This window comes from Coturnix japonica, chromosome 15, assembly GCF_001577835.2.
Source record: "Coturnix japonica isolate 7356 chromosome 15, Coturnix japonica 2.1, whole genome shotgun sequence".
Lineage (NCBI taxonomy): Eukaryota > Metazoa > Chordata > Aves > Galliformes > Phasianidae > Coturnix > Coturnix japonica.
The window spans coordinates 6,103,454-6,211,492 of NC_029530.1; the positions used below are offsets into that span (position 1 = coordinate 6,103,454).

Genomic DNA, 108,039 nt, shown 5'->3' on the forward strand with positions numbered 1-108,039 from the left:
GGGACAGGAGGAGCTGCAGGTGGGGGTACAGACCCTGCAGAACACCCTGGAAGTGCTACTCTGCTCTGTGCTAATGCTGTGTGCCACAAGGGGTGACAAGGGAGGGGTCTGCTGCTGCTAGGGGAACTCAGAGCCATGAGCCCCCCAGGAAAAACAGCTTGGACACAAGTGGGATCCTGCAGGCACCGTGTAGGTGCAGAGCTTGCAGGATCCAACAGCGTCTTTGTCCCCATGTGCTGATGGGACCCACACTGAGTCACTGCTGGGGGCCCCAAAAAGGGGTTGGGGCTACAGGAGGACCCCCCAGAGCTCACCCAGCTCAACACAGTGCTGGGTAACTCAGGTGGTTTGCAGTCGGAGCCCTCGGGTTGGCATTGCAGGAGGGAAGTGCTGAGGGCAGCAGTTGGGGCGCTCGCGGCGGTTTGTCGGAGGGATCAATTCCCTGGCTCCAAAACTCCTGAAGCAGGGCTGGCGGGCCTTTGTTCACACAAGGGTCGCTCTGGGTCTTGGCATGCGTTCGGCTGATGCATGCAAACTCCAAATCTCCTTGCCAACAAACCCAACAAAGCGGGTGAGGCGAATGTGAAAGCTAATGAAATAACTCCGACTTGGGGGTTTCGGGAGACAATGGCCCGGCGGGGTCAGCTGACCGAGGTTTTCATTGGGGTTTAATCCAGCATTCTCGCTTTGAATCATGCTGTAGCTATTTGGTAAATAGTCTGGGCATGGTTCTGCTGTGAGGCGGTATAAATTCCACCTCTCGGCCCCAGCCCTCCACTGGCTCAGGCGGTACTGGTCTCACTGGTAAGGATTCTCTCTTTTTGTCCTATCCTTTCTGGGTTCGTTTCTACCCTGTCTTGTAGTTTTCACCTGGACAACTGGGCAACCCATGGGCAGTGCTGCCCAAAGCTGGGCACTAAGTCAGACATAAGACTTTTGACCAGAACCGCCCCATTTTGTGGCTGTTTGGTGCACAGAGCCCATCCCAGCTCTGCGCTGGGACCCTCACTCACCCCATGGGGAACAGGGCTTCAACCTACGAGCAGCACAGTGGGGGACGTGGTCAGGCTGGGGGTCAGCATGGTTCAGCGCTGGGTATGGGGTGCAGATGTGGGCACAGAGCTGGGGCCACAAGCACAGTCTGGTAGCCATTAATGCTGAGCTTCCCCCCAAAGAAGCAGCGTGCCCAGCTGAGCATGGCTTCCGAACACCAGATGCCGGCCTCCAAGCAGCAGCCCGCCAGCTCCAAGGTCAGTCTGTGGGACTGGGGTACCCCGAGCCCCTCTGGGCTCCCCAACTGCAGCTCCAATGCTGGGGTGGCCATGAGGCTGCTCTGCCCTTTGGGGTGTCATCTATGACCAAGGCATCCCAGGGACCTGGGATCTGATTCCAGTCCCCTGCCATCCCCACAGATGTGATCTGAGATGAGATCTCCTGCTGCCCCACTGAACCATGAAATCAGTGTTGAGCTGGCAGCTGGTTGTGCCATGAGGGTGGGGGGCCCTATGGTCAGTGCCTGTGTTTTGGGGTCAGTGTGGGCCATGCCCTGCTCTCATGGCCACGTTCTCCTGCAGATTGCCATCTTCGAGCAGGAGAACTTCCAGGGCCGCTGCCATGAGCTCAGTGGTGCCTGCCCCAACCTGAAGGATGCCGGTGTGGACAAAGTGGGCTCCATTCTGGTGCACTCTGGACCGTACGTTGGTGGAGGTTTGGGCTCCAGGGGGGAGGGATATACCTGGGTTTGCCTTAGATGGAGGCTGCTCCCCCTGCACTGCAGTGCTCATTGGGTTTTATAGGATGTTGAAGAGGGGGCATGGCTGGGGGGCTCATCCCAGCCCCCCCTTGAAGCCCACCCTCTGCTCCCTTCCAGCTGGGTGGGCTACGAGCAGGCAAGCTGCAAGGGTGAGCAGTTTGTGTTTGAGAAGGGGGAGTACCCCCGCTGGGACTCCTGGACCAACAGCCGGAGAAGTGACAGCATCACCTCCCTGAGACCCATCAAAGTGGTGAGAGCACCCCGACAGCCACTACCCACCCGCCAGACCAAGGTCTGCAGCCCGATGGCTTCCCCCGCCTTCCCCCGCCCTCCCCAGCCCCGCGGGCGGAGGGGCAGAACTCAGGGACCCCCAGGGGGTGGTTGGGATGGGGAGTGGTGCCCCGAGAGCTGAGGGTGGCTGCTGGGGGGCGCGGCGGGGGGACCCCTTGCCTCAGTTTCCCCACGGCCCCAAGCTTTGCCCCCTGCCCAGCCCTGGGGCTGGCAGTGCTGATCCCCACCTCCACTCTCCCCACTGCAGGACAGCCAGGAGCACAAGATTGTGCTGTATGAGAACCCCAGCTTCACCGGCAAGAAAATTGAGATCATCGATGACGATGTGCCCAGCTTCCATGCGCATGGCTACCAGGAGAAGGTCTCCTCTGTGAGGGTGCAGAGTGGCACGTGAGTATGGGGCGAGGGGAGCCAATGATGTGCCCACGTGGCACCACGCTATGACCATCCCGTGGCCATTGGGTTGTATTGTGGCCATTGGGTTGTGTTGTGGCCACTGGGCCGCGTCATGGCCATTGAGTCATGCCTTGTGCTTGCCCGCAGGTGGGTGGGCTATCAGTACCCTGGCTACCGAGGCTACCAGTACCTCTTTGAGAAGGGTGACTACAAAGACAGCTCCGAGTTCGGTGCCCAGCACCCTCAGATCCAGTCGGTGCGGCGCATTCGGGACATGCAGTGGCATCAGCGCGGCGCTTATCACCCCTCCAACTGAAGGCCCTGCACTGCCGGGCACAGGGGGCTGAGCGCTGCCCCCACCTGCCGCTGCCCCCACGGCCTCACTTCCCATCTCCCTCCGTGTGAGTCACACCGCAACCGAATAAAGCTTGGAGTTGCAAAGTTGCTGGTCCGGGTCCTTCCTTGGTGGGCACCCAGTGGTCACCTCCCTGTGTATGGGCTGTGGGGATGGAGATGCTCGCATCACCGTGGGGTCTGCAGGGTGGGTGGGTGTCCAGCCTGCACAGCTGTCCTCAGAGCACCCTGGTGGCTGGGTGGATACCTCAATGCTTAATAAAGCAGTTATTAAGCACTACTGATGCTTAATAGTGTTGCTTAATGACTTCTTTAACCCATAATAAGCCTGTAATTTAGCATTAAAAACACTAAATAGCACCTCAATCATTTGCACTCTGAGTTGAGCTGCTGAGCGCCAGCTCCAGTGCAGCACTGCATGCAGGGCTGTGGGGACTGCACAGCTGCAGCACTTCTTGGTTCCCCCCTGCAGCATCACCATGGCTGCGTGTTGCAGTGCATGCACGCAGAGCTGCACCTGGAGCAAGAGGTGCAGGATACAAGGGTGGGTGGCACAGCTGGGTTGAGTGCATTACTTGTACCCAAGCATGGGCTCCAATGGGGTCTGATGGAGACACAGGCACAGCAGCCATATCCCTGCACATGGGGATGCTCTGCTGTGGGTTTGGCACCGATGCAGCCAAATGGGGACACCAGGGGCTGTCAGCCCTACAAGTGGGGCTTTGCACCCCCATGCCCCGCATCACCATCGGCTCTGGCACAGCCCCACACTGTGCAGCATTAATCATCCACCAAATGCCGCTCGGAAATGTCAGCCCCGCTGTGCATCGTGCTTGGCAGCGCCTCGCTGCGTCGCCTCGGCGGAACCGGCTGCCTGCAGATATCTGTGCCAAGGGAAAAACATCAGAACCATCCCAGCACTGAGCATTTCTGCTGGGAGAAACGGGTTTGATGAGCGTGCTGACACTGCCCATGTGCTGCTGCCATTGCCGGGTCCCAGCAGAGGGGTTTGGGCTGTCAGGAGGAAACTGCAGCATCTGGGAGGGGGGAAACATCACTGTAAGAGTGGGGTAAGGAGACACAGGGGGTCTCAAGGGAAAGCAATGACAGCAGCAGGGGAAAATGTGAGTGTGTTGGAGGAGGCACCTCCCTGACCTGATCTGCTGGGGGATTTCCCTCTCACCACTCTCACATGGGGCCTGGGGTGAATCAGATGTGGCTGAGGTTGGGTTTTCCACTGCCCTCAGCCTTCATGACCCCAGGGTGTAAATAACACTGTTATACACATCCTAGTGCCGCGTGCTGGACCACAGCATGCTGTGAGTGCTGCCCTTCTCTGGCCCTGCCAAGATGGAGTAATGGAAGCCAATGGGTCCAGCAGCACGGAGTCCTGTCTCCCCCAATGGCTGTCCCCAGGGCTCTGTGACCTGAAGAGATACAGCACCATGACACGGGTAGGAGCAGGATTGGCCCTGGCTGGGCGCCTTCCTCCATGGGGGTGGGCTGCACCCTGCCTGCTGCAGGGCCCATGTGGGAGGAGATGTGATTTCCTGGCTGAGTGCAACGCGCTGAGCAAGTGCTTCTGTTATTTTGCACTTGCTCCTGTTCTGACTCACCATTGCTCATCGGTAACCCCGGCCCCATCACCTGCATCTGCCAAGGGAAGGCGCATCCCAGTGCATCTCACTACATCCCATCACATTCCATTGCACGCATCGCATTCCAGTGCATCACATCCTACCCCATCCCATCCCATCCCAATCCCATCCCATCCCATTCCCATCCCATCCCATATCCCATCCCATCCCACCCCATCCCATCCATCCCATCCCATCCCATCCCATACACCCCGCCATCAGCTGATGTGAGCAGCAATAAGTGCTGCCTTAGAAGGGTGATGGCAGTTCCTCATTGCAGCACCCACAATCACGTCTGCTGCAGGGTTTGCCACCATGGAAACCCCCCCATGGAGCCCAGCACTCCTCCAGAGCAGTGTTCAAGCATGTGGCTGTGCAGGATGTACCGGACAGGACTGTGCCATTGCTGATTGCTTTGATTTTTAATTGACTTGTATTGAGAAACATAAGGTGGCTGCCATCCCACACTGGCCCCCACTGGGGCTGTCCCTTACTGTGTCCCTAAGACCTGCTGCTCAAGTGGCACTGCTGCTGTGCTGGCGGCCGTGCAGCTCTCCCTGCCTGTGGGTGGTTCTGCTGCCGTGCCAATAGACTGCAGCTAAAGCTGTTCTCCAGGCTGTCAAACTCAGCTTGATTTTTCCTCACCAGGTGAACAGTGGGGTGATGGCAGAGCCTGCACCCACCATCCACATCTACATGGCCACATCTACATCCTGATGCTCTGTGCAGTGCCCAGCACGGTTTGCTTCCTTTGTGCCCTTTATTTCCCAACACCAGCACAAACAGGGAGGAGAAGGAAGACGGGGGAGCTTCATGGCTTCCTGGGCTTCCTCCAGCAAATGAACCTCCCTCCCATCCAGCTAAAATGCTAATTAAGAAACATCACATCTTCCAAAGCCAGAAATGGAAACAGCCACATGGAGACATAATGGGATTAACATGTATCAGGGGATTAGAGCAGCGGTGGGGATTTGGCGGCTCCTGCCCCGTGCCCTGCAGCAGTATTTTTCCCAAATCTCCCTTAGGAAACGTTCAGCTCAGAAACAAATGTTGAATAAGAAGAAGGGCTGAAGGCACGCAGAGGTGGGGATGCACAGCTGGGCATGGTTACATGGTGAGCACAGGTGCCTGGAATGGTCCCAGTTGGCACCAGGAGGTGGGAATGATGAGCTCAAGTTCAGAAGGCTGCAATGAGCTGGGGCTGTGCTGGGCTCCTCAATGGGAAAGCACTGCTTGCTTTCCAAACCCAGGAGCAGCCCTGCAGTTCCCTGAGCTGCATCCTGTCTTCACCTCCAAAGCTTCACCCAAAGGCATCTGTAAGCAGGCAGCAGCACCACGGCTGCTCCTGCAGTGGTCCAGTGCCAGCATCACTGCTCGAGTCCAACAGGCAGCAGCTGGAGGTGGGTAATTGCAGTGGGAGCCGCCACTGCCATTATGCAATTTGGGGGCTGTAAAAGCCGCTGCGGGGTCTCGCTTTCAATGTCAACATGAAAGGCAAAGAAACTATTTTCAGTGATGTCAACTCCTGGGCAGCGGAATTGCCAATTAGGGAACATCTGTTCCCCATAGGCCGAGCGGGTTGTGAGCCGCCGCATGGCAACGTAATGGGATTAAAATGTATCACCGGATTATGGCGGTGCTGCAGAGATCAGCTGCTGGGGGAGTTCTTAAGAAATCAGGGGGAAAACGAACAGCGTTTTTCTCTGGTTCTCTACATTCCTCCTCAGGTTTGTCCTTTCTTCAGTTGTCATTGAAGCAAGGAGCAAGAGCTGCTCCAAGAGCTTGCACACGTTGGTGCAAGGTTGGGTGATGGCAGTGGGGCCAAGTATGGGGTGCCTGGGTGCACTGGGTGCCATGGGCTCATTGGGTGCCATGGGTGCACTGTGTACACACTTGCAGCAGGACCACAGCAGGAAAGGACTGGACCTACTGCATCCCATGAGGGGGAACATCCACCTTGGCTCCCTCTGAGATTTCCGAATGACAAGCAATTAAGAGAGAAGATTAAGTCCAAAGGCAAAGATCATTATCTGCTGAGGCACGGGGCCATGCTGCGTGGCAAGCAGGGTGCTCTGTGTCCTGCTGCGTGTGGTTTACAGGCATGTAGCCCTTCCCTGCTCTACTCAAGCAGAAAGGAGCTCATTGCTTTTAGTGGTTAATTGCAATCACTTCCAGGTCTTGTTTGCTCTGAGCTCCGTGCGTGGCAATGCCAGCTCGTTTGGAGGGCAACCCAAAGCACCCTGCAGCAAAGATGCTCTCAGCATTACCAGAGCTTGGGAGCTGAGAGGTGCTACAGCTGTGCTCTCAGCACCTCTCCCAACCCCGTAGGGATGGTGGCTGCTCTGGAGCTGAGCTTCCTCAGCTGTGAAATGAAGATCACCTACTGGTGTGTTTTACAAGGGCGCCGAGAGGGCAGAGGAATCATTTGGCAGATGGTCCACGTTCCTGCAAAGCCTGTGCTGGGCTCAGTGCAGCTATCAGCACTGAGAGCTGGTGGGCTTTTGCTGTGGGGTGGGGAGTTGTTGGGGTTTGCAGCAGCCACACTGGGCTGCTCTCTGGGCATGAAGGCTCTGAGCTGTTCTGCTCTGGTGCTTCCATCTCCTCCCAGACCGGGGAAGGCAGGAATCAGGGCTTGCTGAGCACACGTTTCTGCCCAAATTACCTCATTTATTCAGAGCATCAGATGCCGCAGTCTTTCATGGCTCCTCGCAAGGCTGGGATCTGGTGGGATGCGGGGCTATTAATAGGAACCAATCTTTCCCCTTCTCCTCCAGGCTACAGACAGAAGGATTCAGACAAGGGCCCCTTTGATGTGGGGGAAGCACAAACAGTGCTGTTCAGGTCCCTCTGCTGTGCCAATGCTTCCCTGGGGATTGCCCATAGAGCTGCAGCACCTGGATGGGCACCTTGATGCACAGCTCCCAACTTTGGCTGCAATGAAGCAATGCAACCCAGTAGGGAAAGCAGCAGCACGACAGCAGCACGGTGTGCCTCTGTGAGCTCTGGGGATGGAGCAGGCCCTCCTTTGTCCCTCATCTTTGGGGTGTGATGGGGGGGCAGGGTGGGGGCATTCCCTCCCAGCTGGACAGGGGATGGGGACAGGGGGTGGTGGTGGTGGTGGCAGTGCCATGGACTTGGCTCCTGCTGCTGTTTGCCTTGCTGTTAATGTCAGTGTCGTGGCTGGTTCAGGAACCAGGTGTGGGATATTGGATTCGGGTGAATGATCAGCCAAGGCAGCCAGAGCCAACTTCAGTGCAAACAGACATTGAACACGAAGAGCCCAGAATGAGAGCTGAGAGGGGAGAGCTTTGCATGGCACTGCCTTTATTTCCAAGGGGCTTTCTGCAAGGGTTTTCCAGCGTGCCAACAGGGAGCAGGTGGACTCTTTGTGACCTCCAAGATGAACAAACCCAACCCATCCCCATCATCATGTTCACTGAGTGCATCCCTCAGTGCCACATCCCCACCTTCCTCAAAGCCTTCCAAGGATAGTGACCCCATCACCTCCCTGCACATCCCTGTCCCAGCACCTGGGAGAAGAAATACTGCCTGGAGGCCAAGCAGTCCAACACAGCAGGGCCCGTATCACAAGGCAGGTACCCAATGGGATCCTGTTTGTTCTGTGCTCATGGAGGGGCACAGCTCGGAGCTCAGCCCCATTGCCCACAGAGCACAGAGCTGCCCAGCATCGCGCTCCATTGCTCGCTGCTGTCACGGCGGCTCTGTGCCTTCCCCGGCTCTAATCAGATCATTAGCTTTCAGAAAGCCGTAGGAAGGAGGAGTGGCGGCACTTGAAAAGAGCTCACAACAAGCTGAGTTGGAACCCTTCAGACTTGTCATTGACTTCGCCTTTCATTCAGCCAATTATTTGTGACATATTTGAAGAAATTCAAAAGAGAGAGAGAAAGAGAGAGAGGAGAGAAAATCTGCATATGCGCCGGCTGCCACGCAGACAGCACCGGGCTGCACGTGGGGATGGGGACGGAGCCGTGGGGTTCATACAAGAGCGTGATCATAAATAAGGGTTGGAAGACAGCACTAAGAACACGAGCTCAGCGCAGCAGCGCGTCAGCTCACCACCCCCCCCACACACTTTATCTTGTTGGCCCCCCCCCCCCCCATCCCCTCCCGTTCCGCTCGATCCAGGTCCGCGTTTTCGCCGCAGCCCCTCGCACCGCAGCCCCATGGCCGCCACCGGCAGCCCGGGGCCGAGCGCCCGCGGGAGGCGGTGCGGGGCGGGGGGCGCTGCGGGGCGGCCCGGCTGAGGCTGCTGCGCCCGCTGGGGGTGGGGGGGGTATCCCACCCGCCCGGCTGGGCGGCAGCGGGCTGAGGGTCGGAGGAGAGCCCCGGGAGGGGAGATTGGGGTGGGGAGGGGGGGAGATAGAGATAGATAGAGATAGACTGAGACAGGGGGAGGGCGGGGAGCGGCCCCGCCGCGCTGCACGCACGCAGCAGCCGCTCGGCACCGAGGCACGCGGGAGGCGCTCGGCCGAACCCCGCAGCCCGTTCCGCCGTTCCCCGCTTCGGGGGCGGCTGTGCCCGGCCGAGCCTCCATCTGCAGCCCGGCGGCTGGAGCGGGAACATGGCGGACCTGGAGGCTGTGCTGGCCGACGTCAGCTACCTGATGGCGATGGAGAAGAGCAAAAGCACGCCGGCAGCACGGGCCAGCAAGAAGATCACGCTGCCCGAGCCCAGGTACCGCCGGGTTACGGTCCGTCGTGGAGGGGCCCGAACCGCGCCGGGCATCGGCACCTCCGGGTATGGGGGGGTGGGCAGCGACTGCTGACTGCTTTGGGGCAGCCGGGGTATTGGGGGGGGGTTGGTGGGAGCGGGGATGCGGGAGCACCGATCCGCTGTGACCCGGAGCTGCCGGGGGAGCGTCGGTCCCTGCGCTGTGCCCGGCTGTGCAGCTCGGGAAGCTGTGCCCGCTGTGCCCGCTATGCCCGGCTATGCCCGCTATGCCCGGCTATGCACGGTGCCAGCCAGCGGGACGAGCCGTCGGGCCGGCAGATACGTGCCGCAGGACGGGCACGAAGCCGTCAGCCCCACGCTGCCCCTATACAGCCCCTATGGGGCGAGTGCAGCCGGAGCTGGGACCGCTTTCCTGCTGCGCTGGAAGCTCTCGCTGTGCCCGCACTCAGCTCGCAGTACCGGGCAGCGTTTGTCTCGCTCTGAGCTCCGTGCTGTGCCCATAGGGCACGACCTGCCCGCAGGCTGCAGCCCCGGCAGGTGCACCCGCTCCGTGCCCATGGTTTGGCATCGTGCTGGGCTCCTCCGTGCAGGGATGCGATGCGGCCGAACCGCCGCACACCCGGGGTTGGATGTGAAAGGACCCGTCTGCAAACCGAGCTGATTATCGATGGAGATAAGAGCAGCGGCTCCGGTGCTCGGAGGAAGGTGGGAAGCGGTTTGCAGCCGTTGTTGGCACGGGAAGCAGCGGCTCGACTGGGGCCAGGGGGGGCTGGCAATGGGCGCTGCTTGGCCCAGAGCAGGGATTTCCTCACTCAGGAGGAAGCAGCGACTGTTGCTCTGGTGTCAGATGTCTTCATGTTGGTTTCTGGCCGTTTTTTTTGTTGGTGTATCTTATTTATCTCCCTCCCCCCAAACCCCCTCTGTTAGAATCAACACGATGCATTGGGCATACTTAAATACCGTGTGCTACTGGCAGAAGGATCCATGTACAATTATATAATACAAATCAACTGCTTGCATGCAGGTTGGTATAGTAACAGCACAAAACCCACCGCCATGCACAGAAAAGCCTCCGTTCCTCTCTGGGTCTGCACTTGAGCCCTTTCCCCAGGGAGATTTTGGCTTTCTCTATGTGCACAGCAGGGCCCTGCAGCACCACAGCCATGCTGCATAGCCAGGAGCAGGCAATAGCATGGATGTGCTGCAGCTCCTGCACCGTCTGCTCCAGCAATGCTGCAAAGATCTCCTTATTCCCTGCAGGTCGTGCTCTTGTTGGAGCCCTGTGCACCTGTTGGCACCATTTTGTGTCTGTGGGTTAAGTGATGCAAAGCAAAAGGGGATGGGTTTGCTGCAGTGCTTGTTTGCAAGGCGAGAGCTGTAGGGCAAGAGCAGATTCCAAGGCTGCGGGCCAAGGCTCAGCAGCAACCAAGCTGTGAGGGTGAAGTTTGTTGGCTGTGGGGCTGCTGGTTGCTGGGTTCATGTGGAGCATCCTCAGATTGTTTGTGTGCCTGAGCTGTTAAATGTCACAGCTTGGGAAGAACCAGGGCAGAACGTGCCAATGGGACACGTGTGCTTAAGAGAAGAGGCTGGGCTGGTGATTTTAAGCACGGTTGTTTGGGTTTGGTGCTTAAAATCACTAGCCCAGCCTCTCAGTGTTTCCTTCTTTCATTCCCAGGAGCTGGGAAAGCTGCAGCATCTCTTGTTTGCTTGGCCTGTTCTGCAGGTGGGTGGGCAGAAGGGCCTGCAGGGATGGGAGCTGGGGAGGAAAGAGGGGATGCTGCAATGTCAGCCACTATGAAGCCTCAGTGTTTAACTTCAGGTTTGGGAGTAAAGGAGCCAATGAACTGCATTACAACCTTTAGGGTTTTCATGGGGTTACTGAAGTCTTTTGCTTTTGGCTATAAATTGTAGGTTCCCCTTCTTGTGCTCAATGGGAAGAGAAGTAAACGGTAGCTCTTTCGATTCGTTGGCCCCTTCTGTTCTGTGAGCTGAAGATTTACATATTGGGAAGTGCAGATGAGTGGGGCAGGAAATAGGGGCAGGAAATAGCAGGTTGGAGCTGAGGTGGGTGCGGGGCTCACTCTGGGTGCATGGGAACAGAGCAGAGCAGGCGTCCATTGGGCTTCTCTAATACTGCTGTGGTTGTAGGAGTTGCTCATCTCTTCTAACCTGCTTGTTCACCAGTTAGCTCTGTGTCCTGTTGATTCTATGATTGATTCTCCCAGGTCTCTTTGGTCTCCCACTCCCCTGTTCTCACTGCATGCCCCCATCCCTGCAGACACCCACAGTCAGGGGATGGGGCTGTGAGCACTGATGGAGCTGTGGGTGTCCCTGAGCACTGCAGGCAGTGGGAACACATGGCCTTTGGGGGTCCCTTTCAGCTCAAACAGCATAAGGATACTTGAACTGCAGAGGTGCTGCTGGAGAGCTTTGGCTGAGCAGGGCAGCACTGCTATCTATAGCACACATATAGAGTTGGGGCTAAGCCTGTTAGGAAATCAGTAACATGTGGGAGGTGCAGTGGGTTTTAATCACGGGCCTTCCCTTGGGTGCTGATACTGTAATTAAGCAAAAGGTAAATGAGGGCAACTGGGGAACAGGTTCAGCTTTGTGTGCTCCATACCGAGGGATGCTCTGGGGGAAGCTACCATTGCTGACCATGCAATGTGGGTGCCTGGCACTGCAGGATAGCTATGGGGAGGTGGAGGACTGATGGACCTCCCTTGTGTTCTGGGTACCACTGCAGTGTGTTGGCACTGCAGTGCCAGAGAAGGGCTGAGCACAGTGCTGGGCAATGCGAGGTCATGCGGAAAGGTCTGTGTTAAGCTTCTTATCTATAGGAACGTTTGGGGGTAATTAATGCAATTAGAAGAAAGCCTATCAGAACCTGTCAGGTGCAGGTGTGTGCATAGTCTAATTGAATTAAATGGGCAGAACAGCAGCCTGGTGGGTCCCAGCAAGTAATGGGTTAGCAGGACACAGGCTGAGCCTTCTTTGGTTTGTTTTGCTTTTGGTAAACATTGTATTGCTGAACCCTTCACGTGCATTAGTATGGAAGAATACATTGTAATGACCATGTGCCATCCTGGTGTTGCATTGAGGTGTATTTGCTGACCATTGTGGGAGGCCTTTGGGTGGTGCAGGGAGGCACTGAGGGCTCTCAAATCACATCCTGTGGTTGTAAATGAGTCAATCACAGCCAGGTGTGGTGCATCCCAGTTGGTGTGGGCTGTGTGTCGTTCCTGGTTGCTCAGCCTTTTACTCTTGCACATTATTTTCCACTGTTCTGATGGGGGTCACCATTGACGTTACAGTTCAGTGTAATTATTCCTGCAAAATTCATGTGTTTAGGAGCTTTTGTGTTGGTTTCAGGTTTTAGCAATGGTAATGCAGGCTGTCTTCAAGGAGCACAGGGCTGGTGTCTGTGCTGAGCTCACAGCTCCATGCTTTAGGTTGCAGGCTTTCTCCATTAATGTTCATTGCGGATGTGGATCTGCTTGGGCATCGGTTCTCTGCAGCTGAATGGCTTGGAAGTGTGAACTTGGACTGGAACCCTCTTCCAATGGCTTGGAAAAGAGTGTGCTGAGATGGGAAATGGGGTAGAAATGGGTGTAATTGGGATGAAGGATGGCAGAGCCTGGTCCTGCTCTGGGGTTTGGTGTGTTGGTCCATAATACGGTGTGCAAATGGGTGTGGGATGTGTGGGGATGTGCTGTGCACAGAGAGGGATCAGAGTGTTCCCTTGCACTGATGGCTGCTCCATTCATCAGCTGATGGGGTGAGGAGCTGAATGAGCATGTGCGCTAATTAATTTAGTACCAATGATTGCTTTGATTTCTCTATTAAAATAATTAAGTCAATTGGATACGGCGTTGCTGCCAGGGTTATTCTAGCAGTATTATAGGGTGCTAGGAAGTAAAAAGAATCAAAGGAACATATGTTTTCTGTGTTATTTCATTGTTGCCCAAAAATGCCTTTTCAGTCTCCTAATGATTTGTTTCCTCTTCCAATCGGGCGCATCACAAATAGGAGATAAGCAGATTGGATTAGATGGGCCAATGGTCCTTTATGGGCTGGGAATTCGCTTTGCCGGCTGGATTGCTGGAATAGCAGTGGCAATGTGTCTAATGTGCTTGGTGATACCTGAGAACAGAATCACTTGGAGCCTGTAATGAACTCTGAAGTGGGTACAAGTCTGAGAGGAAGCAAAGTGAAGTGGCTGGAAGGAGTGCGATGTGTCCCTGTGTTCTGCCTGCTTGTCTTCCCTCTGTTTCACCTTATGGCTGAACTTATTAGTGCCTGCAGGTGTATTAAGGTGGCTGTGATCAGTATATTTCAAGCTCTGGTGGGCATCTCTATACCAGACAGCATCCCACCAACCAACTTGTATTGATTTACAAGACAAAAGAGAATCTGCTTTTAGGATAAATGCTAAAAAGCTCCTTTAAGACACCACGGCAAGAAGGTCAGCAGCAAATAGCTTCTTGATGTTGTTCCAATAGGGAATGTATGTGTGTGCACACATAGCATCGCATCACTCCTCAGCCTTCCATTTCCGAGGTGTGAGATGCTTTCAGAGCAACTCCTGCATTATTCAGTAGGATGAACCCGTAGGGACGGAATGGGTACATCACTGAAATTAATAGCAGAACTTTTAGGAAGTATTAACATGAATGCTGCTGGTTTCCCTCTGTTGCAGCTCCTTCTGCCCACACCTGCTGTGTCCGGCTACCTTCCTGCATGGTAGGGATGGGACAGTGGGGAACAGCTCTAAACTAAAAGAGGGGAGATTGAGGTTGGATGTGAGGAAGCAGTTCTTTGCTCAGAGGGCAGTGAGGCCCTGGCAGTGCTGCCCTGAGCTGTGGGTGCCCCATCCCTTGAGGTGCCCCAGGCCGTGGATGGACCCTGGGCAGCCTGAGCTGGGGGCAGCCAGCACACGGCAGGGGGATGGAGCAGAGGATCTTTAAGTTCCCTTCCAACCAAAGCTGCTTTATAGCTTAGGGTTTCTATAATTCTAAGTCTAATTCTATAGTTCTAAGTCTGCCCATTGATTTCTGCCCTGTGTACTCGCCCTGTCAGCTCAGCACACCCGTAGCGTGCGGACAGCAAGCTGAGCATCCCTGAGTTTTTTTGTTGCTTGCTATTTTCTTCCCCTGTGAAGTAAAAATAATATACAGACAAAAGGTTTTTCTCCAGTACGGTCGGATGTGCTTTTGTTTCTGGAGTCTCCCTGGATTTCGTTTTTCAGCCAGCTTTTGTTTTGCTTGTTTTCAGTATTGCCATCGAGGTGGGTCGCGCTGTGAACCGAGCTGACCCGCGGGAAGGCCACGGCTCCCATTAGTGCTGAGAGCACATTTGGACAGGGAGAGCCTTTGAGGAATGGCCACTTGTCTGCAAAGTGTGGCTTTTAGTGGCGGATTGCTCTCCTGCAGGGCAGCTAATGGGTTGGCGTTGGGAGCGGAGGAGCCTTCCTTCCTGCCTGTGGCATGGGCTGGGCTCTGCTGCGGATTGTTCCATCCAGCTGAAGGATGTGTGGACTCTGCTTTGCTTCTTCCCAGCCCTGTAAAATCTTCACCTCTGACATATGGGTGAGGGTCGGATGGTCAGGTACGGGAACAGGAGCAGCCCTGCTGAAGAGATGTGTCCATTACAGTGTGTTTCCCAAGGGCACTTCGCTCACACGTTACATTTCTCATTCTCTCCTCCTGTTGTCTAGACTCAGATTTAACGTGCTCTTTTGCTGCTCAATCCCTATGGCAGAACAGAGCCCTTCTCAGCACCCTTGTTGTGAGAAGGGCTCATTCTGTTAGTGCTGGTCTGCTGCTCGCATGGGAACTGGAGCTGGGACCAGAGCATCATCCTCATGGGGTGCCAAACACCCCAAGCCATCTGGTTTTCCTCCTCCATGAAGCATTAGGGTTTGGCTGTGAGAGCCAGCCTGCTCTGCTGTATTTCAGTGCTAGTTTGTTCCTTTCCTTTCCCTGGCATAGAGTAGTCTGGAGCATCTTGCAGGGATCAGGTGCTCAGCCATGTTTCTATAGAGGTGTGAGTGGTTCTGACAGCCTTATTTAGGGCAGGGATCTGTTCTGTGGGTTATCTGTGGCTATTCTGATTAAAAACTACCAAGTGTGCATGAAAATATCAGTTTTTAAATGGGAAACAAGAGAAAGGAAATAGGGAATATTGGCTGGATGCTGCTGTGACACGGTGGTATCATGGCACAGCACCACCGTGCCGCATTGATTTGATGATTATGGACTTGTGTTGCTGCCCATATGAATTTTTGATAGCATTGTATTAAAAAGGAATATTGACGTTGCTTGATAAATAAAGAGAATCTTTGTTAATGCGGTTTCAATGAGTGGTTGTGACATTATAAATTAGCCCAAAGGAGATGTTAAGTGCACCGCAGCCAAGCCGGGCTCCTGATGGAGCCAACTGGCTGATATTCCAAGTGATGTATGGCAATGGCCGTGTGAATGGCCTGATGTTGGCTCCATTGACTTGTGCTTTCATTTGCATGGTGCTGGCTAAGACTGGAAGGCCCAATACAGAGATATGGCTGAGCTGTGATGTCCACGTTGGCCTTTATGTGGGTGTTTCATTGCAATGACCCTTTTCTCCAAAGCATGTGAAGAGTCTTGTTAAAAGAAGCAGCTTCATTGCCTCTTTTGTTTTCTCCCTTTCAGCATCCGCAGCGTCATGCAGAAGTACCTCGAGGAAAGGGGTGAATTAACCTTCGACAAGATCTTCCATCAAAAAATAGGTGAGTCCTACTGCAATGAGCTGCTGTTCTCATGAGTCTCTTAAGGTTGGCTTGCGAGAAGCCACATAGTGAATGACCTGGATGGAGCGTGGACGGGACTTGGTGAAACAAAAGCCTTTGGTAGGATGAAATATGGAAGGGTAGAAGGTGAAGCAAGGCCATCTGTCAGCTTAACTTCATGTTCTGGAAAACTACTGGAAAAATAATCGAATTACTTGGAAACATGGAGGAGAAAATTGTATTAGTTGGTATGGGCTTGTCAACAATATAATGTGTCACATCAGTTTAAGTTGGGTGGTTTGTTGTTTGTTTTTTTTCTCCTGCAGGATAATAAGCCTTTGGTCAGGGAGCAGTTGTGCAAAAATACTGTGCTTGTCGTGCTGTCTGTGTGCTGGGTGTTCCCATAGCAGCACATGGAAAGGTGCCTGGGTGACACTGGCAGGTGCTGGGTTGAACTGCTGGGAGAAGTGACTTGAGAAGAGCTCATGCAGGGTGGGGATGGATGGATGCATCCAGCAAGCCGGCACAAATATCAGCGTTTAGTTATTGTAACCACACTAAGAGCTCTGTAAACAGGAGGTACGAGTGCCTGTGCAGGAGAATCACACAGATAGGGGTTGGAAAGCTGCAGATCAGGCAGCATTTTACCAAAGCCGGGTGTTACAGTGAGCCTCGAGCTGTGACGTCTCAGCTCGATCACACAACTAAATATAACTGCAGGATCACAGCCTGCGAGGCACAGCAAGTAATCCTGCTTTGGCAGAGTGCTGCGTCCCATCCTGGCACTGGGTTGCAGGACGTACGTGGACCTGTTGGGAGCAGGCCAGGAAGGAGCAGAGGCAGCAAACAGACCTTACTTAGCTTCTGCTTAGTGCAACCTACAAGGAAGTACTGCAGCAGGGCTCGGTGCAGGCTGTGAGAGAGAGAAGTGAGGGTGGGCAGACTTAAGAAAGAGAGAAAAGTTGGTTGCAGAGGTGGTGAGGTCAGTCTGCTTTCCGGAGGCTTAACATGGTTAAAATATACGTGTGTTGGTCTGGGATATTTAATAGGTATAAAGCAGTGCAGTGGATGTCATGGGCAGCTTGTGATGTCTTTGTCCAGTGGATTTTAGGAGCGGGTTGCTTGAAGTCTGCAGTGATGGTACAACAGCTTTTGCCTTGCAAAATGGGGACAAAACCAACAGATGGGCTGGGAAGGAGAGGAAGTCAGTGCATCTCTTCCTGCCTGATGGGAAGGAGAGAGAATGTGATGAGCAAGGTGCTGCTGTGCCTTGTTTCCTATTGATTCTGGTGTCCCACAGCACTGCATCTATGTTGGTACATGCAGGGATATCTCATTTGCTTGTGCTGACATCCTTCAGCATCCACAGTCTCTGCTGAAGCACCGATGTCTTGCTATATAGCCTGGCAGTTGCAAAAGAAGTGGGGTTTTAAGCAACCTCGTAAGGGTTGGCTCATACAGTTTGTTTCTCGTTGTTGGCAACGAAATGAAGAAGTCTTTTTAAAAACTAAAATAACAAATGAATTCGAATGGAACAGCTTGTATGTAATGGATATTTGTATTGATGTAATTGAATACTTTTCATTAACAGTTGATTCCAGAGAACAGAGAAGACCGTTGCAGTTATACTGATAAGTCACAGCAATTACAGTTAGGTAACTGACCCTGGAAGAAATGAAAGATTTTTATCTCCTTATTTTCCCCACTCTGGTAACTGCCAGAAGTGGAACTGTAGAGCCTGGGCTGTCATTAGGGGATTAGCTTTTCCCATTACTGGAGATGCACAGCTCACAGATGTGCGGAGCTCTCCTCCTCTCTGTGGTGCAGTCCCAGATGTAAAGCCCAGCTGTGCCCACGGGGCTGGAGCTTGGAGGTGGCTCCCATTGGAGGAAGGGTCTAGAGGGGAAGGAGCAAAGATGGAATAGGACTGTTTTTAACAGAATACTTTGCATTGCACTTGAAAACGTTGTATTCTTGTACCGTGGTGGCTCATTTAAATTTTATTGCGTTTTCTAGCTTGTTCTTTGCCATTAAATCTGTACTGTTTCCATGCATTAGCATAATAACTTGTGGTAAAGCACCTTCAGTTGCAGGCAGGCGCTATGCTATGCTGTAAGATCAGTAAGTTGTGGTAATGGGAAGCCTGCTCACCTTGCCCTGGCACTGCTGCACTGTGAGGTGTGTGGGTCAGACCCAGCTTGAAGGGAGCATTGCTGCTGGACCTGCTGCTTTCCTTCATGCACTCATTATAAAGCTTCATCCAGCCAGTGACCTCCCTTTGCTTTGGCAGGTGATGTAAGTGAGGACCATTCCAAGACCACAATTCTTACTTACAGCTCCAGTTCCCAGTTTGTTCAGTTTCTCAGTATCCTCCTTTCCAATGGAAAAGGAGCAGAGCTTTGCTCACTTATCTGCTGCCACTCTGCACATGGAGTTGCACCAGGTGATGCCTTCCTGCCTCCAAGCCTTGCAGCGGCACTGGCTTTACCAGCTGCATTGCTGATGATCCCTGCTGGCCGTTGGCAGGAGGGCTCCTCCAGAACGGTCATGAACTCTCTAAGAATTACAGAATGAGTCAGAGGCAAAGCACTGCCCTGCAGCCCCACAGCCTCCTGCTCCTGCAGAAGCTGCTTCCTCCACAGCAGAAGCTTCTTGGGGAAGTACAGCATGTCTCGGAGCACAGTACGTAACCACCTTAGCTAATTTTCTTCTTACCACATCCTGTTTGCTACAACGCCAGATTATGAGTTTGCTTTGGGGTGGTGGTGGGGGGAGGTGGTTTTTTTGCTGTTCCAATATCTATAATTGACATGTGGAATCCACTCTGCTTCTTGACTGTGTTAAAACTGTGTGTGAAATCCTTTCAGGGTTGAGTCGTGCTGCAGGGCAGGTGGACTGAAAGCACACTGCTTGCAGAGGGCAGTTTGGAGATGAGCTACAATGGGTGTAGCTGCTGGGAGAGCTGGGGTCTGCTGCAGCACGTGTGGCTGCTGGGCATTAAAGACAGAAGCTGGGTCACAGTATTGCTTTTAGAAAGGGATTACTGTGGTTATTAAGGTGCATTCCCTTGGACCATTTGTTGTTGTTGTTTGGTGCCTGATTGTGGAGTTTTGTACTGCTTGCATCAACCTGGTAGGTGAGGATCAGAGCTGAACAGAGGCATTGAGCATCATAGGATCACAGGGGTTGAAAAGGACCACAAAGATCATCTCATTTCAATCCCCCTGCTATGTGCAGGGCTGCCAGCCTTCAGACCAGGCTGCCCAGAGCCACATCCAGCCTGGCCTTGAATGTCTGCAGGGATGGGGCATCCATGACCTCCATGGGCAACCTGTTCCAGTGCATCACCACCCTCTGGGTGAAACACTTCCTCCTAATACCCAACATAAACCTCCCCTGTCTCAGTTTAAAACCATTCCCCCTTGTCCTGCATCCTCAGGTTAGACTCAGCCAGGGGTTCCTGGCCTGGTTTTGCAGGCTGATGTGGGAGTTTGTCTGCAGCCACTTCAGTTATCACCTACACAGAGCTGTTGGCTTTGGGTCTTGGTGTGAGAGGTGAGAACCAAATATATTTTAGCAGCTGCTGGAACTGCTTGTACTGCACCATGAGTGAGTGTAAACCTCTTCAATTCCTGTTCTGTGCTCTCCTACCAGCTAACTGCATCTGGGGGTATCCCAGCCTAGGTGAGCACCGCCATCCACACCAGAGCTGCTTCCTGCACAAACAGCTCCTGCTTGGTTGTCCTGTGCATTCAGCCCCTCCTTCCCTCTGCTGCAGCTCTCTATGTATTCGAGTCTCTTTCCAGCTGAGCATTCAGGCCAGATGAGCGTTTGGTCCATTTCAGAGTTCCTTCTGCAAAGACCAACCTGCAGCAGCAGGGAGGGACTTTCTGCAGTGAGAGGGAAGCGCTCTGCTGACCTTCTGCTCCGCGTTTCCTGCAGCTCTCACTGACAGCTCTGTTGAGAAAGAAGCAACAAAAAATAGGCAGAGAACAGCCAAAGCACTGTTGGTTTGTTTCTCATAGTGCAAGGAATCTTGCTTTTTGCCCCTCGTTTCTCTCCAATTAGGGACACATTGTGTTGCATTGCTTTGGTGCTGCTGGTGAGATGGATCTGGAGTTCAAAACGTGTTGAGGATACAAAAAAAACATTCTTGCTCTTCCTCTTTCCGTGGCGCAGTGTGGCAGCTCAGCGCACTGCGCTCCCCGAAGTGCCTAAAAATAACAGGCTTTGGAGAAGCACCTCCCCGAAGCGTTATTGAAGCTATTGTTTAATTTAAGTGTGAGATCTGTGTGTCATTGGCATTTTCAACTAATGAAACAGTCCTCTGAGGAAATAATGAGGAAAGCAATAAAGCTTGGTTGGGAGGAGAGAAAGACGGCGGAGCTTTGGGTTGGTGGATGGGCACGGATGGGAAGGTTAGGGCAGGGTTGGGTGCATGGAGCAGCACAAGCAATGGGTGGGCATGAGAAGGGGACTTGTGATTGGAAATGGCTGTGTGCTTGGCAAGGCTTTCTGCAAGAGCAAGGAGACAGACTGTGTATTCAGATGGGGGTTTTTTGAGGGGGAGGTTCCGTTTCTGACCCGGAGAAGTCAGCCGCCACGCAGAAGTGGGCACCATCAGAATGGGGAAGTAAGCGGCTGAACAAGAGATGGCGTTTGAAATGCTGCTCTAAGAGGGATCTTCTATTCTTGTGTGACTTCTCGTTCTCAGTTCAAGTGCAGGCTAAAACCTGGATCGTGGATGGTCTGCAGGATTCCCGTATGGGTTTGGTGAGCGCCGTGCTTTCCTTGCACAGTGCCTCCAATGGGTTCAAAACAACGCCAAGAGCAAACCACAAGGAAACGTCAGACACTGTGTGACTGCAAACTGAAACAGAAACTGCAAGGCACTTGGCACCGAGCTGTTCCCTTACAGCACTTCTCCTCTCATGTATGGGGTGTGAGTGATGGAGGAGAGAAAAAGCACGCTCAGAGCCTTCCTGCAAGCTTGGCCTGCTTTGCTCTGTGCATTTTATTTCTCAGAGTAAGCCTTGAGTTTGTGGTCTGGTTTTCATCTGATAATTTAAGCGTTGCTGGAGGCTACGTCTCTCTCGGCACAGGTTTTATTTTGTTGTGAAATAAACACGCTACTTGCATGAATTACATTGGAGATCATTGAGAGCGATGCTGATGGAGCTTCGTGCAGGAGATGTGCGTGTTTTGCCTGTAGGCAGTTGTAAAGAGACGTCTGTCTTGTGTGTCAGGGACAGACAGCATCCAAAGTCACTATAAAAAATGTATGCGCTTGTTATTATTGTTATTTTTCTTCTGATCATAAATAATTGAGCGTTTCTTTGTCTGGGATGCAGCCAGAGAAGCTCCCATACCTTTCTTCTTAGAAGTGTAGGAGATGCTCTGTTGTGTGATTTCCCAGAGGAGCTACAGATTAAATCTGAGCTTTAAAATAGAAGAAAATTGATATATCATCCTCTGGAACATCACATAATGGATAATGTGTATATGCTGATATATATTAGCATTTATATACAGTACGGTTCTTGGAAAATTTGAGTCTTGGGGAAAAATAGGCTTCATCTCAGCAATGCAATGTAATTATACAGCATTTGGGTTGGGTTACTGAGAGCTGGAGGCCCAACTCCAGAAGTAAGAGAAGTAGGAGAGAAAGTGGACAAGATGGACAGCAAATGTAATGCATGGATAGATAAGGGTGTGACAGATGATCCATTTTTTGGGATGAAATTTCACTTGGATATTTCAAGTTGGTCTTGAAGGTCCCCTCCAACCCAAGCCATTCTATGACTGTGTGTTACAAACCCAACCTTGCGTGTTGCTCAGCCACTTCCCTAACCAAAAATACAGCTTTCTATGTGCAATGTTTTCCATCTGCTGTTGTTCACTTCAGCTTTCTTAGCTTAGTGGATCACCCCTCTTGTGCACTGCCACTGCTCTGTGCACAGCCTTGGTTTCCCCCCCTTTGCAGCAGTCATCAGAGGCCTCACACTTTCCATGGAGGTTTTATCCACGAGTCCTCAAACAATTCACAGACTAATTAAGGCCCCAAACCTGCTGTGAAATAGGTAAATATTAGTTTTCCATGTCTCTAACGTGGCATAATAACAACATTAATGGGATTTACCTGTATGGCTCTGTAGCAATAATGAAGCAAGTTGTCTGGCCCTGTCAGTGCTTCTCACTCTTCTCAGTGGGATAACTCATTAGTAACCAGAGAAAAACTCCACTACCAAGGGTACAGTAAGTAGAACAGAAATTGATGAAGCTGTGAAGTCTTCTGGCTTTCAGCAGTAGTCAAAGAATTGCAGCAGACACATCAGAGAGCTCTGGCCATCAGTTTCATTATGAATTCATTGTGGGTCAGGGAATAGGCAGAGTTCCTGAGTCCCTAAATGCTGTCCTGGCTCCTTACAAACAGTGCTCTGTTAAGGTGGGTGCAGAAACAACCTGTGTTGGGAAGGGAGCTGGAGATGTGCAGAATGGTTTCTGAGAGAGCTGAGATGCTTCTATCAATAATTTCTTCAATTAGAAGGGGAAGCCGGGAGAGAAGGAGAACCATCTGTTACTGAATCTTCAGCTCTCAGCAGCTTTCCTCTCTGAGTACACAGGGAAGGCTTTGAGATTCACGTGGGAGAGTTCTGTGCCCTGCTGCTATTGGGGTGGTTTTGCTCCTCCTTACCTCACCAAGTGCTGTGGGTATGTACTGAGTGATGGTGCTACCCGCAGCGTAACAACCTTCTGGTGTTACTGTGAGCTGTTTGATTCTTCATAGAGTGGTTGAAGCCCCTCATAGTGCTTGCTAAGGGCATCAGGGACTGGGCAATACCCTCCTGTTGTGGCTTGGAGAGATGTCTATTCAAGATCAGGGGGTACAGACCTGCATTGTGAAAAGTCATCCTAAATAATTATATCACCAAACAATATTGATCCATAAGGAAATTGTCACGTCCTTCCCAGGGACTGAGAGTTCTTGTGACGTAGGGAAAGAGCTGATGAAACGAGTTCCAAACAACAACGGTGACATTTAAAGCTGCTAATACTTGTTAGCTCGCTAATAGCTTGCTGGGAGCTGCTAATGCCACTTACTTGTAAATCTAAGGAACTCCCACCACTTCCACAAGTGGAAAAAGAACAGAACTCGAGCACTCTGTGCTTCTTGGTGAGCTTTAGTGGAGGAATCCAGGCACGTTCTTTGCAGCTGATTGAAACAAAGTGCTTCAGTGCTGTACTGAGTCGTCATGTTAGAGATTGGAATATGTTTACATATCTTTGTATGTGCCCCTTTTCTTGGAAGTCCTTGTGTCATTGGCCACCATTAGGTTGGGGATATCCCTGTGCTGTGCTCAGACAGGACTGTGGCTGTTGGGAAGCATAGAAGCACGGAATGATTTGAGTTGGAAGGGACCCTTACAAGTCATCTTGTGCAGCTCCCCTGCAGTGAGATTGCTTGAAGTAGGGATTTTCTTTAAAGACACTTGAGCTGATGTGAGATTTATCTCCATGTAATGATTTATGGAGGTTATTAAACCAGCTACCTGGCAACTCGCAGAGTCATTTGGGCTCAGTTTGCTTCTGTTCTTGGAAGGCTGTTCTTTGCTCGTCACCGATGTATGCGAGCGCTGTCTTGTAAAATCTAATTTGTTCTTTTATCCTGCTTTTTTATGTGCGGAGTTATGTTTTAATTTGTTATGATCTATTGTTTTTAACGAAGGGTGAACGTACATCAGGCTCTGTTAGAAGAAATAGGCTAAAGGCAAATAGCTCACAGAGGGTAGGGAAGGCTGCAGTGCCTTTGGGGCTGCAAGGTGTGCACAGCTCTGTGATGCTGAACCTGGCTCCATGCGTGGCTCAGCTCTCCCAGCACTTGAAGGTTTCATTGTGCCTCAATGAGGGAATCATTGCTTGTCTCCATTCTGGAGCTTTTAGGGGGTCTCACTTCTCTGTTCTGTTGGTTGAAAGCAGCCAAATAGCAGAGAGATGGGGAGAGATGTGAGAGGGACCTGACCTTTAAGTGCTCACTATGGTTGAAGTGAAGCTCTGGGGGATGCAATGAGAGGACTCAGCCACCCACTTGCACACAGGTGTCCCCATGGGCTCCGGTCGCCTTCTTTTTATACACAGCACGTTTAATAAGGTCTGCTGTAAATAGAGGCAGCCTCCTTTCAGTCTGCGGCACTGCAAATCACTGCTCAGGACCAGAGCTCAGCTGCCTATTTTTAGCCCTGCTGACTTACCTGGTGGCTTCTGTTTGCTTTAATAAGATTTTTATTTACTCCCATTCAAAGGAAATTTGAATCGGATACTAATAAAGTTCCAGCTCGGATTTGATAAGTGGTTTTAGCCGAGGCTGTTTTATTATGGAGTTCCTCATTAGTTTTGTTATGATTATTCTGCTCTCTGTATGAATTGGGGACGGGGACGTGGTGCGATGAACGCAGTGCGACCTTTAGACTGTGACTGTGAGCGCTGTGTTAGTGATGGGGCTTACTGCAAATAATGGCATTTGGCACACTGTGCTGTGCAGGATCACCCATAAGAAAGGAGTGAGGATAAAAGCAGTGCCCAGAGGCTGGGAAGGCACGGCCTGGAGTGAGGTGCCCTCTTGTTCTCACACATCTGCATTATTAATCTCATCTATCACTTGGGTTACCAGTATCTTTTTTTCCTTAGATCTGGTTGTTGCAGCAATTACGTAGTCTGGAAGGAGAAATCTTGAAAGCCAAAAGCTGTCAACAGCTTTATTTCATAAATAATTGCTGGTTCCTTTTAGCTGTTACTTAACGCTATCATTTCTTTAATTCCTGCTTTCTGTTCTGGGTCCCACTTGCAGCGCGCAGCTAACGGCGCTTATTGTGCTCTGCATCAGCTCTGCCCAAACTCCTCAGAGCTGCTGTCACCACTCCAGTGCTGCTCCTGTCAATTAGTTGTGCTATTATCTGAAAGCTGTGCTTCCTGGCTAATCATGATATTTTTTTCTTTCAATCTCAGAACGTCAGGAGAAGAAAAGAGATCTCCTTTATGCTGCAGTGGAAGTGCAGCTGGCTGATGTGCGTTGCGTGCTGGTGGTGCCTCGTGCTTCTTGTGCTTTGGTCGTGGCATAATTTCTGAAAAGAGGCATAAAAGGAAACCTTTTCTTGTAGGGAGGCTGGTTCTGGGATGCACTGTGTGTTCTGCTGCTGCTGGCCCTGAAAGAACAGCGATGGTGGGATTGGCATGAGGTGAAATGCAGCATCACTTGTTAATGAGAAGCGTGTCTTAGAAGCGCTTCTTAATGACTGTGTAATATGGTGTGTCTTAGCAGGTAGACACACAAATGCTGTGATCAATGGGTTTTTCAAAGGAAGAGAGAAAGAGATGTATTTTTACATCTACCCGACCAGCATTTCTGAGCTGGGAACGTATAGACTTCTTTTCCCTCGAATAAAATGGTGGAGAGCTGATGCATTAACGAGCTGTCCGAGTTCCCAACTTCTTTTGGATGTGTCCTTTTATCCTTTATCATCACAGTGCAATTAAAGACAGAAGCATCTCGGTGTGAAGCCGTTTGCAGTGCAGCAGGCTGTGGTTGCTCCTCACCCCCTGCCCATCACACAGGGCTGCAGTGTTGGCAGTAGGGCTGGCTGAGGAGTTGTGCTGCTGTATTTTCACACCCCTCCCACAGTCGCCTCTGTGGGTTTGTTTTGTTTGTGGGTTTGGTTGGTGAGCAGCCAGCATCTGGGAACACGCCAGGGATTTTTCTTTCACTGCATTCATCAGTGTTTGTGCCTCTCTTTGGTCTCTTAATTACACAACTGTAATCTCCTTTGGGTTCGTTGTCCAAATAGAAAGTCCGGTCTGTTCAATGTTATTTTGTTGTGATGTTTCCATCATGTGTAAAAGAAGAGTTAATGAGCGAGGCTTATTTCCATGAGTGCCATTGTTGGAGATACATAAATGCACCGTTTTGGTCCTCAGGTTCATTCCAAATGGAGTTTATGGGATGTTTCCTGTGCAGATATTGGGCTGCAGGATAATCTGTGCTTTGGGATTGCTTTTGCCATCCTCGGGTTGTGCTGCTCTGGGTGGTAATTGCAAATGGCTTTCAAGGAAATGGCAAACTTGTTCTGTTTTCATATGAAAGAAAACCAACAGCAAACCCAGTTGGGTATAAAGTATTTTTCAAGGATGATTCTTTTTTGGTGAGGATAATTGGGAAGTTTGGAGATTCTCATAAGGTAATTTCTTAATTAGATTTCTGGCCTTATTTTGAGAACAAAACCCAGTTTGTGTGATCATCCAAATATCATCCTAATCAGTCAAGTGAGTCAGGCAAAGCACCGCAGCTGTCTGGTCATCATCCCTCCTTTGGTGTCTATTTATGGCTACACCAAGGGGTCCTTGGTGCTCTTGGGCTACCAAGAAGCTTTTGGTTATTCATAAACATGGCCTTCTGTTGTCTGCTTGGTGTTGGTTGGTCATAGGATCATAGAATGGCTTGGGTTGGAAGGGACCTCAAGGGTCATCAAGCTCCAACCCACCTGCCATATGCAGGGCCACCACTGTCCACATCTAATACTAGACCAAGCTGCCCAGGGCCCCCATTCAACCTGGCCTTGAACACACCTCCAAGGACTGGAGTTGTGGTTTTGCTTTTGAGCAATTTGTGCTTTTTGCCTCATTTTGGTCTCCAACAAAATGAGATGGCAGTAGGGATTGGACTCAGTGTGGTGCTGGTGGCTGTTCTCTGTGGTGGTGGAAGGAACATGGCATTGCATGGAATGGGTTTTGTTAGTGAAAACGTGGTGTGCTATAGAAAGCACGAGGTTGTGTACAGTGTCTTAGTTGACCACGCAAATCAGTAATATAATTTACCTGTAAGTTTAAATTACAGTGATGTTTAATAAACATAAAACAGAACAGAGTTGTATGTAACTGGGCAAGATGAAAATGGGCGCCTTATGCCAGGATGTATATGGAGTTGTGTATATATTGAGTGATGCTTTTGGAATACCAACATCAGATGGAGGGTTTGGATGGTAGGTGCCCACATTGCCTCTGTGGGGCAGAGCTTAAAGCACTTGTAATGGAAAAGGCTCCTCAGTGGGCTGCAGGAGCCATGCTTTAAATCACTTGCAAAGGAACTATAAAGGCTCTGATGTAATTCATGGCACTGTAAAATCCATTAGTGGTAACATTAACCAGCAATTGTAAAGTCAAAATGTAGAAGGAATTGGGTTTTTTTATCACTAAAGCATGGAATTCTAGTAACCAAGAAGCAAAGTGCTTGAATAATATCTGGTTTTTACTCAGAAAAACACCTCAGAGATGGGACCAGGGAAGAGGAATGGAATACTTCAGTGTGTTGTGTAAACATCTCATAAGCTCCTCAGCAGGTAGGAATTGGGATGTGCTTTACATACCCCTGGGAGATGAATGAGCTTTACAATTGTTTTCTATTCAGAATGCTGTGGAGCTGCTGGAGAATCAGTGTTGCTCAGTTGTGGCAATTAGGGATACTTACACAGGTGTATGCAGCCCATAGGGCTTACCAGGGCTTCTCTGATAACAGTATTATAGCAAGTTGTAGCAAAGATACGTTTTCTTTCTGATTATTATTATTATTTTTTTTCAGGATTTTTGCTCTTTAAAGACTATTGCATGAATGAAATCGATGAAGCCGTCCCTCAGCTGAAGTTCTATGAAGAGGTAAGCTGCATCCTGCGGGCACTGCCAGCTCAACAGATGGGTTGACGTGATGGGTCAACAGTTGGACAATGGGTTGATGGTTGGACTAGATGATCACAGTGGTCTTTTCCAACCCTGATGATTCTGTGATGGTGGAGAAAAGGGATAGAGTCATAGAATGGCCTGGGTTAAAAAGGACCACAATGATCATCCAGTTTGAAACCTCTGGTATGTGCAGGGCTGCCAACCAGCAGACCAGGCTGCCCAGAGCCACATCCAGCCTGGCCATGAATGCCTCCAAGGATGGGGTGGTGGCACCCACGGCCTCCCTGGGCAACCTGTTGCAGTGTGCCAGGGTGCTAACAGAGATGCTAATAGAGGATCCAGGATGCTAACAGAGCTCAAAGTACCTTTAGATTTATTGGTATTTTCCATTATGAGTTGCATGCTTTTACTGTGGGTCACCTGAACTCTTGCTGTAAGCTGGGTTCATCTCGGCTTGTAAAAGATCCCTGATAGCTCAGGGTTAAGCCATATTTTGAGCAATGGAGTAAACTTTTGATTTCTGCTGGTGAAGATGATGCTAAATCTTAGTTCTTCTACAAACAGAGATGAGGCGAAAGTAAATAACGTCTGCCTGCTCCCAAGGGAACCTCGAAAAGACCTGAAAGCGAAAGCAATACTTGTTACTACAACTGACGTGGGATGTGAATTCATATCCACTGCATGTAGGGAAGGATTTTTCTGCCTCTGCAAGGGACGCCCGCGTGCTCCCGCTGCGTTCAGCCCCTGCCTGTTGCTAAGTATAACAGTTGAGGTGGCAGTTTGGGTGCAAACATGCACGCGTGCCTTTACAGTGCAGCCTGTATTGCTCTGTGCTAATGAGCAGTGCTGCCTGAGATAACCCTGTGTCTGGAGCGCTGTCAGGCTGATGAGTTGCATTTGTTTCTTGCTAGTGGGCTAACAGCACAAATAGGGGAAGTGGGATAAATCACGAGCGACCCAGTGCTCCCCCAATCAGTTGGGCATTGCCTTCAAGGAAGAGGGACCTTTTATCCCCCATCACTTCCATCTGAAGGTATCACTGTCAGAAGGAATCAGGAAGGCGAGTTGCAGCAGGTTGTTTAGCGAGATAATATTAGCCACCTCTTTATCATTGAAACGACGTGAAATTGTATTTTTAGGTTATTAGCAAAGCGTTGCCTCCAAAGATGTCAAGTGCTTTGTCATGCACTTTTGGAAAAATCCTATTAAAGGTATTTAAAGAGGTTCATTACGTCTTCTCCTGTGACGTGCCCAATTCTTCAGCTTTTCCTCCTGGTATATTTGATTTACTTGCCGCACTTTATTACATGTGAAATAATCGGAGAGCGTTGCCACGTTAAAAATCACTCGGTGTAGAAGGGCTCCGTACTCCAGGGATCTCACACTGCTGCAGCTTAAGTCACGATCGAGCGTTTAAGTGGCTGAGTGATTCATCTAGATCAGTTTCAAATGAAAAAATACAAGGAAAAAGGGAGGGGAAAAAGAACGTCGAGGTGCTTGAAAGCTTCTTTGTCAGCCCCTGTGTGAAGGGTGAGCTGAGGTTGGCAGGGATGTCCCTGTGGCTTTGGGATGCTGCGCCCATGGGTTCTGCTATCTGTGAGGAGGAGGCTGAGCTCAGGTGATGCACACTGGGGCTCCTCCACTACTTCTAATTGTTTTGAGGCTTCACGTTAATTAATGTTTTGTATCACTGTCATTATAATATTGTCCCAAGGGGGAAGTGGTCACAGGTGGCTGTGGAACTGCTGCCTTATGGCAGTCAGGAAACACCAGGGCTGGACTGGGGCTTTCCTTGGCTTCATTCTGGGGTTCTCAGTTCCACCTGTGCAAAGAGCAGCTTCTGAGTGATGCTAAAAGATCAAGAAAGCTTTAGCCAAAGCAAAGCCCCTTTGCTTACTGAAGACATGGATAGTATTAAAGATGTGCTCATCTGTTGGGTGCTCTGGCATTGCAGATCAAGGAGTACGAGAAGCTGGACTCGGAGGAGGAGCGCCTGAGCAGGAGCCGCCAGATCTACGACACGTACATCATGAAGGAGCTGCTCTCCTGCTCCCACGTGCGTAACCCTCCCTGCCAAGAGCAATCCCAGCCCCTGCCAAAGGAAGGGTTGCCACAAGTACCACCAGAGCCAACACGAGGCCACGTCTCCTCCAAACGAAGCTTTTGCTCCCTCACTGGGCTGTGTTGCTCAGTACATGTTCAGATGTTATACCGGGGGATGTGCTTTAGTGGGTAATATTGATGGTAGGTGCATGGTTGGGCTGGATGATCTCAGAGATCAATTTCCAACCTTGGTCATTCTGTGAACCCCTTGACATGCTCTCAACTAAAAAGAGAAGCTGGGAAAATGATCTACTTTGCATTGTGTGTATTTTTTCCCTACGTTTAGAAGGACAGCAGCTCTGAGACCTTAAAGGAAACGTTTCCAACTGTTTGAAGTCTTTCTTTGTCTTCTTTTCCCAAAGCCTTTCTCCAAACAAGCTGTAGATCACGTACAAACACACTTATCCAAGAAGCAAGTGCCAGCCAGCCTTTTCCAGGTGAGATTCAGTCTGTTTCCTTCACTTATTGGACAGTAAGTGATGTTGTGCATGGAGACAAATGTGTTCTTAAAGAGAAAGAGTGGTACTGGTGAATGTTCTGTGTGATAGCAATGCATCCTCTCACATTATTATTCAATCTTTCTAATATTCTGCATCACAAGGAGAGTATAAGATCTGCCTTTCCTCCATTTGAATACAAAAAGAAGTGCTATTCTGGCTGATTTTCTGAATTATTAATCTCCAGTGGTTTTATTTAGTTTAGAAAACAAAGGACTGAGACATGAAATACTTGTTGTATTGTTGCACTGCTTTACAGATTGGACACAAAGCAAGAAGTTTAGATTTGTGCTTGTTTTTGTAGCTAGATCCATTACATCCATTGATCCAGTTTGCTTGTGCAGATAACGAACCTCACCCATCATGGGAGTGTTCATAAGCTTACACTTCTTTGATGTCAATCTTTGCAAAGGTTGCCCCTGCCTGGTTGTTCTCACTGCTCAGTGAACTGTTTTTAATGTAGCAATTAGGTGAAGTGACAAATTGATACCTACATTGCTTGAGTTACAGCTCCCTGCTAATTGGGCTGGGATTTGAGGTCGCTGCGTGTTGGCACGCATCATGAGGAAGCACTTCTGCTTGGAAGATGTCATTTGGGAGCTGAAGGTGCTTCCATACTCAGGAGGGATGCACAGAGGATGGGCCCAGCTGCTCTGGGCAGTGCAGAGCAGGGAGCCTGCGGGAGAAGATCTATACTGTGGTTACCTTGTAGTTGTTTTCCATTTATAGGGGCTGTATGCAGGGTTCATTCAGCTCTCCCCAAAGGGGAACACAGTGTTTTCTAGCTGGTGACAATATTTTGTGTTTCCCTTCAGGGCACCTGTTGAGGTTCCTAAAGCTCAATGAAGCTGAAATGCTTGCCTCAGCTTTAACCAGGGAATACATAGGAAATGCTGCTGGTGCACAGGGCTGTGTACAGTGTGTGCAGAGTAGCTCTTCGTCTGGCTGGGATTGGGGTTGCTGCATATTGCCAAGTGCCTGAGATTGGTGAGAGCTGCAGGTAGCCAGCTCCAAACCCTGGTATAACGTGTGTGTGGGGTGCTGGTGCCTGCCCAGCTCATCCTATGCTTACATTTACATGTGTGCCTCTTCATTCTTTGTAGCCATATATAGAAGAAATCTGCGATAGCCTCCGAGGGAAAATATTCCAGAAATTTATGGAAAGGTAGGGACACAAGAGCTCTGTTATGTGAACTTTCCACCTGCCATAGCATGAGGTCAGGTCCCTTAAATAATTGCTATAAAATAAAGCTGAATATGCTTAGTAGCCTTCATTTAATGGTTAGTTAGTGCGCTTTACAAACGACTCCATAGAACTTTTATTCCTTCATTTGAAAAGAATTACTGATGTAGAAATGGGAGTTGTGCTTTTTGGCAGCAGCTTGTGCTGTTATTTATGTTTTTCCTACGTTCAGTTAGAAATGAGTTCAAAATGTTCCTTTTGGGGTGGGAGGGGGGGGGGAGATGCGGAGGTTCATTAACATAATGCAAACAGATGCAGCTCAATTTTAATTACATTTCCCTTTATGCCATTTGATTGTTGGTTAGTTCCAAAGTTAGTTTAGCCATTCTTGAACATGAACAACTGCAGCAATGCTCTGAGCCGATCGCTTTCTCTTATTGTGGGGATGTAAGACATGAGAGACATGGTTTTTGCGGTGGGGGTGGGATTATGGCTGCCTAAAAGCAGGGCCATGCTGCTGAAAGTCACAGCACGCTGCATTGCACATCTCCTTTTCAGTATCAGAGTCTCATTGCTTTCTATGATACTTTAAACAGGAGTCTCAGATAACTTTTAAACTTCTTTTCTACAGTGACAAGTTTACTAGATTCTGTCAATGGAAAAATGTAGAGCTAAATATTCATGTAAGTACTTACACATATATTTATCTTGTCAAAGGCTGATGCGGGGAAGAAAATGTTCAGTTTTGATTCCTGCTTCTCAAAAGACCTTCTCAAATACAGGGAACGTTACTGATACGCTGCTCTATTCTTAGGCGTGCAGTCCTTATAGCTCCTTCTGGACATCCCTTCTGCCTGCCCTGAGCTGATAGCTTTAGGATTGCTGTGATAGCTGCAAGAAGCTGAGCTGCTCCAATTGTTTCCCCTTTCTCAGTCCCCCTGCAGCTGCAGCAGTGTCCCAGCACTGCCCTCAGCCCTTCTTTGGCCTCAACAATTGTCCCCCTGCAGTGCTCTTTTGTGGCTGTGTAGGAGCAGCATCCTCTGCTGCAGCTCTGTATGAGTGAGGCCATCATCAGCCTTCAGCCAGGGCGAGCTCAGGGCTCCTTCTGTTGTACTTAACACAGTGGTGCCTGCAAGTACACTGAAATACAAACAATAAAGGGCTCCTTTTCCCAAACAGTAAATGCGATATGAATGACAACAGTTAAGCCTCTTACTGAAATAATAAAGTCTTCTCTTTTTTTTTTCCCCTCCTGCTTACAGCTGACCATGAATGACTTTAGTGTACATAGAATAATTGGAAGAGGGGGATTTGGTGAAGTGTACGGTTGCAGAAAAGCAGACACTGGAAAAATGTGAGTATATAAACACGCGCTTTAAAGATAGCTGGAAGCTCTGATCTCTGCAAGGAAATCCTTCCGGTTATCTCATACAGAATCACTGCAAAGCAGCATTGCATTGCTGTGCAATTCCTTCTAATTAAATTTGATCCCCCAGAGGTTCTGGTTTCTGGATCATCATTAAGCTTTGTTTGCTATTTGATCCTGCTATGTGCCATGCAGCAGGGCTCCGGCAGCACTCTTAAGCATATCCCTCGTTTAAATGGTCCTGTCAAAATCAACGGAGGCTGCACATGTGTTTAAAATGAAGTATGTGCTTAAATGATTTCCTGGCCCAGCGCCTCACAGTGCCAAATGAAAACGTGGTGATGGTGTGAGGTGTTATCTCCCATCTTGTCACCTCATTGGCACTAATGGAGCGCTGGAGAGGATGGCAGAAGAACATGACCACAGCACTGCTCAGTCTGCAGGGTCATCCCTGAGCAGAGGCTGCATGTTGCTATCCTACATTTGTGTAGATGCACAAGTTTCTGCCCCGATGGGTGCGTGTTTCCCTGGCAAAAGCAGCACTGCTTGCGTTTGGAAGAACGTAAGTCAGGTTGGATTTCATTTAGCAGAGCTCTCAGTGGGAACTTCAAGATCTTTTTCTGTTCTCACCATTCATACAATTCTCCTAATCAATAGATTTCAAATTCTAGGCAGGATTGCCCCGCAGTGCCCTGCTTTGAATATTTGGGCATTGATTTAACTAACTGTTCTCAGTATGTTGGGTTTTTTTTCCTTTCCATCATGCTCTTCTCCTAATAATTACAGCCCAGGGACCATCCTTATGTGTTTCTATCCTACCCAAGCATGGTATGTTTGGAGTGCCACATCTGCAGTTATGGCTGGCTTCACTGGAGTGTGTGTGTGCTTCAATATTAATGAAATAATAATAATTAATAAGGTTCAGAGCTATTAACCAGTGGAAGGCATCTTAACGTTACCATCCCACTTGGTGTTTTTGCAGTGACCTCAAGTACTGATACGAATACTACTACTAACAATACAGTCTTTATTCTTGCTTTGGTGCTTCTTTTTGTCCTTGTACAATCCATTAATTTACCCATGTACAAAAATAAATGTTTTATTCAGCTTGAGCCACATTGAATAGGCATCTGCCCTGATAATGGGTTGTTGTCACATACCCAGCCATGTTCACATCCAAGTTTTGCTATGGCAGAAGGTAGGCAAACCTCAGGACTAGCAGGGGAAGCAAAGGCCAGTTTTCTCAGGTCTAAATAGTGAAGGAAGGCCAAGTGTGGGGAAGCCAAGCTCTCTCGGATTTTGAAGCTAGATGAGGTTCAGCTTCTGGGTAGAGGTTTGGTTTAGTTCTTTCTTAATCCAAACCTGTTTGCCCGTCCCCAATCCAGATCCCGACCACTCTAGATGGCTGCCTCTGCTGCGCTTACTGCCTGCAAGGAGCTTGGGAAGCCAGCCCACAAGGTAAACGCCATCGGTGTTCACTAACCCACAGACACACCTGAGGCTTTTTCACATCACCTCCTTCTAGGGCACGTAGCTAAGGGCCAGATCCAGCTCAGAGAGCAGCCCAAAGGAGAGGGAGAGCAGCGTGTTGGGGTAAAGATGAGACAAGGATTCCAGCTGTCTGCGTGGAGCTCAGTGAAGGGCAGCGTGTGAAGCGTTATTTATAGGCACTGACTGCCTGCTCAGCAGGAGCACGTGCTGTGAATGCATTCCCCGTTTTAGAAGCCCAGATGCCAGCCTGCTTGCTCTCACTCTCCCCACTCATCACACACAACACGTGCATGGTGATCATGGCCTGCGATGCGAGATCTGAGCTTGGCTTACACGTAGTGGCCTCATCCTTAAACCCAGAGCTGCCCAGGGCTAGAAGAACACTGCTGTCCTCCTCCACTGTCAGACAGTGGGCCCCAGAGCATTGCAGCCTCCTCTTGTTTGGCAGTTGTGAGGGCAACATTCTTTTTGCAGCAAAGCAGCGCTCATCTTTATGTAACACAGGTTGCAGAAGGTGATTAAGAAGCTTTCCTGTATCTAACATGTCTTTGGAGCGAAGAACAAATTTTAAACATTTATATAAAAAACTCTGTGTATAGTCATAATATTACTTTTCTGTCAGGATTAAATGGAACCGTGATAGGGTCTCTGTTACTTAATTCACACTGCATATCCTTGTAGCTATCTATATGGAGACACGATATGTAATTCCTGTTGTTGTTTGGCACAGAATTGTTTGCTGAAGCACATTTGTCTGTTAGGAGGCTTCTGTTGGAAATGTTTTAATTCTGTGAGATTTCGGAGCTGGTTTTGTTTGGCCACGTAATGATGCTTTTAGTACTGGGTTGGAGTGTTTAAATTAAAGAGCCTGCTTGCAGGATATGTTAAGGAAACATGGCGTAACTGCAAGTGAATCTTACTGAATATAGGAAGAAATCTTCTCTGGTTCCTGTTCTGAATGGTTATTATTTTCAGGTATGCAATGAAATGTTTAGATAAGAAGAGAATCAAGATGAAGCAAGGAGAAACATTAGCCTTAAATGAAAGAATTATGCTGTCTCTTGTCAGTACAGGAGTAAGTACTCGTTATTCCTATTTCTTTTTGCATTTAACATTATATGGTTGCTACGCATAAAACATATTCCAACAGCTCATCTGTGTGCGGTGTGAGAATTAACCCATCCCCACCCTGAGCCCTCCCCACCAATTCCAGCAGTGTGGTTGAAGTCAGAATGGATTTGCTTGCTTGCTGCTCAGGTACCGAGCCTCGAGGAGGTTCCCTTTGCTCTGCTCATTTAATCCTCTCAACGTATCAATACTCATCTTTCACATATTCATACTTGAAATGTTCCCAGCCAGTTATTCTGCTTGTAAACAACATTTCCTTTTCTGTTGTGGTTACATAATGGAGAACACCAGATGCTCTTTCAGAGGAGAAACTTCATTTATAGTTCTCTCTCCTTTCCCTGTGATTCCAATGTTATTTGATGTGCCTATTTAATTGTTTTATTTACACGAGCTGAGTAGCTGTCGAGGTGTAAAGGCAAACCTGCCCATCTGAGTCTGTAAAATGAACTGTGCTGAGAACAGGCTTCGGAGTGCCAGAACCTTCCAGCATACTGTCCTCGTTAAGCAGAATCACAATCAGCTCGTATCACCATGGTTACATGTGATGTTGGTTAAAAAAAAAAGGTTAATTTTCCTCATAACGGTTGCATATGGATTCAGCTTTTGGTTCTCAGCCCGGTGTAAATTCAACCCCCTTTTTTTTTGCAGCCTGGTTGAAGGAAGGGATGAGGAGGAACTGCATGTGGTTGTGTTGTGGACTTGCAGGACGGCAGGTGCCTGCAGTGCAAGGCTGATGCTTCGGCTCGCAAGGCAGCAGAGAGAAAACGCTCTGAGATGAGATCTGTGTTTTGTGGAGATTATATAAATCCTGATTTGGGCTCTGCATTATCCAGAAGGATTAACAAAACGCTGATCCTTTTTCTTTTTGATTTGAAATCTCACTTGCAGTGCACAGAGCGTTGTTTAATGCAAGCCTGCTGTCCTTGCTGTCCTCTGCCACCCCCAGGTGGGTGTCCCCACCCCAGGCAGCCTGAGTTCTTGGGCATGTAGTTGGATAAGTGCTCCAGGACAGAAGTCTGGCAGCCAGAGCCCTTCTGCTGTTAGGTGATGAATCCAGGGATGAATTGCAGCTTGTACAGTGGTGTCAGGAGTCCTAGAGGTGGAATTATGCAGTGGAAGCCAGATAAGGAACCCAGGCAAATTAATAATCATTGCCTTACTGACCTCAATTTGTGACTCTTTCGGTCTGGTACTGAACGTGGATTTTTTTGTGTCTAAAGATTCAAACATAAAATGGCTCATGAGGCTGCTGGTGCTGGAGCTCGTTGGCTGATGTGATGCCTCGCTAGTCACATAGCAGCAGCAGAGCAAGATGAAGCATTTGTTGTTCTGTTAGGGCTCATCAGCTCGTTAGTGGGACTTCTGCATTCTGCAAGAGCTTGAAAAGAGAGGCTTCAGACAAAATGCCATCCATTCAGGTTAGCTACACCTGCTAACGCAAGAGATGCTGGAGCGGTTTGAATATGCAGAATGAAATAGCTTTGAAAATGGCAGAATGAGGTGATTCATTCTGTGTCTGGCTGCAGGCTGCTGGGTTTGATGGCGCCTGCCTTCCCCGTGGCAGCTCCGTGCTTCATCTTGGCACAATTAGTCATGTAACGGGGAATCCAGATGTCTGCAGAGTACATAATAACAGCTGTGCAGATTACACAGATGTCTGTGTAATCATTTTACTGAGCCCACCTTGGATTTTGGCATTCACAGTTATTTCTTGAATAGAGAGCTCCCCAATTCAATGTATCAGGACGGCTTTGTGCTTTGAAAGGACACAGGAGCTGCCTGGTGAACCAGGCAGGGCAGGGCTGTTCTTCATTGTGTTTGTGTGTACTGAGGGCTTTAGGAGCCTTGGTTACACTCAAAATGGAGTCTGTTCCAAAGCTCATTGGGACCCCTGTGGGGTTCTGGGGTTTCCACCAAACCACGGGCAGTTCCTTTTGTGTGAGGAATGTATGTAATGGCATTTCTAGCACTTCTTCTCTCTGTTAAACGGTGAGCGGGGAGCAGTTAGACGAGGGATGCTTACACCGCGATGAGTGATGCACCACATTTACTCCTGCAGATTTAATGTACTCAATAAAAATCTGGGCATGTTGTCTGCTAGGATAGAAACACCCTCGGAGTGTGTTATGGCATGTAGATGGTGCCACTAAATCCTCTTGGATGGTTTGATTGCTGCAAGGCTTTAAGACTGCTTGGGAGCGTGTTTGAATGCTCACGTTAGTTCAGGAAACTGAATAAGACTTCAGTTATCCATCCTATAAACGAGCTGCTTGCACAATTGCCCTAATGAAGAGAGAAGGGTTTCAGCTTCCTGCCCTGGTTCTTCAGTGTGTGTGTGTGTGTATTTGTACAGGTGACTGACATTAAGGAGCTGTGTGTCCAGTTGTACTGCTTATATGTGTTAAATATCAGTGAGAAATGGGGCTGAAAAGCATCAAGAAGCAGAAATGCCATCCCTCCCTGCACCTGGCTGGACCTGAACCCTGTGAACCTGCCTGCAGGGCTAATCTTGCTGTTCTTCCTTCCCCTGCATTACGTATGAGACAAGGGTTGTGATTTCCTTCCTGGTGTATTTCTGTCTGCTGCAAACGCTGCTGGGAGCTGAAGGGCTCAGTGGGTGGCAGGGCTCAGTGCTGCACAGGCTGCACTTAGTGCATGGGTGAGGACACAGTTCTCTTCCCTTTGGGTTTCTTACTGCTGAGAGTTCTCCCTTGCCATCATGGGGATGGGAAATGGTGTGCAGCCTTTAACTTCATGGGAGCAGCATTAGCTTTCCCAAAGCTTGTTAGCTTTAATGGGCATTTCATGTTAATCCAGCACAAACATGGGTAAAATGCTTCTAGAATTCCTTCTGTGACTGGAAGTGTTTGGGAGATGGAGATCCTAGCTGCATTTTGTCATTCTTTGGCTCCTCGCAGCTTTTTAACTTCCATATTGAAATGAGAGAGCAAAACCTTAAGATCTCTAAGCAGCGAGCAAAGCATCACAGTCCCCAGCTTAGTAAACAAATTGCTTAGTAAACAAATTGCTTAGTAAACAAATTGCTTAAGAAAAATCATGATGACTGTTGGCAAATATCACAGGAGAGCATCGCATTTACTTTTGGCTTCTGTGAGTAGTAATGTGCTCATCACCTGATGTGAACCCTCTGCTCCTTTCCTTCTAGGACTGCCCTTTCATAGTGTGTATGACCTATGCCTTCCACACCCCCGACAAACTTTGTTTCATTCTGGACCTGATGAATGGTAAGCAAGGCTAAATGAAGACGGTGATGGTATTAGGGAGGTGTTGGCAGGAGGAGGGGCTGAGATCACGAGGAGAATGAGGGGAAAACAAACTGAGCTGCAAAGTATCAGCCTGCAAGCAAGAGGGGTCCGTGGACTGAGACCGTATAGAATGCAGGTTGAGAAGTCTCCTTTATAACATTAACAGGTCTAAACAGATATCAGGGAAACTGGCAGGCTGGAAAGTGAGCAGAGCTCCTGCAAGGAGTATGGACTGGTTGCTCTGGTAATCCCTTGCACTAAGACTCAGTTGCTGGGTTAATCACTGAAAGCAAATGTGAATGCTCTTGAAATGGAGCTTCAGATCAATCCAGTTTATTTACTGACTTCCCCAGGTATTTGGTCACCGTGTGTAGGGCTGGTCCCTTTGTGTTCCTTGGGGTATTAGAACCCACAAAATACCACCCCCCCCCCCCCAATATCACAGTCTGACATTGAGATGAGGTTTTACAGCTCTGAATTCTCCCGCTTTTAGGAGGAGATTTGCACTACCACCTCTCCCAGCACGGAGTGTTTTCAGAAAAAGAAATGAGGTTTTATGCTACTGAAATCATCCTGGGCTTAGAACACATGCACAATCGCTTCGTGGTATACAGAGACCTAAAGGTAATGGTTAACACAGGGACTGCACTCACACAGGGGTTGCTACACAGCAGTTCCGTGAAGGATCTTATCTGAAATCTCTTCTTGAGAAGAACATAAATTGTTTATGGCTGGCTAAATGTTCTGATAGTGCTTCATCAAGCTGTGCTCTCATCCTGCTTAACAGGCCTGGGAGATGCTTCCTTGGTGCCAAAATGAATCCCGTGCAGTGTTATTCATCTCACGTCTTAATGATGCTATTAATTCAGGGAGTGTACTCAATGTCTGAGAGCCCAGCTAGAGGAGTGTGTGTGACGGGAGCCTTGTCTGTTTTATTCTCTTCTGTTATCCTTCAGTACTTTGTAACATCCCAGTGAAGGTGATGGTAGCGCTCTGTTGGGATATAGGTTTTATCTGGAAGGTGTCAGTTGCATTCACTTTGTAATGCCATCAGCTGAGACATACCAAGCAGCAACCTTTCCTTTGTGTTTGTGTGTTTCTAGCCTGCAAATATCTTGCTGGATGAACATGGGCACGTAAGGATATCAGATCTGGGGCTGGCCTGTGATTTCTCCAAAAAGAAGCCACACGCGAGTGTGTAAGTATTACATGTGGGAGCTCTGCTGCACGGTTGTTGCTAAATAAACCCTTTGTGTGTCTTCAGTATTTAATGTTGCCTATACAAGTTAAAAATAACACTTGCGTGGCATGGGCTCCGTACCATAGCTGAGATGGGGACTCTTAACGGGGCTTTCAGGCTCTTCTTGTGCACAGTTGTAGCAGCTGATGTGTAGGCATGGCTGGAAGATGACACATCATTTCAAGATGATTCATTGTTCGGAGAAGATAAGAAGCTGACTTGAGTTAAAGTACCAAATTGTTTTAATTGTCCTGCATGGATAATTAAATATTCTGAAGCTGATTGAAAAAAACAGGCTTTGTTGTGCCTTTCAGCTTCTGGCTTTTTGTTAGTCCTGAATTCAGGCTGTGTTTCTGCTCCTTGGCATCGGGTTGTAACTGGGGCCTGGATTTCTTGTGCTGCCTTGGATTACCTGGCGTGTTTTGTTCGTAGATCCTCATTTGTCCCAGTTTAATCTCAGAAATCATGCCAAAATATAAAAGGAAACTTCATCATGTTGTATCTCAAAAGATGGGCTGCTCAGTAGCTTCAACAAACAAATAAACGAACACACATTCCAAATTAGTCCATCCTATTGAAAAACGCAGTCTTTTTGCAGGCTCGGTTGCAGTCAGCATTTTGTTTCCTTGTGCTCCACAGAGGTACCCATGGATACATGGCTCCAGAGGTGCTGCAGAAGGGAACGGCGTATGACAGCAGTGCCGACTGGTTCTCATTGGGCTGCATGCTTTTCAAGCTTCTGAGAGGGTGAGCGAAGTTTCACATGGCTTATGCTCATTGTTTTTTAGCATGGCCCTTATTGCCTTTTCTTTTCCACACTAATATATTTTAGCTAAAATAGCTTGTGCTATGCTGAAACTGGGGAACCCACTCTTGACTCAGTGGCAATGGTGTTACTTTTAACCTCTTCCCAAACCAACTCGCCATCCTTGCAAATGAGATCACATCTGCATGTGGGTTTAATACAGACTTTCCTCTTTTTCTTTGCTTCTAAACCAAGCAAGACTCCAGCCCTGCTTTCTCTGGTAGATACAGGTTTGGGGCAGAAAGGTGGGAGCTCCCATCTGCCTTTTTGACCTCTACTGATAGGCCATTTACTCAGCTGTTGGCTGTAGTATTTTGGATGATAAGTCGCTCATTGCTTAAATGTACCAGCAGCCCAGTCAAATGAGGGAGTTCATTGTATGCTTAGGATCGTTTTTTAAGGTGAATATCATTCACTTCTGATGCTCAGTCCTCTCTCCCGTAGTTTCTAGATAAGTTGTATTGCAGTTTCCCTTTCAAGCAGTGTGGGTGTAGGGCTCAGGACATCCGCTGGCTCTGGTGTGGTTCCTCTTGCATGTAACTTGAGGTGGTTGATGAGAGAACCAGCACCAGAACCAGCACCCCCTCTCACCATGGGCACTGGGCTGATGGGGTGGGGGTGAGCTCAGTGCTGCTATTGCTCATGGTGGTGGTCAGCCAGAAGTCAGAGCATTATGTGCTGCAATCTATGCTTAATCTGTTCTGAAGCCAATTAAGCAGCTCGCATCCCAAAACAAGGCTTGGGCATGTGATACCATTTCTTGGGGGTTTAAGAAGTTTAATCTGGCAGAAAATCCTGCCCACAAATCCACAGTGAATCATTCGTTTCCCTGATCTGCTCCGAACCTCATCCAAGCAAACAGGGCTCTCTGTTAGTCACTTTCTCATGCCTCGTTACCTATCACGACTAGAAACAAAACCGAGGTGTGCTGCGTCCATCAGGTCACCCATCAGAAATGAGAGGTAACACTTGAGTAGCTGGTGCCCAGCTGGACCAGTTTGCCACGCTGTGGCACATTGCTTTGTGACAGTGAACTGATGTGTTGATGGGGAAATAACATCTTAGGTTTGACAAACAGCATTTCCACACCATTTTGGAGACAATTAGGGAATCAGGAATATATATATATCCAAAATCCAAGGCAGAGATCCCAGTCTGAGAATGTTCTGCTTCCTTTCACATTGCTATTTAAGTCCTGCAAGGTAGATCTGTGATAGTCTGAGGTCTAAAAGGAAAAAGGCAAATTCAAAACCAGAAGGCTAAAGCAGGAAATGGATAAAGCTGGTAATTTACCGCATGCCATCAAATACCTTCCCAGTCATTACTGTTATGGTGATTATCTTCTGTTTTGTCTACTTTTAAGATCTTGCTTCATTTTTTTTCCCCAAGTGGTGAGTTCAGTAGGTTCTACAGATCGGTGTGTTTAGATAGAGCTGTGGCAATAGCTTTGCTCTTGTTAGATGGAGCAGCCCTGTGTTTTAGGAGGCACGGATGTGATTGGGAAGGGTTTGAAACAGCATCTTTGCAACGGTTTGTTTTATTGTCCTGCAGGCCAGGATTGATGAGGTGGAAGAATGGGACTAAAAAGGATGCTATGCTCTTTCCTGGGGTTAACACAGCTGAAATAAGCTGCTATGTTATGGCTTTGCATTCATTAATGCTTTTTCTTCTTTCTACAGTCACAGTCCTTTCAGACAGCACAAAACCAAAGATAAGCATGAGATCGACCGGATGACGCTCACCGTGGTAAGGGTCCTGGTGACAGATGCAGTTACATTCCCCTTGTTTACTAAACACCCATTTCCTCTAGAAGAGGAGCTGTACACCCCCCCTTCTGAGAAAGCTGTGTTTACAACACAGAAGAGCTGTTTACAAACACTGACAAAGCAAGCTGCTCTCCTGTGTGGAGCAAGCAGAGCTCAGCACTCCTGTAACCAAATACCTCTTTCCATGTCTATAGAATGTGGAGTTACCAGATTCCTTTTCTCCTGAACTAAAATCCCTTTTGGAAGGGCTCCTGCAGCGCGACGTTAGCAAGAGGCTTGGATGCCAAGGGAGAAGGTAGGTATGGAGTTCTTAGACCACGGCCATTTCAGTTTCCTTTGGTTTGGTCCATTTGGTTTTGGATAATTTCCATCATTAAAGATCCTTTTTGTTCCCTCCCCCCCGCAAGTTCTCTGCAGTCATAGTTGGCCTATTGAGATTAGCTGCTTACTTTGCCATAAACTGAGTGTAACATTCAGATTTATTTAAGTAACATATGGGATATGAAGAGAATTTGTTGCTCAGAGTCATGGAATACTATGGAAGACCAAGGATGGTGGTTTACCAGGGCTACAGCACTATTGCCAGTGTTTCCACATCAAAGTCCTGTTGTTTGTATAGTAATACCCTTCTTTCTTTTGGAAAGAGAAAGCATTTTACTGATTATTTCAAGTGGTAGAAATGCTTGACCTTTGAAGGCTTTGGATTTCTCAAATCCGTTTGATTTGAAAGCCCCTTCATTTTATTGACTGGAGTTATTTTTGTCTCGCAGTGCACAAGAAGTAAAAGAACATCCTTTCTTCAAAGGGATTGATTGGCAGCAAGTATATTTACAAAAGGTAAAGGGCTGAGAAACTGGAACTTATTTGTTAAAGCAGTAACCATGCAATGTGCCTGAACAGGCAATGGGTAGAGCACTCAGTATCCCTGTCCCCAGAACAGGTAGTTGCTTGCATAAGTGCATACATTCAAATAACATCAATTAATTGCTCTGTTATTACACTGCTTTTTCTTTCTAGTATCCTCCCCCATTGATTCCTCCCCGAGGAGAAGTAAATGCAGCAGATGCTTTTGATATTGGGTCGTTTGATGAAGAGGACACTAAAGGCATTAAGGTATACAACTTTAAAGGATAGGTAAAGAATGGCACTTTGTTCTCCTACACTTCTTATGTGTGCATGCTTCTGAATGTGCAAGGGACTGTCTTCAAGTTGGTAAAGGTAACCCATGCTCTTATTGAGTAGTAGCATGGGCTGGTTGTCTGTGGGTTTTCATTTTAATCTGCCAAGTCCTTGTGTTGTAAGTGCAGCTGGACTGAGATCTGCTTTCCTGCCTGAAGGTTTAATGATGATAAAGCAGGTAGTCCAAGTGAGTTGACAGCTTTTGGGAATCGATCAGTTTTACAAGGTCACGTCATAGTTTTAAGCTTTAGAAAAGCGATAGAAGAGAGAAAAGTAACTTTCAGCTTCTGATACTAAATCTAATGGAAACAACACGTAAGGAAAAGCCTGGAGCACAAGCTGCTTGCAGTCCTGACCTGTGTGTTGTGCCCTCTCCTCCCATGGCTCCCTTGGGGCTGTCCCTTGATGGGCTTTGCCGTGTGGCCCATAGGAGCCCAAATGTTGTTCTTGTTATTGCAAAAGTGAGTTGGGAGAGAAACAAACCTGATAAGCAAAAAAAAAAAGCCACATGAGCTGCTTGCTGCCTAAAAACAGATCCTGTCCGTCAGTGTCACCTGCTGCGATTGCAAGAGTTGGCAGAGAAATGGCTTTACATGCTTTAAGGGAAATGCGGAGCTCTGGGATGTTCCTTGCAATACTGGAATGCTGTCATTCCTTCTATTGGGATTATTTGTGAGTGTGTGGAGAAAGATTTTAATGCAGTGAGTTAACAGCGAATGAAGGATCTGCTGCTTGTATTTACATAAGGATTAAACGTAAATATATGCCATGCACATGGAATGTAAATATAACGGGGCAGGTGAGTAGGACTTTTAGTGGTAGCAAACCAAGCAAGCTTGGAGCAGGTGGCCTATTCTCACCATATGAATTAAAATCAAGTTAGTATCCGTGCTTTCCCTTGTTGGCAGCTGTTTGTGCTGGGAGGTCAGGGATCAAAACACCTGAAAGCTGTGAACTGCTGGGGGTAAGAATGGTAGAACTGACTCAAACGTTGGCTTCTTTTGTGTCGTTTTTCTCTTGCAAGTTGCTCGATAGTGACCAGGAGTTATATAAGAACTTCCCACTGGTAATATCGGAGCGTTGGCAGCAAGAAGTAGCAGAAACTGTTTATGATGCAGTAAATGCAGACACGGATAAAATCGAGGCCAGAAAAAGGGCTAAAAATAAGCAGCTTGGCCACGAGGAAGGTAATCTATCAAATACACTTCTCTCCATCATTTACTGCTAGATAGTAATTCATGTGTTTGAGTTCCACACGGCAGACTCCTATATTACTGTCACTCACCAGCCATTGTTAGTATTCATGTAGTCAGTATCGTGTTCTTCAGACATTCCTTCATGTTTTGAAACGCTGTATGATGACATAATGTTTTGGAAAGCCTTTCTTAATATCTTTTAAAAGTGATCATCTGCAGCCTTTCATCACTTGGGTTTGTGGTGCTTGCTCACAAAGGGGTATGTGGGCTTTGGATTCATGATGGAGAAGGGGGGAATAAAGCAGGAGGTCCTCCCAGCGAGGGGGAAGTGCACCACAAGGCTCCAAGCTGTGATGTGTAATTCTTTAAAGTCACAGGGCTTTTTAAGGACCAGGTTGGGTTCTTGGTTACCCCATTACAATCTCATCAGCTTAGGTAATGAAGACAGAATTGGCTCCGTGCATGTGGATAGCACACTGAGTCACCCTGCTCAGGCCTTTTGTCAACACAGCATGTGTGTAGGGTGACTTGGTTTTGCTTCCTGACATTTCCTTTTCCAATAGATTACGCCCTTGGGAAGGATTGCATTATGCACGGGTACATGCTGAAGCTGGGGAACCCATTCTTGACTCAGTGGCAGCGGCGTTACTTTTACCTCTTCCCAAACAGACTTGAATGGCGGGGAGAAGGAGAGTCCCGGGTGAGTTGGGGCACACAGGGGGGGCAGCATCTCCCAGGGTGTGAAGGCACGTAGGTGCTGGGGCAGATGGAGAGCTGACATTCACACCTGCATCCCTGGAAGGGGAGTTTTGTCTGGGTGGATTTCTATTCAGGGCAACTTCCATTGAGTTTTGGTTTAGCCAACAGATAGTTACTCTGCATTGAAGAAACATGGAGTTGACTTGAGAGCCCCGTTTGCTTTGTTTTATGATGTTTTTTTTAAGGGATTTGGTAGTTCAATGGTGTTGTTTTTCATTTAGGTCCGCTGGACTATTTATACAAAAAAACATAGACTGGTAAGGCCATAACTGCTATAGCATTTTGTTTCTAATAAAATGCTATAGTAACCTTAGCTTAGTCCAGCTGTGACCATGTGGTAGGCAGACCATCTGTGTGTGTAGTTAAGTAGGGGATTCGAATTTGGAGATGTTCTCATCTTACGGTCTATGGGGAAAGCTTTGCTGCAGACTGCCCTGTGTTTGCTTCTTCCTAAGTCTGTATTGCTTCAGTATCCCCCTCTGGGTTTTTGAGGTAGTCAATAAGGTTGCCTTTTATTCTTTTCTTTTCTTGATATGCGGCTCTCTGGAGAGAAAACAGGGAATATTTTGTTTGTAGATCCACCTGTTTGTAGATTCTTACTTCATTCTGCCATGACTGGCTCTTTGAGCTTGCATTTTGTTAAGCAAGCAAACCCCTTTGCTGCATCTCTCTCTTACCTTATAACCTATTTTTAATTCATGACTCAGCCTTCAGAAGTAAAGGATGTTTGGTGTGACAGTGCTGTTATATCACTAAATGACTCTTAATGTTCGTAACCTCATTCATGCATACAGCCCAGAAAAAATTACCTTGATTTGATGGGCAGTGGTTTTCATCAGATTATCTCTGCTTTCTTTTCGCACACACTACAGCAAAACCTGCTGACAATGGAACAAATAGTGTCTGTTGAAGAAACGCAAATTAAAGATAAGAAATGCATCCTGCTGAGAATTAAAGGAGGAAAGCAGTTTGTCCTGCAGTGTGAGGTGAGACTCTTGTTTTTCAATGGCTGTTAATCAGATGGTTTGATAGAACGACTGAATGTGTTTCCAGGTCCTCCCACTGTCTGTTGCTTAAGTGTAGTTTGTGAAGCAAACCTCATCCTAAACAAACTAGCAAGTTCTAGATTGGGAGGTAGGAAACCTGCAGCTGTACTAGAGTCTATCAGTGGATTTCAGTGGCTTTTGGGCCAGAATGAGCTGAGCTTATAGGTAAAAACATCAGAACCTCTCAACCCATCTGGGCTTTGGAGGAGCAAAGGGCTGCGTGTTTTTGCTATCCAGAGTTACTCATTGCTTCTGGAAATTGGAATAAGCTGCTCTAAGTGCTACCTAAAAGAGAAGACGGTGTTGGCAGGTTTACTACCGAGTGCCAAACGACTTCTGTATCTCTTTCAGAGCGACCCCGAATTTGTTCAGTGGAAGAAAGAGCTGACAGAAGCTTTCACTGAGGCACAGAGGTTGCTGCGCCGGGCGCCCAAGTTTCTCAATAAATCTCGTTCGACGGTCGTAGAGCTCTCAAAGCCGCCACTCAGCCACAGGAATAGCAATGGTCTGTAGGAGGGGGAGAGAACAAGTCTCGCTTAGGGAAAGCTACTGCGTGAACGCGTTGAGTTTCACAGAATCCTTATGAATTACTTTGTGCAGCCCTGGAAGTGGGATGTGCTCAGAAGAGGAAGAATTAGATGTTTACAGCATGGGGTAATGTCAGAACTCTGACTCTGGAGGTGGTGAAGTCTGGAACAATGGCAAGTGAATTCATGCTCCTAGCAGAGGTGGAAACTCTCAAACGTAGAGGCTGCATTTTGCTCCCATGCATCCCCGCACCCCGGCGGTGCCCGGAATGGTCTGTTATGCTGGAACTACTGATGGAAGGAAGCTGTTGTCCCTGCAATACCCTTGTTTGGTGCATACCAAGCCTGGAAACTGCAATGGTTACTGCTAGCTAAGGTTACACGTTGTGTGTAACACCGACCAACCCCTCAACTTCGGAAGGAGCTGCAGACTTGCCCTGTTGGATCACCTTTAATCTGTCGTGTTGCCATGTCCTTCCCAGCTGTTACTGCTGACTCTATAATAACCTTTCTCCATACTGCTGATGATCAACAGTGTGACTCTTATGCACTTCAAAGTACTGAATTCTAACTGTCCTGTGGTTTAAATGTTATTGCTACTTCATGGAAACATTGAACTCAGATTATTCACTTGGTTTGTTGTACTCACTAAATAGTAGCTACCACCATTTTGCTTCTTCTACGTATATGCAGTACTATAACTGACACAATAGAGTAATAATTGGTGAAGAGGAATTTATGGTAGCTTCATCTAGTGCTCTGTTGTATAAATTGACTGTTTTAGCACAGTTTTTAAAGAGCAGATTCCTTTTGACAAGTTTACAGCAAACATAAAGACAGTTCTTTTCCATTTCAGGTCAACTGCACTTTTTAAAGATTAAAAACAAAAGAAAGAAAAAGAGAAATTATTCAAATCCAATGCATTTCTAGTGCATGTACTGGGTGAAAAGGTCTGGGGACCTTGGTACGTATTCCGGATTACTCTTCACTTATGGGATGCGTGGATCCTTCTCTGTTGTGCACCACATATGGCAGGTGTGTGCTTGTAGCATAGCTAGTCCATCTGCTCCCTGCAGCCCAGCTCAGGAGTTCCGTGTGTGCATCACACAGTTTGGATGGCAACAGGACTTTTCTCTCTCTTTTTTTTTTTTTTACTTCTCTTTCCTAGAGAAATCAAAAACGTCCACGTTGAAAACAGTCTGGGAAGGCTGAGGATGGAACGTAGCAAATGAGCTGAGCAAATGGCAGAGCCTCCTGAATACTGCTTGAGACATCGGTCGTGTCACGTGGAAACTCTTTAACTTGACCAAGTGAAGACTCTCTAATTGTTAGGTGACTCAAAGCACGTGGTGTCCACCTTTCTCTGGTTGCTGTGGTGTCAGGGCTGACCTGGAGCTTTTTTTTCCCTCTTTTCCTGCCATAGGAATCGCTTTCTGCCCTGTTATGGAGGCACAACTCGCATGGGCCCTGCAGGTGGTGGGAAGTGCCTCTGTAAGAGGTGCTCTTTTTGCCCTTACATGGGAGGGAGCCCCTCACTGCTGCCATGTTCCCACGGAAGGTGTGTTGCCCTTGGGAGGGAATCCCTGGGAGCCAGTCTATATCTTGGTGTGTGTTTTTCCCATTTATTTTTTGAGTTACTCTCTAAAGGAGCTCAGAATTCTCCAGCCTTGCTGGTAAGAGATGCTTAACATCTCAGCATCCTCAGGAAGGAGCCGTGCTTGTATTTACCAAGGGTTGGGATAGAGAATCCCATCATGCTGGCACTGACTGCACACCACATGACATTCTTCCTCCGGTGTCGTGCATGTTTCGTGTTGGGTTGGAAAGGGAACTCCAATTATGATCAACTCTACTCTCAGCTCTCATTTGTATTGCCTTAGTTCATCACGGGTCCCATTCAGCTCCTTTGGTCACTATCCACAGCTGCGTGCTGCTCCAGATGCAGTGCAGCAAAGCTATGCCAGCAGGGGAGCAATGCCCCAGCACCAGGTTGGCACCTACTGACAACACAGCACTGCCGGGCTGTCAGCAGGAGTGCTTTGCATTGGGGTCTGTGGGTGTTAGCACAGAACATGGCACTGGGCACCGAGGGCGTGAGGCTCAGGGCTGCTTTGTATGCATGGTGACCACATCGGTATGGCTCGTTTTGTTTCCTTTTTCTCAAGTTCAGGGAAGTAAAGATAAAAGAAACGAGAGCTTCGGGCATCAACAGGGCGAGGTGAATGATTAAGCACAGATTTATTTATTTATTTTTTAAAAACAATTAGTCTGAAAGTCCCTTTAAGAAATGATCCGGACTGAGGACTTTGGCACACAGGGAATAGTTGCTTACATTTCAGCACTAAGAGATGCTAGATAAACCACGGCGGGCACACGCTGACGCACCCACATGCCTCCAGCATTGCAGGGCTTATCTCTGTCCTCCTCCGGGTCTGATTGTGTGAGCTCATAGCATGGAGGCAGTGGGCTGTGAGGTGGCTGCGGGATTTAGATGCTTGCTTGGCTGCAGGTTTGGACTCAGGGGCTTTGATGGCAGAAGTGTTGGCGCATCCCAGCGCTGCTGCTGGCGTTGAGTTGGGCAGGTCTCTTCAGATTGAGTGGTTGTTTTGTGTCTGCATGGGACTGCTGGGGGGACTTCCCTACGTAACCAAGTGTGGATGGAGGAGGGGCTGTTGCACAGTGTACAGGGGGAGGTAAATAGTTGTCACTGTGTCGGTTAATGTAAGGAAAGAGGTTTCCGTTCTGCAAACGGGAGGCCTGAAAAACGTATTTTGAGACAGCATAGCATTCATTTTAATGTTGTAAAGAAAAAAAAACCCAACAAAACCAAGAAGGAATATATCTAAAATACACAGAGAACATATATAGATCCAAATGTCTGAGGAATTTCGAGGTGATCTCCCTTTGTTTCCTGTTGCTTCCTATCCGTGGTGTACATATTGTGTGGATCGGATACTGTTGTTCCATTGTATTTTTGTGTTAAAGGAATCACCGCAGACTTGGCTTTATTTTGTTGATGTAAAAGGTCGCTCTGCTCTGTCGGTATATAAAAAACAAACAAACCAAGAGTTCTATTTTAACAGGAAAAAAAAAAAAAAGAAAAAAAGAAAAAAAGAAAGCTTTTTTTTTTTTTATATATATATTATTTATTAAAGACGCCTTCCTCCAACTTCTGACATTCCACAGCACTGCTCCGTGTGCGCAGCTGGCTGCAGGGCGGCGGGGCCCTTTCAGGCAGGAGCTGTCAGCTTTATTCTGTTTTTCACATCCTAAATCCGGCTGCTTTCAGTGCCATCAACCTGCGTGACGTTGTTGTCGGGGCCGTCTCTGAGTGCAATGACTCTCAGATATCCTTTTCCAACCCACCCCTTCGGTCTGACTGGTAGCTGTAATTCCCCCTTGATCGCTCTGTTAGTCTCTGCTGGGTTGAACCGGAACTAATGGGCCCCAGATTGGGGCAGAGAAGAGGCTGCTGGGATGGCTAAAAGGCTTTTTAATTGGAAGGTTTAATGATGGAGCCAGGAGAGACTGTAGGGCACTGGGGAGGAGGAGGTGAGCATCAGCTCGGAGCTGTTTGTGCTGCGTTGGGTTGGTGTTGGTGCAGAGCTATGGGAGCAGATCCCGAGTGCTGCTGGTGACTGGGATGGGCAGCGGGCTGCGTGCTGGGAGCTGTGCTTTGGGACGGGGTTGAGCGCTGCACTTCTGTCTGTAGCAGAGCTGTCCTGCCCCAGCGAGGTACAGAAATAGCATCAGATAGCTCACCAACCAAAAATAACCCAGGTTCCCATCGTGGGCTCCGCAGTTGGAGGAAGATGTTGATGCGTTACAGTACGCGCTTTAGAATTTCCACCCTGTCTTTATGCAGCTGTTTTGGGGTTCAAAGTGCCATCCCGAAGGTGATGTGTTGCTTTGGTGGGCAGGGTCAGGCCTTGTGGACCCATTATCTGCTGTAACGTGGAGCAAGGAGCTGTGCTGGTGCATCAGAGCCCAGCATGGGGAGCTGCGCACGTGCCGGAGCTGGGTGCTATGGGGCTGTGCCATGCTGGCAGTGTGGGGCTGCAGCTGTCTGCTCCCGGCTGCAACAGGCGGCTGTTGGAAGGGGAGGGAGCTGGGAGCACAAGAGAGAGGGGCAACGAGTCTGAAAAACAGAATAAAGTGAGAGTGTCCTCTGAGAGGCGTTTCCGTCAGCACTGTTCCAGTGCCTAAATTCAGTCCTTCCAACAAAGGAGCAGATGCGCACCGAAAGCTACTAAAGAAATCCAATGAAGAGAAACCCGTTTTCAGTGTGTAATTGGAACGGTGAGGAAAGCCAGTATGTGTAAATAACTTTAGATATTGTAACTATGAGGATCACGATTTGTTTTATGTACTTGGCTCTTTCATATTTATTGTGCAGAGGAGGTTTTCCCCCCCTATTCCCCCCCTCCCTACCCGGCCGTGTGCTCCATAACATGCCGCACTCGGTTCGTCCCACCATTATTTTTATTAAAGGATCATTTGGGGACAGCTAAAACGCTTCTGTGTGTTGGTCAACTGCTCTCATACAACGAGAACCCCAATAAAAAACAAGTCATTGGAGTGCGTCTGCCGCGTGGTCCTTTTCCTGTCCCGCAGCTCGCTGCGCTGTGTTGGGAAACCAATGGGATTTAGATGGGGTCACAAGGTTGATTTTTAGCTCTTGTTGGGTATCTGGGCTCTCTGTGTCGATGGCTTAGCTGAGATGTGGGGATGCACGTGTTGGCTTGGTGCACTGAGGTGGGTTGCAGGCTGTGGGGCTGCAGGCTGGGGAGCAGCAGGTCCCGGCACAGCCCCGCAGGGTATTTTTAGCAGGGCCATGTGTCACCTCAGCTGCCACCGCAGTGGGGGCGGAGGGGGAGGCGCAGGCAGCCCCACACCGCGCTGCCGCTGCCTCCTTGTGCTCTCGGCTCACTGGGGTCCCGGCGTGGGCCCGCTGCCCCCCGGCACCGAACACAGGTATGGGTGATCCGTGGGGGTACTTGGGGGCATGAGGTTGGGGTTGGGGTCCATTGGAACTTTCGGGCTGTGTTGCAGCCCAGGCTGGGCCCCTTGGCTATTTTTAGGTGGGAATGAAGAGCGATAGCGGCAGCACTGCTCCACGGGTGGCTTCCAGCAGCACTCCAGGCTGGAGGCTGTGGGGGAATGGGGAAGGGGCTCCTGCCAGGCCCTCCAAGGGGGCAGTGGGACAGGATCCCCACTCCCTTGGCAGCCCCAGTATGGGGACCAGACCCATGAAGCTGTGGCCCAAGTGGGGCAGCGTTCTGCTCTGTGCCGTGGATTCCCCATGGGTCCATATCTGGCTGTGAGTATGGGGCGGGCTCGGGGCTCTGTCTGTGGGGCCACACTGCAGGGCCATGCTCCGGGCTGGCTGTGGGGTCAGCTCTGTTTCCCCATGGTCCCGGGGGCAGACGGCAGCCAGGGCACGTGGAACCCGGGGCCATTGCCCAAGAAGGCAAGTAGCATTCCTCCACTGGGCACCCGTACTCCTGCCCTTTACTGTACAAGGCGATAGGGCCCCAGGGCTGCGGTCTGCATGGTGCGTGAATGATCCCAACAGGTGAGGCTGGGTTCAGCCCCAAGTGGGTCCAGGCACGATTGAGCCCGGTGCCACCGACACCGCTGTGACGCTGCCACCGGGGGCTGCACGTGGCCGTACCCTCCGATGCTGTAAAATGACACGGCTCCTACGTGGCAGCTCCTGCCCCAGTGCCAGCTGGACTGTGGGGTTCCCATAGGGTTCTGTAGGGCCCCCAGTGGCGGCTGCCCCTCACTAACTCTCTCCTCTCTCTTCCCCTCACCATCTGCTCTCAGTAAAGCTCCATCCCGGTTCCATCATGGCCATCTCCTCGCGCCTCGCGCTTTGGGAGCAGAAGGGAAGTGTTGGTCCTCTTGTCCCCGTGTCCCTATGCTGCACGTCCCCACGCTTGCCTTGTCCCCAAGCCTTCCAACTGGGCATCACTTTGCAGCCTGAATTTACTGCTCTGAGCAATGTCTGTTGTTCGGGTCTCCCTGCAGGGCTGTGTCGGGGTGCTGCACAGGGCTGGGGCAGCACAGTGCAAGCAGCTCCATGCCCTGCAGTGCTGGATCTGTCATGCCCCCAGCAGCACATGGGGCTGTTCTCACTGCTTGTCCTACTGCTCTGCGCAGCCCCTCTCCTGATGCCAACCTGTTGCCCATGATCTCGCTGCACGGCTAAGTGATGCCCAAAAAACAGAGCTTGGCTCAGCTGTTGTGCACACCTGTGCTGCCAACATCCCTGCAGAGCTGCTGCTCTGGGCTGTGCATTCCCATAACCCAACTTCTGCTCCTGCAAACAGATCCGGGAGGAGGACCGGGGCCCGCCACCATCCGCGCCCCCTCTGCTCTTCTCTGTCATTCCTGGTGGGTTCATCAAGCAGCTCGTCCGTGAGACCGAGAAGGAGTCCAAGGAGGCAAGGCTGAAGAAGGCGGCCAAGGCCAGTGGGAAGGAGGAGGTGAGCAGCCATCATACCACGTTGTAGGCGGCCAGGGCTGGCTGGGGCACTGCATGTCCCTCCTTGGCCTTGAGTCAGAGCATTCTCCTTCTCTTGGCAGCCTGTGGTGGAGGATAGCCCAGCCCAGAGCAGGGATACCCCAGCTGCCAAAGTAGCTGCAGGCAGTGTGGGGAAGTCCCTGCAGAACGGACTGCAGGCAAGTCGGCAGGGGGGCAAGGAGCCACCAACACACACAGCGCTGCCCCCTGGGACGGCTGCACATAGCTCTGATACCAGCAAAGCCCCCACAGTGGTGCAGAGCCCTCGGCCAGAGGATCCTCAGGCAGTAAAGCCACAGAGCCCTGAGAAGAGAAAAGGAGAGGAGAAGAGCCCCAAGGCTGCGTGCCCTGGGGGAAGCCCCCCATCTGCAGCCCCAGCAACCAGCAAGGACCCCCAGCAGTGTGGCAAAGTGAAGGAGGGAGACGTGCCCAAGAGGAAGGGTCCCGAGGGCACCAAGAAGGAGAAGGGATCAGCCCTGAGTGGCCAACAGCCCCCCAACACAGTGAGCAATAAGAAGGAGCTGGGGCTGGGCAGGAAGGAGCTGGAGAAGATGAAGAAAGATGTCGGAGGTGGGAAGAAGGAGCCAAAAGAAATGAAAGAGCCTGCAAAAAGCACAAACAAGTCTGAGGGGGCCAAGAGGGAAGCGGGAGGCACCCGAGAAAAGCCTGAAGGTGTAGCAAAGGGAGCGGGGAAGGCAAAGGGAGAGCCTCAAAAGAAGGAAGAGGCACCGGCAGAGAGCAAAGCAGCACACATGGAGAGTAAAGAGGAGACAAGAGAGAGCACAGAGCAGGAACAGGTAATGTTTGCAGCTGTCACCCTTTGCACAGTGCTGTGCTGGTGTCATGCAGCTCTCCTGCCCATGTGGCTGTGGCTGCAGGCAGTCCTTGTGGCTGGGATGCTCCAGCTCCCTGCAGTGCTGCTCTCTCCTGCAGGCTCCCAAGGACATGTGGTACGAAGCAGACAAAGTGTGGCTCGTACAGCAGGATGGCTTCATGCTTGGTAAGCCCTCACCTCACAGCACCAGGGGCCAGAGGGGCCTTTGATGTGGCCATGGTTGGTGGCTCATATGATGCCATATTGTAGCCACGCAGCTGAAGCCCGATGTGGGCACACCGGAGCTGCCAGTGGGCAGAGTGCGGGTGCGCCGGGATGCGGATGGCAGCATCACTGAGGTGGATGAGGACAGCGTGCAGCGGGTGAGCCCACACTGGGTTCCAGCCCTTCTTGGGGCTGCTTCTGGGCTGTGGGGTGCAAGGAATGGGATGCAGCCCAGGGTGACTGTGGTGCTGTCAGTGAGAGGGTGATGGCACTGTGCTCTGCCCCATGGCTGCTCCCTGATGGCACCCGCTGCCTCCTACAGACCAACCCTCCCCACCTGGACCTGGCTGAGGACCTGGCCACGCTCCTCAACCTCAACGAGTGCAGCGCCCTGAACACACTGCAGCATCGCTACCGCTCCCACCTCCCATACACCTACGCCGGGCCCAGCCTGGTGGCCATCCGGCCCGGCCCCACCTCCGGCACCCATGCGGGGAAGGTGAGGGGAGTGGGATCCTACGTGGTGCCTTGAGGTGAGGGGGTCCGTGCTGGGAGGTGGACACCGAACCCACATCGGGACAGCACGGAGACGATGGGAGATACGGGCCGGCAGGTGGCACCGTGGGACCGCCGCAGTGCGCGGCCGGGGATGCTTTGCGTGATGCTCGGTGCTGGGCGTGATGCTGGGTGATGGGGTCTGGGGCAGGAGCAGGCTGGGAACAGTGCCTGGGGAGCACTGGGATTCTCAGGCGTTTACTGCACCATTCCCCCACTCTGAAACATCTCCAGTCTCTTTCTATGAGAACTCCTCTGAGAATTCTTTGTGAATCCCCCCCCACCCCGTCCTGCAGGTGACCAAGGGGAAGAGGGACAGCACAGCACCACACATCTGCTCGGTAGCACAGAGGGCCTACAGGACCCTGCTGGCCCAGCGGCGGGACCAGGCCATCGTGCCCATGGGGCGCAGCGGTGCGGGGAAGACCACGAGCTGCCAGTTGGCACTGGAGCATCTGGTGGGCATGGCGGGCAGCGTGGACGGCCGAGTGTCAGGTAGGGGTTGGGGCTCATGTAGGCTGCTGAGCAGTCAGTAGCACGAGAGCAGGTCTGGGTTTGGAGCTCTTGCATGGAGAGCGGAGGTGTGGGCAGGGGCGAAGCTTCCCAGCGTACTGCTCAGGGGTTGTCTATGTTGGTTTTGCAGTGGAGAAGATCCAGGCAATGTTCACAGTGCTGGGAGCCTTTGGGGCAGTGAGCACTGAGCAGAACAGCAGCTCCACGCGCTTCTCCATGATTCTCTCTCTGGATTTCAGTGCTGCTGGGCGGATCACTGCTGCTCACCTCCAGGTACCCTAAGGGCATTGCTACCTGCTGGATCCCTGGGACCAACACCAGTCCCTCCCCAACTCCTGGTGGTGTCTCCCCATCTGTGGGTGCTGCTGTTTGCTCCCCATGTGCCCACACTGTGTGCTGGGGGTTGGGGGCTGCCACTGATGCCCATCTGCTCTCTGCAGACCATGCTACTGGAGAGGGGCCGTGTCGCCCAGCAGCCCCCTGGGGAGAGCAACTTTAATGTCTTTCCTATGATGCTGGCAGGCCTGGATGTGGCACAGAGGTAAGCAGCCTACTGCCACAAGGACACTGGGGGCTGTACAAAACCCCCCCAGATGCTTTCACCAGCACTGAGCTCTGCACAGGAGTACTGGGAAGCATAATTCCCTGCATGGCACAGAGCAGAACCCAGATCTTGCTTTCCCAAACTCCTTGCAGGACCACGCTGCACTTGCACCAGGTGGCTGAGAACAACACCTTTGGGATCAAGCCCTTCTCAAAGGTAAGGAGCACAAATGGAGCCTTGTGCTTCCCCTGCCTGTGTTTGAGCCCTGACATTGCACCATGGCAGTGACTCTGGGATGCTGAGTGTTTCCTTTGGAGAGTGCAGAATGCTATTTTAGGGGCTAAAAGCACTGTTTTTGATATCTTGCAGTCGCTCCTTATTAGTCTGAACCCTTTGCAAGGGTTAGGCAGGTTGCCAACGAGCCCAAGTGCTGGGATGAATCGCAGCAATTTGCAGTTACATCACCTATGGGTGAATTCAATATTCAATCTTCATTAAGGAGCTCCAGCGCCAGTCTGGAGCCACACAAGTCAGCTGCTGCAGCAATGAGGGCATGGCGAGGCCTTGAGCTCCGCTGGTGCTGCAGGTTTGGTCTCAGGGTGTCACTGTGATATTCTGTGTCAGAAGCACCAGGGTCTCCACACAGGGATGCTCCCATTGCTCCACATCCCTTTCTGTGTCCCTGCATTGTCCCCTCTTGCATGGCCAGCTGTATGTCCCCATCCTTTTGGATGCCATTCCCATCTCTTCCCACAGCCCGAGGAGAAGCAGAAGGCGAGCGTGGCATTTACAAAGCTGCAAGCAGCCATGGATGTGTTGGGCATCACAGCAGAGGAACAGGTGGCTGTGTGGAGAGTGCTGGCTGGCATCCATCACCTGGGAGCTGCAGGGGCCTGCCGAGGTAAGGGGCTATTCCTCCTTCCCCCATACCCACTGGCAATGCAGCGGGCAGGGCTGGGTGCTGCTCTCTGGAGGTGAGCTGCCATGGGACCTCTGGGTACCAATAGTGGTGTGTCATCACTTGAGTGCCTCATACAGCGCCAGAGTTACATGAGGATGCTTCTAGATGAGAACTGTAGTTATGAAGGCTTTGTTAATACAAGCATACAGAGATTGCCATATCCCTTATAAATTATGTTAAGCAGTGTGTTAACCCGTCTGGGAGAGAGCCCCATTGATTTACACCCTTCAATTTATGAGGGCTGCGTAAAGGCTGCTATAAACTCAGCACAGACATCCATAAACGTCTCCGCAACATGTCATAACACATCTCAGGGTAATTTATGCCATTAATCATCTATTAATTATTTTAAAAGGATAAATGCTGTCGTCACTTAGAGAGCGTTCTCCTTCCCCTTCTCTCTAGCATTCTGTCCTCCCTTCTCCCCTTCTATAAGGTGGAGTGTCACAAAGAAGCTTTTGATAAAACCAAAGCACTTCTGCTTTAAGAGCTTCCAGGACAGCAGGATTTGGAGATGCATCTCCTTTCTGGTGCCATGCCATTCAGCTGGGGCTGAATACTTGGTTAGCATTTTCAACCCATTCTTATAATTACCTGAGCCGATTTGCTCTGTCTTACACTGGAACTGCCTGTATGTCACTCGAGAGTCAGGCGAGGGCTGCATTCACAAAGCCTTGCAGCAGTTCTCGTGGTGTGAAGAGGAATGTGAAACGTTGGGCTCGGGCTCCGGAGCTGTGTATGGGATTAGCAATCAGAGCATGTCTCAGCAGCACTCGCTCCGCTATCGATTCCCCCATCGTGTGTCAACCAAAGGGGAGAAATGAAAGGAAATACGGATAAAAAATGGATCAAAGCCGGATGGAGCAAAAGTCTCGGAGGGGGCGATGACTCTTTTAATGTGGTTAAACCTGTCTCCTGATCGCCATCTCTTCCATTCCCTCTCATGCCCTTTGAAGATCTACCCACAGCATCCTCTCACCGGGGGCAGCCCCTCCTCCTCACGGCTCATTCCGAGCCCCTTCCCTGCGCTTTGCTCCCTCTGCCGATTGCCATCGTCTCTCGTCACAAAGCTGCTTGTCCAGGAATGAAGCAGGAGGGAACAGCACCATCTCCCTCTGGTTGAGAGCGGAAAATGCATTTGTGACGAGAAAAACACCGAGAAGAAAAGGCTGAATTTCAAAGCTAAGGTGTCAGCAATTCCCCTCTGCTTTTGAAATGCGTCGAAGTGGCTCTTTATGTGAGAAACCAGACGACATCCAGAGGCCAGCAGGGCACCTTAGGTACCCATTCACCTAGAAGAGCTTTCAGTCCCCTTTGTGCTCTGCAGAACACGATGTATTTTCATTTCTTCATTAGCTCTCTAAATGGGAAGGAGGGCTCGGGCACAGCCGGGGGTCGGCACTCAGCTCCCTCTCCAGTGCTGCTTTGGATGGAGCTGCAGTGCTGCAGGGGGAGGCTGGCATTGCCAGGGTTCTGCTCTTCCTTGGGGTTTTGGTTTCCTTCAGAATGCAGATAGTTGTTGCAATAGAAACACGGGTGCAAAGTATCCGTGCAATGTGGGGGCTATTTTGTGCAGCAGGATCCGGGGCTGTGCTCTGGATTCCCTGTCCTGGTGGCTGAGGGCAGAGCAGAGACATCAGGTTTTGTTATACCAGCTCTGCTGCTTCACCCCGCAGGGAAGGGAAGTGCTGCTCTGCTGCCTGGTGTCGTTCATCACAACGATCCCTGGAAAAGATTGCATTAGGGCTGGCCTCTGCATCCTGCCCATTTTTCTCTCTGTTAAAGCCTCCTGCTCTTCAGCACTTGTGTTTCCTGCTGCAGAGAGCAGCACCTGGGGAATGTTTGCAGGATCTTCTCCTTTTTTATCCCTTCTCTTTCCCTCTCCGAGCAGGTTGTCTCTGTGCCCCCCGAGTTATGGCACTATCTGTTCAGCACTCTTGACATCTTTATTACAAACAGCTGGGGAAACGCAGCCAGAGTGGCAGATTTCTTTAATCATGCTATTACACAGCTCTCCCCTTTGTTATATATAGGCTTCAACGTGTCATACATCAGCCAACAGGTCAGTGGAAAATAGACCGGAGGATTTAGAGCAGGACAAATAGATTACCCCATCCAGCTGGGAGGATCCTCCTACCCCCCTCACTTGGTAATCCCATCAGCACCCCCGCTGGGCTGCTTGCTGCCCGTGTTTGCTGGTTGCAAGGCTTTCAACCCAGCTGCAACCTGCCCTGAGCTGCCCACACCTCCCTAGATGGAGCAGTGGGAAGCCCACTGTCAAGTGTTGGTCTGAGATGCCTTATTCCCAACCAAAGATTATGCCAAGTGATGACTTAAAGGCCAAATTGATCCGGACAAGGGAGGAAAAGCTTTCCAGGTCTGTCGGAGATGTTGCAGAAACAGGGAGTGAGGGAAGCGCCCGACCACATCCACTATAATTGAAAATTAAAGCAGCAGCCTATAAAGAAGGGCATAAAGCTGAGCACCGCAGCAATGAAGGGAATTGGAAGGCAGCACGTGGCTGCCAGCTTGCAGAGCACGTGGGGCTGCAGCACCTGAGAGCTGTGATGCTGGCTGCAAACCCCCCCAGGCACAGCAGTGCTCTTCATGCTCCTACTGCAGAGCAGGTGCTGAGGGCTGTGGTGCTGAGCAGGATGCCTGGGATGGATGGGCTGGGTAGAATCCCTGCTGCAGGACCACTACCTGCCTCCATCCCATGTGTTGTCTTTGTGTGTGTTTGATGCCGTGCCTCCCCTTGCAGTGGGCCGCAAGCAGTTCATGCACTTTGAGTGGGCGACACATGCTGCTGAGGTGTTGGGCTGTGAGCTGGAGGAGCTCAGCACTGCTGTCTTCAAGCACCACCTGAAGCAGATCCTGGAGCAGGCGGCAGCAAGGAGTGGTGGGCGACCCTCAGAGGAGGAGGGACCCTCAGGTACCCAGCACTCCCTTCTCCCTTTCCTCATGGAGTTCCTATTTTCATATGGGATATTTCTATTCCCACGTGGGAATGTGATAGAGCCCTGATTGCTGCCTGGAAAGGACACATGGGGATGGAGAAACGAGGGTGATGCCTCTGGAAGATCAGTGATGGGTTTCTCCCTAGAAGTGGGGAGGGAAAGAAGCAAGAAATGCCACGGGGGGCAGCAGGGTGGGCTTCCGCTGTGCCCCATTGCTTAACTTTGGGTACACACACAAAGTGTGGAGCATTGGAGGGGCTGCAAGCATGCAGATGGTTGTGCAAAGGCAGGAGCTGGGAGCAGTGACTTTGCTCTTCTCTCTGCAGGGCAGAAGATGACGGGTGTGGAGTGTGTGGAGGGAATGGCTTCAGGTCTCTATGAAGAGCTCTTTGCTGCACTCGTCTCCATGATCAACAGGTATGGGGTCAGCACTGCATCCTGCAGAGCTTGGTGATGGGTGAGACATCACGGGCAGGAGCTGGGGTTAGCGGTGTGCAGGGAGCCCACAGGGAGCCATGGAGATGCTGCGTGGTTGTAAGTGGGGATCAAAATGTTGGGAAGGAGCAGGTCGTCAGCATGGAGCAGCCATTGAAGGCTGTGCTCTCAGCATCCCTCCTCTGCTCACCTCCATCCTGAAAGCTGGGAGGGTGGGGCATCCCTTGCACTGAAATGACCCATTCAGTTAAATGGAATGCTTGACACTGGGGTGAGGGTCAGATCCCAAACAATTCACTTTTCTCAGTTCAGATATGCAGCCCAATTTGTGTAAGTCAGCATTCACACAAAACCTGGTGCTCGGAAACGCTCTGTGTTGTTCCACTGGGTCTATTTTTACCTGTGGTTGAATATTTCCACTTTAATTCCTAGCAACCGCATTCCAAAGTGAAATCGGCGATGGTACCCTAAGACCTTGCAGAAGATTCTTTCAAATAGCAGCACTAAATCATGCTGTACCCTATTCCCTTTAAAGCTAGCGTTGTTTTGCTTGACTTCATTCCCCATCAAAGCACTGCAGTGGTGACCAGAGTGAAGTGGTACGCTGCTGTGCAGTCCGTGTGCTGGTGGTGATGGTGATGGCTCTAAATTCCCAGGGTGCCAGGATGGGTCACAGGCAGGGGGAGGTTGGAAGCTTGCAGAGGGTCGGTGTCACCCCATGCTGTGTGCCCATCCCCAGGTCCTTCTCATCCCAGCACCTCTCCGTCGCCTCCATTGCGGTGGTGGACACCCCTGGCTTCCATAACCCGCGGCATCATGGTGGGCAGCGGGCGGCCACGTTTGAGGAGCTGTGCCACAACTATGTGCATGAGAGATTGCAAGGGCTCTTCTATGAGAGAACCTTTGTCATGGAGATGGAGAGGTACAAAGAGGTGAGCGTGGGTGCATGGGGTTGCGTTGGGTGCCAGTGGTGAAAGGGGCAGTGTTCTGGGGCTGTGATGGAGGAGTGCTGCAGGAGCACAGGGTCTGCAGGCCCTTCTTTCCTCTGCCACCAGCACTGTCTTCATGGGTATTTGTGAATCCATTGGGTAATAATTGGGTGACCATAGTGAGAACATGGAGGGACATTTGAATGACCATGGAGGGGTGATGGGGAGGAGATGGTGTGGTCATAGATTGCTCATGTGCTCACATCTTGGCCATGAGATGATCACAGAGGGGCAATGGGTTGACTGTGAGGTGACCATAGGGGGATGACAGGGTGGAGCATTTGGAAACCATGAGGCAACTGTGAAGGGATCAAAGGGAGAACAGGAGATGACCCTTCTGGTGCTGCAGCTGAGTTTTTCCTGAACTAGCTCAGGTGTTGAATAATAGAGAACAGAAAGGAAAATGATAAATTATTGCAGAAATAAACTGCTGGAAAATCTACTGGCAAAAATGAACTTATTAAGCTTGCAGAAGTAACTTTAATACCTTCAGCTCTGGAAAAATGGTTGAATTCCCACGGCTTAATATTCACACACCGCTTGCCTCCAGTAAGTATAGATGTGCCCTTCAGTAATGATGAATATGCAGCTACCGGCCGAGCATGAAATGAAGGAGCTTGGCTGGCTCACCATGCCTTGTGCTGGTGCTGCCCTGCCCCAAACACGGGGCTTTCTGCTGCCACCCCTTGAGCCCCAACACCACCACACGGTGCTGAGAACATGAGACCTGCTGGCCCCACCAACCTGAGATAGAAAGGGAACACGAATGTTGGCTGTGCCCGCCAGCTGCACGTTAATAATTGATTGTTTCCTCGGCGCTCTCTTGTTCGGTCCTGTTATTATCATATCCATCATTTATGCAGCTTGTCTGACACTCGCCGAGTGCTGCGGAGCCCTTGGAGTGCTGTGCTCTGTGCCTGCAGAGCTTTCCCTGGTGGCAGCTCTGCTCCATCGCCCTCCCTGTGCTCACACACCTGCGCTGGGACTCCTGACTGAAGTGAGCTTTTAAATAATGTTTTCCAGGAAAATGTTGAGGTGTCTTTTGATCTTCCAGAGCACTCTCCACTGGCCACGCTGTCCATTGTCGACCTGAACCCCTCGCAGGTAACTGGGCCTGGTGGGGGAACTTGGAGCTCTGCCTATGCCTGGAGCATCCTTTCCTCTGCTCGGAGGGTTGCAGATGCTGTGCAGCCTCATGGTGTGCAGCACATGTGGCATGAGTTACCAGGGGCACACAGCTGGGTAGAGGTTTCCTTTCTCCCCAGCTTAGGGCAGAGTTGTTGGGGAGTGGGGCAAGCTGGCTGCAGCTCCTGGCCACCCCATCCTATTCCTGGTGACCCAAGGGACACCTCTACTCTTTGGCAGCTGCAGGTGCTGCCCGGCAGCCCAGGGGCCGACCGCAAGGGGCTGCTGTGGATCCTGGATGAGGAGGTGCTGATCCCGGGCTCTGGAGATGGTGCTGCCTTTGACCGCCTCTGCTCTTACTTTGCCCCGAAAGGATCTGACCAGGATGGTGAGTTGGGCAGCTCCCCACACTTCAGCTGCACTACATCTGGAATCACCATTTAGCTATGACAATTAAAGAAACCCCTCATAAAATTAAGTATTTCCTTCTTGGACGACCCTTTTCTGCTAAGAAATGCAGAGCTGGGGCCTCTACCACCAGTGAAAACAGTGTGGGTTCCCCATGCACCATAACTGTATTGTGCCTGAGGAGTGTGTTCCAAAATGCTCCACTGGTTACACTCCATCTCCTGGCCCTGCTGGCAGTGGTAGCCCCATGGGAACCTGATGGTGACACCCTTGGGGTGCAGTTGCCCCCCTCATGGCACTGTTGCTGTTTGCAGGGGCCGGCTATGTACGCAGGTGTGAGCAGGCACTGCACTTCGAGATCCCGCACCAGCTGGGCACCGACCCCGTGCGCTATGACCTGGCGGGCTGGGTGAGCAAGGCCAAGCTCAACCTGTCGGCAGAGAACGCCAGCCAGCTGCTGCAGCAATCCCAGCTGTGAGTATGGGGCATGTGCTTGTGGCTGCTCCATGGGAGAGGGATGGGGTGGGGAAGGAAGCAAGGGAAAGCCAGGGAAAAAGCTGCTTTTGGACCAGCTTTGTGGGAATATTTAGAATTTAGTAGGGTAAGGGAGCAAAGCCAAGTGATTTAATGTAGAGCCACCCAGCCCCAGCTGACGGGCAGCCAATGTGCATGGTTTGATTATGGTGGATGCTCAATAGAGGGCTGGTGAATAATGCCATCCCACCCAAGCCAAACCAATAATGCTTCCCATCAAAACTACCTGAAGCAGTAGAGCTATATCTAACCCTAACCCAATGCAAAGAAATTCAATGGAATGCAACACAACAAAATGCAATGGAACTCAATGCAGTCCAATGAAATGAAATGAAATCAAATGCAGTGCAATGTCATGTCATCCTAAGCCTAACTCTAACCCTACTGCACAGGAGGCAACATGGGGGGAATGCTGAGTGCTGCTGTCCCACAGCCAGAAGGGCCCTGCAATGTCCTTGGCTCTTCAGCACTGCAGTGCAGAGGCAGTGAGGTACCCACATAGCAGCTCTCCTCTTTCCCCTGCTACATCCAGAAGCCTTGTAAACTACTGGAGCTGAAACACAAACACGCTGTTACAGATGTCTCCGCACACGCCATGATTTTAACCTTCTGCTTAAGCCCTGCCAGCTCATTTTGTTTTGGGCTTTGGTTCAGGGAAGTTCTAATAGCGACAAGCAGCGGGGTGCTCGATGCAGAGAGAAGCCAGGAGCAGTGGGGCAGCACTGCATGAGCACCAGTGCTGGATTTGGCACTGCCTTCAGGCTGAGGGATGCTGGCAGCAAAGTGTCCCCATGCTGCCCCTGCTGCATGCCCAGCATCTCACTCTTTTCTCACCCACAGGAATGCACTGCAGGAGCTGGCAATGCCACGCCGTGGGGTGCCACGGGTCTGCCGTGCCGTGGCGGGGCTGGAAGGCTGCTCACAGGCAGCTCTGCAGCGCAATGCCTGCATCAGGAAGGTCTTTGCCAGCAGTTTGGCAGCAGTCAGGAGGAGGTCGGTGTGTGCTCAGCTCAAGCTGCAGGCGGTGAGTGCAGGGACAGGGGCAGGGTTGTGCCCGGCTCCTCTGGGCTGGGGATGCTGCGCCAACTGCAGGTGGCTGCTGCTGCTCGGGGGGAGTATCACAGAGAAACAAGTCACAAAGCAGATTACATGCACACCTTGCTGTGCTGCTGGTTAATCCTCTTAAGCATCCTGGCCCTCTGCGCTGGGTGTGTGTCAGCCTCCTGTTGCTTGCACTGTAGTGGGGTACCTGGGCTCCTGGCAGACCCAGCTTTGTACAAGTTCTGGCTCCCCCCAGTCCAGTAGAATCATTGAATCACAGAATTTTTTGAGATACAATGACCTTTAAAGGCCACCTGGCTCCAATCCCCTGCAGTGAACGTCTGCAACTTGACAAGGTGCTCCGAGCCCTATTTCCAGGGACAGGGCATTGAATGATGCATTTGGGAACAGAAAACCTGGGACTTCAGGAGAAAGAGTTGTGCTTGGTTACTTCCAGTCCCACTGACCTCTGCTTTCCCCTAGGATGCTCTCACCAGCCTGCTGCGGCGCTCCCAGCTGCACTTTGTGCACTCCTTGGTCCCAGGGACAACGATGGAGAAGGCAGACCCACAACCTCTGGATGTGCCAGCCCTGCGAGCCCAGCTGGGGGGTACCCAGCTCTTGGATGCCCTGCGCCTACGCCGCAGCGGTATGTACTGCCCTCCTGCAGCCCCTGCTCAGCCCTCCATGCTTTGCTCGTGCCCTGCCTCTCACTGGGCCTGCTTTACCACTTTGCCTGTGTCTTTGGGGATTTTTGCAGGATCTCCCTGCTGCTGGTGGCACAGGCTGAGCACAATGAGTGCAATGCCCCATGCTCCCTTTGCAGACCCATGCAAGGCTTTGTTCCTGCACCCTGTGGGGTCACAGAGGGCCCAAGCAGGTTGCTGGAGACATTTCCTGCACTTCACAATGTGCCACCTTATCCAGCTACCTCAAGCACATCTTTGGTTCTATTTCTGCTGCTTCTGTTTTGCCATAATTTTGCTCAGCTCCCCCATTCCCTCCCACCTGCATCCCAATTTGCTGCATGCCCCAGCGGCCCCTGTACTGCTCCCTCCCTCCCCAGCTGTACAAACCTCACTCCCAACACATGCAACCTAGCCAGAGAGGTGTCTGTTGTCCCCAGGGTACCCGGACCACCTGCTCCTGACCCATTTCCGACGACGCTTCCAGGTGCTGGCTCCAGCTGTCATGAAGAAGTGCACATCTGCCTACGAGGTGCCGGATGAGAGCAAGGTATGTCCCGACTGAGAGCACCATCTTGAGCTCTGCCCATGCCCATACTCTGCACAATCAGGGCCCTCTCTGCAATTAGGAGCAATTACCGGAGCTTTTCAAAGGAGATGGGTCATGCCCTGGGGTAGGGGAGCAGCTCCCTCCTGGCTCAGCCATTCAATATATTCAATGCTATTATTGTTTTGCTCCTGCTGGGGTTTTGGGGTCAATGCCTACAGCTCTGCTGAGCCTCTCCTGGCAGTGGTGGGTGATGTGCTTTGCTCTCAGCCCTGAAGACTCTCCCCCTTAAGGCTGTGTTTCTGCAAAGGCTGTAATCACTCCTAGCGTGGGCTGCATTTACCAGCGTTATTGCACCATGGAGAGGACTTGGAGAAACCAGCCTGGAAATGAAGTTTATTACTTCTTCTGTTTAATACTTAAGATCAAAGAGCTTTGGAAACCCTGCTGGCTTAGGACTGGGGTTGCCCCAAAATACAGGGAACTGAGTACAAGGTAGAATCACCCCCCAGGGACCCAATAGAGCTCGACGAACATGAGGTTCCTGGTGCCAGGCATCATCTGGGCTGCTGCCCATGGAACCTGAGAGCCAAAGAAATGAAGGCCGGGATCTTCTGGTTGAACAGGTTTTATAATAAATCAGTAGCAAGGCTGTGGAGAGCCTCCTGCATGCCTGGAATGAGATGTGGGTGAGGCAGGGAGCTGAGGAGAGATCAATCAAAAATGGATGTGTGCTCTGTTGTGCAAACTGCCAGAGTGCGTGCACAATCAGTAAAGAACTCGGGATTTAATGAGACAAGTCTGACAGTCAGAAAAGGTCAATATTGTCATTAAAGAAGGCAGAGGGGCCTCACCAGCAGCACATAAGCTGGGATCTGCAATGCACTCCCTCCCTGCAGGCAATCGAGGAGCTCTTCCAGGCACTGGATCTGGAGAAGAAAAGCGTGGCCATAGGACGCAGCCAGGTACGAAGGCATCACCCTGGTTGTAAAGTGCCTTGTCCTGAAACCCAATCCAGCCACCTCCCACGACCCATGGAAGCAATGGGGTTCAGGCAGCTCAGTTTCTTTGGGTTGGGGTGAAACCTGCTGGACTGGGCAGCAGTTGTCCCAGCAACAGAGCTTGAACTTAAGTTGATAATCTCAAAGGAAAATAAATTTCATATGCATGCTTGCATTCAGCTCTTGTACTCTATAAAGAAAGAATTCATGAAACGGTTCTGTGGAGTGAAATAACTTTCTTTAATCCCTCGTAGTGCAGTTTGCAATTATCTCTTCTATGAAACCCTTGTAGTTAATCAATAGTGCGATAGCAGCTCCAGTCACATCTTGTTATATGGCAGTTGGTTTTGCCATCGCTTTGTGCATTGATTTTGCACTAGCTTCTAAAACTCGCTGGCTAGTGAAGTTAATACAGACCTTAATGAGACAATCAAATAGGTGGTGGAGCAATCATAACATTATCTCAAGAAAACGAATCTTCCCTGGGATTGTTCTTTGATTCAATTTGGCATCTTTAAAATGCAACTCTTGGGGTGTACCTTTGGGTTCACGAGTCTCATTTGTTTTTACTGGAGCTGTATTATGCAGATGGTGTACAGGGTTTGGAAATGAGTGGGGCAGACCTGAGCTCAGTGCTGGGGTTGTGCTGCTCTCAGGTTGCACATCGCTCTCTCCTTGTATAGGTGTTCCTGAAGGCGGGTGTTCTCTTCAGGCTGGAGAAGCAGCGTGACAAGCTGATAACTCAGAAGCTGATCCTCCTCCAGGCAGCTTGCAAAGGCTTCCTCAGCCGTCAAAAGTTCAAGAGGCTGAAGGTACCCATCCCACAGGTTGGGGATGCCCTGCATCCACCAAGGTATATGCTTGGGCTGCTGCATGGGGTCAAGGCTGCTGTGATTCCTGCAGGTACAGCGCCTCGCCGTCCGCTGCATCCAGAAGAACGTGGGGGTCTTCCAGGTGGTCCGGCACTGGCCCTGGTGGCAGCTGCTGGGCCGTGTACGACCCTTGCTCAGCGTTAACCTGGCAGAGGAACAGCTGCGAGTAAAAGAGGTAAGTTTCATGGGATGGGATAAGGTAGGACGCGACAGGATGGGATGGGGTGGGGTGGGATGGGGCACAATGAGACCGGATGCTTTGGGAACTCTTTCCTGAGAGCAGGTTGGTGCTGGGCCTGCTGAGCTGAGCTCCTTAGGATGATGGGTGAGGTGAGCATCCAAACTCAGCCTTGTTGTAGGGGATTTTTCTCCATGCTATTTCCAGAGCTGTGCTTCCATCCAGGCAGGAATTGGTGATGTGAGGCTCCCATGGGTATTTACTGGCCTGGGAATATCACATTTCACCTAACCCGTTGGAGCTGGAACTAGATGATCATTAAGGTCCCTTCCAACCTAATCCATTCTATGATTTGTCATGCTGTGAGACCTCTGTTAAATTCTTAGTCCATATTCTCCAACATCCCACTCATGCTTTCGCCTTAGGGATGCCCTATCAAGATGTATCCAGGCTGGCTCAGATAAAACAAACGCTGCCCAGTCTCCATTCTGTCATTCCTTTTAAGGCTGCCTCTGTACGTATGAGGATGTGCTCTGTACATAGACCAAAGCTGACATTCCCTCCAATGGAATTCATGTCAGGAACTGGAGTCCCAGCAATTTGCAGTGAGCAGCCTTCAAAGCTGTCCGCTAAATTTTCTTAATAAGGCAGCCGTGTCTCTCCTACTTATTTTTAAAACAAAACAAGACAGTCGTAAGTAAACTGAGGATGTCGGAGCTCTCACTGTGTGTTTTCCTCTAATCTTACCTAGAAGGAGCTGGTGGCGCTCAGAAAGAAGCTGGAGAGATCGGAGCAGTCGTGCAGTGAGCTCAGGCAGAACACTGAGAAGCTGGAGAGCAAGGTAGGGCCTGGAAGAGCCTTCTGCTCTCTCATGTCCAAGTTATGCCCTATCAGGATAAGTGTGGCCATGGAGGCAAGGTGCCAGATGTTGTGCATTGGTGGCCTTTGGGATTGGTGTCACCACACTGACAGGGTAACCATGTGGTTGCCGTCCCTTCTGCTGGCAAAAGGCAATTGTTAGAACTGGAAATAGCATGTGGTTGTTCCATGTTCCCACTCTACCCTCCAAGCAGCCGTCTTGGTGACTTCTGCAGGCACCTTGAGCAGCTTTGTTCAATGGGACCAGTGCTAATAACAAGGGGAAAGAGCATGGCAGGATCATCCTGCTCACTGTAGTGGCTCAGCCTTGATCCGCTTTGGATTTACTTGTTTCTCTTATCTTAGGTGCAACACTCCGCTTAGCAATGCCAACATCCTCACTGAGCACCTTCTTCTTCAGGGGGAAGTGGTTGCTGATTATTTTGCTGTAGCTCTGCACTTCAGAAATGCAATTGCACTCCTGAGGCTGGGGACTGCCATGGGAGGCTAATGCTTTATGACAGACCTAGAAAACACCAGCTCCCCAGGGGAAGCAAGCCTATTGTGCTTACTTACCCAAATTAAAGTTGTTGGACCTCTGGAGAGCTTTTATAGCATGTCTGCAGATTGAAGTGTCTTAAAATGCTGCTGGATGCAGGAACAGGAGTAGCTGAAGCCTGCGTGTTGCCTGCTGGCCTGGCTAATGCTGCCCCTTGTAAGGATAGACCTGCAGAGCTAGATTAGCAAGGCAGGCTATGTTTGCATTTGCAGAAAGTGCAATTAACCTACCAGATTAATAACATCCTTTCATTCATGTGCTTTTTTTTATTTCAAAGGAAATTTCACCCCCAATTAGCTAGAACAGCACAGGAATCTGGTGAGCCCTGCAGACAGTGCCATGCAGGCAGTGCCATGCAGGCAACACTTTGCTGCAGGCAGCCATGTGAGCACAGTGCTGCAGCCACATGCTTTGCTGGTGCTTGCTCTTTCCTTGGCACCACTGTTGGGTTCATGCATGGCAGTGTGCATGCTCCCCACCAAAGGGCAGGCAGCAGCCAGCTGGGAGACAATGGGTCCATGTGTGCCCACATGCCTGGAGGTGCCCAGCCTGACACCACAATGCCCCCAGATCATTGACCTGACGATGGAGCTGTCGGATGAGAGGCACAAAGGTGACATTGCCTGCCAGGTGCTGGATGGGGAGAGGGCAGAGAGGCTGCGGGGCACTCGGGAGCTGCAGGAGCTGCAGGTAGGACAGCCTAGAGCCGTGCTCTTGGCACAGCCTCACTCTGCATGTGTGCCCCAGCAGTGGGTCCAGCTACTCCCTCCTTCCCTGTCTTCCACAGAGCAAACATGACCAAGTGCAGAAGAAACTGGAGTCAGTGCAGAAGGAGCTGGAGGAGGCCCAGCAACTGGTTCAGCTTCGTGAGATGAAGATAAGTGGCTCTGAAGGAGGTAGGGCAGCCCTTTGAACACGATGCGTGTTTTGGGTGTCCAGCCAACAGGTCCCCTGAGCAATGCTGCTCTCTTGGCCTCTGGCCACCCCTCTGCATTCTTAGCATGTTGTCATTCTGCACTGCTCACTCGGTGGTGGCTGGCAGCTCTTTCCCTTGCATGTTCAAGGCCATGTTGGATGGGATCATGGGCAACCTGATCTTGTGCCTGATTTAACAGTTGGCGGCCCTACCCATGGCAGTGGGGCTGGAGCTCCATGATCTTTAATGGTCCTTTCCAAGCTGTTCTATGTTTCTGTGTATCTTGTGTGGGGGTTGGATGGGAAGGCAGTAGACTTTCTACCCCAGGGGTCTTCTGGTGCTCACCCAGTGCTCCCAGCAGCTCAGCAAGTGTTTAAAGAACACTTAGGAGCAATGGGGAAGTTGAGCAGTGATGGGATGTGTGCATGTTTTGCCTGGGGCAGGGACCATGTACAGCTTCAGGTGCACAAAGCAGAGCTGTGCTCCGTGCCCCGTGGGAGCCACAATACCCAGCTCTGGTTCATTTGCAGAGGATGTGTGGCACGTGCGGTTCGACTGCGCACAAACGGAGATCGCCTTCCTCCAGAAGAGGCTGGCACAGCTGGAGGAGCGTCTGAGCGCTGAGCTCAGCTCCCGCACAGGGCTGGAGCAAAAGGCAAGCACTGGGGAGAGGGCTCCTGGATCTGGGGCTCTGGAGGCTATTTCCAAGCTCATACTTCCAAACTGGTGATCTCTGCCCAACAGCAGTGCTGATGGAGCTTTCTGAATCTCCATCGGAAATGCAGATGCTTGCTGCTGGGGAAATTGTCTGATTCTTGCTGGCTTTTTTAGCTCAAAAAGTCCGTTTTTGCAACTGAACGTGGCCAAATTCAGCTTTGACCAGGTGTGAGTGTGAGCACAGGGTGGAAAGCTGAGGGGTATGGAGTGGCTCAGCTATGGGTCTGGGAGACTGGGAGGGTCTCATGACCGTGCTAAGAGCTGGCCATGTAAAGATATGACATTTCCCAAGCCTTGGAGAGGAGACATAAAGCCCAAGAGCTTCTTTGAGAGTGCTGGGTACCAGGTCACTTCTCAGAAGCATAAAGAAAAGAGATGGGTGTTATTCATGCTACATTAAAAAGTAATAAGAGAAACAACCCAGACTTAAAAGCTTGAGTAAAGCAAAACATCCCATTTGCTTTCAGGCAGCTCGTTTGGAATTACAGGCTTCATTAGTGCATGATTTTGCTTATTTAAAGTCATTCCTTAATGATTCTGTTCCCCAGAAGGCGAGAGCTCCACGTGCTGCCATGCCCTGTGTGGTGCGAGCCTTTGGGCAAAGCAATCCCTCTGTGCAGGGCAGCATTGCTCTTGGAGGGGTTGCTTTGGGATGGTGGGGGTCCTGCTGGTGGCAGTGCCAGCTCCAGCCTCATGCCACTCTCCACCTTGTTCCACAGCTAGGTGAGGCACAGGTGGCGTGCCAGACAGCACGGGCAGCAGCCCAGCAGCTACGGCGGCGGTGCAGACGGCTGACCTGTGAGCTGGAGGATACACGGGTCCTCGCTGAGAGCCAGCAGAGCCGCAACCATGAGCTGGAGAAGCGGCAGAAGAAGTAAGGCCAGGAGTGGTCTGGGGATACTGGGAGGGGAGATGCAGGGTTGAGGATGCACAGCCTTCCTTGCTGTGCCACATCCTTTGCTTGTGCTTCTGGGGGAGATACCCTTCCTTCTGGGATCAGCCCTGGTTCATGGAAGTCACCACATTGCTTTGGTGCTGGAAGGGTGGGTTCTGCCATCTCTTTGGGCTGTTGGACCTTTTCTGGGGTGGTTTGAGCCAGGGGTGGCTGCCATGCTCTTGGCCACTTTTGATGTGAGCATCGCTGCTGCTCAGCACTCAGCACAGGCTGAGGAGCAGCCCTGTGTCCCTCCTGCCTGGCCACACTGGCAGCAGTACCACGCACTTCCCTCCAGGTTTGACCTGCAGCTGGCCCAGGCGCTGGGAGAGTCGGCCTTCGAGAGGAGCCTCCGGGAGAAGGTGGTCCAGGAGAACTCCTCCCTGAGGTGGGAGATGGGCAAACTGCAGCAAAACCTGGAGGTGAGATGGAAGTGCACTGCTCTGCTGCTTTGCATCCTGTGAACAGCTCATGAAGCAAAGCTATTGCCTATGCAACCGCAGAGGCAATCCAATGCAAGGCCGGAGTAGTGATTCTGATTACATTCGGCACTGTTCTTGGGGGTGCCTGATGTATTCTCATAACATTACCCTCTGCTAGATCATGATCACATTTCTCAAGTTAAGCCCCATGCCTTTGGTTGGCTGATGAGCCACTTGTGCTCTTCTTCATGCCTCCACCCTCAGTCCCCTCCTGCAAGAAACTACTGGGTTGTGCCCCCAGGGCAGGACCCCAGTGATGTGGGGGCCAGAATCCATGCTGGGAAATAGGAACACAGCTCTATCCAAAATCACATGTGGTGGGTGGCACTGTACCATGTTTCCCCTGTGCCCATGCTTTCATGGGGTTGAGTACAATGATGCTTTGATTTGGGCAGGGGTCAGAGCGTGACAGCAGCATGAGCTGGGGGCTGCCATAGCACTCTGAGTGAGGAAACTGAGGTCCAAAGCAACACCTAGAGGGGGAAGGATTGCTCCGAAAGCTGGGCTGGTGTTGGACATGGAGCTGCACAGCTGCATGGTGCTGTGGTTAGAAGCAGCCCATGCTTCTGGAGCAGTGTGCTGACCCTACTCTGTCCCCTCCTGAGCAGCAGCAGCAGGCAGAGGGGGCCAGCCTGGCACAGTGGGTTTCTCAGCTGTCTGGCCGCGTGCAGGAGCTCAGTGCTCCCGGTGCCCTGGACTCCAGCTCGGTGCCCGTGCTCCGGCAGAAGCTCTGGGACCTGGAGGCCAGCACCGCTGAGCAGCACAAGGAGCTGGAGAGGCAGACAGCCAATGTGGATCACCTGGAGCAGGTAAGGAAGTCCAGTGTGTGTGGGGACCCTGTGGTGTGAGGTGTGAGTGCGGGTGAATTCGCCTTTGGGTCTTTCAGCTGCACCAGAGGCTGGAGCTGGAGATTGAGAGGATGAAGCAGATCCACCAAAAGGAGCTGGAGGACAAAGATGAGGAGCTGGAGGATGCACGGCAGTCCTGCCAGAGGAGGGTAGGTTGGGCTGGGGGATGAGGGGTCCTTCCACCCCACGGGTACAAAGGCAGCAGCCCAGGACACAGCCATTGAATTTTGCTTTTGCTGTTTCAGAGAGGCAGGGGAAGTTGGAAGGTGGATGGGGAGATCTCTGCTCCCATGAGCATGTTGGTGCCGTACTGCTGTGGCCACTCATGCTGACTGCATGTCGTTCACCCTTCTCTCCCTCACACTGCATGTCCTCTGTTCTTATTACAGCTCCGGCAGCTGGAGATGCAGCTGGAGCAGGAGCATGAGGAGAAGCAGACAGCTTTGCGTGAGAAGCAGGACCTGGAGGGGCTCGTGGGCACCCTGTGTGAACAGGTGAGTGTGGGGCTGGGCTGGCTGCTCCACTCAACCAACTCCAAACGCTACCCACACAGACAAGGTGATGGAGCTCATGTGAACAGGGTGATGACATGGCCAACACCCCCAGTGCAGTTAATGATTCTTTGTACAGCATCACTGGGAAGGTCCATCCATAGAGGGAGGTATCCGCTTTTCTCCTGGTATTTTCACGAGAGTCAAACAAAACACGACTAACTCTGCAGCAGCTCCATCTGCCCAGAAAAACAGTTTATCAATTGCAATTTGCAGAGGAATTCTGTCCCAGACACATTTGCTGAACAAATCCTTTTTCACTCTCTAATGTGTCTGTGGCAGTGATGGAAGCACATGGAATGGGGAAAGTGCACCCAGCTGCTCTGTGTTCAATTAGAAGGTGAGGAATGGAGGCAGCTCCATTGAGAAGTATTTATCAGCTTGGTCATCTCTGCAGCTCTCGTGCCTCAGTTCCTGATGTGACAGTGTAGGGACACATGGCACTGGGGGTGGGACAGGGTCAGCTCAATGCCTGGCTTTGTCTTTCTGCCTCCTTCCCAATCAAATCCATCTGCTAGGGCAGACATTGAGCCATGTAGAAAACGGTGCTGAACGGCATCCAAGATAAGGTCTGTAGGGATGGTGGGGATAACAGCAAGTCAGCTCTGCTGTAGGGTTGTTGTGAATACTGCCTGACATACAGCGGGCAGCGTGCTTCAGAGCAGTTTATTAAAAAAGGGGAAAAAAGCCAACCCAGAAAACTAATTAAGGCAATGGAGATGCCAATGATTGTGGGTTTCAGCAAATGCCAGCCTGCTTGGAAGCAGGTTACAAGGTCAACCCGCACTATTAATTTTAGCCAGGGAACAGAAAATAGGAGAGTGGGGCTGAAACAAGAGATGCCGTGGAAAAGAGATGGAATGGAAAATGCTCCCACTCTTCAATTAGCCTGAAACCATGTCCTGGCTGCGTGGTGCTTTCCTCATTCTTTCATCCACGTAACCATGGTTGCTCTCTGTTGGAAGGAGGAGTGCAGAGGGTGGGATTTTTTGGAGGTGCTTCCTCCTTCCCTTTCTTAAATGGCTGCAGACAGCACAGAGGAGTGTCAGGCACAGTGCAGTGATCTGCTGCTAAAGGTCCTCGCACAAGGAACTGGTGATCCCCCAGTGATGCTGCAGCCTCAGTCCAACAGCTCCAGCGCTGATGAAGGTTCCCAATGCCTTGCATCAGTGAAGTGCTAATAGCTCCCAAGGATGCCCTCCTCAGGAATGCTTCATGGTTTAACTCTTTCCCCTTTGGGCTGACTTCTTCATGCCTTTGTTTCTCTCCTTACCATTTATCCCCAAGTTTTTCTGGCTGTTTCCATCACCCAAAGGCTTTCTTGTTTCCTCTGCTGCAGCTCTCAGCATACTTTGGGGTCTTTCCCCTCCAAATTTGAGGCCTCTGGCACCTCAAATCTGTGGAGGGTGGGAGGAACAACCCTGGATCTGCCAGCGCAGGCACAGTCTGGGTCGTGTGATAAGCCCCATTGACAGTACTGGAGGTGCCCTGGGTGCAGATGGGATGGGACACTATGGGAACACTTGGAGAACAGGGCAGGCAAATGCCTTGCAGGGAACCAGCATCCCAGTAGGGGAAAAAAATGCATCTTTTTCTGCAGCCTGCTACTTTTGGTGCACGATGTGTGCTCAGTTTGCTGCTCTCTCTCCCAGATTGGCCACCGTGACTTGGACGTGGAGAAGCGGCTGCGGAGGGACCTGCGCCGGACACGTGCACTGTTGGCTGATGCACAACTGCTGCTGGCTGCCCCTACTGAGCCCGGAGCCACTGGAACTGCTGAGCTGCAGCGGCTGCAGAAACAGGTGGGCACCAGGGGCTGGGGGTGGGTGAGCATCACTCTGTCCCTGGGCACAACCTCACTGTGCTGTGGGTGATACTATCTGTGTGGGGTTGTCATTGCCTCTCCAGGGGTGTCACTCGTGCACCCTGTCCCTGTTGGCACCACAGGAGGGACTCTGCAGGTCTTGGGGTCTTGTGGGTGAGCACTGCTGTGGTGCCATGCTCACCCCATGCAGCGTGTGGTGCTGGAGAGGGTCGTCTTGCAGGAAGCACTGCTCTGTAATTATGCCAGCAGCGGTTAAGTGTTTTTTCCTTTTTTAGGCAGCCATGTTAATTACCTTCTGTTCAGTGTGCTTTCTGCCTTCTAATAACGCAATCCAGAGGCCTTGTTTTCAGGCTTGTTGCCATAGAAATGGCTGCACACGAGGCACAAGCTGCCAGAGCAGGGACCACAGCTCGCATGCTGCAGCCTGAGAGCAATGCCCTGGGTGCCATGCACTGGTGTTGGGGTGAGCATATGGGCACTACTATGCACTAGGGGGGCACAGACAGACAGATAGCCATGGTGCAACCCAGCCTGGGGCTGGTGCAAAGGTCACTGTGCCCTCAGATTGGTGATAGATGCCACTGCTGTGGCATGTGCAGAGTACCAAGGCTTGGGCAGCTGACGCCAGTCCTCCAAAACCATGCAGTAATTAATCTCCATTGTGCATTTTCCCTGGAAACAAGCTAAATGGGAGGCATGAGCAATTCCAACAACATACAAATATAATTGAGATAATAGTTCTGCATAAATAACAGCTGCGAGCAGCAGCTGTTCCCACCTGCGCAGGGGAGAAGGGGAAGGTGAGCTCTGCAATGGGGCTGCTGGTGTGCTCATGTGCATGTGTCTATGTCCATACCCATTCCCATGCCCACGCCCATGTGCATGGTTATGTCCATTCCTATGCCCATGTCCATTCCCATGCCCATGTCCATTTCTATGCTGCTGATCTGGGCAGCTGAATCAGGGAAGGACTATGACCAGAGGGCAGCAGGAGCTCCATTTTCTTGAACTCCTGAGTGATCTCAGACATTGTGAGTCATTTTTCTCTCTTTACCACCACGCAACAGTGAAGCTTTCAGTATTTCCTGAGTCCCGCTCCAAGGCTGGAAGCGAGGCACAGCCCTGCTGCCTTGTGCAAAGAGAAGGATAGAGGAAATATTGGGAATATTGCCTTTCTATAATGCTGCCAACACTGAGGTTCTGCACGCATTAAAAATGCCTCATGGTTATGTCGTCCCTTAAACTGAAATGATTCCTAATGGCATTCATGATGAGGTTTTTCAGAGTCCGATCCATCCTACCACCAGCCCACAAATCTCTGCAAGAATAAAAACGTCGCTAAAAAGCCACCATTTCCGTTAATCAAAATCCATATGGTCTGAAAGTATAAGCATTGTTTCTTAATAAGTCTGAAGCATCCATTTCATGCAGGTATTTAACAGATGGCGTAGCTCAGCAAACGAATGTTGTTCATCCATTCATACATTATGTATTTTTGGGGGTATTTCAATCTATTCTTCCCAAGTGGGAAAATTCCATTGCGCAAATTGAGAGGAAAGTGTTTAATGAGAGGTCCTGGAGATGAGTTTCTCTCTGGTTAAACTATACAGGGTTTTTGTATAATCGTTCAGGGAGGAACTGGAAAGAGGTGGGAAAGTGGCTTGTGCCATTGTAAGATGGGATCTGCGGGTATGGGAATAGATTGCCTGGGCAATTCATCCAAACAAGCTGAAGCTGGACACAGGAATGCAATTTTAAACCACTACTCTGTGGGATCCCTGCTGCTCAAAGCCAGGCCATCACAATTCAGGTGCTACAGGCCCCTTGTCTGTGTATTACAACTGTTCAGAGACCTCAGTGTTGCTGCCAAGATGGGGAGAGTCATTGGTCTTGAGGAAAAAATGACTTCAATTTCCTCTGAGTTAAGCACTGGGGGAGCAAATTACCTCCTGAACTTCTCTGAGTACATCTCACTCACCGTAAACTGTTGAGAAAATGGAGTGAGGATTGCTCCAGAGCTTCATAAGACCGCTTTTTATTGAAGGAGGGAGTGAAAAAAGGCAATGAAACATCCTCACTGAAAATGGGCAGAAGTGCCCAAAGGCTGGACATGGGGATAGCCCTGTCCTCATGAGTGTGTGAGCCCTGCATTGCCCCAGCACACAGGGAATGGGCATAGGGAGCATGTAGGAGGTGAGGGGTTTGCTTTCCTTTTTGATAAACAAAAGAAACCTGAGCGCTGCAGGAAAGGAACTGCATGATCAGGTACAGCCCACGTATGTTCCTCCATCTCAGCAGTGAGGACTTTGGGGATGGTGCTGCATCTTCCGGGTGTTTGCAGCCCATTTAAGATTATTGTTGTTTTAATGGCTGAGCTATAAAAACCGAGAGCAAATTAGCATTTATAAATGTGATATTTCATGTGTATTTGCAAATGCAATTTATGCGACGTGAAAAGCCCATTTGAAAACTCCAGATCGTGAATTGCTCTAATCAGGAATTACATGTAATTCACATAATTTTGCAAATTAATGATCCCAGCTTTATCTTGCTGAGGCAGTGGGTGCATGATGTGGGGCGCATGCTGCAGCCCCAGTGGGATGGGTGTTGGCAACACAACCAATGCAAAGGGAAATGTTCTGCAAAGGGTTTTAACACAGCAGCAGAAAGTCATAGGAGCAGCACAGATTTTAAAAGGCTGAGTTTTGTTGTGTGAACAGGGGAAACGCTCTGGGAGTGCAGTGCAAATAAACCTTGCTGTGCAGAAAGGGAGCAGCATGTGTGTTGTTAGCATCTCCCTCCATCTCTCACAGCTGGAAGAGAGCGAGGCGAGATGCGCAGAGGCCCAGCGGTCCCAGCAGGCGGCAGCCCAGGAGCTGGAGAACCTGCACGTGGAGATGGAGATGCTGAGCAGGAACAAGACCCTGGTGTGCTCCTTGGGCAGTGTGGTGCTTGGTGCAGGGATCAGCCTATTTACTGAGTCACCTGCCCTGGTGGCTCAATGGATAGGAAGACTGAAAGCACACAGCATCCCTTAATCCCCCTCCAGAGTTCCTTTTCCTCTCCCTGGTGTGAGATATAAGCCCAGCAAAGCTGGGTGCAATACTAGATTCTGTCTTGACGCTCACCCTCTGCCCCCAGGCGGATGAGCAGCTCAACCAGATGCAGCACGAGAGAGATGACCTCCTGCGGCGTGTCAGCGAGGACCAGGAGGACCTGAATGAGCTGATGGCCAAGCACAAGGCTTTGATTGCACAGGTAGGATCTGGGCGGTGCTGGCTCTGCATCATTCCCTGCCTGGATGGTGCTTGGAAAACCCAAGCTCAAAGCAAATGGCCCAGTGGGGCTGCCTGCACATCAGGTCCATTGGGAAGCAGATGCTGTTTAGAGAGGAAGACACAGCCTCAGCTTCCCTATCTTTCCTTATCTATCAGTAGTTTCCTGAGTGTTTTGTCACTCAGATCTTTCAGAGCACTGACAGAGAGTGCTGTGGCTTTCTGTGTGGCACCCAAATTAGGACAGGTTCTCCCAGGAGAGGGAACCCAGTGCTCCCGGTGGAGCAGCTGTCAGCATGGGGCTGGGCTGTATGAGAACTCCCAGCCTGGTCCCCAGTGGTGATGGTACAGAGCTGGGAACTGGCATCTGGAAGCACTTTGGGGAAATGAGCTTGGCCACGAGGTCTGCAAATACTTGTTTTGAATATCAAGGGAAGTCACATTCAGACAGCAGAATGAAGCCTGCTGTGCAGTGTGCAATGCCTCTGGGAGCATTTGCGTGCTACTCTGGTCCCAGGGACTGCTTCCATTGCTGGCTCTCTGTTCCCCAGTCTGCAACAGATATTGCACAGATCCAGGAGCTACAGACGCAGGTGGAGGAAGTGAAGAAGGAGAAGCAGAGCCTCCAGGAGAAGGTACTTTCTGCCCTGATGCACTGCAGAGCTCAGCAATGAGAGCCTTGTTGTCTCCATTGCAAAGCAATCCCTTCCTCTGTAAAACATCCAGGTTCCAATTCCCATATATTCCATACACGCTCCTGGGAGCTGGAAGGCACAGAACCTGCTGCCCTCTGGCGGGGATGGGATGGGGATGGGATGGGATGGGATGGGGATGGGATGGGATGGGATGGAGATGAGGATGGGATGGGGATGGGGATGAGAATGGGCATGGACATGGTGATAGGAGTGGGATGAGCTGCCTGCCAATGGGAGTTGCAGGCCAGTGATAGCCTGAGGTTGAGCAAGGTTTTCCCCTGTGTGGCTCTTGAGAATGAAGGAGGACCAGGGCTGTGGGCCTGGGGCAGCACAGCCTCATTGCTTTGGCTGCTCTGCTGCCCTGGAGTGCATGCCTTTAAACACATGAGTAATCCCATTAACTTAAGTGCTTTATTGGAGCGTGGCTAAGCTGCCCAAGAATTAGAGATAGTACTCACTCACTCTGAGATGGAGTGAGAGCTGTTGTAGAGATAGGCCAGATAAAAGATGACAAATTCCCCTAGTTCTAGGTCAAATATAAATCTGAACCAAGCTTGTGCCAGGATTGCTAAAAAGGGCAGTTTTACTTTGGAGATCCCGGTGTAACAGCTGAAGAAAAAGCTCAGTGCAGCAGCTGTCCATAGAGGTGAATTGTGAATTTTTATGCCTGCTGTCCTCAAAGAATGTGCTGAGAAGAGAAAAGCAAGAGAAACCCAAATGAGTGCTGTCCTGCTGTAACATTTTCCTTTCAAAAATCCGTTCTACTGTCATGAATTTATCGCATGGTGTGATCAGAACAGAAGGGCATCCTTCAGGGAGCTCTGGGCAATATTTTCCCATTGTGCCTGGCAGCTCACAGCAGGCCCCATGCATTCACTTTGTCTTTAGAAGGGGATTGCGGGGAGATTGCCCACCCTGGGGCCTTACTGTAGCCACAGAGACCATCTCATGTTGGGGAAGGGAGATGATGGGCACACTGCTGGCAGCTGCTGTCATCTCTGTCCCCAGCTGCTGGTGGCACAGGCAAGTGTGGCACGCCTGGAGCAGCGCCCTGCTGAGCGCGCCGTCATCAGCCGACAGGAAGCCCGCATCCGTGACTTGGAGAGCCAGCTGGACTTCCAGGCTGTGCAGATGAAGCGCTTTGAGGTTTGGCTTTGTTTCACCATGCAGGGGTGGGCACAGGGGTCCGAGCAAGATGTCGGTGCCGGGGTGCTTGGATATGGGGAGAGTGCTCTCTTGGTGAGCTTCCCGACTCCTCGTCTCATCTTGCTGCCTCCCCAGGTGTTGGTGCTGCGCTTGCGAGACAGTATCATCAAGATGGGTGAGGAGCTGGAGAAGGCAGCTGAGTCTGAAGCACGGGAGAAGGAAAGCACCAAGTACTACCAGCGGAGGATGGAGGAGATGAAGGCTGACATGGATGAGCTGGTGCAACGGGAGCTGGAGTCCAGCCGCCGGCGTGTGGAGCTGGTAAGGGAGAGCCCGAGGGTCAGGGGGTTCTGCTGTTCACAGCTCCATAGTGCTGCCCATGGAATCAAAGCCATTGCTGCTGCACCTGGTGTTCATTTCTCTGCAGCTTGGCTGGCAGGCCTTCTACTTTTCCACATGCTGCACAGCAGGGCGTGCACCCAGCACAGGGCAATGCCCATGGGGTGCCAACCCACTGGGCACAGACATGTAGCTCAGTCCCTACAGTGTGCCCAGCCCTGGCCATGCCTCCTCTATGCAGCAAATCAGTCCCAGTCAATGTCAGTAAACAGTTAACCTGCTCTGTGTGCTCAAAGCCCCGAGCAGATTGGGAGTGCAGCAAAAATAGCTTCACCTTCATCGCACAGTCCTCTCCCGCATCTCTTTTCATGTTGTGTTTTTTCAGTAAACAAAAGGAAAGTCTTGCTTCCAAGCAGTAATTGAAAGATATTGCATTTCTTCTAGCAAGACAGCCACATTAGAAGCAGTTATTTTATCAATAATCTTTTATTTAACAATCAAGGAGAATTCACCATTTCTTTCGCCCCGAGGCTGCCAGCCTTTCTGAAGGGAGCGGTGCTTCAGCGTGAATTATTCCTCAGCCACTGTGCATGCTGCAAACAGGCTTTGTCCTTGCTCCTGCAGCCTGCGTGCTGATTCGTGGCACTGGCTGCTGTGTTTGCACAGAATGTAAGATATCTCCTGGGCACGTGGCACAAAAACCCGTGAACAAACTCGTGGCAGATGTGGGGGCTGGAGCAGACTGGAAATTTGAGGTTACCCATCAGCTGCAGGAGGGTAGAGGGGGGAAGAGGGGGGCGGGGACCCCCAAGGAATTGCTCTGATTGCACTTCCCCAAGCATCACGGGAGAGCTGCGCTCAGGCACACTGAGCAGCGGGCATCAATAGTTAACAGAGAGCCATTACAGCTCTGCTCCTGTTAAATCCCCCATCTATTATAGATACTGCATGAATTATTCACTTAACATTACTTAAGTCATGGTCTGCACCTAACGATTTCTTTATTTAAATAAACAGTTGTGAGGCTGTGTGCTCACCAGGCGCTGTTGGGGTTTAAGAAGCTCACAATGGGATATATTCATTGCTCAGCTGGGATTGGGAATGGGTCTTGTATTCTGGGGTCCTGAGAACTACCTCCTCTACATCAGGTTTTCCTTCTCAAAACTCTGACAGAGCTTGAGAGTCTTTACATCGTATTTAACTCCTGCTCCAACACCTATGGTGGGTCTCAGGACCCCTGTGTGTCCTTCGTTCCTTCTAGACCCAATCGGGGCTGCTGGGATTTAGGAGCTGTCCGTGGTTCTGGCACTAACCTGCAGCAGGGGCAGCAAGTCTCTAGTGGGTGATGCCCAACCCATAGCAGGGGTGTGGAACTAGATGGTCTTTAAGGTCCCCTCCAACCTAAGCCATTCTATGATTCTGTGATGGGAGCTGAGGAGCTGCCTGCCAGGCAGATGGCTCTGCCTTATGAATTTTGTAGGAAGAATGAGTTTTGAAAGCATTCCAGGCCTTGCACTATCACAGAGAGGGATGCATGTTTTCTAATGGAGGGGGCAGCTCTTGGCCTTGGCTATCTCTGTCTTTCCTTCAGTTTCACGTCCTGAATTTCCCCCAAGGAGCTGCAGCTCTTCTTGCTGCAAAGCAGAACCTGAGCTGTGGCACACAAGATAGAGCAGGTCCTGGAGAGTGTGAAACCAAGCCTGGGTCTCTTTGCTCATTGCTATTCTCATAGGTTTATGCTCATCCCAGCACATGAGCCCTTTCCTTGGCAGGGCAGGGAAGGACACAGGGATCTGAGCCATGCTGCTGCACTACAATGTCTTCTTAAAGTCATCTGCCTTTAATGAAGCTGTGAAATTCATCAGTGTAATAATTAACTACTTCCACTGAAAATCAAAGTACAGATGATAAAATATTCTCCACGTGGATTTTTGTGGAGTTTTTTGAAGGTGAGAGTCACAGTGTAAATAACCATGTTTAAGTTCCTTTGATGGAAGATAGCCTTTGTACTTGCAGCTTGTTATTACCAAGCAGCCTAGCAAGGTGTAGCATACCGTTTCCTGAAGTTTATGTATTTTTTAATTCTCAAGCTTTGAGATTGGGTTTATTTGGGCAGTTCTAGTGAAGCTGAGAAGGGAAATAAGGGAAATTTGTGCTAACAGCCACCAGCCCAGCCCTCAGACCACCTCATTGCTGCCCTGCAGCCCCTGCTGATCTTCCTCTGGGCCCTGCAGTGTTATTCTTTCCTTTAAATGGGAATGATTTAGTCTAAGAACAATAACAAGGTCACCCAATGGAGTGGCCCTTTGAGGTGAGTCTGGGTGATGGAAGAGGTGGGTGATGCTCCACTGTACACGCTGATTAGCTGTGCCGTGCAGTGGGCACGTGATTTCTGCTTTGCAATTGGAGCAGCAAATTGCCCAGGAAATCATCAGCACTTAACGGCTGCTAACAACATTGATAGTGCTGCTGGTGTCGGGGCCCCATCCCACTTGAGACTGCAGCCGTGGAAATGTTGTCACTTCAAACTTTGCGAGAACCCGAAAGCTAATTACTTAATTAAAAAAAATAATGATTGATGAATACTGCAGGTGTATGCTAAGTAATTCAGATAGCAGCAATCCAAATTGGGCTAATTAGATTACACTTCACCTTGGGTGGATGAGAGTGCGGCAGTTGTGTTGTGACAGCAGAGCCACAAACATACAGCAGAGACGAGGCTCTTGGCATTCTGCACATTCCAGCAACTGCTTTGCTGCTGCTTTTGCTTATCTCTTCCTAACTTATCTTCTAATAAGTTTGGGGTTTGGGTGCTGTGCTCTGGGTCAGTTCATCTGCTGATATGTGTGCGTGGGGAAACCTAGTATGGGATTGTCTGCAAAAACAGGCAAAAGATGTATTTTATTTATTAATGACAAAATACAGATTAAGCAGATGTTTCTGAGCCAGGTGGGCTGGTTTCTGCTGTGTCTGAAGGGTTGGTTAGATTGGTGGAGGGCTCAGCTCTGCGAGCTGTTGGAAACTCATGGTGTCATAGAACGAAAGGGGCCAGGAGGGGCCACTGGGGATCATCCATCCCTCTTACCCCAGGTCCAGCAGTGCCTGGCCCAAGCATTTCCACCTGTGCTGCCTCTGCAGACAGTATCTGATAGTTTGCTGGGACAGTGGTGAGCTGACATTGGGATGTTTATTGTCACCTTGCATCTTGAAGATAACTTTTTGCATTCAAAATCTAATTATATTGTCATAATTATTCCCTTCTATGAGACACTTGTAGGGTACAGTATATTGTGAATTGCTCTCAGCTCTGCATGGCACTGTGCTTTGTGTTTGATCAACTCAGTACCTATGGCAATGGCCAAAGTGCCACTGCTGGAAGGAGCCCATTGTAGTAGTGCTACTTTGAGCACCACGCTCTCCTTTAGGCCTTTAGGATCAGGAATTCTCAGCTTTCAGGTCACTCCTGAGCCCAGCAGTCTGGGGGGTTTGCTCCTTGTCAAGAACCCACAGAAGTCAGTGCCTGCTGGGTTAGCAGCAGCAGAGCAGAGGAGAAGGATTAATTGAAGGCAGCAAACTATACTTCATTTGTTGTGGTATCACGGAGCCAAGGAATTAGCTCAATAGAGGCTCTTACCAGCCTTATCATGGCTCAGGAGTGCTGAATTTTGGGAAGCTTCTTGGCAGCTCTCGGGGTGTTACCAGTACTGGCACCTATCCAGAGCAATGGCAATACGGCGCAATCCTAGCTGGGCTATTTCTCTGCATGTTTTTATGAACTAGAATGCTCTTCCCCTCGGGTCCGGCTGCTCCGGTGATCTCGGAGCTCCTGTTATTTGCTCTGACAGCCCACTGGCTCCCACACTGTGGCCTGTCGCAGCCCACGGTACAAATCATCTCTCACCTTGTCACCACCGAGATGGCAATTTTACAGCTGGCAGCCTCAATCATGTTGAATTTGCAGCTTGTGCTCCCTCTCCTTTTCTCTCTATCATGTGATGGTTTAGAAAGCTGCATAAAGAGTTCTTTTTGGGATAGCCCTGAGAAGAGCTGACATCAGATGAGGATGGGTCAGGTATCCCTGGTGCCGTGGGTGCTGCCAGGTCTGCAGTGTTTGTTATGTTGTGCTGCTTGCCAGGGCTTTCCTCCCTGCAATTTAAATTATATATTAAACTTCCAGTTTTCTTATAGGCTGGTAGCATCTCTGGAAAGTCCTTTGTTTCTAAGCAGGTGTGCTTAGAATTCACTAAGTGTGAGTGGCTCCAGCAGCCCCCTGTGGTCTCCAGCCCCATGCTGTTCTAGGAGCTCTGGAGCTCAGTGCTCCCAGGTCCAGTCCTTTGGGATGTGGCATGCAGGGAGAGATGCTCATGCATGGTATCACACACAGTAAGCTGGCTGTCACACTGATTTAGCAATGAGGCAGCAATGCCCCAAAATCACCATCCCCTGACCTTGGGTATCCCCAGGTATCCCCCCTCTGTGGCGGTGTTGCTCCAGCTCTGCTCATTATGTAGGATAGGGCATGCATTATGTGGTGGATTTGCAGGTGGTGGGTTGGGAACTGATGCAGTGTGGTCCTACAGGAGCAGCAGTTGGCCGAGGCAGCGGCAGCAAGACAAGGGCTGCAGGCAGACCTGGGAACAGCCATCCGGCGCATTGCAGACCTGCAACTGGCCCTGGAGGAGCTGCGTGCCAGTGATGACAGTGATGCTGAGAGGTGAGGGGGGAAGGGTGAGCTAGAATCCACAAGCTCAGAAATTCACTCCTTCATAGTAAACGATTTCCAATACAATTGGCACATTACAGCAAGGTGAGAAGTGCTTCCCGGCAGCGATATCCTCAGCTGCCACTCTTGGCAGCAGCACAGTTCATTGCTCTATTCCTTTCCCCAGTGCAGACCTAGTGGTGCTGCAGTGGTTGTGCCCTGGGCTGGGATAGGAGGGAGCAGGAAGCAGGGTGGGGTGTTGTAGCAATGTGATGCTCTGAGATTGGCCCCAATTGCTGCTGCCTGGGAGGATTTTACCTGCCTTAGTCACAGACTCACTGCTGTTCTGTCAGTGGTGGGCTTTGATACTTCTCACCTGGAAAGGTTTCGCCCTCGCCAGCTTCACACAGTGAGTTTTGGGAGGCTGTGCTGCTGCTGACTCTGTTGTCTGCTGTTTGCAGCGTGCGGACGGCGCGGGACACACTATGCTCCAGGAAAGAGACGTGAGTGAGCTCTGTGCAGGGCTAAAGGAAAACCCCAAAGGATCTCATCCAGCCTGAAACTGGAGCAGGGCTGCTGGGGGGTCACCATTCCCAATGAGCTGCAGGATGAAGAAGGTGCTGCCACCAAACTCGCATCCTGACACTAATAGGGCTCTGCTCTCCCCACAGGGATGCCTGCTCAAGTGTTGGCTCCGTGCTGAGCCTGGAACCTGCAGAAAGCCTCTGCTCCTGGCCAGGCTCATCTATAGGTTGGTCATCCCCAACTGGAGGCAGTGTGGCTGGGAGTATCTCAGCGCTGTCCATTGGCAGCCGCAGCACCCAGGGCTTGAGGTAAGGGACTGCACCACTGTTTTTCATTCCAGCTGAGATATCTTCAAGGATTTGAGGAAAACAAATCGGTTTGTGAAATCCACTTGTAGATCAGCCCAAACAGTTTGAGAGCTTTAAGTTACCAGTTTGTTAATTCTTTGCAATAAGAAATACATGCCACCTCCTGTTTTGCACAGCACATTGTGTTTGGGGTGGTTCAGCCAAGGAAAGATGTTAAATGGCTTCGAGCTTGCAAGGCTCCATGCCTGACATCTGCAAGCATTTTGCAAGCTGAGTACTTTGCAAGTGGAGAGCAGTAAAGGAGACCCCAGGGCAGACACAGGGGTGACCAGGGCATGGCACAGGCCTGTGGCATCACTTAGCTCTTGAGTAGTGTATATGTGAGCAATGAACACGTGTTGGGGTGGCGTGTCCCACCCAATGTGGACAAGGGGTGGGAAACTGAGGGAGCTGAGGTTGCATCATTCAACCAGGGGAGGCCAGGATAAGTGCAATGCCAGATGAAAGCCACTACATCAAAACTGTGCTTCAAGCAGTGTAATATCCCTTGATGTATTCTCTGGAGATAATTTAAAGAGGCGATGCAGCCTATTTGAGGATTTGTACGCCATATGTTCGCTTTTTTGCTTCTGAAGGAACAGTATGCATTTATACAGTTTTAATATGAGATATGTTAATTTCTGACAGCAGTGCTGCTGGGCTGTAAGCAAGCTGGAGGGTGGCCCAAGAGCTCGTGTGGCTGAACTGCTCGGCTCTGTGCCATGCAGCACAGGGATGAGCAGTGACATCCACCCTGAGCTATGGCCAGCACTTCATACATCCTTGACAACCCCTTTCTTGGTGTCATATGTGTGTAGCAAATGAATGGGATGAATTTTGTAGTGGACCAAGGTTGAGTGGCTCCATCTCAGGAAGGAGGTGGTGGGTGCAGAGGGGGCACCCAGCTTGCGTGGTGCTGGGGAGAATGATGAGCAGCTCCTATGCTGGAGCAACATGGGCTGAAGCAGCTCCAGAGCATGAGTCCCAAGTAAGGAAGGTGTTTCCCCTATTTTTCATGTGTGGATGTCCCAAACGATAGCTTTATAACAAATGGAAGAAAGGTTTTTTTGTATCGTAGGCTCTTTGGCATTGGTTGCTGCAGGATGTTGTAGCCAGCAGTGTGAGCAGATGGAAGAATGAGCAGGGTCACGAAGGGCTGGGGGCTGCTGCCTGCAGCATGGGGCTCCTCATGCTGTGGCCCCAAGGATGGTGTACAGGCATAGGCAGCACAGGAATGGGGGCTCTGGGGGCAGGTGCTGGGCTCATCCCCCTCAGCACCACTTGACATCCTTTGCTCAAGCTGATAGAGCTGCGGCCTTAAGTGCATGGCAGTAAATCAGAAGTTATGGCTTATATCGTGTTTGTGAGATGAAGTATGCCAGAATTATAATTAAAAAGGCAGGCATGTAGTCTTGGGGATTAATAAAAATAACTTACTAGGCTGACCATGGCCTTGGGGAAAGGAAATCTGCACCCAGACCTGGATATAATGCGGCAACTGGGGTTTGTGAGAAGGCAAATTGTAAATCCCAGTGTGGTGGCTGTGCTTGGCTTCAACTAATCAGTGGTGGAAACATTAGAGAGGAGTCAATATGAAATGCAACAAGCAGAATAGGAGAGGCAAGGTAATAAAGACGAGATCAGCACAATGAGCTCTTCTGTATCAAGATGCCTTTGTCTTACACAAGCACCCAGCGATGACAAATGAATCTGCCTCGCACTCACTCCTCAGTTGTACACATGAGATGTTTCCTGAACAAACAGCTGTCAAAAGCCAGGAGAAGGAATATAAGGCTATTACTGTCTGGGTAGCGCACAGAAAGGAGAGACTTGATTAACGCGTTCTTTAATTCTCTACTATTTAAATGCTTGTACAAAATGTTGGACAGCAGGGCTAAGCCTCACTAAGCATGACACATAGCAGACTTGTTATAAGCCTTCCATTTTTCATTAGGAAGCAAATTCCAAACTCGATGGGCTGATCCTGCCTCTCGCTGCAGAGCATCCCTGCAGAGCTGCCGACCCTGACGTTCAGGCAGGGACACCCCAGGGCCAGGCACAAGGCTGGGCTCTGCCACGCTGATTATAATTGCGTTGAAAGCAAATCATTGCACTGAAAGCTGGGAGCTTCTGTAGATGATGGCATGGTGAGAAAATCCTTTTCTGACGGAAATGAGGCCAATTTCTTCTCTCTCCCTGGAATGGAGTTATCTTGGCTCTATTTATGAGTTACCAGGAAAAGCATCCGAGACGTACTTTGATGCCTGGTCATGTGTTGCAGTGCATGTGTGGATTTTATTGTATAAATGATTTCAACTACCATAATTGTAATCATGTTAATTGCTGTGTAATCTTCACTAATTATTGTTGTATGTCATTTGCTTTGGTGTGAATGGCATATTACGGTGTCCCGTTTGGCTCGCAGATGCCTTCAGAGTTCTGCATCAGGCCCTATTTTTTGCCCATGACTTAGGGAAATCTCTGACACCTGGTGCTTTGCTGGGTGGTTTCAGCGTGATTGAAGCATGGACAGAGGATTGCTGCAGGACAGGGCTGACTTGCATTCCTGCCTGGCTTTTTTGGAGTGTAATTAATAGAAAATGAGGTGTAGCTTCAGTACCTTTGTGGCACCAGGGTGTGCAGCAGCAGGGGATGAAGTGCTGGTGGGGTGGCTGGCGGCAGCCAGGAGCCTTGGGGATCTCAATGGAGCACAAAGCTGGGAGCTGCAGCAGAAAAGCGTGTCAGCCTCATTCATGTTCTCCCCGTGAGAAACGCTCAGTGTGATATTTTGATCTCAGATACGGATCTTTGTGGTGGTACCTCCAGGTTTTGGCAACATCGCTTCCTTTTGAGGAGAAGCGCTAACAGCTTTTGTTGGAAGGACTCAAGTGTTGTAGGTGCTGGAAGGAAAGAGAAAAAAGTGTCAAATGCTGAGCAATCCCCGCAGTGATTTCCTATGGCACAGCACACAGCTGCCTGCACAGCACGGCTAAGCTTCAGCCCTTCTGTTGTGGGACAGGGGTTGGTGAGCTTGGGGCAGAAATGGCCCTTTGCCACCCCCTGGTATCAGGTTGGAGCTGGGGGGAAACCACTGTGCTCACTGCTGCCACTTTGCTTCAGGCTGTAAAGATTGTTATAAAAATAGTAACTGTCCATCTTGCTGAGCAGGGCGATAAATAGCAGAGTGTGGACCGGTTGTGTTACAGCCCATTAGGGTTTCTTACCTCTTCAGTTCCCTTTTATTTCAGTCTTAAAAACCAAAGCAACACGCTGAAGCTGACTGTTTAATTTATGGAAGTCGGTCATGCAGCAGTCAGTTTACAATATTATTTAGAAGCACAAGAAATGATTGGAACCATTTCCATACAAATTTGCTCTGAAGGATTACACTAACTATTTAGGTAAGATGCAATTTAGGATCCTAAAACCCAGCATTACCAAAATGTCTGAAGCCATTAATCAGCTGGACGCCGGGTGCAGCGACACGGGTGAGTCCTGGAGGTTGCTGTGTACCATGAGATTAAAACTGTGGTTAATTCCCTTTGCATTGGATAATCAAACAGTTCAGACCCAGTGATGAGCTGCAGGCACTGGGGACTGGGGGAACATAGAGTGTCTCTGTTATCCCATTGCTCCTTCAGTTGCTTCCCTTCCCTGGCCGTGGAGTTTGTCTTCAGTCCCATGTAAATTATTTCACGGGTCAGCAGAGCCCGTTCAGAGCTCGTCCGGTGTTGTCACCAGGATTATCCACTATCACCCCGTTCCCTTGGCAACCTGAGCTTTCCCTGGGCAGGATGCTTTATTACTGCCGATGGAAAACCTGATGGCTGCTCCTACACTCCTGCTGGGCTCACCGAGGTTTGTTTGTATTTGGGTTCTGCTGTTTTTCTTTGCCTTTTCCTCTCTCTTTCCCTCTTTTTGGTACCAGACAAGCTTAGACCCAGCCAGCCTTCTCCCTGCAGCCAGTTTTGGAGTCCCCTTGATGCTTTCTGACCCTTTGATGGGGGTGCTGATGGGGTCTCTGTGCCTAACACCAACCACAGTGCTCGTGTGTGCCCGTGTTCCTGGTCTCACCATCACGTGGCTGGGAGCGTGCAGCCTATAGATAGTAACTGGCTATCATTGTGCTAAAATTACACCACGCATAGCTCTACAGAGACGCTTCTTTGTTTCAGATGTGCCCTGGCAGCTTGGCCCTTCGCCTTTCCCTGCGGTGGCACAGGCAGAAAATACATATTTTTAGCTGAAAGATGAAGGGGTGAGGGTGCAAAGTGTCACACCTGGGGTTTAGTGACACCGAGGCCACTGTGACTGCAGCCCCTCCCCATCACTGTGAGGACAGGAACAAGCTTGATGCAGAAGGCACTTTTGCAGCGTGCACTAGGAGGTGAGAGGGCATTTGCTGTGGGAACACTCCCCAGCTCCTGTCCTAGAACTACTCAGTGCCACTGGACACTTTGGTGAGGGACCAGTAGTGCCCAGGGGAAGGAGGGAGTTCTCATGTTCCCACCATGCAGCCACTCTATCTCCATCCCTGTTACATGAGGCTGGGAGCAGTGTCACTGTTATAGTGCCAAGGAGCAGGACTGGTGTCAGGACCATGGCTGGTCCTGGCCACGGACCCGCTGAGCTCAGTGCGGAGAGATGAGCCATGCTGTGATGTTGGTGCTTGCTGTTGTTGTTGCCCTTTCTGCTGTTCCACGTCTGCACTGTTTAAAAGCTACAATCCTGGTAGCAAGAGCCATCTGTGCTGAGCTGATGCCATTCCCTGGGTAGCACCATGCAGAAGGCTCCGTGAGCCTACTGGGGTGAGGGCTGAGTGTTTCTGGGTCAGAGTCCTGTTAGCACCAGTGGGTGGTGGGTCTCACCCTCGATGAGCACGTGGTGCCCACACCATGACGTTTGCATCACGGCTGCTTGCAGGGTGAGCTCCCTCCCCACACGATCACTCTCACTTCTGCTCACTTCTGACAGCTGCTCTTCAACGAGCAGATTTTTTCCCTAGTTTGCATTCGCTTAAGGGATGAAACCATGTGCTGTGGGCATAGGGCAGTCCTGGTGTTGCCTGGCAGGGAGATATGCTGCTGTCCTGCTGTCCTCAGAGCCCCTCTGTAGGGCAGACCCTGTATGGAAGCAGCTCATCCCTCAGCTCCCTGCCCACAGCCATCCTTTGTGCTGCTCCTGCTCTTCCCTGTGGTCTTTGCTATCCGGAGGAGCACCCTGCAGTAACATTAAGAAGCACTTGGTTTGTTCAATGAGTTGCTTTCATAAAATGTGAGCATAAATTTGGCTTAGGCAGAAAGAAAACAAACCCTATATATTGCTATAATATGATGAGAAAGGACATTTGGAGGTGTGTGTTGCTTTGGCAGAGTTAAAGTGGATGATGCCATACAGTGTATGCCACAGTTAGCTGGATTTGTTTTACATATTGTTATTTAAAGACGAAATCTTTGGGCACTGCCGAACTTTTAGATGCTGCCATGAGAGTTTTCTTTCTGATGCAAGTATCAGCTTTTTGCCCCATTGGATGGCATTACGGTGGCTGAAACTAATGGCACTCTGTTGTGCAGGGGGAGCAGAGACACCACCGAGCCTGCAGCCACCCGGCCGGGCTCCTCCTTGAGCACGAGATCCGTCGATGCTGCAGACATGGGGAAGGCTGTGAGCCCTCTGCTCAGCGCGAGGAGACGGGAATATGGAAAACCTCCTTCAGACAGCACGGAGCTGACGAGCCCGATGGATAAACCCAGAGCCAGATCCCCACTGCCCAGCGCCTCTGCTGCTCTCTCTGACTACGTGGGGGAGCTGCGAAGGAGGAGGGTGGCAGAACGGGAGCCGGGCCCCCTACTTGAGGACCCCTCGGCCCTTCCCATCTACCGCACCACTGGAGCCGCAGCCCTGCGGCGCAGCAGGTCTCGCCTGGGGGATGCAGACACCGAGCTGCCCCCCGAGGTGAGCGATGGAACCGACAGCAGCCTGCCTCGCTCCTCCAGCCTGCGCAGCCTGACCCAGCAGCCGGCCGAGCCCACTCTCTCCCCAGTGCTGAAAAGATCCTCCAAATTCGGCTCGTGTGATTCCCTCCTGTTGTCCATCGGTGGCCCTGAGCTACTCGGGATGAAACCATGGAGGAGCCGCCTGGAGCCGTCAGCGGAGGAGGATGCGCCGGGCTCCGGGTTGGGAGAGGGGCCAAGGGGAGACCCCTGTGCCTGGAAGATCCCCACACTTGGCTTTGAGAGGAAAGCCAGCCCCGAGCTGGAGGAATTCCTCCCTGCCATCCGCAAATCCCGCTCCACCAGCAGCCTGGCCAAGCCTGGCAGGGACAGGAAGGACGGACACCGGACCCTGACTGTCCGCTTCCAAGATGAGGCTGTGGTGGGAGATTCAGCCTCCTCCAGGAGCAGGAGTGTGGCACAGCCTGGCCTGGCCCCCAGAGGAGACCGCTCCGACTCCTCCTCATCCTCGGGCTCCATCCTCTCCTCCAGGAGCATCGACAGCATCAAGCAGCAGCCGTGGAGATCAGATGGGGAAGGCTGCAGTGGGAAGGGCAGCGCTGAGAGCAGCGGGGAGAGCCACCGGGCAGAGGCGGAAGGGAAGGAGGATGACGTGAGCAGCATCATGAGGAAGTACCTGGGAAAAGAGTGAGGTAACAGCACCGAGCTGCGAGCCCTGAGTGCTCTAAGCTCAGAGAGCTGATGGCAGCTTTATCCCCAAGCTGCTGCCTGGGCCCACACTGTACCCCTGGAGCTGTGTCCTCTGGATCCTGCCACACAGCTCCATAGATAGCCCTCAGTCCTGTGTCCACTGGGTCTGGAGCTTCCTGCCTGGACACCAAAGGTGACCCCTACCACAGCAAGCAGCTCCAGCTCCCAGTCAGACCGTGTCCTGTAGTTAGCAATTGCCTCTGACAACCACTTCGATCCAATTTTCGGATTACAAGTGACACTTGGAGAATTAGGATTTATTACTGCAATCCAGGTTTGAAAGCAAAGTCCCTAATGAATGCGCCACGACTGTAATTAAGTGTTTAAAATAGATTAGGAAAACATTTTGTAAAACCATTGCCTTTAGACGAACTTATTGGGTGTCAAGCTGTGACCAAATTGACTAAGCCAACAGAAGAAGGGAGAGCGTGTTAATAAAACATTTCTTTCCAGGAAGCAAAATTTACATAATGCAATGTCCCACTTTCCACAAGTCTTTATGTCACTATAACGGCAGTAACTGGACTCTGTGCTGTGCACAAGTGAGGAGCTGCCAGCAGGCAGAATCCCATCCCTCTTTTAGAAGGGCACCTGATAGGAAATATAGCATTTAAACCCCCTGCTGAAAGGGGTCCCCAAAAGTCACGAGTGTTACAGCTGATGAGACTTTTGGCTGCAATCACAGCACAGTTTCTGCACACTCCTGCTCTGTTCTGCTTCACCGTGGGGGTTCTCAGGGTCAGCACTTTCTCCTGCAGCCTCCTGGCTGCCCAAGGTGCCTCGTTCCATTGTAGCACTGCTCAGAATTAAGCAACACAGCTGAAGTTGAAGTATTTTTGGGTCTTGGTGTGAAATGCAGTAATCGGAGTGGAGCACGAAGGCCGGTCAAACTGAGCTACACCTTGATGAGCACTCAGCAGAAGCTCTCGCTATATACGCTTTTCTTCTATTTTTAGTTTCCAGAAGCTGAGTCTTTATCTGAAGTTTTATAATTCCATTCATAACTGAAGCCGGACACATCAGTGGTTTCATGACCGTTGCCTGCTGGGACATCTTATGGCCACATCCCACTGCTATGAAGGACAGGACGCAGCACCTGTTGCAATGGGAGGCTGTATTTCCATGTCTGCTTGGTTTTTACACAATAAAACTTTTGCTTCTTCACCCCAAGCCTCTTCCTCTTGCATTGCATGTCCATGTGGTGTCACTACATATGTGGAGGGGTGCGGGGTGCTCCCAGCTCTACTTCTCAAAGTACACCCTTGAGAACCTCCCACCATACCCCCTGTTTGCTCCTGACCAGCTCTTCTTATGGTCATAATCCTCTTCCCTAGAAGAGACCCCAGACTTACTCATCTATGGGGTATTTGTGGCAGCACTCTGCTCCCCATCAGTGCTCAGCTGGAAGGCTCTTACTGTGTTGCACAGCCCCCTGTGACCTTTTGGGCTGCCTTTGGAAAGGCATATTGGGCAGCATTCAGCATTCAGTCATGCTTTTTGGATTCCTCCCATTCATTTCTAATTTAAACCAAACCATGGCAGCAAGAAACATTTTCCTTGTCACAGATGAATGCGAAACCTTCATCCCTGGGTTCTCGTCAGCAGTTTGCTCAGGCCCCATGTGCTCTGTAAGCAGTTTCTCACTCCCAGCAGCGCTGCAATGCCAGCAGCACACACTGATACACCACTGCATCCCAGGCACAAGGTGACAATCCCTATGCACACATCAGCACAGGCATTCCTGGCCACTCACGAGCTCTCTTGGGGTGGCACATATCACTGTGTGTGCCATTCCAATTAGTTCAGATGTTTGCCCAGCCTCGCACTGTGCTTTGGGAAGCGAGGGTCCTGCTTTTGGATTACATTGAAGTACATTCGCAGCAGTCCCTGCAGAGCACCCATGAACCACGTTCTTTGCGAGCGTGTTGAAATCTCTTGGAGCTCAGAGCAATCCTGCTCAGAAACAAATGTACAGTTGTTGTTTTTAATCCCCTTTTCCCCCCTTGAAACTGCAGCACACTGTGTAATCATTACAGCCCCTGTAAGTTCACGGATGAAGCAAAAGACATCTCTTCTCCAGTCCTCTCTGCATAAAGCAGGCAGCACAAAGAGGCAAAAAAAGAAGTAGTTTACAGAAATCCTGCGCTCCCTTCTGTGCTTTCAGATGCAAAAAGAAAAAGCAGAGATGATTGTGCAGTTTGGAAGAGAGATCTCTGCAGCCTGCCCTTCCAGCCTGTAAGGATGTTTCCTTAATACTGCTCTCCAACAAAAACTGCTGGGAAAAATCTGACTAAGCTGCAGTAGCCAAGCTTGGCAGGGATGAGAACTTACTTAGAATCATGAAGGTTGGACAGGACCTCAGAGATCATCAAGTCAGACTGCTCCCTGATGAGCCTATTGGTCAGAGTGCTGCTCTAAGTGCCATCCCAAGTCTGCTCTCTGTCTGACCCACAGACATGGGATGGGTGAGGTGTCAACCTGCAGCTCATTCTCAAGCTACCATCACAACTCAGTGTGCTCAAAGAGCTGCATAAACTGCTCATTATTGGGTGGAGACAGCAGGGATGATTCCTTTGACACTGAGCTTTGTATCTGGAATTACTACACCATGCTGCTGCGGTGTTTGCTGAACATTAAGTTGTTGCTATTTAAACCTGCAGAAGGAAAGCAGATTTGTGTGTAATAATATACAGGGCTCGCTGGTTTTTTTCTTCTTTCTGCTTTTGCTTTGCAAGACACAAAGGAAATTGCTCTGTCACTTGAAATGGCTCTGCACATCCTTTAGCAGGAAAAAACGGCGCTTAGACTGGAGATTTTCAGCCTGTGTCCGGAGAATTGTTTGCCCTTGAAACCCTCAGTGCAGCAGAGATCTGTTCTCACTGGCAGTGAGAGCAATCTGTCAGCTCTGGCCAGCAATAAATCCATGGCTGCACATTGCAGGGTGCAAAGTGCTTTCTAGCTGCACCGTCCCTATTGCACGCAGACACGTAACCAATGGGCAGAGCAGCAGGTCTTAGCTCGGGGTAGTTTATAGCCTGCAGTGGGACGGCAAGAGTTATTCTCTTTGCCCCTGTATTTCAGCTGCCTTCATCCCAGAACCATTGCTTTGTTTTTTGTGCTGCCTGAATGTGATGCTGCCAACACAGCTCGGGGCTCCTGCAGGCTCCAGGAGCACTTGGCTTAGGGACATCCCCATGTGTCATCCCTGGAGGTGGGTATGTGCATCACCCCATGTGCTGCTGGGGTGAACAAGGAGTCCCAGTGCTTCCTATGGGGCTGATGCACGGCAAGGAGGTGCCTGCAGATCAGACAAAGGAGCACCAAGCGACAGAGGCTGCCAAGTTTCTAATTAACATAATTAAAACGTGCTCTTTTCTTCCAATGGATGTGCCTTTCTGCAAGCATCCATCAGAGAAATGAGCTCTGTAAAGAGCTCCTTCCTTTGCAAGACACTCATAATTCAGGACTGACAGTGTCCACATCCATCCTGTTGCTGACTGTGGTATTAATGGATGCTGGCCTGGCTGTTCCTGTACTGTCAAATGTTCCTGCCTTGACATGTCCCTTCCCTAATGGATGAAGAACTGTGAGCTGTGAGCTCGTGTGCTACCCTGCATGGGTCACCAGGGCAGGTGTGTTCATTCCCATGGGGGAAACTGGGGCTGGCTCCTGTGCAGAGGAAGCAACAGGCTCTGGTAGCAGGGAGATGCTTTGTGCTTTCCTTCTACGCTCTCAGGGAAGTCAGGGAATCACATTTATAACGCTTCCTAATTATGAGCAGGGCACGTAAGCTTCTTTCCAAACAAATAAGCTGCTTTCCCCCCGTGCCTCCATCCCAATCGTCTCTGGAAATGCTCTGTTTTGATACTTCACTCTTCTTAGTGCTACTGCAGAGGGGAAACTCCTTACTGCAGCCTGGCAGAGGGATGCATGGAGCTGCTGGACTCATCCATTGCTGGTGGCCCCAAGGAGAGACAGCATGGGGGCACTTTCCATGTCCTCGCTGCTGCCATCTCACCCAGTGCTTCACACCTATTGGATGCACCGAGTTAATACTGAATCGCTGCCTTGCACAGAGCCTCTCTGCCAGTTAAACATGTCCCATCCCCTGCAGGTGACCATCAGATGGGTGTGGGGATGTGCCCTGCAGCAAAGGGGAGTTCTGGGGCTGTGTGAGGACAAGCTGCCTCGTGGCAGAGCAGAGTGCAACCCAGCACGGCCACGGCTCTCACGGAGCAGCGCTGTTTCTCCCTGACTTGCTGTCAAGCTGCTCGTCTGACTTGAAAGTGATGTATTTCTTTGAATTGCAGCCCTGAAAGAACAGCCAGAGCTTAATTACAGCAAAAAGGGCCTTGTGCTTGTGCGGCACATCACAAAGCAGCTGGTGAGAAAAGTTTCCACAATAGGAACCCTTCCAGAGTGACGTCCTGGCATCAGGGGGCCCTGGAAAAGACACAGAATTTAAAGGGAAGAAGAAAAAGAGCAGAAGAAAATAACCACACCGAGGATCATTTGCATTCCTATTGCAGAGCTTCAGCCTTGCAATACACCGAGGGCATCGCATTGCCATTCCCAGGCGGTGGGGCAGCAGCGCTGAGCTTTGCAGCCCTGCATCCAGCCCTCCCCTGTGCCAGGGCTGAGCTCTGCACCCCTCAAACCCTTCGACTCAATCATCGCTGATCGTGGTTCGGAGCCCCAAACAGCCCGCAAATTAAATTATTTATTCATCTAAAATGTGCTTACAATCGCAAAAGGGATTCACTTAATTGAAAGTGCAGCCAGCATTTTAATAAAACCATAAAAGGGTGAAACGTGCATAAATGGAGGAAAAGTGTTTAATCTCAGAGAGATTGCTTGATGTTAGAGAGCGCATTCCGCTCCCAATATAGCTAAGCAAATAATATTGAGATCCCACGAGCAAAGAGATATTTTTATCTTTTCGCTCAAGCCCTGGGTTTAAATTTGACATTATAATTGTGAATTATGCTAGTTCATTACCATAGCTACAGAAGGCTTTGGCCAGCCCGCAGATCGTGCTGCTGGTGACTGTCGGTGTGCTGTGCCTTCATCCTGGAGCTGGGGACTCCCTGCTGCAGCTGTGCCATGCGCTGTGGGCACACCGTGCATGCAGGGTCAGGGTGGGAAACTGCCTGTGCTTGGGTTGTCATCACTTGGATCATAGCTGTGGGATGAACCTGGCTAATGAAGGTTACACCTGGTTGATGTGCAGCACCCACCTGCCTTGGCAGTTCCTGGGGCAGTGCTGGGTTAGGGCCAATGTGGCCCCATGCTCAGCCCTACACCAGGTCCCATCCTCCGTGAGGGCTCTGGGAGCTCCCAACAGCCCATTAATCCTTTTTCTTGTTAATACCACAGAGCAGCTTGTCAGGGCTGCCTGCTTTCTGATGAATAATACAGGGCAGCGGGGAGGCTGCGGGGAATTATGTAGCAGCTTTAATTAGTGTGGAAGTGTGGGACATGGAGAAGATGGAATGGGTTGAGGATGTGGGGATGCTGCAAGGTGTCCTGGACACAATGTGCTTCTGGAGAATTCACTGCCCTATGCAGCCTCTGACAAAGGTTTGTTCCTATTATGGGATAGTCATGGCCATGGGAATTCTCAGTAGGACAGATCCCTGCTCCTGATGGATCCCACTTGGTGCACAGTGCCCTGGGAGCTGCTGCTGCCGAAACCCAGGTGTAGTATTGTGACCGGTGCTAACACAGCTGAATTACTGTGGGGAGAGTGAAGACAAGTTCTGGCTCTCACTTTTATAGGGATTAACCGAGAAGCACGCACAGAAATCCCCCAACAGCATGGCTTCATGCCCTCAGTGCAGAGTGATATCACTGCTGGGCCTCAGCAGCTCAATGCTCAGTGATTGCTGGAGCATAGGGCAGCAGCAAGAAGGTGTGTCAGGGTGTGCAGTGTGGGGGCTGGGTCTTGTCCCCACCCCATGAGCCTGGCTTAGGCTCTGCCCAGTCTGTAAATCCCTGGGGATCTGGCAGCGATTAGGGGCATTAGCGGCAGCCAAGCAGGGGTGACCACTTTGACTTTGCAGGTGTGGAGCCTCCTGTTGCTGGAGAGACCCTGGAGGAATTGCTCCAGCATTGCCTGATGCTCCTTTGGCTGCTGGGCTCACCCCAGATCCTTGAGCTGGAGGAGAGGAGCTTGCAAAGGACGATGCGCCTTCAACCTCTTTATTAAGCAAAGCACAGTTCAATTCATCACAGGGCTCACTCAGCCGGTGTGCACTGATAAAAAAGAGATGGGCAACTTTGGATCAATCACCGCAGCTCACAGCTGAAATTCCACACTCCTGTGTTAGCAAAACTCACAGCTGAACTGCAACACAACCAGGCTGTCTCTGAGGCAACGTGTGCCATCACAGCCCCGAGGAACTCACCCTGCAGCATCAGAGGGTGGGCAGGAACACAGCAGCAGGAAACTCCTCTCTGAAGTCTGCTCCCGGGGAAGAAAGCCATTATTTAAAGCCATTATTTGTTGCGTGGGCTCTCCTGCAATAAAGCAGAGGTGCGGAGGTGTGAAGGAATTACTTTTGTATTTAATCATGCAGTAATTACAGGAGCGTGATTGACTTTTCTGCCTGGTCTGTGGCAGCAGGGGCAGTCAAACGGAGGAACTCAGGCCTCAGTGCTTCAACCACCTTCACCCTAATGCTGCTGCTAATGTGGGGTGCAGCAGGGTTGGGGCTGACCTCTCAACACAGGTTCCCTTTGCTGCTGCCAGAATGAGCCCAGCAAATCATTCCCATCGCAGGGTGCACGTATGCAGCGTGACTGCTGCTTGTTTTTTACCAGCCCAGGAGCCGAAATGAATTGCAGCTATACAATGAAGAGTCACTTTATTGCTAAGGCATTAGGCAAAGCTAATGTAATCTGAACTGATATTGAATACAAATCCTTGGCTGTGAGTCACCCTGCTCTTACATTGTGTTCTGTCGCGGAGGAGCGGCGTGCCAATAGAATGCCAGGCACTAAAACAACAAGGAGGAAACATGCTTTTCTTTCTACCCGTGAAAGACAGCCATAATGACAGCCAAATCACCCAATCATTGCATTAATTAATAAGTATTTGCAACCTCCTGAGATTGATTGGATCATTATAACACCAAGTGAAGCCTGAAGAAGAATTCCTGGGGGAAGACCATTCTGATTTCACGTTCATTTTGGCTCTCGTTCACGTGCGGGAAAGGCAGCTCCAAGCCAATGCGGTGCAGGAGCCCACAGAAGGTACAGTCCTGCATCTTTCTCATGTCAACCATTCCTACAAGCAGCACGAGACTTTGCAACAGCCCTTCCAATCCCAGCCCCAGGCACACGGTACCCAATACACATGGTAGGTGCTGCCAGGAACATTTCCTTCTCCAGCCCTGATCCTCTGTCCCTCCTTTACAAGGCAGAGAGGGGATGGGATCCTGCTCAGCAGAGCATTTGTTTTGCTGGAGATGATTACAGATGCCACATTTGTGCACAATGCAAAATTAACCACCATAATAGCATTTCGTACTGATGGAGTATCGTTCATCTCTGGATAAGAATGCATTCTCACTGACATTGATTAATCTCTCCCCCTAAACATCCCTTCAAGACAGGTGCTATTGATGCACAGTGCTAGGCACGACTTAGAATCAAGCATGGGCTTGTGCTGAGCGTGGAAATTTCTGCTGCTCACTGTACCTGAGGTCAATGCTAATGCAGTCCTCGATCCAGCAGCCAACTGGAGCCACAGAGTCCTCCTTTCAACACGTAGGGGTGGAGAGGACAGGAGCAGTGCTGGCATCCATCCCTGCAAACCTGGGACAGACCCTGTGAGAACCAAATAAAGGCCAAATCAGCTGCGAGGTACAGGTGTTCCTAGGGCAATAATCCTTTGTGCTTTGTGAGCTCACACATTGCCCATCCCCACCACCACCAGGAGAGACCCCATAGCCCCTGGAGCACCAGCACACCCACCAGTGTACCCCAGAGCCACAGTGCACAGGGCTTCCGGCCCCCTCCTTCCAATCCCCTGTGTAATAACATGCTGCCACACTTGACAGCTTCCCTTATCTGCTGCCAGGCTGATCAGTTCTGGCTGTAATTTCATGCTGTTATAGGCAATCACACTTGTAAAGCAAAAACCATGTCTGTGTTTCATAGCCAAGAACGTGAAGTCAGGTTTAAAGCACTGAAGAAGCCAGGCTGGCAGCTCTTTCTGTGTCCCATAGGACTGGAGGGGATGAACTCCACAAGGGTGTACAGCCCTGCATGGGTGCACAGCCCTGGGCCTGCAGTAGTGCAGTATGGCTGCAGAGAGCTCCTGGTGCCTCCTGCTGCACACTCATGAGCCATGCCCAGTCACCAGGTGCCACGTGAAGAAAGAAAGAGGGCAGAGAGCTGCCTGCTATGGGGATGGAGGGGGAAAGGAGCTCAGATGCTTGCACTCTGCACTGGGCAGACACGGTGCTAGGCAGAGCACATGCTGTGTGATTACAGGAGGAAACAAAGGTCCTGCTGGTGCTCTCCATCTGGGCTGTGAGGTTGACTGGGAAGGGAGGAAAGCCAAGTGCACCCAGAGTTCTCTTGGTGCCAATGAGCCCTATATCACCACCTGCCACATCCCCATGCCCCTGCTGCTCCAACCTGCAGCTCTCCCAGCCAGGATAGGCTGCAATTCCTGCTCTGGAACCCAAGTTCTGACACCCTGCTGTGAAGGACCCTCCCTGTACCTATTTCACTTTGCTTTTCACACTTTGCATTTTTGAAGAACGTAGAATTTGGCAACGCAAAATCCTCCGTCATGTCACTCAATGCAGGACCACTATGGGAGAAAGATAAAGCAAGAAGCCCTGTGGGCTCAGCAGCCCCCCAGACTGGCTCCAGGGAGCCTGGGGATCCCTGATCCATCTCAGCCCAGCTGCCTCCTGCTTGCAGAGTCGTGCTTTTAATTACTGCCAGGGTGAGGGATGGGGTTGCCACGGTGACAGAGCTAGCAGCTTCCTCGCCTCCTGAGCCCTCCCAGCCCTGGGGAGCATCCTGCAGAGCATCCCTTACCTCCTTGTACCTCCTCACTGCCTGTACCCCCATCTCCTCCATCAGGGCTGCTTGAACATCATTGGGGTGTTAGGAGGTGAACACTGCAGCTCTGGTGATGGCTTTCCCCCAGCACCCAAATAAACCAGCCCAGGAAGCTCTCTATCCACAGCAATAATTGATGAGAGCGTGTGTTTTCGGGCAGGAGAACACCCCACCTCCATTCCCGCACACTCAGAGGGGAATTGCTGCTTTCAATCTTATTCATATTTATAACTCTTCACTTGGGCCCAGCCGGGCTCCTTGTTAGAAGGAGATTTACAGCTGCTGCTAGTGCTCCTGCCAGGGTTCCTCTGAGCTGCAGGAGTTGATGCTGTGCCCAAAGCTTTCCTGCAAGGATCCCCAGCTCCTCCCAAATCCAAGCATCCCATTGCATGCCCCCCCACAGGGACTCTGTGCTGGGGTGTGGGGCTGTGGCTGCTGCTGCTGTTTGCTGTCCCCCAGCCCTGCCCCCAGCCCTCTCCACACATCTCAGGGGATAGTTATTGATCTGGTGGCACCCCATGCTGTGCCTACGGCCTGCTGCAAAGCTTAATGAATTGATCAGTGAGTGCTCCGAGATCCCCAGATGGAAGAGCCATGTAATTACCAAGCAGCATCCAGTGGTACTCAGGGTAATTGCAATAACGACTGCAAGGACTCCCCTCCCCAGCAGGCAGAGCGCAGGGGTTAATGGGGAACTTTGCACAGCAAACTAGGCAGAAAGATTTGCATTTCTTGGAGAGAGCGAGCGAGCTTTCCCCGGCTAGTTGGTTTGTGTTTGCAGTACATTAGCTAATCTCATTTCAGCTTGCACAACATCTCCCATCGTGCGAATGCACAAGCGTACGCCGTGATGTTGAAGCCCTGCCAGGGCCCCGCACTCATTGCCTCTGCTCTGCCAGATCCCACACACAGCATGGGGCAGCCAGCACGGGACCTCATAGCCTGGGCAGATCCCTGTTTGCAGGGCACTAAGCAGGCGCTGGCGTGCTAAGCACTGTGCTTTAGGAGGAGACATTTATATAGCAGCACTTAGTGAGTTCTGGTGAGTTTAGTGCCAACCCCTCATCATACCGACACGCTGAGCAGTGTCATGTTAGAGCCAGGCGTGGTAATAGCTCTGCACAAGTGAAAGGTTATGATTATGCTAAGATCTCTGGTAAGCAATAGACCTGTGCTGGTGTCATGTGTTAGGCATACTGTGTAATCACATGGAAGCAGTGTGGTGAGACCTGCACCCATATGGGACCGACCCGCTGCCTGTGTGGGCATGGTGTGTTTGGGGGCTTTTGTACAAAGGCAATGAGGAGCATCCTGCCCTGAGAGCCCTTGGTGGGTAGAGGGATGGCTCCCACCCACAGGAGTTGCTGCCGTGCTATCAGCAAGGAGCGGATCTGCTGCCAAGCTCTTAGGAATCAATCAATTAAACCATCAAAGCTTGGGAGAGCAAAGTGACACGGTATGGATTGTTCTTTACGTGAGAAGAGCTTTGGAACCAATCCCCTTCCCCCACAGTGAGAACAACCACCCCCAGTGCTGCTGCCCCACTCTCCTTGGAGCTCCTCAGCTCTCCCACCATGTGTCCCCTGCTCCCAGCACACAACCGGGTTGGTTGTAATCATTTACCCCTCGGGTTAACCTGCTCACACAGTGCAGTCTGATCTGACTGCCCTGCTAATCTCCTCCTTGTGAGTGCAATCACCAGATATTTTACATGTACCTGCAGATGATAAGCGAAAACGTGAAGCGGCGACAGAGCTAAGCACTGGTTCTTAAAGGATTCATTAATAATTCCTCCATTTGAAGACGATTCCTCACTGCTGTTTTTGGAGATCTGTGAATGAGCCCCTTCTTAACTCACTTCAGATGCACCGCTCTGATACGGATCACGCTGCTTTTCATGACAATTCTGCTTGATGCCACATCAAATGCATAGCGACAACCTGCAGCAGCTCCACAGACACCTTCCCCCCCCCTCCGAATCTATAATCTCTTCAAATACCACAATCAGCTGTTGGACAAGAACCTGGTTTTCATAACACCGCTGTTTCTGTGCTCACTGTCAGCTCTTCTTTCCTTCTTTTCCATTTCCCTTTGACATTCCTCTGCCTTTGCCCACCACCCGACTGCATTGTAGAGACACATCACCCAGTGGCACTCATCCCCAGCCCACATCCCAGGGACATACAACCCCAATCCACATCCCACAGAGACACGTTGATTGCAGAGCATGGAGAAACTGTTTGGCATTGAGAACAGTGCCCTCTGCTCAGTGCTGAGAGTGAGGCTGAGCCCATTACAACTCAGGAACAAGTGAAAGGTAAGTACAGCAGGTGCAGATAATGCAGAGATAATGCATCTCTCCCCTCTTGCAGACAGATAAGGCTGAGTTGCTGCAGGGCTTTGCCTCACTGCAGAAAACTTCCAACAGAACTTCTTTTTCTTTCTTAAGGAGAAATTGCCAGATAGAACAACATCAATTCTGCGCACTCATGAATTTACAAATTCAGCTTTCTGTGTCAGGAACAGTATCTGGTGCGGAGTAACTTATCTTGCAATTTATATGGGAAGCAATGAGCAAATACCAGCAGCATTCTGGTGTGAATACCAATTTGGAACAAACCTTAGGGAATGGGAACCCTGGTTAAAAAAGAACCTTCTCAAAGCAGGGCTCTGCTGGGCACTGTAGGAGGCAGCTTGCAGTGCACGCTCCTGGAGAGGGTCTGTCAGGAAGGAAAACTCTTGCAGTGCTGCCTTCCAACAGCCTGCAGCCCAGCCTGGTGGTGTGGTGAGAGGCTTTGCTGTGCCAGGGGAGGATCTATGTGCAGCCACATCTTGGTTTGGAAATGATGGTGGTAGCAACAGGGCTGGCAGGGTACAGCACTTCATGAGCTACTGTTAACTACGCTCTGAATGATGCATAGGGGATAAAACAGTGCCAGCGTCCTGTGTTAGGGCTATGGAACAAAGGTGCCAGCTGAGTCCTGCAGCCCCACTGCGTGGCCAAAGCCTTTACACTGCTGATGGGATGGCCATGGGGGTGCACTGCTGCCAACTCACACAGCAACCCGGGAGGGCTGTGCACTGCTGTGGGGCTGATGCTGCAGCCACGGAGCCCCCCATTTCCGCTGCCCCATCCCCGTAGAGGCTTTGTTTCCCTTCCAAATCCCAACAGGCAACAGAGAGCCTATTTTTGAGCTGGGCAAAGTCTTCTCCTGTCTCCAAGGAACAAGGGCTTCCCTCCTGAAAGGCCCCCAGCTGTGTCTGTGGGCACGCACTAAAAGGGGCTGGAAGCGCGCCTGGCCTCAGCTCAAACCCCCATTCAGCACCCGTGTTTGTGAGGCAGAGCAGGGCTGCAGAAGCCAAAGACTGGAGTGGCTCTGCTGTTCTAAGGTACAAAGACCTTTTTTCTTTGCCCCAAGACAATATTACCACTCAGCAGACATGTCCCCCAGTCAGCAGAGCCCACGGATCTTTCCCCAGAACCATGATTCAGTGTTGGTGCAGGAGGCAGCAGCAGTCAGCCCCAACCCTGTGCTGGGTGGCAGGAACCTGGCTGTGAAGCAGGAGCATCCATAGGAGATGCCCAAACCCAAAGGAGCAAGGACTCTACTTGGTCAGCACTGCTGTTGCCCCGCAAGGTGCAGGGAGGCTGCGATCGATGGGTATGACTGCAGAGCCAATGCAGCATTGCTGGGCTGCTGCATCCCCATCATAAAAAGAAATGAAAGATTGATTTTCCCAGCGGTCTGGAATCCACATTGCTCCCACTGATCTCACCCAGTGGCATCACCAGAACAGTGGGGCCGAGCTCCTCCAGGCCACCACGTGTCCTTCAGCAGCCACCGTGCAGGCAATCCAGCAATCCCTTCCCTGTGTTATTGGGGGAAGAGCAGCAAAACCACTGCCTGGGTAGCTCAGATCTGGGCTTAGGGAGCAGCTGAGGGAGATGAGGAGCAGAACAATGCCTGCATCTCTGCTTTAGAGCCCACAGCTTGTGTGCTCAGCACAGCCCCACACTGCTGAAGGCCCAGCCCAGAGCTGAGGAACAGCACCCTGCCCTTCTCAGAGCGCCTTATCTTTGAGCTGCTCTTGCTAAGTCACATCTGACTTAATTATGGTAATTAAGATTGACATGAAGACACGATTAAAATGTGAAATTTGAATTAGCTGTGAAACTTATCTCAATTTTTAGTGCGCTCATTGATTTGCTTCCCTATTAATCAAAGGTCCAAGGTAACCACTGATGAACACGGGGTTAATTAAAGCAATGCCCACTAAAATGGCCTCAGGAGATGCTCCTCTTTACAAGCACTGCCCAGGGAGCAATACCCATTTCTCCTTTCCTTGCACAGAGTTCTGGGGCTGCTTCTCCTGCAGGGCAGTGCCCATCACCGTGCACTGCCCACCCCAAAGGCTGCACATAGGCTGGGATCTGGGCTCTGCTCCTCTCTCTCCTCCCCCCCATCACCAACTTTTGCCACTTTGAGGGCATTTTTGTGTTATAAATTCCCCATATCCTCCTTTTGTTTTGTTACTTGCCCCCCCCTCCTCATTGTTACCATGGCACTGATGTTATTATCTGGCTATCATTGGAGTTTACTACAATGCAAACGAACACAATCAAAATCACTCAAGGAAAACTGCTGAACGAGAGACAACTTTTATCTGTGATAAGTGCAGGTCGGGAGGGAGGGCAGGGATGAAGCAGGGGGAGCAGAGCAAACACGCTGCCACAGATAGCTTTATTAGCCCAAATTGAACCCCTGGGCATGCAAATCCCACTTTGGATATGTAGCATTTGTAGTGATAGCAGGTTGGGGTTATTGTTGCTGAGGTAACCAAATCAGTGTCTAAAAGGTAGTATGGGCTGATCTGCACCATCAACAAAGGAGGTATTGTGGGGGAATCCTGGCCTTGATCTTGTGATATTTGACTCCTGTGCCACTCTTGGTGACACTGCTCTGGCTATTGGGTATGACAGTCAAAAGGGGCCGGGGGGAACAGGCAGCTCTCACCAGGAGGTGATTTACAGTAAACAACTCAGGGGTGGATTTGCGATTTTGAGAGCACAAAACCATGGTTTCCATTCTTATCAGAGTCAGTATAACAGCACTGGTAGCTCTGACAGCTCAGCCACAGCCTGCTGCAAGGACCTGGCTCACTGTGCTCGTGGTGGTCCAGTAGGATCAGAGTGGGCTGGGACCCTGAGAGCTGTCTGCCCATGGTCGCTATAAGCAGGGAGATCAATAGCTTTCTGAGGGCTGTTTGTGGGGATGCCAGTGTCCCCCACCAGAATACCAGCCTGGCTTCCTTGGCTCCAGCAGCAGGACAGGGTCCTTGTGTTCCTATGATCCCAACGGGGGCACTGGGCCTTTATCAGCCCCTCCCAGAGCATCATTGCCCTCTCCACGGCCGGCATTTGGGCAGCCCGAGGGAGGAAAGGGGGCAAGGCGAGA

At 50.6% G+C, this 108,039-nt stretch overlaps 3 protein-coding genes and 1 long non-coding RNA gene across 7 annotated transcripts; 3 read left to right on the plus strand and 1 right to left on the minus strand.

Moving 5' to 3' along the window:
- The first annotated feature begins 675 nt into the window (after positions 1 to 675).
- CRYBB2 (crystallin beta B2) lies at positions 676 to 2,883 on the plus strand. Of its 4 annotated transcripts, none has more exons than XM_015878201.2 (6): positions 676 to 804; positions 1,176 to 1,250; positions 1,575 to 1,693; positions 1,871 to 2,045; positions 2,292 to 2,434; positions 2,588 to 2,881. In XM_015878201.2, the coding sequence occupies exons 2-6, from the start codon at positions 1,197 to 1,199 to the stop codon at positions 2,754 to 2,756; spliced, it is 660 nt and encodes a 219-aa protein (XP_015733687.1). In that variant the 5' UTR covers positions 676 to 804; positions 1,176 to 1,196; the 3' UTR covers positions 2,757 to 2,881. The 4 variants fall into 4 exon arrangements, with proteins under 4 accessions (XP_015733687.1, XP_015733690.1, XP_015733691.1 ...); XM_015878204.2 differs by having other exon boundaries at positions 677 to 804; positions 1,871 to 2,003; positions 2,588 to 2,883; XM_015878205.2 differs by having other exon boundaries at positions 690 to 804; positions 1,179 to 1,250; positions 1,871 to 2,003; positions 2,588 to 2,883.
- Positions 2,884 to 8,811: 5,928 nt separating this feature from the next.
- On the plus strand, positions 8,812 to 51,743 carry GRK3 (G protein-coupled receptor kinase 3). Its single transcript, XM_015878344.2, has 21 exons — positions 8,812 to 9,126; positions 15,813 to 15,889; positions 27,516 to 27,589; positions 29,568 to 29,669; positions 30,079 to 30,153; positions 31,317 to 31,378; positions 32,028 to 32,079; positions 32,659 to 32,750; positions 35,229 to 35,328; positions 38,548 to 38,626; positions 39,141 to 39,271; positions 39,751 to 39,845; positions 40,527 to 40,634; positions 42,372 to 42,438; positions 42,653 to 42,753; positions 43,229 to 43,295; positions 43,476 to 43,571; positions 44,662 to 44,824; positions 45,397 to 45,533; positions 46,465 to 46,578; positions 46,990 to 51,743. The coding sequence occupies exons 1-21, from the start codon at positions 9,014 to 9,016 to the stop codon at positions 47,149 to 47,151; spliced, it is 2,067 nt and encodes a 688-aa protein (XP_015733830.1). The 5' UTR covers positions 8,812 to 9,013; the 3' UTR covers positions 47,152 to 51,743.
- A 241-nt stretch (positions 51,744 to 51,984) lies between these two features.
- Positions 51,985 to 94,672, plus strand: MYO18B (myosin XVIIIB). The gene is given in 45 exon segments (XM_015878443.2): positions 51,985 to 52,077; positions 52,079 to 52,139; positions 52,995 to 53,056; positions 53,501 to 53,656; positions 53,757 to 54,491; positions 54,628 to 54,694; positions 54,779 to 54,891; positions 55,056 to 55,232; positions 55,585 to 55,783; positions 55,932 to 56,074; positions 56,242 to 56,342; positions 56,498 to 56,561; positions 57,102 to 57,246; positions 60,068 to 60,238; positions 60,590 to 60,680; positions 61,438 to 61,630; positions 62,711 to 62,791; positions 63,053 to 63,200; positions 63,535 to 63,694; positions 64,595 to 64,778; positions 65,279 to 65,444; positions 65,922 to 66,031; positions 66,928 to 66,993; positions 67,713 to 67,841; positions 67,933 to 68,076; positions 68,831 to 68,920; positions 70,067 to 70,186; positions 70,284 to 70,392; positions 70,943 to 71,067; positions 71,849 to 72,003; positions 72,362 to 72,485; positions 73,154 to 73,354; positions 73,432 to 73,542; positions 73,783 to 73,887; positions 75,597 to 75,746; positions 78,583 to 78,696; positions 78,911 to 79,027; positions 79,596 to 79,679; positions 80,748 to 80,885; positions 81,021 to 81,206; positions 85,805 to 85,938; positions 86,388 to 86,429; positions 86,598 to 86,759; positions 92,372 to 93,444; positions 94,459 to 94,672. Coding segments are annotated over 44 exon segments (7,083 nt in total). The 5' UTR covers positions 51,985 to 51,999; the 3' UTR covers position 93,444; positions 94,459 to 94,672.
- Positions 94,673 to 97,865: 3,193 nt separating this feature from the next.
- On the minus strand, positions 97,866 to 101,388 carry LOC116654126. The gene is made up of 3 exons (XR_004309060.1): positions 101,204 to 101,388; positions 99,910 to 100,021; positions 97,866 to 97,945 (listed from the first exon to the last, which is right to left on the minus strand). It is a non-coding gene; the product is annotated as an uncharacterized LOC116654126 (long non-coding RNA).
- Between the last annotated feature and the right edge of the window lie 6,651 nt (positions 101,389 to 108,039).

What these genes read in the sequence shown, in the direction of transcription:
- CRYBB2 (XM_015878201.2), top strand. Translation starts at nt 1,197, where the DNA reads ATGGCTTCCGAACACCAGATGCCGGCCTCCAAGCAGCAGCCCGCCAGC. An exon ending in AGCAGCCCGCCAGCTCCAAG is followed by an intron (nt 1,251 to 1,574) that starts GTCAGTCTGTGG and finishes GTTCTCCTGCAG; the next exon opens with ATTGCCATCTTCGAGCAGGA. An exon ending in TACCCACCCGCCAGACCAAG is followed by an intron (nt 2,046 to 2,291) that starts GTCTGCAGCCCG and finishes TCCCCACTGCAG; the next exon opens with GACAGCCAGGAGCACAAGAT.
- GRK3 (XM_015878344.2), top strand. Translation starts at nt 9,014, where the DNA reads ATGGCGGACCTGGAGGCTGTGCTGGCCGACGTCAGCTACCTGATGGCG. An exon ending in AAAGCAGACACTGGAAAAAT is followed by an intron (nt 32,751 to 35,228) that starts GTGAGTATATAA and finishes TATTATTTTCAG; the next exon opens with GTATGCAATGAAATGTTTAG. An exon ending in TGTCTCTTGTCAGTACAGGA is followed by an intron (nt 35,329 to 38,547) that starts GTAAGTACTCGT and finishes CTTTCCTTCTAG; the next exon opens with GACTGCCCTTTCATAGTGTG.